At 43.4% G+C, this 129,134-nt stretch overlaps 5 protein-coding genes and 3 long non-coding RNA genes across 16 annotated transcripts; 4 read left to right on the plus strand and 4 right to left on the minus strand.

Annotated features, from left to right (window-relative positions):
* The first annotated feature begins 573 nt into the window (after positions 1 to 573).
* Positions 574 to 14,472, plus strand: SYNC (syncoilin, intermediate filament protein). Of its 2 annotated transcripts, XM_084873081.1 has the most exons (5): positions 574 to 721; positions 5,634 to 6,987; positions 11,062 to 11,186; positions 11,357 to 11,433; positions 12,834 to 14,472. In XM_084873081.1, the coding sequence occupies exons 1-5, from the start codon at positions 675 to 677 to the stop codon at positions 12,842 to 12,844; spliced, it is 1,614 nt and encodes a 537-aa protein (XP_084729207.1). In that variant the 5' UTR covers positions 574 to 674; the 3' UTR covers positions 12,845 to 14,472. The 2 variants fall into 2 exon arrangements, with proteins under 2 accessions (XP_084729207.1, XP_084729208.1); XM_084873082.1 differs by lacking the exon at positions 11,357 to 11,433 and having other exon boundaries at positions 575 to 721.
* On the minus strand, positions 14,283 to 39,750 carry RBBP4 (RB binding protein 4, chromatin remodeling factor). Of its 3 annotated transcripts, none has more exons than XM_084873106.1 (12): positions 39,442 to 39,750; positions 38,743 to 38,890; positions 33,476 to 33,621; positions 22,716 to 22,889; positions 22,039 to 22,154; positions 21,766 to 21,926; positions 21,529 to 21,655; positions 21,320 to 21,397; positions 20,060 to 20,136; positions 19,891 to 19,948; positions 19,693 to 19,803; positions 14,283 to 15,254 (listed from the first exon to the last, which is right to left on the minus strand). In XM_084873106.1, the coding sequence occupies exons 1-12, from the start codon at positions 39,455 to 39,457 to the stop codon at positions 15,189 to 15,191; spliced, it is 1,278 nt and encodes a 425-aa protein (XP_084729232.1). In that variant the 5' UTR covers positions 39,458 to 39,750; the 3' UTR covers positions 14,283 to 15,188. The 3 variants fall into 3 exon arrangements, with proteins under 3 accessions (XP_084729232.1, XP_084729233.1, XP_084729234.1); XM_084873107.1 differs by having other exon boundaries at positions 38,743 to 38,887; positions 39,442 to 39,600; XM_084873108.1 differs by lacking the exons at positions 14,283 to 15,254; positions 19,693 to 19,803; positions 19,891 to 19,948; positions 20,060 to 20,136 and adding an exon at positions 21,186 to 21,206 and having other exon boundaries at positions 21,245 to 21,397; positions 39,442 to 39,611.
* LOC311617729 lies at positions 16,992 to 19,676 on the minus strand. Its single transcript, XR_014794166.1, has 2 exons — positions 17,858 to 19,676; positions 16,992 to 17,592 (listed from the first exon to the last, which is right to left on the minus strand). It is a non-coding gene; the product is annotated as an uncharacterized lncRNA (long non-coding RNA).
* A 59-nt stretch (positions 39,751 to 39,809) lies between the features above and the next one.
* Positions 39,810 to 51,895, plus strand: ZBTB8OS (zinc finger and BTB domain containing 8 opposite strand). Of its 3 annotated transcripts, XM_084874392.1 has the most exons (8): positions 39,827 to 39,913; positions 39,996 to 40,342; positions 43,181 to 43,205; positions 43,708 to 43,829; positions 44,305 to 44,387; positions 45,918 to 45,970; positions 47,056 to 47,092; positions 50,769 to 51,895. In XM_084874392.1, the coding sequence occupies exons 2-8, from the start codon at positions 40,210 to 40,212 to the stop codon at positions 50,853 to 50,855; spliced, it is 540 nt and encodes a 179-aa protein (XP_084730518.1). In that variant the 5' UTR covers positions 39,827 to 39,913; positions 39,996 to 40,209; the 3' UTR covers positions 50,856 to 51,895. The 3 variants fall into 3 exon arrangements, with proteins under 3 accessions (XP_084730517.1, XP_084730518.1, XP_084730519.1); XM_084874391.1 differs by having other exon boundaries at positions 39,810 to 40,342; XM_084874393.1 differs by having other exon boundaries at positions 39,847 to 40,346.
* Positions 51,896 to 54,866: 2,971 nt separating this feature from the next.
* ZBTB8A (zinc finger and BTB domain containing 8A) lies at positions 54,867 to 82,673 on the minus strand. Of its 2 annotated transcripts, XR_014794034.1 has the most exons (6): positions 82,290 to 82,673; positions 67,218 to 67,321; positions 63,130 to 63,953; positions 61,260 to 61,429; positions 57,130 to 58,558; positions 54,867 to 57,089 (listed from the first exon to the last, which is right to left on the minus strand). XR_014794034.1 is itself a non-coding variant. In XM_084873102.1 (5 exons), exons 3-5 carry the CDS (start codon positions 63,950 to 63,952, stop codon positions 58,226 to 58,228), a joined length of 1,326 nt encoding a protein of 441 aa, XP_084729228.1. In that variant the 5' UTR covers position 63,953; positions 67,218 to 67,321; positions 82,290 to 82,673; the 3' UTR covers positions 54,867 to 58,225. The 2 variants fall into 2 exon arrangements, 1 of the variants encoding a protein (XP_084729228.1); XM_084873102.1 differs by having other exon boundaries at positions 54,867 to 58,558.
* Positions 58,985 to 61,752, plus strand: LOC311617730. The gene is made up of 3 exons (XR_014794167.1): positions 58,985 to 60,695; positions 60,933 to 60,991; positions 61,227 to 61,752. It is a non-coding gene; the product is annotated as an uncharacterized lncRNA (long non-coding RNA).
* A 20,663-nt stretch (positions 82,674 to 103,336) lies between the features above and the next one.
* ZBTB8B (zinc finger and BTB domain containing 8B) lies at positions 103,337 to 126,704 on the minus strand. 3 transcript variants are annotated; one of them, XM_084873091.1, is made up of 4 exons: positions 126,637 to 126,704; positions 117,934 to 118,931; positions 112,410 to 112,588; positions 103,337 to 109,190 (listed from the first exon to the last, which is right to left on the minus strand). In XM_084873091.1, the coding sequence occupies exons 2-4, from the start codon at positions 118,889 to 118,891 to the stop codon at positions 108,873 to 108,875; spliced, it is 1,455 nt and encodes a 484-aa protein (XP_084729217.1). In that variant the 5' UTR covers positions 118,892 to 118,931; positions 126,637 to 126,704; the 3' UTR covers positions 103,337 to 108,872. The 3 variants fall into 3 exon arrangements, with proteins under 3 accessions (XP_084729217.1, XP_084729218.1, XP_084729219.1); XM_084873092.1 differs by lacking the exon at positions 126,637 to 126,704 and adding an exon at positions 126,162 to 126,630; XM_084873093.1 differs by lacking the exon at positions 126,637 to 126,704 and adding an exon at positions 125,664 to 126,109.
* LOC311617731 lies at positions 112,595 to 115,744 on the plus strand. The gene is made up of 2 exons (XR_014794168.1): positions 112,595 to 113,639; positions 115,589 to 115,744. It is a non-coding gene; the product is annotated as an uncharacterized lncRNA (long non-coding RNA).
* Positions 126,705 to 129,134: the final 2,430 nt, after the last annotated feature.

A 129,134-nucleotide genomic window follows, 5' to 3' on the forward strand; every position in this document is an offset into this window, starting at 1 on the left:
CTCGGGGCAGGGGACATGCCCTGGAATGGACAGAAGCAGGGCGGGGCGGGGTATGTGACAGGTGGAGCAAGCCGAGAGACCCCAGGAATCCTCGCAGCTGCGGGGGGGAGCTGAAAAGCTGGGTTCAATATGGACCTCAACCTTATAGGCTGACACCCCCGCCCCCTCCTACCCCGTCCTTCCCTAGCCCCAGCCGCAGGCCCCCAGGCTCCCACTGCCCCCAACTCACCGTTAGCCTCCCTCCTCCAGCCTTAACCCTTCAGGACAGCAAGGTGCCCAGCTGGGGCCGACATTCCCAAAAGAGCGGGGTGTTGGGTCCCTCTTAGTCCCGCACCCCAAACCCTGCCGTCTCCCGCACGACCAGGCGGGGACCGCACAGCCCCCTCCGCTCCCGTCCCCGCACCGGGGCCCTGGAGGGGCCGGGGGAGAAAGAAGGTCCCGGACGATGTCCAGGCTGGTGTCTGCACCGGATGACCCCCATCCCCACCCGATCCCGCCCCCCCCAGGCCCCGCAGGCCGGTCCAGGCGGCCTCCCGCCCTCGGAGGCGGCCGCTCCCCCCTGGAGGCGGCGGCGGGGCCAGTGGGCGCGGCCGGCTCCGGTGTCGCTGCAGCTGTCGGCGCGGCGGGCGCGGCGGGGCCGCTATTAATACCGCGGCGGCCGGCGCGGGGCAGCCATGGCCAGCCCGGGGCCCCGGCGCGGCGGGGACGGCGCCCCGGCCAGGTAGGACCGCCCGGGGGCGGGGGCTGCAGGGACCCCCTTCCCCCGCCTGCCGGCGCCTTCTGCCCCGCGGGGTGGGGGGCCTGCGGGGCGGGGGACCGGAGTGGGGAGTCGGGGACCGGCGGGGAGGGCCCGGTGGGCTGGGGGGCCGGCGGGGTGCGGTGCGGCACGGGGCTGAGCCGGCGAAGGGAGATGGGGGTAAGATTGGGGGGGGGGGGGTCCCCGCCCAGGGTCCTGGCACCTCCTTCTCAGCGGCTTTTTAGAATCCCCCCTCTCCTTCCTCGGACCCTGTGAGAATTAACCCTTCCAACCGCCAGGTGCCATTGGGCCGGAGAAGTGACTTGTTTCTGTCAGTCCTCACCCCAAAGACACCGGAGGCAGAGGCCTCCTGCCTTTCTGTGCGGAAGACTCTTGGTGCAAGGTTGGGCACCTGCCAGCTTGGAGCTAGGTCTGTCCAGGCAGCTTGTGCCCCGCTCTCCGGGGCCTGGGAAGGGGGTGCAGGTGCAGGGTCCACTCCCCCAGGCCAGCAGGAGGCCCTGGCGGAGGCGCCCCTGCACCCATCCTCACCGGCAGCTGGTTAGCGGGCAGGGAGGGACCTGTGGCTGAGGAGCCGGGAGGACAGGGGCTGTTTCTGCCCGGGGTCAGACTGTAGTCCCGGACCTCCCAATGCAAACACACACACCCGACACCCCTCGCTGACACCCAGCACAAAGCTGGGCGGTCGCACACATACCCTCACCAGTACTGCCACACACACATGCAGGCACACAGTCAGACACACACCAGCTCATGCCTGCACAGTGTCACCAACGCTTACAGCCACCGCTCAGGGACAGAGCCGGTGCTGCCGGAGTCGCTGGGGACAGGGACGGCCTGGCAGAGGCAGGCTGTCTGGGGCCAAGGAAGCCTGAGGTCAGCGGCCCCGGCTGAACGGGCTCTCTTGCCCCTGGGCCTCCCCTAAATCTAACCCCCCTCCCACCCCCTGTCCTTACAGAGAGGCAGCTGGGTGAGGGCAGCCTCTGGCCGGGCCTGGCACCGCGGTGGGTGACTAAGACAGCACGGTGTATGGTAACAGCAGCACCTGGAAGTCAGGAGGCCCGGGTTCCACTTCCAGATTTGCTGCCCGACCTTGGGCAAGCTTCCTCCTTGGACCTCGGTCGGTTTCTGCCTGCCTTCCTTCCACAGGGCCCCGCCCTGGGACACAGAGAGAATGAGAGCTCACTTGTGCTTAGAAAATGAAGCATCGCAGGGGACAGACACACGGGCTTCTCAGCACAGAGCACTCAGCGCAGAGATGAGCTGCGTACGAAACGCCTTGGGAATGCAAGGCACTTAGGGGTGGTCTGGGAAACACTTCACAGAGATGGACTCTGGCAGGGCTTGAATGGTGAGCAGAGATTTGTTAGGCACGTATGTACAAATACATTCCGAATGCTCTGGGCCAAGCTCTAGAGTACCTGCCCTCATTGTTTCCCCTCTTTAATTTTTCTTTTTTTAAAAATATATTTTATTGCCGAAGCCAGTTTGGCTCAGTGGTAGAGTGTCGGTTTGCAGACTGAGAGGTCCCGGGTTCGATTCCGGTCAGGGGCATGTACCGTGGTTGCGGGCGCATCCCCGGTGGGGGGTGTGTGGGAGGCAGCTGGTCGATGTTTCTCTCTCGTTGACGTTTCTAGCTCTCTATGTCTCTCCCTTCCTCTCTGTAAAAAATCAATAAAATATATTTAAATATATATATATATATATATATATATATATATATATATATATATATTATTGATTTTTTACAGAGAGGAAGGGAGAGGGATAGAGAGCTAGAAACATCGATGAGAGAGAGACATGGATCAGCTGCCTCCTGTACATCTCCTACTGGGGATGTGCCCTCAACCAAGGTACATGCCCTTGACAGGAATCAAACCCGGGACCCCTCAGTCCACAGGCGGAAGCTCTATCCACTGAGCCAAACCGGCTTTGGCTGTTTCCCCTCTTTTAGACCTCAGGCCTATTCTAAGAGCTGAGTGGTCAAGAGGAGGTCTGAATAAAACACACAAGTAAATAAAAAACAAAAACAGCTCTGGCTTTGGAGTGGAGCCTTGAGTGAATTCTTTACTCTGTTTATGCTTTGGCTTCCTCATGTATAAAAGGGAGATAACAGATGAGCATCATATCAATGAGTGTCATGTAACATGTGTAAAATACTGCATGAACACATCTGTCATCCCAGGGCGGAGAACCCCGCAGGAGGGTGACCTCGGGTCTGCCTGCCGGCTGCTGCGGACCAGGGAGGGTTCTGGCTGGGTGAGCAGGTGCATCCTTCCTGTGCTCTGGGACTCTGCCTTTCCAGAACCGTCCTCCAGTCGGGTGGTATACAGAAAGCAGTGTTTTCTCAGCTGGATCCTTTAGCCATTGCGGGCTATGGGCAGCAGGTATACAAGTTAATGCCTGTTCCAGGTTGTCAAGCACTGGGTGGGCTCCTGGGAGTGAGATGAGGCTGCAAGGGTATGTTGCGGCTACATCTTTAAGGGCCTTGGATCTCTGCTAAGCAGATGGTTGTCTATGGGTGAAGATAAAGCAAACATGGCAAGCTGCAGAGCACAGATGAGGAGGAGAAGGCCTGTTGGAAGGCTGGCACGGATTTGCAGTGAGAGATGATGACTTGGCCTAGGGCCCTGGCAGTGGATGGAGAGGGAGTGGGGACTGCAGACTCTCAGAGATAGAAGGGTTAGTTCTCGGTAAGTTGGCTGTATAGGGGAGGGGAGAGGTGATTAAAGATTTCTTGTCTCATCAAGCTGCTGCTGTGTTTCACTGAACTGGAGAATACAGGTGCAGCTAGCTCAATGAGAAGAATAATTTAGGGCAGTTGAGTTTGAGGTGCAAAGTAGCATCTGGTAAAGATATCTAAGAAGCACTTTCTCTCTAGTAAAGTGATGTGCATGGACTAGGTCAGTGGTCGGCAAACCCATTAGTCAACAGTGGCAAACAGCAGCTTGAGAGCCGCATGTAGCTAGCGAGCTGCAGTTTGCCGACCACCGGACTAGGTGACTATTGAGGTCTGGGAACTTCAGGTTTTGGTGCGGGAGCTGGGTTGAAGGCGGCCAGTGATGTTTGGGGCTGATGAAACGATACTTTTATAGTTTCCAGAGGGCCAACATGGGAAAACAGGGAATCCAGGGACTCCTGCCCGGGGTTTTAGAGAGGACAGAGGACAGGATGATTTAGAGTAAAAATAATCTTTATTGGGAACTTGGAATTAAGATATAGAGCTTAAAACCTGGACACAAGTAGGCCTTTTCAAAACAGAGCAATCAAAATCTTTGATATGTGGAACTTTTTACTTATACTTTATGTTTGAAAAAATGTTTCTTGAAAGCTATAGTCAAATTTAGTTTTATAAATGGTATACATCAAATATAAGTTCCTTTGAGTAAAGTACTTAATCATTTTTAAAAAATATTTTTTATTGATTTTTTTTTTTCAGAGAGGAAGGGAGAGGGATAGAGTTAGAAACACCGATGAGAGAGAAACATCAATCAGCTGCCTCCTGCACACCCCCTACTGGGGATGTGCCCACAACCCAGGTACATGCCCTTAATTGGAATCAAACGTGGAACCCTTGAGTCCGCAGGCGGACACACTATCCACTGAACCAAACCAGTTTCAGCAGTACTGAAACTTAATCATTTTTAACCTGTTTCCTGATCTGTAAAATGGGGATAAATGTAACTAACTACCTCGTAGAATCGTTAGGAGGATTAAACAAGTTGACATACATAAAGCATTTAAAACGGCCTGGCACACATAAGACCTCTGTAATAATTATTTCCCTGGTATTGTATATTTTCAAAGAATTGCTTAGAGATCCAAGGTCGGTCAGATGCATTTGAAACAGGAAAGACAAAGCAGCAGGGGAGCATTCCTTGGCGGGAACCGATGGAGCTAGCAGGCAATGGGCAGCTGGGTTACCGGGCTCATTTGTTAGAATCAGGATGTAAGAGCCTTTACAAGCTAGATGCATGATTGGCATCTTACGAGAACAAGAGTTGTGGTTTCACTTGCTGTGAAAAAGTCTTAAGATTTCAGTTCAACTCAGCCTTTGTCAAGAACATGATGGCCAGCCTTATATGCTAAGCCGGAGGACACACTGTGTGTGGAGGAGCCTGTGATCGGCAAACTGCGGCTCTCGAGCCACATGTGGCTCTTTGGCCCTTTGAGTGTGGCTCTTTCACAAAATACCATGGCCTGGGTGAGTTTATTTTGAAGACGTGGCGTTAGAAGAAGTTTAAGTTTAAAAAATGTGGCTCTCAAAAGGAATTTCAATCATTGTACTGTTGATATTTGGCTCTGTTGAGTAATGAGTTTGCTGACCACTGTGCTAAGGGAATCTCACTGCGTCAGTAGTGTCCAGAGCACACCTGGGTATTGCTCCAATACCAACCCCGAAGGACAGTGACAATTTGGAACCTGGTCGGAAAGAAGTGACCCAAACGAGGAAGGCACTGGAAAACTTGGCATGCAGGGAATTGAAAGACAAGTTAGTTGTTGTTAAGTGTTTAGAGAACTTACATGGGAAAGGAGTTAGACTTCTCTGATTCTAGAAAGAAGAATCAAGTCCAGGTAAAAAAAAGTTTTCCTCAATGTTAGAACTTTATGATAGCGAAACAAATAGTGGTGTCTCAGGTGTTATCGTTTCCTGTCCTTAAAGGTATGTAGCAGACTAGACATTGACATCAGGGGTACGTTGTCAGGGGGTCTAAGCACTGGGCTGGGCTGTGTGGGGATAAGTCCGTGGAGGGAAGGGAGCAGACAAGTGCTGAGATGTGAGAACCTGATCTAATTAAGGTCTACGGCCTAATGGCTCCAGCCACGAATCGTCTTGGGATTGTGGCTGCCCTCTCACTTTAAGTAATTTCTTTTGCAGGGAAGCAAGAACTTTTCAAGAGACGGGGCACTCTGAATCCCTGGATGATACTTGGCCTTTGGAGGGGATCTTGAATATAGAGGACCTGCTCTTCCTGGGGGACTCAGGTGACTTCGATGACACACTGTATCTGGAAGAGACTGAGAAGCCTGAGGAGACACTGTATATTGAGGATGACAGGCAGCCCAGTGAGGCCGTGTGTGGGGAGGAAGCTGTGAAGCCGGAGGACACACTGTGTGTGGAGGAGCCTGTGAGGCCGGAGGACACACTGTGTGGGGAGGAGCCTGTGAAGCCGGAGGACACACTGCGTGTGGAGGAGCCTGTGAAGCCGGACACACTGTGTGCGGAGGAGCCTGTGAAGCCGGAGGACACACTGTGTGCGGAGGAGCCTGTGAAGCCGGAGGACACACTGTGTGCGGAGGAGCCTGTGAAGCCGGAGGACACACTGTGTGGGGAGGAGCCTGTGAAGCCGGAGGACTCACTGTGTGCGGAGGAGCCTGTGAAGCCGGAGGAGACAAGCCCAGAGCAGATGGCTTATGGGGGAGAGACGGTCACAAACGAAGAGAAGTCTAACCCCGAGAGCCTTGGAGCCGGGCCTAGTCCCAGCACAGAGGAGAGCCTGAGCATAGAGGACCTAGAATTACTCGAGGGGCGTTTCCAGGAATGTGTCCAGGCTGTGTCCCAGCTGGAGGAGGAGCGGGATCAGCTCATCCACGAGCTTGTGTTGCTCCGGGAGCCAGCTCTCCAGGAGGTGGAACAGGTGCACAGGGACATCCTGGATGCCTACAAACTGCATGCTCAGGCCGAGATGGAGCGGGACGGGCTCCGGGAGGAGATCCAGCTGGTCAAGCAGAAGCTGTTCAAGGTGACCAAGGAATGCGTGGCCTACCAATACCAGCTGGAGTGCCGCCAGCAGGACGTGGCCCAGTTTGCCGACTTCCGGGAAGTGCTGACGGCACGGGCGGCCCAGCTCTCGGAGGAACTGGCCCGGCTCCGGGACGCCTACCAGAAGCAGAAGGAGCAGCTACGGCAACAAATAGAAGCACCTCCAAGCCCGGGGGACGGACAATTCCTGCAGGAGAGCCGGCGGCTCTCAGCCCAGTTCGAGAACCTCATGGCAGAGCGCCGCCAGGGCCTGGAGGAGGAGTACGAGCCGCAGCTGCTGCGGCTCCTGGAGAGGAAGGAGGCGGCTGCCAAGGCCCTGCAGAAAACCCAGGCCGAGGTCCAGCAGATGAAGGAGGCGCTGAGGCCCCTGCAAGCCGAGGCCCAGCAGCTCCACCTGCTAAACAGGAACCTGGAGGACCAGATCACACTTGTGAGGCAGAAGCGCGACGAGGAAGTGCAGCAGTACAGGGTAGGCCCACTGGGCATGAGAGGGATTCCGGTCTCTTGGCTTGGGGAAGGGGAAGGGGAAGGAAAGGAGTCAAATACCTTTTGGGCTGAAGGACACTCACTGTCATACGTAGGAACTTCTCTGAGGCTGAAAATGACTGGCACTCTTAATTTAAACCCTTTTATACCAATTATCTCATTTGATCCTCTTATTGATCCCCCAAATCCTTTATTATTTTTTAAAAATATATATATTTTATTGATTTTTTTTACAGAGAGGAAGGGAGAGGGATAGAGAGTTAGAAGCATCAGCCTGCTGACTGAAAGGTCCCAGGTTCGATTCTGGTCAAGGGCATGTACATTGGTTGCGGGCACATCCCCAGTGGGGGGTGTGCAGGAGGCAGCTGATTGATGTTTCTCTCTATCCCTCTCTCTTCCTCTCTGAAAAAATCAATAAAAAATAAAAATTGTAAGCTCTACCTCTTTCAAATAGTCAACAGGTATTATCTACTTACTATGTGCCAGCGAGTGAACTATGTGCTGACAAGAAATCAGAAATGGGGAGGGGAGGAGTTCCTGCTCTCCAACAGTTTACAGTCTAGGAAGGATGCCAGAAAATGAACATATTACATAAAATCTAAGACACTTGATTTTAAGATGCACTCTGATCTGTTAAAATGTCAAAGCCTTAGAATCAATGAAATACAAGACTTCAATGTGATAAACACTGTAATAGTTATAGGAATAAGGCATGTATTGTTGAAGCATAGAAATTTTATGAAGTTGAAGTTCTTTACATGTAGTGATTCATTTAATTCTTACCTCTCTAAGTTAGGTATAAATTACTGTCATTTGAAAAATGAGAAAACAGGTGAGAAAGAAGTCATTTGTCCAAGGTTATGCATCTAGGACATGATGCATATACTAACCCTGAGCAATCTAGCTCAAGCCCATAGTCAACCACGATGTGTTTGTATAAATGAATTCATAGGGTAGACAAAGGAAAGGCTTTCCAAGCAGAGGGAACAGCCTACACAAAAGCATGAAAGCACAAAGACACGTCATAGGAAGTGAGGGTGGCTGGATCATAAGGAACGTGAGCAGAGTGATGGGGCTGGAGAGGTAGATGGGGATCAGAATGTAAAGGGCTTTATGCGAAAATGTTTCCTCCAAAGCCAGGCCCTTTCCTCAAAATAGAATCTTAGATGAAATGCCAATATGTAAAACAGGCAAAAGTGGAGCTACTGGTAGGTGGCAAGGACACTTCATTTTGGCTTCTTTCTGGGTTTCATGGGAAAGCTTGAAGATCACTAACGAGCCTTAAGAATATGAGCTTGTGCAAATTTGTCTTAGTGGAAACCGACTTGCCTAAGTCCTGGCTCTACCACTTTCTAACTGGGGGGAACTTCGGACAATTAATCCACATGGCTCTGCTCCTTCACATGTAATACACATCAAAGGGCTTTTGCAAGGAATGAACTAGTTAATGTTTGTAATAAATGTTCTGATTTTTTTACTGAGAGGAAGGGATAGTTAGAAACATCGATGAGAAGAGCGTCGGCTTGGGGATTGAAAGGTCCCGGGTTCGATTCCGGTCAAGGGCATGTACCTTGGTTGCAGGCATACCCCCAGTAGGGGGCGTGTAAGAGGCAGCTGATCGATGACTCTCTCTCATCGATGTTTCTAACTCTCTATCTCTCTCCCTTCCTCACTGTACAAAATCAATAAATAATATTTAAAAAAAAAATCGATGAGAAACACTGATCAGCTGCCTCTGCACACCCCCTACTAGGGATGTGCCCACAACCAAGGTACATGCCCTTGACCGGAATTGAACCAGGGACCTTTCAGTCTGCAGGCTGAGGCTCTATCCAGTGAGCCAAATCAGTCAGGGCTCTACTCTTAAAATGGTGGGTGGATTGAAAAAGCCTGAAACAAAACTTTATGAGAGAGAGATGTGGATACATAGGATAAAATGGGTAGGACTTGGTGACTGGCTACAGTGGGTGGGGTGAGAAATATGCTGAGAATATTTTTAACTGGAAATTGGTAGGTTGCTCATGCTGAAACATGGAATATGCTTACTATCTGTAAGTTTCACATCAACAAGCATATGTGCACTCCCAGGAACCTACAATCTGGGAGTTAGACATGAGTTTAAAGATAAATAGCAATACAAAGCAGATGCTGTCTATGTGACAGAAGTAAAGGCATGGAGATCGGAGTTGGTCAGGCTTGAGCAGCACTGCCCAACCCAAGTCTCATGTAAGACACAGATGCCACGTAAAATTTCTAGTGACACTTAAAAAAAAATAGGTTAAATATCTTATGTAACCCAGCATATAAAAACGTAATTTCTACATGTAGTCAAAATCAAATTTTGAGGTATCTCATTTTGTGTCAAGTCTTAGAAATCTTGCACTTACAGACATCTCAATTTGGACGAGCCATATTTCAAGTACTCACTAGCCCCACATGGCTAGCGACTTCCACACGGATAGTGCAAGATAGGGGGAAATGTTCATTTTGAAAGAGTAAAGGAGGTTCTAGTTAGAGGTGGGGGTGAAACTGGAGGGCGTCTAGATTAAAGGAAGCGGGAAGCCTTTGGAAGACTGAGATAGAGCCGTTTTTGAAAGTTAATCTATTGGTGCTACATCAGTTTAAGATGGACACTATCCTAATGCCAGTCATTGCAGCAATATATCCTTCTCTGAGTTTCTTCCTGTTAGAACATTGACGGTACAGACTGCCTTCTCAAGCATGTACTTTTGTGCCTTGTCAAAATAACAGGTTTGCTAGTGGAATTTGGGAAATTAAGGTAGAGGTATGCAAATACTTCCCATCAGCTGACTCACTCAGAGTAAGGCCCCATTTCTGTGGGCCTAAAGCATGACTAAGCACTAAAAAAGGCCTTTTGGTAATGTTTATGTAAACTGAGTTTCAGCCAGAGTATCAACCATTGCAGATTGATGTGCCACAGGTATAGCAAGGATGACTCCGAGAACAAATTATTTAGATACTTCTAATAGCATGCATCCAAACTGGATTCCTATCTTTTTAAAATATATTTTTATTGACTTCAGAGGGGAAATATCAATGACGAGAACGGAGTGGCTGCCTCCTGCACACCCCCTACTGGGGGCTGAGCCTGCAACCCAGGCATGTGCCCTTGATCGAAATTGAACCCGGGGACACTTCAGTCTGCAGCTCTATCTACTGAGCCAAACCAGCTAGGGCTGGATTCCTATCTCACTATTAAAATTTGAGAAGTCCCGCCTCTTTAAAATATGCCTTCAAACTTGAACGCTTTCCCAACTCCCTCACACTTCCTAAGGATCCATGCCAGCTAGGAACAAACACCAGACTGATCTGCTATCTTCCTTACCTCATTCCTCAGGCATTAAATGATTTACAGAATGCACCCTGCCTGTTGGGAAAGTTATCTGAAAGTTCCAGAGGGCCCACAGGGCATAGCATCTTTTTTTCTTTCTTTTTTTAAAGAAATTCTATTATTTTAAAAAATAAGTTATTGATTTCAGACAGGGAAACATCAATGATGACGAAAAATCATTGATTGGCTGCCTCCTGCACGCCCCCTACTGGAGATCAAGCCCACAACCTGGACATGTGCCCCTGACTAGAATCGAACTTGGGACCCTACAGTTCACAGGCCGATGCTTTATCCACGGAGCCAAACCTGCTAGGGCTAGCATCTTTTTCCAACTTAATATTTTTGAACAAACTCAGTCTTAATGGAAACACACTTGCACACAGAGCAAGCAAAAGGTGTATAAAATTCCCAGCTCACCAAGAGGACCAAAATCCTCCCCAACTTCTTAAAATTGTGAAACTAAAAGTCCCTCTGAGTACTACTGTCGCAGGAGTACATTAAGCAAGTTGTGGTTAACGGACAGACTCCTTTCTTCACCATCTGCAAATGGAGTATCACTTTGTCAGACACCTCTTTAATCTGTTTCAACCTTAATACTTCTATGAAGATTAAACAGTGTACAACGAAGTGCTTTGTAAACTGTAACGGCCAATGTAAGATTTTTATTGTTCGGCTCATCAGATATGTTCTTGGCCCCCTTTGCAGGAACAGCTGGAGAAAATGGAAGAACAACAGACACAGTTAAGAAGCGGGGTGCAACTCCAGCAGCAGAAGAACAAAGAGATGGAGCAGCTACGGATCAGCCTTACTGAAGAGCTATCCACTTATAAGTCAGTTTTTGCTGCTTATCCAAATCTCATCCAACACTGGCTGAAGGGGTGAAGGGCGGGGAAGGCAGATGTTGCTCGAGGGAAAATTTCACTCCACAGTGGGAGACAAATGATTGGGGAAATTTTTCATCCACGAACAGATAGAAAATGGCTCTCTCTCTTTTTTCAAGGGCTATGCTACCCAAGAGCCCGGAGCAGGCTAACACTCCCACTTCTCAGGCAGGTGGAATCGAGACACAGTCTCAAGGTGATCCTTGTAGATACAAGAGTGGAGTTTGCATTTTACTTTCTTAACAATACTAATGCCTTAAGAGAACTTAAGTGTGTGTCTAATGACGAATCATGTAGGGATAACAAGTACCTCCAAACTGCTCGGTTCAAGCATTCAGGATTCTTTTGGAATGCTTGTTTCTGATAAGACTAAAAAGATACGCCCTAATGATCACCAGGAATTCTGTAACAGGATAAAACATCTGCATTCTCCCACCTTACCCCACCTGCTATTCAGAAATAGTTTTCTTAGAATAGCAAAAGGTAGTTATGCTGCCTAAATTCAAACTATGACAAAAGAGGCCAAGGCAGCAAAATTAATCTGTACAGAAAAGCCGAAGAGGGTGTTGTTTATAAGCAGAGGAACAGGATTACTGCTCAGTATGTGAAACAAGCAACACACCTATCCATTAATTTCTCTATATACCAGTATGTTCTCACTTTTCACGTTTTAGATCCTCTTGGATAAAGAAACTAAGGATAAAAAAGGTCTCTGTGAAGTACATACTAGTTAGATGCCTATAAATTTTATTCTCAACTTCCTAGCTCATCTTACAGCTTGGATACAGACTCACGAATGGCTACTGTAACTACTGCTTTTCCTAACTCACTAGGATTTTCTTTTACTGTGTTTTTTCCAGGCATAACAGATTACGCTTATTGTTTGGGAGATTACTAGAATTGTGTAATTGAGGAAAATGATCTGCTAAACACCTTTGTGTGGATCAGATTAAAAGTACAATAGGGGAAAAAAGCAATGATTAAAACGATAGAATTTCAGGCACTGTAATGCCTGTGTAAATTTAACCTGGACAGAGAAAAATTTTAGCTAGCCCCTCCAATCACCATCACATAGATTAACATTCATTACTTTGCAAATAAGAATTACCCAAATATGTCACAGGGGAAAGACAACCCTGATCATATGAGCCAGTCTCTCCCCAGAATGACCGGTAACAAAACCTACAATAAATTTAAAAGTTCAGTTATAAACGTTATACTGTATTAGACACAAAATTTGTCCACTTGGGGGGAGGGGAGGCGAGTCCCTCAGCCTGGCCTGCATCCTCTGGCAGGCCAGGATACGGCGGTCGGGCAATCTTAGCGCTGCTGTAGAGGCAAGAGAGGCTCCCGCCACCACCACTGCACTCGCCAGCCATGAGCCCAGGTTCTGGCTGAGCAGCGCTACCCAGTGGGAGAGCACACTGACCATCAGGGGCAGCTCATGTGTTGAGTGTCTGCCCCCTGGTGGTCAGTGCACATCATAGTGACCAGTCATTCTGCAGTTCAGTCTATTTACATATTAGCCTTTTATTATATAGAATTATTTCAAGTCGCAGAAATAATCAACTTATTCTTTTTCTTTCAATCTTACAGGAGCTGTTTAGAAATGTATGGCCGAATCTGTAACCCAGAAACCAAAAAAGCTTCCTAACAAAGGATCACTTAAGTATCTTTTGGACATATTTTTTTCCAAACAGAGAAGAGAGTGCCAGGAACTTGGCAAGCAATTCACCCTGGGGAAGATACAAACACTGGCTGACCTGTTTAAAAAGATTCTAGGCTGGCTGGAGGCAGAACACACCAGCCAGCTCTTAGCTGGATTCTATTTCCCAGGCTGCTGGTAATGACTTCAATGCACGGAGGAACGGGAAAAAGGGCCTCCTGTCCACCAGCAGCGAAGGATGAGTCTATGCACCTTGCAGTCTGTGCAGAATGAAACTTGCCTTACGTTGACCTAAACAAAAACGTTTTTTTTGGAGCACAGGTGGGGTCCAAAGGCAGCCAATTTCCATCATATGGGTTTATAATTTGAATTCTTTTGTGCCATGAATGTTGGACTTTAAATGAATCCTTTTACAAAGTGTACTTTTTATGCTAATGCATAGTTTACTCTTGTGTCAAGATAATTTTCACTATACTCTAGAAGAACTTAAAGTTCCTGAAAAAAAGGAATTCAATCTGAATCTAAAGGTTAAGGATATTCAGATTTCCCTAAAAATCGTGCCTCATGAAAATAATTTTTGGAGTAATCTACTTAAACTGAGTGACTTCAAAGAACAAGGCATTTTATCTGGTTATGGCACTTCTAAGAACAGGCCCCAGTGAAAAACATACTGGGGAGATTCAAGCTCTATGAGAAAAGGTTCCAACACCTTTTCCAAATTTAAATTTTGCCTTAAAATCTTTGCCACACTGCCTTGGACATGCTTGAAAGTCCATGTAGTTCTCTATGGGTAGACTTCAAAAAATGTTATTTTATCAAAGACTAATCTGTACACCTATGATTCAAAGTTTTGTCTTTCACTTTCCCTGGGAAGGAGTGAAACTATTTTCTATAGCTCTGGGTATAATTAACTAGAAGCCCAGTGAATGAAAATTTATTCAATGGAGGTGGGGCGGGTCCCTCAGCCCAGCCTATCCCTTCTCACAGCCCAGGAACCCACCAAGCCACCAGGGTAAGGCGATGCCCCATCATACCTCTGCTGCTGCTACTGCCAACAGTGCCTCGGCCAGCCCTGGGCAGCTGGGGGGCTGAGAGACTGGGGGACTCCAGAGGCAGGCGCCCCAGCGGGGTTAAGGGGACTGGGTGTTGCCATCTTTTTGAGGGAGTCAGTCAATTAGCATATTTCTTCCTTATTGGCTGTGGACACCACCATCTTTGTGACAGTGTGAGGGTCAATTAGCATACCAGTACTCTTTTTATTAGATAGGATTCTGCTCTTGATAGAGACCACAGAAAATAATTGTCATCTAAAGAATTCTTCTAGAAGCCAGAGACTGGTGTTTGATATTATATACTAAATAAAGCCCATCAGCATGGGGTTATGTAGAAAAGCAATTTATTTCATTATAAGCACTTACACAGTTAGTCATAGAGAATAACAGGCCTGTTAGTGAAACAGGTCACCCAAAACAGAGATGGTATCAAACTAGTGGTCAAGGACTAACTCCTAAAAAAAAAAAAAAAAGCAACTCTTATCCAGGATTAATTTAATTTTAAAAACAAATACAAGCTATAGATTCACTCTTCTCAACTTAGCTGGACAGTCTACCTGTAGTATAGTATAACTGTCAGGTAAAAACATACATCTTTACAACTTGGTGGTCCCAAGTTTTTTAAAAAAACCATTTCACAGAAAGGAAAGAAATAATATGAAATCAGCTCAAGAAATACACTAACAAGCAAAAATATATGGAAAACAGGAACACGTACTTCTGACTTAAGAAACTGAGAGGAGACTAGTCTACGTAGGAAATGTGCATCCTGGAAAAGTCAGGTGTGAACACTTTAGAGTAGGAATTTATGACTCGAATCTCCCCTAATTCCTGAATAAAAACACCTTGCAGTACTTACACTTCATGGCTCACACACCTACCTCTCTTGGCTCTATTCCTTATTTACTTCTAGCCTTTACTTGAATGAGCCTGAAAAACGTGGGGATATGGCAGACAGAAAATAACCACACGATATTCCCCTTTCAGTGGCTACTTTAGTTCTTTGATACTAGAAAATTCCTGAAAAAATTTTAAATATAAGTCTGTGGCTTTGCTGAATCAAACCCCTCAGTTAATCTTTAGAAAACCCCTTGGTTTGGGTTAATAGCATTGTTGATGGTACCTATTATAGAGGGATAGCTGAACAAAATCTGTGTCTCAAAACCAGTGTTAAATCACTATCAGGGTTGAGAGGGAAAAAAGGGCAGTCTAAAATTACAAGTGCAGATGAATCTAAGACCCCTGTCCTTCTGGATCCACACTTCCTTCAGGGTCTTCATCATTATAAATATTCTCTGCCTGTCCAAAAACAAGAAAAAGAGAAAAGAGTATTTAGTAAACATGAAGGCAAGTTCTTGAAGTTAAGGTTTCAAAAAAAGATTAGGTCAGGTAAAAGGTTATGGGTCATATAGTCTCTGTTGCAACTATTCAACTCTGCAGTTCTTGGATGACAGCAGCCTAGACAATCTGCAAATGAATGGGTATGTCTGTGCTCCAATAAAAGCAGACAGCTGACCCACCAGCCAACACCCTGGATTAGGACATTCCCACAAAACTAAAGTATGGTTACTGAATGTCTTGATAATCCACCTTCTTGAGTCCTTCAGTCAGACATCATCTTAAAAGCCCTGGCTGGTGTGGCCCAATAGGTTGGGTATCATCCTGTGCACTGAGAAGTGCACCAGAAATTGATTCTGGGTTGACCCTTGGATGCGGGCTCGGTCCCCAGTAGGCAATGGACATTTTTCTCTTTCCCTCACGTCTCCCTCTAAAATCACTGAAAATAAATATAAAAAATAAAGTAAAAACACAAATGTTCACAGACTAATAAATTTTTGATAATAAAACCAGTCACAAAAACAAAAAACCAGTCACATATTGTCATTTTATTTATATTAAATGTTCAGAATAAGCAAATCCATAGAGAAAGGAGATTGGTGGTTGCCTAGTGCTGGGTGGACTGGAGGAAAATGGGGAAGGATGGCTAATGGATATGGGTGGTTATGGGGCTTCTTTTTGGCATTACTGACTGGGCTACTGGTTGCATAATTCTGTATATATACAATAATCACTGAATTATGTTAAAAAAAAAAAAAAAAGGAGAAATGCCACCCCACCAACACTGTATGTTCCAAATCTCAATTTTTATAAATGAAAATTGCTCTTGCATAAAATAACCTCTACTTCTATTTCTTGATGAAACATCTGTATATAAAGGCTTAATGTTAATTACAGACACCGCTTTCATTTAGAAAAAATTTATTCTTAGTTTTGCACCTACTATGCATAAATCACCAGGCTAGGTGCTACAAAGTATGGGATAGATTTGTTTTCGAAGAGCTTGAGTTCTGACTGCAGGGAAATGTATACAACTGTTATGTTTTCTGAAATGAATGTATAATGTCTTTTCCCCTGACATCAATTCTCTAATGCCAACTGGGCATCCAACACGTCACTTCAATCCTGACGTTAACTAATTAGAGGTAGTGCCAGACTCCACAGGTTTAAGTAATGTGACTAAGGGCTCAGTGCCACAAGACTATCCTCCCTTTGGGCACCAGTGATATGAGTGCTATGAGTACCCAGGCTACTTGTTACTTATAAGTAATTCCTTGTAAATAAATTTGCTGGCTACTCAGGTTTGATAATATGCTGGAATGACTTCATTAAATTCAGGTGAGTGCTTTATTTACTATTAGAGGCCCGGTGCACTGATTTGTGCACCAGTGGATGCCTGAGCCTGGCCTGCACCCTCTTGCAATCCAGGACTCCTTGGAGGATGTCAGACTGCTGGTTTTGGCCTGATCCCAGCAGACCAGGCCGAGGGACCCCACCAGTGCATGAATCCGTGCATCATGCACTGGGCCTCTAATATGCATATAAGATCTTTGGTTAATCTCTTCCCTCTGAAATTCATCATTCTGTTCCATGTTTCCATGCCTGTGTGTTGAGCATCTGCCCCTGGTGGTCAGTGCACATCATAGCTACTGAACTGTCAGACACTTAGCATATTAGGCTTTTATATATATATATAGATTACTGGTTTACTGTAAAGGCTGGAACTCAGAACAAATGGAAGAAAAGCATAGGGCAAGGTGAGGAGGGAGGACAGAGTTTCCATGTCATCTCTGGGTGGAATCATATGTTCATCAATCTGGAAGTTCATCAGATCATGAGCTTTTTATAGGTTTTTCCAAGACTTTTTATAGAGCTCAATCCCATATCTGCAGGTTAGTAGAACTGAAAGGTCTAACTAATCAAGTGTTTGGTCTAAACTAAAGTGTGTCCCAAAGGGACTCCTTATAAATAGCAATAGACTCCTTTGTAATAATTATGCCTGGTATCAGATAGGTACTATAGTTAGGTATTGCATGTTCTAAAAATTCTTGTGGCATACTGGTTGAAAATCACCGTCTTAAGTTATATAAATGTCTAATCAGTGTGTTGTATACCTAAAACTAATACAATGTTATGTCAACTATAATTGAAAATTTTTTAAATTATTTTTTAAAAATAGCAAGAGACTCTTACCAATCAGGAAATGCTAAGGGTTTTAGGCACTTTGTAACAGAAACTAGAACAGAGACCAAATATTTTTCATACCACAATTTTTCTTCTTCTTTATTAACCACAATTCCTTTTTTTTCTATCTTTTTTTTTTTTTAAAATATATTTTATTGATTTTGTACAGAGAGGAAGGGAGAGAGACAGAGAGTTAGAAACATCGATGAGAGAGAGTCATCGATCAGCTGCCTCTTGCACAACCCCCACTGGGGATATGCCCGCAACCAAGGTACATGTCCTTGACCGGGACCCCTCAGTCCCCAAGCCGACGACGCTCTATCCACTGAGCCAAACCGGTCTCGGCTATAACCACAATTCTTACACACACACACACACACACACACACACACACACGGAGTAAAGTAACAACCTGGCCTGGAAATGATGGCCTTAAAAGGTTATGGAGTTCAATATCCTACAACATTCCCATGGCAACTACTAAAATACCTTTAATTGAGAGATTATTGAAGGCAGCCCATTTCATCATCTTGTTAGAACTCAAATTTTTATATTAATTTTCTGTGGGTGAAGTGGATTTTCTGTTTACACATGTAAACATCCTTGAAGTATACAAAGAAATCAACAACTATCTAAATGTACCAACCATATTCTGGCAAATAGCTTCTAAATAAATACCTACAAGTATTTAAACAGAAGTCAAGATATACATAATTTAAAAACGAGGGATTCCACCATGCTGTTCTGCAACCTGCCTTTTTCTCTACTTATTAGCACTGTCATGAGTATTTTACAAAGCTAAGCATACTTCCTTAATATATCGTTTGTTAATCTCATAGGCCACAAACACTCTCATCAATAGTGTGATTCTGTAGGAAAGGTTTATATTTTTTAATATAGTTTTTAAAACTATGTTTTATTGATTTGAGAGAGAGGGGGAGAGGGAGAGATAAAAACAGAAACATCAATGCATATGCCCTGACGGGGAATCGAACCAGCAACCTCTTGGTGCAAGGCCTAACGCTAAGCCACTGATCCACACCGGCCAAACTGTAGAAAAGTTTTAAAACATTTTCTTCATGCTGAGCCAAAAACTTTCCCCTGGAGTTTAATCTTGGCTCTAGATCTATCCTGAGAAACCAAAAGTTTCTTTGGAATTCTTTTCATTTATCAGGGTATCATCACTGCAAAGCCATACAACTCTTTTGTTTTTTAAATTGTAGTAAAATAAACACAATAATAAAATTTACCATACTATCACTATCACCCATCTCTAGAATATATGTTTTATTACATTCCTATATATTAGAGATTATAGTTTTCCCCACTAAATTTCTTTCTTTTTATTTATTTTTTAAAATATATTTTATTGATTTTTTTACAGAGAGGAAGAGAGAGGGATAGAGAGTTAGAAACATCGATGAGAAAGAATCATCGATCAGCCGCCTCCTGCACATCCCCCACTGGGGATGTGCCCGAAACCAAGGTACATGCCCTTGACCGGAATCGAACCCGGGACCCTTCAGTCCGCAGGCCGACGCTCTATCCACTGAGCCAAACCGGTTCCGGCAAAATTTCAAGCATTCTAAAAATGACATTGTGGTAGAAACTGTGCAGTATTGTTCACAGATCATTTCAAGGGAATAACCATTCCTAGATATTCAATTGCTAGCCAAAGAGAGAAACAAGAGGCAAGCCAACAAATAGGAGGTTACTTCAATAGTCCAGCAAGTGGTAATGAGAATCTGAGCAAAAACCTAGGCTGTGGAATAGACAGGAAAGTTGGGAATGGATGTATTTGTAAGGTGAGTACAGATGTGAAAAACATTGCAGAGATACACAACATAAAGTCTGGTGAGTGAATTAACCTAAAGGTGAATAAATAGTGGAGGAGAACTTCAATTTTCAAATGTGGTGAAATGGGGAGATACTAAAGCCATAAGGAAAACAGTCACGTCAGAAGGAAAGGGGAGTAGAGAGAATGGGGAAAGAAGCAAATTTCAGTTTAGTTGAGTCTGAGATACTAGTGGGATAACGAGATGAAGATAAAGAGCAGGTAGTTGAAAATGATATCATGTACGGACAAGCACTAAAATCACACTAAAGAGCACACTGAACAGAAATGCCAGTTATATTCATTAAGTATATAAATATATGACGTGACAGTACACCTCTTTTATTTAACTTCCCCAATATGACTAAATATAATACTCACCATCTGCCACACTTGCATGATATTGTCTTCTGACACAGAACAGATCACCCATGGTTCATTGGGATTCCAAGAGAAATCAGATATCTTAGCAGTGTGACCACCATGAATAAACTGCAGAAGGGAGGAAAACAAGATATAAAAAGCAGATAGAGGATATTAAATTACAGATTATTTCAATTGCTCAGTGTTTGTACATACCAACAACTCTGGTGGCCCATCTTCTGCATCTTCAGGGGATTGTTCCTCTCCAATTTTACTAGCACAGAAAGATTTTCAAAAGTTAACAAATCTTTCCTGAGTATCTAATTTTGGAAAGTGTAAATAAAAGGAAATAATTCCACAAAAAAGTAACTAATACAAGACTTACCTTAAGTCCCAGACATTCAGTCTGCGGTCAGTACCACTGGAAGCCAAAATAGTCTCGTTGTGAGGTGACCACTGAACCTACAGAGAATGAAGGAAACAGAAGTTTTCAAATACAAAACTGAGTGGAAAGCACCTAAAATTATAATTAAGAATTTACATTTTTATAAATAAAAAGAATTCAAAGTACTTTAAGAAAATTGATTTATAGAGAAAGAGAGAGGAAGAGGTGAAGGGAGGGGGGTAGAGGAAGAAAAGATAGGGGAGAGACAGAGAGATTTGATGTTCCACTTAATTATGCATTCACTGGTTCCTTTTTGTATATGCCTTGACTGGAGATCAAACTTGCAACCGTGTCGTACTGGGATGATGCTCTCACCAACTGAAAACTACCTTGCCAGGGCCTCCAAGTATTTTAGACATAAAGTTAAAACTGACAGACAAGATCATTTCTGGTATGAAAATAACCCATTAGACCTAGGATATCAGCTTTTATTCTATTTGATCTTATATTTTTGAAGACCATTTTATTTATTCTGGCCTCTAGCCAAATGCAATCAAATTCTGACCTAAGAACTATAGTACAGATCACACACACTATTTTCTAAGTACTTATTATGAATTCAGTGTTGTAAGATTAAAAATGACTCATTACAATTATTTTATTAAAATAAAGTTAGCTACTGCATAGAAACTCACATAATTGTGAAAACTGTTTGGTAAGCCCTAGCTGGTTTGGCTCAGTGAATAGAGTGAAGGGTCCCAGGTTCCATTCTGGTCAAGGGCACATATCTTGGTTACGGGTTCTGGCCCTGGTTAGGGTGTATTCAGGAGGCAACCAACTGATGTGTTTACCCTGATGTTTCTTTCTGATTCTCCCTCAACCTCCAACTCTCAAAAATCAATGGAAAAATATCCTCAGGTAAGGATTAAAAAAATGAAACAAAATTATCTATCTATCTATCTAAAAGGCTATTATGCAAATTGTCCCCTCGGGAGTTTGACCGAGTTCAATTGCTTGCTATGATGTGTGCCAACCACCAGGGGCCAGTGCGGAATGAAGAAAGGTCCCAGCAGGCAGCAGGGAGGCCACAATTGGCCCTGATCACCAGCCAGTCTAGGAACCCTACCAGTGCAACCAGGGATCAAACCTGCAACCGAGGTATGTGACCTTGGGCAGGGATCAAACCAGCGATCCTTTGCTTGGGGGGCCAACGCTGTAACAACTGAGCCAAACCGTCAGGGCAGCTTTAGCTTCTCTTACCTGGAATATTTCATCCTTATGTGATTCAAAGGAATGCAACTTAAGTTTCAGATTTCTCAGATCCCACAAGGCAACAGTCTGTGTAAAGAATGGAAAGAAAGGGTAATCAATTTTTTTATATGAGAAAAAAACAAAACCCTAAGGTAAAAAAATCTCTGCATTCAAAAGAAGCCAGAGAAATTCACCCTTTTAAAATAAACCAAACTAACCTTATCAGCTGATCCTGTGGCAAGAATGAATTCACTATAAGGATTGAAAGAAAGGCAGTTCACTTCAGCAGTGTGAGCATCAACCGAGTGGCTTGGTTTGGAAGTGTTGTTTGAACGAGTATCCCAGCTTTAGTACAAAAAACAACAACAAAACAGGGGGAAAATGTTGAAATGGGCAACTAAATATAAAACTCACATAATTTATGAAGAAAAAATTAAAAAATGGGTTCTACTCACATCATAAGTTTCTGATCATCGGCAACGGACCCGAACAGAGACTCGTGGAGCAGATGCCAGGAAACATCTTCTACCACGGCTGTGTGCCCTGTAAAGATGGTCTTCGCATCCACGACTTTCCCTTCCTTTGGAACAGCACTGATGTCCCACAGGCAGATGGTCTTAAATGCAAAATTAACTATTATAAAACAGGAAGATTCTCTCTCCCCCACATACCCCAGAAAAGAAACTGGTAACAAGCCCAGATTGGTTCAAAATGGAAAGGATACGTACATGGTCATCTGAAGCACTAAGTAGATGCCCACTCAGATTTGGGTTCCAAGAAAGCCCATAGCCTTCCTTCTGATGTCCACGGAGACGCAAGTCTGGGTTGCACTCGCCAGAAGGATCTGCAGAGTAAGACACATCAAGATTATCCATTTCACTGTCTCTATGGATCTACTGAGCATAATGAAATTTTTATCAAGAGGTCTAAAGCTCCTGCCCAGCCAGCTTGGCTCAGTGGTTGAGCATCAATCTATGAACCAGCAGTTCACAGTTCGATCCCCAGGCAGAGCACATGCCTAGGGTGCCAGCTTGATCCCCCGTGTGGGCAGTGCAGGAGGCAGACCATCAGATTCTCTCTCATCACTAATGTTTCTCTCTCTCTCTCCCTGTCCCTTCCCCTCTGAAATCAATAATATATATGTATTTAAAAAAACCTCTAAAGCTCTTAAAATTATAAGCAATACAAACTCATATGACCAAATATACAATGCTTAAGCTGCACCATCATTGTTCTATGTAAAGAAGTGTTTTTTTTTTACTTAAAGTTGAAGAATATCCACACATATCATTATAAACGACAAGGTATTAAGTTATGCAAGGAATAACAAAAGCAACTAAAAAACTGAGTGGAGCAGTGTATTCCACAGTGACTCATTTGGATTTGAATCGAAGAGAGCAGGTACCTGGCTTAGAAGGATGTTTTGTGTAGTCAAAAACAAGAACATCACTGGATGGAGTCTTGGTTGCAATGATGCATGGGTTCTGTGGCATATAACGTGCCCTGTTTACTTCTCCTTCATGGTTGATCTTGATTTCTATTTCAATTTTTCCACTAACAGAGCCAAAACCTCCAAATTCTGTAAATAAGAAATTAATTGCAAATGAAGACAAAACAAGAGGTACTCTCTATATAACATTCAAAGCATTACACAGACAAGGCTTTTTATCAGCAACTTGGGATGATACTCCAAGTAATTTAGACATTTGTTAGCACCATAAAGTGCTTTCACATCCTTTATTTTGATTACCACAACCCTACAGAGTAGATGGTTATTATCTACAAAAATTTTACACAGATGGGTGACATGACTATGGCAGAACATAAACTCAATTCCTATTTTTCTGATTCTGAGCCTAGTACACTTTCAGCTCTTGTAGTTATGTACCTAATAAGAGTATATATTACTATCTAAAATTAAGAAACAGCCTGGCCGTTATGGCTCAGTGGTCGAGTAACAACTTATGAAATTGGAGGTTATGGTTTGATTCCCAATCAGGGTACATGCCTGGGTTACAGATCTATCCCCAGTAGGAGGCAGGAGGCAGCTGATCAGTGTCTCACTCATCATTGATGTTTCTATCTCTCTCTCTCCCTGCCTCCCTGAAATAAATTAAAAAAAAAAAAAAAAAAAAAAAAATATATATATATATATATATAGAGAGAGAGAGAGAGAGAGAGAGCCAAAACCAATTTGGCGCTCGCTCTCTCTCTCTCTCTCTCTCTCTCTCTCTATATATATATACACAATATATATATATATATATATATATATATATATATATATATATATACACACACACACACACACACACACACACACAATATATATATATAAAGCCAAAACCAATTTGGCTCAGTGGATAGAGGGTCGGTCTGCGGACTGAAAGATCCCAGGTTCAATTCTGGTCAAGGGCATGTACCTTGGTTGCGGGCACATCCCCGTAGGGGGTGTGCAGGAGGCAGCCGGTTAATGTTTCTCTCTCATCGATGTTTCTAGCTCTCTATCCCTCTCCCTTTCTCTCTGTGGAAAATCAATAAAATATATTAAAAAAATAAAAAATTAAATTAAGGAACACTATGGACTCCACTTCAAAAGTAGATTCTCAATAAGCAGTTTTCAAATCTCATTTAAAGTACCAAAAGAGTGTGCTGAGTAAACAAAACCCAAGTTACTATTTTAATGAATATGAGTACACAATGTGCTTGGTACTAAAGAGTCCCTCTTATACTATTTTTAAAGCTCCAGTTTGGGGTAATCTTTCTGAAATATCACACCGTATCTTCTTCCTACAGTTTCTCTTAGTCCGGTGAGGAAAAACAGAGCCACAAGAGCTCTTTCATTTTTCCAATCCCCCACTTATACTTGGCAACCGCAGTCCCTGGTTGAAATAAACCAGGTAGGCAAGGACTAGACAAAAGCATTTTTAAAATTCATATTTGACTATTGCATGCCCTTAGAATTCTCCAAGTACCATTATAAAATGTAAAACACAACATTATTTTGATTATGTAAATCTTGGCAAACATAATATAAACAAAAGCAGTCAATGATTAGTCAAAAGAATTATACAAGACAGAATGATAAGGTACCTAAGTAAGAGTCACACCTTGACTCTGCTGCTTACTAGCTTGGTGTTTTGCGGAAGGCCTTCCATTTGTAAGCCCCAAATATCTTATCCAAAAAGCAAGTTCTGGGAGTGAATGAAAATGCTATCAACAGCACTATTAAACAAGTATTATACTTTAAAGGATAAAAATCTTTCCAAAAAGCGAAGACACAGATGAGCAATATAGCTAGCAGATTAGGTAACTTTCAACTTTAAAATAACTTTTACAAGTTGAAAACCAAAATTTTCAAAGAAGTTAAAAACCTAAAAACAGAAGAGAAAAACCCACATTAAACAAGTTTTTTAAAAGACTGTAGATCATGGAGCACCTACAATTTAAAAAAGAAGGCACATGATGCATGATTTCAAGGAACTTTTCGTCCAAACATGGGAACAAAGCCCTAGCTGGATAGAGCAGCAGTTGCCAACTAACTGGTGGTCCACAGACCATTGGTGGTCTGTGCGGTCCAAAGGCGGCAATCCCAGGATTAAGGAAATCTTCGAAACAGCGGTTACCAACCGGTGGTCTGTGGACCACTGGTGGTCCGCAAGGTTCGAAAGGTTGGTGACCACTGGGATAGAGCGCCAGTTTGCGGACCAAAGGGTCTTGGGTTTGATCCCAGTTAAGGGCACAGAACTTGGTTGCAGGCTCCTTCCTGGCCCGGGCCCTGGTCAAGAAGCAACCATTCAAATGTGTTTCTCTCACACCAATGTTTCCCTCTGTCTTTCCCTCTCTCTTCCACTCTCTCTAAAAATAAATGGAAAAATATTCTCAGGTGAGGATTAGTAACATGCACATACACACAAAACAAACAAACATGGGGACATAATTACAGATGAAAAGAGCTCAACAGTCAGAAAAGAGATACCAGTAACAAGGGAAGAGCAATAACAGGCATGGAGCCCACAGAGCAGTAAGCAAGCATTACAAAATATGGGTTATTTCAGTACTGGGCATATACACTAAACAGAGGGCTTCCCTAACTGTAAGAAACCAGCAGAGGCCTAGCTGTCTGACTCAGTGGTTAGAGCGTCGCCCTCAGAGTGAGGGTCACGGGTTCGATTTAAGACGAGGGCATGTACCTGGGTCGTAAGCTCGATCCTCAGTCCTGATTGGGGACCATGCCTAAGGCAACCAACTGATGTGTCTCTCCCTCCCTTCCACTTTAAAAAAATATATATTTTACTGATTTTTTACAGAGAGGAAGGAAGAGGGACAGAGTCAGAAATATTGATGGAGCCGAAACCGGTTTGTGGTAGAGCGTCGGTCTGTGGACTGAAAGGTCCCGGGTTCAATTCCGGTCAGGGGCATGTACCTTGGTTGCGGGCACATCCCCGGTAGGGGGTGCGCAAGAGGCAACTGGTCGATGTTTCTCTCTCATCGATGTTTCTAGCTCTCTATCTCTCTCCCTTCCTCTCTGTAAAAAATCAATAAAATAAAAAATAAAAATAAAAAAAAGAAATATTGATGGATGAGAGAGAAACATCAATCAGCTGCCTCCTGCACACCTCCTACTGGGGATATGCCCGCAACCAAGGTACAAGGCTGACGCTCTATCCACTGAGCCAAACCGGTTAGGGCTCCATTCCACTTTTTAAAAAATCAATGAAAAAAAAAAAAAAAATAACAACAAGAACAACAAAATCAGCATAGATAATTGAGGTTTTATAAAGATGAGGAATTATCAAAAAATAATTAGAATATGTGGAATATACCGAACAAAATAAACTGATGAACAAAATAGATCCAGAAACAGAAGTACAGAACAGACTGTGGAATCTCAAAGGGAAGGCAGGGGAAGGAGATTGGGTGGGTAGAGATCAACGAAAGAAGTTGTATGAACATATGCCTAACCGATGGATACAAAAAATAGGAGGGAAAGGCCTGGGGTGAGGGCGTGCTACAATGGGTCAATGGGGGGGGGGATTTTCAACAATAAAGATAAAATAATAATAATAATTTCTACAAGTTGAAGCTGATCTGTCAAAGGCCGAACTTGAAGTAGAAAAGACTATGGTCCTAATGTAGTCATGGGTCACTTAACTGGGAAACATTCTAATAAATGTGTTAACTTCATCATTGTGTGATCATCATAGAGTGCACTTACACAACCCTAGAATATCTAGCTCACTACACACCTAGGCTAGTTATATGGTAGCCTACTGCTCCTAGGCTACAAACCTGTACGTATAGCATGTCACTGTACTGAACACTGCAGACAACTGTAACACAATAGTAAGAACTTGTGTATCTAAACATAGAAAAGATATGGTAAAAATACAGTATAAAGGATAAAGAATGGTAGACCCAAATGAGATATTTGCGGGACTGTAGTTGGTCTGTGTGAGCTGGTGAGTGAATGCCTAGTATACTACTGTACACTACCACAGACTTTATAACACTGTCCCACAAGATCTCCCTCTGCTGTCTTGAGAAGGTCAGAAATAGAACATCAAAGCTGTCAATGCTGCTCTGTGAACAGGGATGTGGGCTGGATTGGAAATACAGAGGAGAAACTGGCTAGGTAAAGTGTAGACTGTAGAGAGCACAGGGACATTCTTTTAATTCTTATCAGTTGGGCCCGAGGGCACTGGCAGAATCCTGTTTTCAGTTCTGATTTCTTAATCCAGGAATGAGGAACAAATAGGACCTTGACTCACCAAGGTCTTGATATGCTAAATCTTGTATCAAAAAATGAGGATCTTCCCCAGATTCTGATGAATATGATCTGGGCACACCCGAAACTCCTTTCGACCTTAAACTCCCCTTTGGAAGCCAATAAATATGCTGGGTTATCTGTGGTGAGTGTGACTGTCTCTCCACCTAGCTCCCAGCTTTATGAGTCTATTTCTGCCTCTTGTCTCTTTCTCTAATTTCTTAATCCCCAGCTCCTCCCCTCAGGAACCTTTTTTCTGTGCGGGACGCGGAAAAAGGAGAAACACCACAGTAGATGACCATTAACAGTGACTGTCAGGAGGCCTAAAGATTAGCAGGAATAAAAAAATCAAGATGGAGAGAGAAAAAAACACTGAGGATTGTCTTAGCAATGTGGTTTTGGCTCTTGCATAAACAGTGGTTAGATTAAGGAACTTTGTGGTACTCATAAAAAGAAAAAGTGGTTAATATGGAGAGAGTGCAGAAGTACAGATACATTTTATTAATCTTCACTTGAGGATATGTTTCTTTTTTAAAAATATATTTTTATTGATTTCAGAAAGGAAAGGAGAGGGAGAGACATCAATGATAAGAGAGAATCATTGATTGGCTGCCTCCACCACGCCCTACACACCTGATTGGGTATTGAGTTGCAACCCAGGCCTGTGCCCTTGACCAGAATCAAATCCTAGATTCTTCAATCCGCAGGCCCATACTCTTTTCACTAAGCCACACCAGATATGATTCTATTGATTTTTAAAGGAGAGAGAAAGATAGGAGAGAAGGGAGAAAAGGAAGGGGGAGAGAGACAAATACAGAGACACTTACAGAGACAGAGACATTGATATAAGAGAGAAAAACCCATCAGTTGTCTCCCGTACATGCCCTGACCCGGAACAGGGATGGAACCCCAACCTTTTTTGGTGTACAGGACAACACTCCAACCAACTGACCCACTGGGTCAGGGCTCAATATTTTGACTTTGGAAATTTGTTTTTGGCTTCATTAAACTTATCTGGCACAAAGGACTCTCTCTGGCATTAAATTGATGAAGAAATAAAACTTATCATAACCTGAAAATATTTCCAAAGTACAGGGACCAGATGGCTTCATACTGTAAGTGACAGTGGCACTTAATACTTGTTAAGGTAGCCGGCACCGGTTTGGCTCAGTGGTAGAGCATCAGTCTGCGGACTGAGAGGTCCCAGGTTCGATTCCGGTCAAGGGCATGTACTTTGGTTGCGGGCACATCCCCAGTAAGGGGGTTGCAAGAGGCAGCTGGTCGATGATTCTCTCTCATCGATGTTTCTAACTTTCTATCCCTCTCTCTTCCTCTCTGTGAAACATCAATAAAATATATTGAAAAAAAAAAAAAAATACTTGTTAAGGTAGTTCCTGTGGACCTGTGTGCTTGTACAGGATCTTAGGTCCTCAACTAAGAAATGTACAGCAATATACTCTGAAGACCATTCAAGCTAGAACTGGAAGGGAGGTAAATGTCCGCTGAATATATAGCGCTGGGAGGACAGCCTCTTCTGTGCCACAATAGTCAGTGGCTAACTGATTGGGATGTAATCTGCATACTCAAAACTGAGGTGCTGCGGAAACCAGTTTGGCTCAGTGGATAGAGTGTCGGTCTGCAGACTGAAAGGTCCCAGGTTCGATTCCGGTCAAGGGCATGTACCTTGGTTGCGGACACATCCCCAGTGGGGGCTGTGCAGGAGGCAGCTGGTTGATGTTTTTCTCTCATCAACGTTTCTAGCTCTCTATCCCTCTCCCTTCCTCTCTGTAAAAAAATCAATTTTATATATATATATATATATATATATATATATATATATATATATGAATAAAATTTAAATTTAAAAAACCTGGAAAAATGATCCACAACCTATTTATCTATTGGGGATATCCTACTTTATCCTTCTATATAATAAAAGCACAATATGCTAAGTGTCTAGATGACTGTTCAACCAATCAAAGTATAATATGCTAATGATATGCTAAGGCTGCTCAACTGCTCACTATGATGTGCACTGACCACCAGGGGGCAGACACTCCGACTGGTAGGTTAGCTTGCTGCTGGGTTCCAGCTGATTCGCACTGAGCACGATGGACTGGACACGCCCTAGAGCCCTCCCATGGTCCCTCTCCAGCTGGCCAACCTCCTGAGTTCCACCTTGGCCCTGGTTTTGTACTGGTGGGGTCCCTTGGCCTGGCCTGTGACCTCTCACAATCCAGAACTCCTGGGGGATATTGGAGAGTCTGTTTCAGCCTAATCCTGCAGGGCAGGCTGAGGGATCCCACTGGTGCACAAATTCGTGCACCAGGCCTCTAGTATATAGATAATAGAAAAAAGAGCAGAAAACATAAATAGGTAGATCAAGATAGACAAAGACAAATATTTTAAAACAAATTCAATATCGTGAATAATTTAAAAAGCAAAATGAAATAAGACTATAGTATTAACTTCAATGTTGGCGAGGGCATGGAGAAACACAAATACTTCTGCTATTGGTAAGCAATTTAGCAGAATTACACTTGAGAATGTTCTTGCTCTATGATAAACATTACACTCAAAATATTCTACAGCAAAACTATTTAAGTTGTGTGCACAAGAATTGTTTTTGAAGCCACAAGATTGGAAACCACTTAAATGCCCACAAATAAGGATGGTTTATTATGGTGTAGTATACAGCCATCAAAAGAGGTAGGTTTCTGCCCTGGCTGGTATTGTTTAATGGTTAGAATGTAGGCCCACAGACCAAAGGGTCTTGGTTCAATTACTGATAAAGGACATGAAACTGGGTTATGGATTCAATCCTGACCTCAGTCGGGGTCACATGTTCAAAGGCAAGCAGTCAATGTGTCCCTCTCACATCGATGTTTCTTTCTCTCCCCCTCACCCTCCCTTCCACTCTCTGAAAAAAACAATGAAAAAATATCCTCAGGTGAGGATAAAAAAAAAGAGGCAGGTTTTTATATGCTTACACAGAAATCTGTCCAAGATACATCGTATCAGGAAAGAATATTCTATTTTGTATCCCCAATACCAAGAAACACGCCTGGCCTAAAATAAGTATCTAACAAATCTTTTGAACGAGTAATTCAATAAATGGGATAGATAAATCATTCTGAAAACTATGTATCAATTTAACAGTTATCTAAAGGGGACAGGTTCATGGGGGTTCCCACATCGTTTTATATTTGCTTCGATATTTAAAAACAACTTATTACATTTTGTCCCTAAATATTAACCAAAAATCCTAAAGAAAATTTATCTTTATCTAATAAAAGGCTAAAAGAGTTCACTAAAACCACAATTAATGATGCTCGCTTCGGCAGCACATATAAAACCACCATTAATGAGCGGCATATCCAGGTCTCCAGCTCAAGTCTAAATTCAGGGTACCCTCCGCCCCCATCACTAATGCCTACTCAGAAAATAACTTTCCAGTAATTATATCTTACAACTACACACTTGGGTCAATGACACAAATATTTGCTGACCTTTATCCTGAGAAGTTATTTTGCATTCTGCATCACCCTAAGCTAAATATGGAATGCTCAAAAGATCAACTGCACATTACAATACTGGAAAATAACTGGAGCCCAAAATAACTTAGATAAAAGAATGGATTCTGAGGAGAATCCAAGATGGCTGCTCGGGTAGGCACCTAGCCGCAGCCGCACGCAACAATTTCAATAAAATACAACTAAAATATAAAATGGACATTACCCAGAACTTCAGGAAAGTCAACTCACTGGAAATTCTACAACGAGAAGCAAGGAGAAAACCAGAAGGAAGCGCGGAGGAGCTGTAAAAGCCCAAGGTACGGAGACACGCGGCGCACGCAGAGAGGACGGAGCCGGAGAGGAGGGAGGCCGAGTGCCTGGCTGGCGTTCCCTAGCGGGAAGGAGATAAACACTGACTGTGCTGGGCCCCCAACTGCTCTGAACCCCCGTTCTAGGCCAGACCCTGGGGACCCAGGCTCATCCAGAGGGAGCTGGGCTGTAAGGCGGGACCTGGGGAAGCTGCGAAAGGAGGTCCCAGAGGCGCGCACACAGCGCGCAGAGAAGGGCCGGCCGGCTGTGCCGTAGGACTGCCCTGGCGGGAAGGAGACAGGCTCCAGACTGCTCTGAACGCCACCTCCAACTCCACTTCCAACTGAACTGAACCCCAGTTTCGGGCCCATTGCGGGAGAGCTTACACTGTTTGGTAGCAGGCGAAAATCGAGGGCACCTTTCTCTCAGAGGCGCTTGCAACAAGTACTGAAGGACCCTGAGTCTCAGGAGTCGCATAGGGCGGGGCTGACGGAAGCCAAGGCTGTAGGCTCCACCCTGAAACTCCGCCCCATCAGAAAAGCTGCCTGCGAAAATGCCTAAACCAAATAGATCACAAAGGAAAGAAATGGAGGACAAAAAGCGACTGGATATAGAGTTCAAAACCACACTTAAAGGGTTTTTCAAGAGACTCCTAGAAAAGGCCGATAAAATAAATGAGACCTATGAGGATATGAAAAGGGATCAACAAGAAATGCTAAGGGATCAACAAGAAATAAAGAATACATTGTCTGAAATAAAAAATATTCTACAGAGTCCTAAAAACAGAATAGAAGATTGCAAGAATCAAGTCAAAGATTTGGAACATAAAGAGCCAGAAGACACTCCTCTGCAGAAGCTAGAAGGCAAGAGAATCCAGAAAATTGAAGATAATGTAAGAAACCCCTGGGACAACTTCAAACGATCCAACATCAGAATCATGGGGGTCCCAGAAGATGAGAGAGAGCAAGATATCGAAAACATACTGAAAGAAATAGTGACAGAAAACTTCCCCCACCTGGGGAAAGAATTGGACTTACAAGTCCAGGAAGCACACAGAACTCCAAATAAGAGGAATCCAAAGAGGACCAAACCAAGACAAATCATAATTAAGATTCCAAGAGCAAAGGACAAAGAGAGAATATTAAAAGCAGCAAGAGCTAAGCAGGTGGTTACCTATAAAGGAGCACCTATACGATTGTCAGCTGATTTCTCAACAGAAACCATGCAGGCCAGACGGGAATGGCAAGAAATATTCAAGGTGATGAATAGCAAGAACCTACAGCCAAAAATACTCTACCCAGCAAAGCTATCACTCAGAATCAAAGGTCAGATAAAGAGCTTCACTAATAAAAAAAAGCTAAAGGAGTTCATCACCACCAAACCAGAATTATATGAATTGCTGAAGGGGGTTCTTTCAGAAGAGAAAGTAAATAAAGATAAAAATTATGAACAACAAATACGTAACTATCAACAAGTGAATCTAAAAACCAAGGAAATTAAAAAAAAAATCTGATGAACAATATTAACTGTTGAATATAATAGAATCAGAGGTATGGAAGGGGAGTGAACTGATGATTCTTGGGGAAAAGGGGAGAGGGGAATGTGGGAAGAGACTGAACATAAACTGTGCACCTATGGATGAGGACAATGGGGAGTGGGGAAAGGGCAGAGGGTGGGGTGGGAAGGGGGGGGAAAGGAACACTTGTAATAATATGAACAATAAAAATTTATTAAAAAAAAAAAAAAAAGAAACTAAAAAAAAAAAAAAAAAAAAAAGAATGGATTCTGCTAATCAGAAGAAATCTAAAGTAATAAAAATTAAACATCTATTTATTAGAGCACAAATCTTAGAGCTATCTTATACTTCTCAGTAATAATTTGAGTTCAAAGACAACAATAAAGGAAACTCACTCACTGTACTTCTTCTAAGAGAAAAAGTATTTCATGAAAAGTTAAACTCTTATCTCCTAAAATTAGGATATAATTAAATGGCTCACTTAATTTTTATGTATGTAGTGAGGGCCATAGTTGTCATTTTTACTACTTAAAGGATAATTTAAGCCAGTGTTTCCCAAATCTTTTTTCCATTACTGCCCCTCTAAGAAACCTTATGACATTTTCTTGACATCATGATGAAATTTTAATACCAGATATACTGTACTATCTATTTACATATGCTCTGTATATCTGTGCTTTATACTTTCAAAGAATAAGGTTGTTTTCAAACACACCTTTCCCCAAAAACCAACTTTCACCCCCTTGGGGCAGAATGTCCCACGTTGAGAATGTGTGCATGAACAGTAATGATATATGGTGGATTTTTGCTTCTTTCAATTCTAGAAATACCCCAAGCACCAAATTTAGTAGAGGAAGGTTTATAGAAAAGGCCCAGAACCAACTTTGTGTTAAGTATGTATTCTGACAGCTAACATCTCTACTGCAAACTCAGGCTTTCCAAAGCTTAACATCTTGTTTCTATCTTGAGGCTCCTTTATCATACTGAACATTCTTTTCATGACAATTCAAAGATATGAAAAATATATCAAATAGACTCTTCATTTTTAAGATTCTTACCTCCTTTCTCACTGTCGTAGTGTGAAGCATCAAACTGAGCATCATCATTAGGGAGTTGCACACTGGCTATCACAAGGTGGTTTTGTTCATCCGATGTGTGTGTCCCCAGGACAAGTCGATGAATGCTGAAATCTTTCCCTTCCGGTCTGTAATAGCAATATATGGTCACCATGAAAATTAGTAACAAATACATCTATGCAAAAGCACTATTACAACAAGGTCTTAGGAAGAGAAAATTATTTTCTACTTAAAAAAAAATGTTTTTATTGATTTGAGAAAGAGAGAAAGGGAGGAAACATTGATTGCCTGCCTCCTACTGGGAATCGAACCCGCAACCCAAGACAGGATTGGGATGACACTCAACCAACTGATCTACACCAGCCAGGGTCATTTTCTACTTTTAATGTAACTTCCATAGATCCAAGTACAAGGAAGACTACATAGCACTGAATTTAAGTACAGTAAGTCCTCAGTTAACATGGATAGCTTCTGTGACTTTAAGCAAAATTAAATTTATAAATGTTTTTGAGGAAAAGTCTAACAAAATAAAATGGGAATTAATTACTCATCTATTACACACTGGTTGGATATAAAGAAAAAATTGTTGGGTACACTAACATTTTAGGTTACTTCTTTAGGTTAACCTCATCAAAAAGGAAAGGAAATAACATTAGTAAATTAATTGCTCAAATATTTCCTACTGCTTGGACATACTGCTCCAAAAACAATGGACGCATAATGATTAAGACATGATTCCTGTCCTCAAAAAAAAGAAGAAAAAAAAAGGAAAATTAGGCAGTCATGTACAAAAATGATTAAAACACAAGTCAAGCCAAAACTCGTTTGGCTCAGTGGCTAGAGCGTCGGCCTGCGGAGTGAGGGGGTCACAGGTTCGATTCTGGTCAAGGGCAGGTACCTTGGTTGCGGGCACATCCCCAGTAGGGGGTGTGCAAGAGGCAGCTAATCGATGATTCCCTCTCATCGATGTTTCTGACTATCTCTCTTCCTCTCTGTAAAAAATCAATACAACGTATTTTAAAAAAACAAAAACAAACAAAAATACACACAAGTCAATATACACCAATGAAAGCAAATAGGAATACAGCTGGAAGATAAGCAGGTAGTCCAAAAAAGGGGAACTAAGCAAAGGGAAGGTATACCAAGTGCCAGACACCATGTTAGGCATTGAATATAACTTTTATCATTGAAATACCATAACACTACAAAGATTAAACAGCTTGCCTTAGATCACACAACTACTAAGTAACAGAACTAGGACAAGTCCAAATCTGACTCTGGGTATGGGAAAGCACAGTGAGAGAGAAGGCTAAGAAACAGATTAAATTTAGACTTTAAGCAGCTGAAAATCCACCAAGAGCCAGAAGTTACGTCTAAGATAACCAATATGAATTCCTCTGCAAAGAGGTGATGGACATCTACATATAAAATAGAAAAAGTATAGGAAAGAAAAGAGGGCTGTCAACAGAAAATTAGGAATGCCTGTAGTTAGAAAGTTAAAAGAATCAGAGGAAGTGAGAGAAGAAAGAATTTTATAGAGCTAGATTATTTTTTAAAGGATGCAAATAAACATTAAAATCAAAACATACACAAAAAAATCTAAGCACTTGGCATTAGAGATATTTGCTTATAAGTAAATCCTCACCATTACTAAAATAACAACAGAACATTGTTATATGAGAATACAAAAAAGGGAAGGAAAAGGGTAGTGTATTTGGATCAATGTCAAATATTACAGAAAAGTCTATCTGCTAGAGTAGAAAGCAACTAAGATGACAGCACAGATTTTAGCCTTTAAGAATTTATTCTAATTCACTGCTTTGCAAACCTAGCTAATCACTACATTGTATGGGAGGCTTTAGGATTCCATAATGATTTAGTAGGTATGGGGTGACCAATATTTGGTTGGGACCCACTGGTTCACTATAATTTGGCATGTGACTGGTAAATCTGGAATCACCAACTATTACTCAAGTATTCTGCAACAAGTTCCTGAATGCTTTGAACTACCACTAAGAACCCCTGACAGAAAGAACTCCACTTCTGCTCAACTCAAGTAATTTTTCATAACATTTGAATAATTTTTTATTTTTCAACTAGATGCCCAGTACACAAAATTGGGGGGGGGGGGGAGGGGAAGCGGTGCACATGGGTTCCCCTCAGCCTGGCCTGTGCCCTCAGATGTCCAACTGATGGCTTTGGCCCGCTCCCACCAGCTGTAAGCCCAGCTATGGCTGAGTGGCACTCCCCCTGTGGGAGCGCACTGACTGCCGGGGGTCAGCTCCTGAATTGAGCATCTCCCTCCTGGTGGTCAGTGCATGTCATAACAACCAGTAGTTCCACTGTTCGGTCAATTTGTTAGCCTTTTATGATTTTTTTATTTAACAATATTGTTAATTTCAGATGCCCAACACAGTGATTAGACATTATATAACACAAAGTGATCACCCTGATAAGTCTAATACACTGACACCATACATATTGGGTCGGCAGCTAAGTAATTGCGGGTTTCACACATATATGGCTTCAGTTGAATTTTAGGTTTGCAGACGTAGTACAAATGTAAAACACATTTTGTTATTTGATAGTTGGCTATTCAGCTGTTAATCAGTAAAAAAAGTTTTTTGATCTGTTTTGTAGTTTTCGTTTGGCGTTCGTTGAAAAATGGAAAATCAAAAGGAACATTTTCGTCATATTTTGCTTTTTTATTTCCTCAAAGGGAAAAACGCATCGCAAGCTCATAAAAAGTTATGTGTTATTTATGGTGACGAAGCCTTAAAAGAACGGCAGTGTCAAAATTGGTTTGCCAAATTTCGTTCTGGTGATTTTTCACTCAAAGATGAAAAACGCTCTGGTCGTCCAGTTGAAGTTGATGACGCCCTAATCAAAGCAATAATCAATTCGGACTGTCACAGTACAACACGTGAGATTGCAAAGAAGCTTCATGTATCACATACATGCATTGAAAATCACTTAAAACAACTTGGCTATGTTCAAAAACTCGATACATGGGTTCCTCACGAACTGAAAGAATCACAGTTAACGCAACGCATTAGCAGCTGCGATTTGCTAAAGAAACGTAATGAAAATGATCCATTTTTAAAACGACTGATAACTGGCGATGAAAAATGGGTTGTTTACAACAATATCAAGCAGAAAAGATCGTGGAGCAGGCCAGGTGAACCAACTCAAACAACATCAAAAGCTGATATTCATCAAAAGAAGGTTTTGTTATCAGTTTGGTGGGATTACAAAGGAATTGTCTACTTTGAACTCTTACCACCCAACCGAACGATCAATTCTGATGTCTACATTGAACAACTAACGAAATTAAATAATGCAGTTGAAGAAAAGCGGCCTGAATTGACAAATCAAAAAGGTGTTGTATTCCATCATGACAATGCAAGGCCACACACATCTTTGGTCACTCGGCAAAAATTAATGGAGCTTGGTTGGGATGTTTTGCCACATCCACCATATAGTCCTGACCTTGCACCATCTGATTACTTTTTGTTTTGATCTTTACAAAACTCCTTGAATGGTAAAAATTTCAATAATGATGATGATGTCAAATCGTACCTGATTCAGTTTTTTGCTAATAAAAACCAGAAGTTTTTTGAACGTGGGATTATGATGCTGCCTGAAAGATGGCAAAAGGTCATTGATAAAAATGGGCAATACATTACAGAATAAAGTTATTTAGTTCCATGAAAAAATTGTCTTTGATCTTTAAAAAATCCGCAATTACTTAGTTGCCGACCCAATAGCTACATTACTGACTATATTCTCTGTGCTGTAGTTTGTATCCACTTGACTATTCCATAACTACCAATTTGTACTTCTTAATTCCTTCACCTTTTTCACCCAGCTCCCCGATCACCCTCCATCTGGCAACTGTCAAAATGTTCTCTGTATCTAAGTCTGTTTCTGTTCTGCTTGTTTTGATTCCACATAAGTGAAGTCATATGGTACTTGTTTTTCTCTATTGCACTCAGCACAATGCCCTCTAAGTCCATATTGTTACAGATGGCAAGATTTCATTCTTTTTTATGGCTAATTCTGATGATCAGTTGAATATGGGAACTCCTGGTAATGATAAAGCTCCCAACTCTTAAATTTCTAGGTATTTATTATGGTTTTGCTGAACAACCTTAGGACAGAATTCCCCATTTTTAAAAGGCTATTGCAAAGGTAACAGCCTTGTTCTTAATTTATTAATAAAATCTATATCAACTTTTTAAAATTCATATCAACTTTCTATTACTTGTTGAGTGAAGCATAGACTTCTAAGACCTAAGATAGAATTTATTTCTTAGTATACATAAAATATAACTTTTAAAAAATATGGAACGCTTCACGAATTTGCGTGTCAACCTTGTGCAGGGGCCATGCTCATCTTCTTTGTATCGTTACAATTTTAGTACATGTGCTGCTGAAGTGAGCACCATAAAATATAATTTTTAAATGTTGTTCCAAAACTAGAAGAGATTTATAATAGAAAACCCATTATTCCACTGGTTTTACTAAAACGTGAGCCTTTCCTCATACCCATTGAGGCAATTGTTCCTATCATCGTTTTATCTTTGCCACTCTCAGGATAATTTAATGTTATAGGCTATACATGCAAAGTCAAGGCAGGGAAGGATCTTATTTAAATTTGTATGCCTTGATAAGTGGCATCTAGACCCTCCATAAACATAAGCCAAATAAGTATCTTATCTCCTCTAGAGGTGAATGAGTAAGAAATGCATGCGTTTAATCGCTCACCATGCATAATTCCTCATATGCAAAACAACCCACCTTCAGGTGTTAGTTCTAAGCATCCTAGTAAGTATCTTTCTAAAAGTGCTCTGAGGACATACAACTGTAACTACCAGTTACACCAGCTTCTTCAGCTAGACTGTGCTCCTTGCAGGCAGGTACCATGCTGTATTCATCTTTGTATTAACCAGCTACCACCGAAGACTGAGATTAAAAAACTGGACACATCATAACACTTCTTGTAAGCTGACAAGTTATATGGCTATTCAACCCAGTTATCAGAAAAAGAACAGCATGTTTTCTCTTATCAGTGAAAATAAACTTGACATTTTGCCCACTTTTTGGTCTAGGAAAAGATGTCACCCATAAATTTTGATCCTATGCCCGGTAAGGGTGACTGGAGAAAAAAAAAAAAAAATAGGGAAAAATTAATGTGCCCAACCTACACCGAGGACACCCGAAAACCATGTTCAAGAGGTCCGCATCACCTGGTTACATCTGGAAGCCACTGTGCCGTTAAGCTGGGCCACTCCAGAGCATGGGTCATCACCAAATCGTAAAGAAAAGGGGTGTTCTTTTTCCATATTTTGTACTCTTCGTTGATCACGCGTTCTTCTACTGCGTCATCAAAGGCTGCTAAAAAATTAAAAAGTAAATTTAAATTAGGGAACATAACAGACACCAAGTAAACACTTCCAAAGCTACCAGTTCGGCTCCCGAGCCCTGATACAGAGCAGGGCTGTCCAAATTTCCCCGGTGCGGAGGCACCAGCAACCCCCCACCTCCGCGGGCTGCGACTCCTCCCGCGTCATCCGGCCAGACGCTCCGTTAGCCGTTCGGGTAACGGCGCCCGGCCGCGCGCGCACGCTACCCTCCGCCCGAGTCTACGGGACCTGCGCGGAGGCCCGAGCACCGAGCCCTGGGCGGAGGGAGCGGTGCAGGGCAGCCCGGGAGAGAGGCGTGTAGACCGACGAGACGCGCCAGGAGAGACCTAACGCCCGCCGGGGCCGCCTCGCCAGCTGCGCGCCGTCAGCCCGCCCCGCGCGCGGGGCCGCTTCGCCTCCAGCCTCCGATGGGGTGGACCGCGCTCAGCGGAGTCGGGCCTGCTCTCGCCGTTAGGCCGTGGAAAGGCCGCAGCGCCAGTCCGGCCACCCCTCCGCCTCCTAGGGTGACGCCGGCACCCTCACCTTCCTTGTCGGCCATGGCGTGCAGGAAAGCCAGGGGGATCCCGAGATCTACCGTTTTGCGGGAGGGGCGGGGAAGCTACGGAACGCTCGCTCCCCGCGCGCGGCCTCTATTGTTTCCTGCTGTCCCTGCGTGAGGGCTGCTTCGCGGACCTTCGCGCCAACACCGGCCAATCGGAGCGCGTCAAGCGGCCAGGGGGGGCGGGCAATCGCGTCCGCAGCCTATCCGGAAGCGCGGAGTCGCTCTCGGCGGAGCGGAGGCGCACGCTCCGCTTCTACCCTCCCCCCTCCCGGCCGGGAGCCGACTTCCTCCGATTGCGCGCGCAGGGCTGGTGGGAGCGCGCCCCCCTCCCATCAGGGTCACGTGAGCGGTCTAGTCCGCACTCTCCCGGGGCAGCCATTTTCTTAAAGGCCGTTAAAGCTAACGGCCCCTTCAAAGTACTCAGATGAGACACCTCGGGTTCTTTCCAGTCTGGTAATTATCAACCGAGGTGCAATAAAAGGATTCTATCGCTGAGGCCTACTAGTGTCTCATTCAAGTGTCCCTTACTCCGCAGATGCTCCACTTTAGTTGTTTCCTTAGTCCTTAGAACCATCGATGGCGCAAGTCCAGAAAATGGGGCCTTGACTTTTTAAAGATGTGCTTCAAAGGAGGAGGCCTAAGTCGGAAGTCTTAGGATAAAGTCCCTGAGAAGTCCTGGCCCTTTAAGGGTGCATGCCGAGAGGCGGGGCCTAGGGCGGAAGTTATAAATCAGGGCCCAAGTCCTCGGGATGGAAGGCGGAAGTGGGCTGTCCGAGGCTGCAGTCATGGCGCAGGAAGAGGAAGACCTCCGGGACTACAATTTGAATGAGAAGCAGAAGGCGACCAAGGCCAAGTACCCTCCAGTCAGTCGGAAGTACGAGTGTGAGTACGTGGCCCGCTCTTTCCCTCCGCTCGCCTTGCCCTCCGGCCTCGCTCGCCCCTTTTCTGCACGCGGGGCTTCAGGCGCGATCCCGTTTCGCCCCGTGTTGTTTGCACTTGTTCGGGGAGTCTGAGCCGGAAATCCTGGGCTCCCCCTTTTACAGTCTCCTGAACGTTTCTACATATGCCTAATCACATGTGCCTTGTGGGAATTCTAGCGTATTCTAAAGATAACCGTATTTCCAGGCGGGGGCGTGGATCTGTCGCCCCTTGTATATCCCAAACAGTGGGATGGAGTGTGGCTAGGTTAGAGGACTCAGAACTTTTTTTCTCAAGAGTGGCTGAACAACATACTGTTACAGAATTTACCATGCGACAGGGAAATACCCAGGAGTACTTAGATGTCCAGGATAAACCCATTTATTTTGAGATGTTTCACATGTAAATAGTACAGTGACTCAGGGGGTCAGTTCTGCAAATCCCGAGTAAGCCAATCTGGAGGAAGCTTTCTCTTGATACCCTTTGGTTTCTTTGTTTTCTGTTTCCTAACTACCTGGTTTTTGTGGTGGGCTCCCACAGCCCCTCCGAGTCAGTCAGCATGGGGAAGTTAGATTGTCAGTGACCTCCCCTGTAGCTAAGCTGTTCATTCATTGTTTGTGGCCCCTTTGTAAATTGGGAGTAAGTAGGAAAGCAGATCTTGCTAGACCAGATTGTGGAGAAAGGGCCAGTGACTTAATTATAGGCTATCAAGAATGTACATTAGGTTACTGGCACAGATTCAGATTGTTAGCCCCTTCCCTCCCCCGCCCCATGTCTTATTTTCCCCATCAATACCATTGTTACCCAGACATGAGTATTTGGGCAGATATTTTCTTGAAAATAAAGTGATTCATTCCATCAAGGAAAATTACACAATGTTTGTTGGCAATGGTAAAAGTCAAGCATGCAAGTGAAATTAAAATTTGGAAAACTTGTATCTGCCATCATGATCGTTGACAGTTTCCCAGCAGCTACAGACTTTATTAAAACACAAGATAGAGTAAGAGTTCATTGTTACAGCCTCAGATTTGACATTGTTAACCAACCTTTAAAAAACTACCACGTTTGGAGTTTCTTTTATTTTTAAATATTTTTTATTGACTTCAGAGGGAGGAAGGGAGAGATAGAAACATCAAGATGAGAATCATCAGTGGGCTTCCTCCTGCACGCCCCCTACAGGGTGTCCCACAACCCAGCCAGTGCCCTGACCCAGAATTGAACTGTGACCTCCTGATTCATGGGTGGAGACTCAACCACTGAGTCATACAGGCTGGGCCTTTTCTAGTTTTGATGTAACATTAAGGGAGACTACATAGAGTTTTTTGAAAAGCTATTAAAATCTTCCTCCCTTTATTTCTGCATATCTGTGAGGTTGGGTTTTGTGTTCTTCATCTAAATCAACACATTGAAAGTCAGTCATTAAAATATTTGCAAAAATGCTAAATAGTGATACTTTTCTCACTAAGTATTTTGAAAATAGTTTTATTTTTCATAAAATATGCAATTAATGTTAAATAGAATACACTTGTTTTTTTTATTTTTTTGTCACGTAATCCTTCATTGTTAATCAACTCTATCATACTAGAGGCCCAGTGCATGAAATTTGTGCAGGGGGGAGGGTGGGTGTCCCCCTCAGCCCAGCCTGCACCCTCTTCAATCCGGGACCCCTCGGGGGATGTCCGACTGCAGGTTTAGGCCCAATTCTGACTGAAATTGAACCCAGGATCCTTCAGTCCTAGGGCCAACACTATCCACTGAGCCAAACCGGTAAGGGCCACACTTTTTTATTGCTGAGTAGTACTGCTTTGTATTCCTCGGTTTATTTTATTTGTTCTCTTGACAGACATTGGGTTTTTAATTTGGGGGAATAAAATTTCTATGGATATTCTCATGTCGTTTTGTGAATACATGCTTCATTTCTCTAGAGTTAATAGTAGTCATTTTCTTTTAACCTGTCATCTTCGCTGGCCATGAGCTCCTGGGTGCCTGAAGCATATCAAGTCCTCAGTAATGTATCTGAGTGAATTAGAGATGAGTTTGAACCTTGAGTGCCAATGGAAGATGGTGCTATGGTTTACACAGCACCAAATTGGAAGTCAGAAAATCTCAATTCTAGTCCCAACTCTGCCCCTCATCAACAATGTAGTCCTGAAAAAGTCACACAATCTCTAGATTTCAGAGTTTTTGTTGTAAGTGAAGGAATTATATATTAAATGATCTCCAAGACTTCTTCTACCCCAAATATTATGTGATCCTAAGTGGAAAGAATTGATAGAAGTCATAATATGAATGAAGAATAGACTGAAATGTTGAGATAACAGATCCAGTGGGAGCTTGCTATTAGTTCTTTGCTATTTATTTAATTCATATTAACAGAATAACGACTGGGCCGAAACCGGTTTGGCTCAATGGTAGAGCGTCGGTCTGCAGACTGAAAGGTCCCGGGTTCGATTCCGGTCAAGGGCATATACGTTGGTTGCGGGCACATCCCCGGTGGGGGGTGTGCAGGAGGCGGCTGGTCGATGTTTCTCTCTCATCGACGTTTCTAGCTCTCTATCTCTCTCCCTTCCTCTCTGTAAAAAATCAGTAAGATATATTAAAAAAGAATAACGACTGGTAATGCTTAGAAGAAATTTTAAAAATAACCTTTATTAAAGCAATTAACTTTTATGTAAATGGATAGCAAAAGGTATAATCTGTCCACATTTTCTCTCTTCAAGGTTGATGTTCTTAGAGTTTCTTTTCTTGTGATTAGCAGGTCAAGTTTAGTTACTTACAAGTGTTTTTCATTCTCTTTCTCAGATTTGGACCATACAGCGGATGTCCAGTGAGTATAGCTGGAGTTAATGCTTTTGGAACCATGTGCTTAAACAAGAAAGCTGATGTTTTGTTTTTAATCCTCACCAAAGGATATTTTTTTCTATTGATTTCTAGAGAGAGTGGGAGGGAGGGAGAGGACATCAACATGAGGGACACACGTTGATTGGTTGCCTGCAGTAAGTGCCCCTACTGGGGCTGGAGAATCTGCAGCCAAGGGACATGCTGTTGACCTTTTAGTCTGCAGGCTGATGCTTGACACTAACCATTGTGCAACTGGCCAGGGCAAGAAGGCTGATGTTTTAGTCTTGTTCCCAGTTTTAATTTTTCTCTTGTTTTGGTTACTTTTGAAAGTGAAAATGGTGGTTTACTAGCACCCAGTTTCAGTGCTATTAGGTTGAGTTGAGGCCTTTGGTTTTGTATTTTTCGTATTGATATTACTTTGACGTTGCTGTCAGGTTTTCTCTCTTGCAGTGGGTTCTATGACTCAGGGCATGAATGTATTTCTGTAGGTTACATGCATGGGGAGATACTCTGGAGGAAGCTTTCGAGCAGTGTGCCATGGCCATGTTTGGTTACATGACAGATATCGACACAGTGGAGCCCCTTCAAGCAATAGAAGTAGAAACACAAGGTAACCAGTTTATTTACAAGAAAGAAATTTTATACAAGTATGCGGTATTCTACATAATTTCGGAATATTTTCACACTGAGGACAACAAATTGATTATGAGCCTGTTCTTCCTCTCTCAATCTGCCTAAGAAATTCACTGCACTTTTATTTATTTATTTATTTTTATTTTTATTTTTTAAATATATTTTATTGATTTTGTACAGAGAGAAAGGGAGAGAGATAGAAAGCTAGAAACATTGATGAGAGAGAGTCATCGATCAGCTGCCTCTTGCACACCCCCTACTGGGGATATGCCCACAACCAAGGTACATGCCCTTGACCGGAATCGAACCCGGGACCCTTCAGTCCCCAAGCCGACGCTCTATCCATTGAGCCAAACGGGTCTCGGCTCACTGCACTTTTAAATTCGAACAAATAATTGGAGGTGAGAATTATTAAGCATCGTATTATTATGTTTCTCTTTGATTCCATGTAGGGGATGATTTGCAGTCTCTTCTGTTTCACTTTTTGGATGAGTGGCTTTATAAGTTCAGTGCTGATGAATTCTTCATACCCCGGGTAAGCAAGGACTTTTCATTTTTACTGAGCAAATGGATTCTTAGTTCATATTTTAAAATAGAACAAGTGATTTAAAATGGAACTTGTGATGTAAACCGTGCCATACAGACATGTAATGGTACTGATTATAATGGCCATAGGCTCTTCTTAGTTAACCTGAGTTTGCCTATGTATATGCCATTTGTATGTATGTGTGTGTGTGTGTGTGTGTGTGTGTGTGTGTGTGTGTTTATTTATTTATTTATAAATGTTTTTATTGATTTTTTAGAGAGAGAGAAAGGGAGAGGGAGGTAAAAAACATCGATTGGCTGCCTCTTACAAACCTCCTATTAGGGATCACACCCGCAATCCAGGCATGTGCCCTGACTAGGAATCTAACCAGTGACCTCTTGGTTCATGGGTGGATGCTCAACCACTGAGTCACACCAGCTGGTCTGCTCTCTTATTGTATGTGTCACTAATCAGGATTATGTGATAAGAATGTACCTACTGCCTGACTAGTTTGACTCAGTGGATAGAGAGCGTTGGCCTGTGGACTGAAGGGTCTTGGGTTCAATTCCTATCAAGGGCATGTACCTTGGTTGTGGGCTCATCCCCAGGGGGCGTGTGTAGGAGGCAGCTGATTGATGTTTCTCTCTCATCAATGTTTCTAACTCTCTATCCCTCTCCCTCCTTCTCTGTAAAAAAAAATCAATAACATAAATAAATAAAAAGAACATACTTACTGTCTTTATTGACACTTTTTATGTCTCCCAAGTATGAGCTATATTTACGTCCATTTGTGTTATTTTTGCCCCATTTGAAATTTAGCAGCTCTGCCATTTAGGCCTAAGTTTAAAAATTGGTGCTTTTAGTTTTCCTTAATGTGAAACAGGAAAGGCTAGATGGAAATTGGTAGTAGCCATCAGTCTCTAGAAGGGAACACCTCTCCAGCATCATTGTTATCTAGCACACGTTGTTGTTATCTTGCTTCCATAATTCCGTCATTCTCTCCCTTACCAGCTTATACCCTTTCACCTGGGTCATTCGTCTTACAGAGTTCAGATGCCTACAATATTACATAAAAATAGGCTGAGAGTGATTGAAATCTATGTCATCCTCCATCTTACAGAATTCTTTTGACTCAAGTGTTTAGATTGTACATTTTCAAGAATACTCGCGTTGAATAGCTATAATAATAAAAGGGTAATATGCTAATTAGACAAAGCCAGGGCCGAAGCGAAGCCTGGGTCCCGGGTGCGAGGGAAGCTGGTGCCTGCTGCTTGGGGCAGGGAGGGGATGGCGGGGGAGGAAGGCTACTCTTGCACGAATTTTCGTGCATCGGGCCTCTAGTGTATGAATAAAGCATGATCTCCGTGAAATATATTTAGTTTATAATTCTATATTAGTTAACGTTTTAATTTCTTTGCATCATAGAAGTATGTTATATGCTGTTTTATCTAGAAGAGGTGATAACCTAGAAGTGTGTTTGGCATATGGTCTCAAATGGTCATTGTAAAACATTAAAATAAATCTTTTTCTTCTCTTTAGGAAGTGAAAGTGCTTAGTCTTGATCAAGTAAATTTCAAATTACGGTCAATTGGGTAAGTTTGAAAATTTCACTAGCAAGTCATGAAAGATGTTAAGTTATATTCTTCACTGAACTTACCAGACAGGAAGATAGAAAAGTCAGGGGACCAATTGCAACCCAGTAGGATGAGAGAGAAACATTAATCAGCTGCCTCCTGCACACCCCTTCATGGGGATCTAATCTGCAACCCAGGCATGTGCCCTGACTGGGAATTGAACCAATGACCTTTTGGTTCATGGATCGACACTCAACCACTGAGCCACACCAGGTGGACTTAACACCTCTTTTTTCTTTTTTCTTTTTTAATTTTTTACCGAGAGGAAGGGAGAGAGAGATAGAGAGCTAGAAATGTCGATGAGAGAGAAACATTGACCAGCTGCCTTTTGCACACCCCCTACTGGGGATGTGCCCGCAACTAACATACATGCCCCTGACGGGAATCGAACCTGGGACCTTTCAGTCCGCAGACCGACGCTGTACCACTGAGCCAAACCGGTTTTGGCAACACCTCTTTTTTAGGGTGAGGAAATAGACTTGACCAGGGTACTTAGCTAATAAATGGTTGAACAGAGTTTTAAAACTTACTCTTTCTACTGCTGCTGCTGCTTCTGTTACTGTGATCTTCAGCATTAGTGTGGAAGGGACAGGGAATGCTCCTGGCCAAGTTCTAGGAGAGGGAGTTCCTTTGTAGGGCCTTCCGTCTACAGACCATGGGCATTTTTTTAAAAATTGTAAAATGCAAACCAAATTCAGACTGTCTTATAGAATCTGTTATCTTTATTTTGCTTTCCCAAAGAGGAGGTGATATTTAATTAGTTTTTAGCCTTGAGTATAGTGACAATTGTGGATTAACTACAGAGTGTGTGTTGAGAGTCTACCTATGTACACTATACGAGGGCGCCTTTTTTTAGTTTAATCATCAAATTTCTTGAAATGGCTATTGCACATAGTCCCTCAGTAGCTGTAACTGCTAGTAATCAAACAAATCTATATTCCTTACATCTCTTGGCTTTCTAGTATCTTAACTATATTTGTAAGGATTGTTTTAAAATATTAAGTTTGGGTAATTTTAATCATGTTTTAATTTTCCTTTTCAAGGTGGGGAGAAGAATTCTCATTGTCCAAGCATCCTCAGGTATGTTTTTAACCTAGCCACTAAAACATTTTATACTTTCTAGCCATAAAATTTGGCGTATGTGATAGTAAACTTCAATGAATTCTGATAAATTGGTGTAAAGTGAAGTTTTTCTCGGCTGTCTTTGACCTATCTGGACATGTTATGTTAAACCACTGGTTTCACACATCTGATTTGATGGATTTAGAGTTGGCACTTCTGCCCTGGCCAGTGAAGCTTAGTGGTTAGAGTGTTGGCCCATACCAAAGGTCTCGAGTTCAGTTCCTGGTCAAGGGCATTTGTCGGGCTGTGCAGGAGGCAACCAATTGCTATATCTCTCATGTCAATGTTACTTCCTTCCTCCTTTTCCTCCTTCTCCTCCTCCTTCCCTCCCTCACTCCCACTCTCTAAAAATCAATGGAAAAAATATCTTCAGCCGGAACCAGTTTGACTCAGTGGTAGAGCATCGGTCTGCGGACTGAAGGGTCCCGGGTTCGATTCCGGTCAGGGGCATGTACATTGGTTGCGGGCACATCCCCGGTGGAGGGTTGTGTAAGAGGCAGCTGGTCGATGTTTCTCTCTCATTGACGTTTCTAGCTCTCTATCTCTCTCCCTTCCTCTCTGTAAAATATCAATAAAATATATTATTTAAAAAAAAAAAAAAAAAAAAAAGGAAAGAATATCTTCAGATGAGGATTAACAAAAAGAGAGAGAGAGAGAGAGAGAGAGAGAGAGAGAGAGAGAGAGAGAGAGAGAGAGAGAGACAGCACTTGGGTTCTAGGGGCAGGTTTGCTACTGATTATTAATTACTTAAAACTTTTAGGTCCCACCTGGCCAGTGAGCTCAGTGGTTAGAGCATCTGCCTGTGCACTGAAGGATCATAGGTTCCATTCCCAGTTGAGGGCACATACCTGGGTTGCAGGTTTGACCCCCAGCGCCGTTTGAGGCACTTCAGGAGGCAACCAATCGATGTGTCTTTCTCACATAAATGTTTTTCTCTCTTTCCTATCCTTTCCCCCTTCCACTCCCTCTAAAATCAATAGAAAAAATATCTTTGAGTGAGGATTAACAAATAACCCAAAAAAAAGTAAGTTCCTTTGCCTTTTCAAGCTTTGATTTCTTCCTCTGTAAAGGTTTTGGCTGAAACTGGTTTGGCTCAGTGGTAGAGCATTGGTCTGCAGGCTGAAAGGTCCCAGGTTTGATTCCGGTCAGGGGCATGTGCCTTGGTTGCGGGCACATCCCCAGTGTGGGGTGTATAGGAGGCAGCTGGTCAATGTTTCTGACTATCCCTCTCCCTTCCTCTCTGTAAAAAATCAGTAAAATATATTTTAAAAAAAAGAAGAAGAAGAAGAAGGTGGTTTCGGACTAGATGTTCTCTAAAGGACTTTCTATCTCTGCTTCTCTAGATTCTGTATTTGCCAATCTGTGTGGCGAATAGGGCGGGCAAAATTTTCCTGTAAAGGGCCAGATTTTATTTTATTTTATTTTATTTTTTTATTAAATTATTATCTGTGTACATATGTTACCATTGCCCCCCCCCCCCATACATACCCACCCTCCCCAGAGTTTTGTGTCCATTGGTTGTACTTATATGCATGTATACAAGTCCTTTGGTTGATCTATTATCTCCCCCAGATCTCCCTACCCTCCCCGCTGTAATTCAACAATCTGCTTATTGCTTTACTGTCTCTATATCTATCTTTTGGTTCATCAGTTTATAATGTTCTTTATTATCCATAAATGAGTGAGGTTATGTGGTGTTTCTCTTTTATTGACTGGCTTATTTCACTCAGTATGATGTTCTCCAATTCCATCCAGGTTGCTGCAAATGATGAGAATTCCTTCTTTTTTATGGCAGCATAGTATTCCATTGTGTAGATGTACCATGGTTTTTTAATCCAATCATCTGTTGACAGGCACCTAGGCTGTTTCCAAATTCTAGCTATTGTAGATTGTGCTGCTATGATCATAGGGGGGCATATGTCCTTTCTGATCTGTCTTTCTAGTTTCTTGGGATATATTCCTAGGAGTGGGATTACTGGGTCAAATGGGAGTTCCATTTTCAGTTTTTTGAGGAAACTCCACATTGTTCTCCACAGTGGTTGCACCAGTCTGCATTCCCACCAGCAGTACATGAGGGTTCCTTTTTCTCCGCAACCTCGCCAACACTTGTCGTTTGATTTTTTTTTTAAACCATTTTTTTAATTAAATCATTATTTGTGTACATATTTTAACATTCCCCCCCTCCCATACATACCCTCCCTCCCCTGTTGATTTGTTGATGTTGGCCATTCTGACAGGTGTGAGATGGTATCTCATTGTTGTTTTGAAGGGGCCAGATGTTTTAAGCTTTGTGGGCGAGAACATTGGAAGAACCACTCTTCACCTCTTCTATTTACTTACTTATTTATTTATTTATTTATTATCATGCTGGAGAGGGAGAGAATGGTTTCAGAGCAAAGACCTTAACTTGGTAAGGGCGGGAGTGGGGGAGTATGGATAGTGTTGAAGTGAAGTTGGCCTCCTAATAGGAGCAGGGACTGGCCATTGTAACAGGAGGGAAGGCTGGTGGCAGTACAGACACAGTGGGGTGGTAGTTTTGATGTGTGGAAGATGAGTCAGTTCTTATTGATTGCTCTTGTTTTCTCTAGAAAGCATAGTTGAGAGAGAATGAGAATAAAGGAGGGAGGCTAGAGGTGAAGAATGTGAAATTTCAGTTCCTTCAGAGTGAGAAAGTAGGATTACTGGTCAGTGCCCAGTAGCTTTTTGAGAATTGTGGACAGACTTTAAAGGGGATAGATACCATTCAGCATGGTGGATGCTGCCACAGGCAGAAAGGTGAATTTGATTGAGGTGGTTGTTTCCTGAGGGGATTATGGCAGAGTGGGTGGGGAAAGCAGAGGTCCGGGTGCCACTCAAATCCATTGGAATCTTCAAATTTCTTTGGTGCCATAGAGCTAGCAAATGCCAGTTCCCTATTCTCTGATATATTGATGATGCACAGAGTTATTGTAGAGGGCCCTGGCCCGGTAGCTCAGTTGATTAGAACATCGTACTGATATGATTAGGGCACATATAACAATCAACCAATGAATGCATAAATGAGTGAAATAACCATTGACATTTCTCTCTCTCAAAAATCAATAAATAAAAAAATGTTCAAAAATACTCCTTTTTTCTTTTTTAAAGAATTATTGTAGAAGGAACTAAGAAAATATCAAATCCTGTGGCTCTAAACTGGGGCAGGTGTTGTCATGTATCAGAAACATGTGGAGAGAGAAGGACCCTACCATGTAGAGTGAGTATTGGCGGCTGAGAAGAGAATACACTAAGTTCCATGTTAGATTGCAAGGAGGAGTTTTGAGGAGCTCTGAGCAAACAGTAGGAAGACTTGTTGTTTGATTCAACCAATTCGATAAATAAAAAAAGCTGATGCCCAGAGAGGTCAGGTGGAAACAAAGCCAGGGTTCGGGTTCCATCTCTTAACCCCGGTTCCCCGGTTCAGTGCTCTGTCTGCTGTGTACTTGTTCTTTTTATTGGATCAATGTATAATGTTAAACCAATCTGATAATTACTGTTTTTACTTTTCCATAATAATAATAAAATTTTTACTTTCTGCCAATTGTTGTTAGAATTAATGATTCTGATTTAATTGTCCTTTGTTTCTTATTTTTTTTCTCTCTAACCCCAACTTTAGGGAACTGAAGTCAAGGCAATAACGTATTCAGCCATGCAGGTCTATACTGGAGAGAAGCCAGAAGTGTTTGTGATCATTGACATCTAAGACAAGGAAAAAAACTCCTATGAAGAACTTTTTCTCTCGTCCTTTTGAGAAGATACCATAATATAAATTCTACAGTCTCTGACAATATATGATAGTTTGGGTTTGCAGAACAGAAATTTTTGACTTAAAGTATGATTTTCCCATAAAATGAAAAATCAAGGCATAGTCTTGTTCTGTACTAATCAGATATTCAATGTTGAAGAATTCTTCAGGTGGCAAGTGTGGTTCCTTATTTATTAATTCCTTCAGTAGCAGGAGGAGCCTCACCCTTCCAATGGCATGCCAGCCCTCCAGCCTGGTCCCAAAAGGGATCATTGATGTAAACACAGCCTGAGAGACTCAAGCCTCCACACTCTTATCGAATCCACTTTGGGATAAAAAATGATAATTTTACAATCGAGATTTTGCTTTCCCTTCAAATTGGTTAAGACATATATTTTCTTTATATTAAGAGGTTGTATTTTAAATTGCTATGGGACAGAGCCATCTGTATTCCAGTTGGATATCTTATAAGAAATAATTATAATCGAACAATTGGGAGGCTTCCCTAGAAAGCACTGATTTTTTACCTCACTTTTTTTTAAACACTGATATACTGACATTTTCTTGTTTTTCCACAAGAAAAATTTAATGCCCTTAAAAATGGGCCCTTCTATCATGTAATTTTATATTAAAGCCAGTATATTTATATAGTTGGAGAAGAATGGGAGAATTTAAAAAATTTTTGTTGTTGCTTTTAAAAATTATTTAAGCTCTTCATTTCTGAGAAGACAGGAGGCCAGGAAAACAACTTTAAAGTTGTCTGAACTTTTGTTTGGCCAAGGTGGCTCAGTGGTTGAGCATCAGCCTATGAACCAGGAGGTCACAGTTCGATACCAATGAGGCACATGCCCCGGTTGCCTGCTAAGTCCCCAGTAGGGGGTGTGCAGAAGGCAGCAAACCAGTGATTCTCATCATTGATGCTTCTATCTACCTCTTCCTCTCTGAAATCAATAAAAGTATATTTAAAATGTAAAATAAAATTATCTGAACTTCTCAAAGTAGATAACTTCTAAAAAGTGGAACTGCTTTGGTTTTATTTGCAACATTATTCTGTTAATTGAGGTATTCTTTCCTATGATACAAGAGTTTGCAAAGTTGCCGGTTTGGTTCAGTGGATAGAGCGTCAGCCTGCGGACTGAAAGGTCCCAGGTTCGATTCCGGTCAAGGGCATGTACCTTGGCTACGGGCATGTCTCCAGTGGGGGGGGTGCAAGAGGCAGCTGATCGATGATTCTCTCTCATCGATGTTTCTAACTCTATCCCTCTCTCTTCCTCTCTGTAAAAAATCAATTTTTTTTTTAAAAAAGTTTGCAAAGTTGCTATTTATTCATACTTACATGAGAAAAGATATTTGCGTGGTGCCATATATCATTATAGTAGATTGAACTTGACCTAAGAGGAAGGGATTGTGAGTTTTCTAAGTGTTCTCTCTGAGCACTGCATTATTTCCCTGGGTATTGGAAGGCTGGCTAAGCAAGCTCTTCAAATTAATATCTAGCAGTCACTGGGGTAGTGCTTCTTAACCTTTAAACACATTTTTCAAATTTGGATCGAGGATCTCTAAGCAAAAAATAATGTCTGGAATCTATCTTTGTTAGAGTTTCCAGACTGAGATGAGGGGTTTTTTTTTGTGTATTTTTTTTTTTCCATGGACCCCTTTGCACATCCTGGGCTACTTGGGTTGATTGTGAAAATGAATAAGGGGAGACCATGAGGGCAGTGGGAGAGCCACATCTAGAGCAAGGCCTCTTGGGATGTAGTAAGCCAAGTAGGCTACAAACTTGAGTAGGAGAAAAAGCACAGTCATTTCTCTTTCCACAGTGCTAGATAATGGGATTCAGTAAAGAGGTGTAATTATGCTATATAAATTATATAATGTATAATAGTAATAATTCATTACTTCAAAAATTAGTTTGTTTTAAAATATGCCAAAATGAAGATACTGCATAAAAGGAAAATGAATGTCACCCTTTACATGTGAAGTTCGGTTCCTCCCCGCACCACATACTTTTTTTTTCAGATACACTTTTTTAAATTACTATTTTATCAAACTATAGTTGGCATACAAGTAACCCCAACTTTCCTAGGGCAGTTAAGAACCATCCTGCCCTGATCAGTTTGGCTCAGTGGATAGAGCCTGCAAACTCAAGGGTCCCAGGTTCGATTCCGGTCAAGGGCATGTACAGCAGGAGGCCGCTGACCGATGTTTCTATCTCATCGGTGTTTCTGACTCTTAATTTCTCCCTCCCTCTCTGTAAGAAATTAATAAAATATATATATTTTTTAAAAAAAGAATCATCTTGTAAATTAAGAGGAAGGGAGTCATCTTGGACTGATACTTGGAACTGGAATTTAAACACGAATGTGCTGATGTTATTTTAGGGTTGTAGTGATTAATAGTATAAACGAGCCAGATCATGGGTTCAAGGCCTGACTCTACCATTTTAATAACTCCTTAACCTCATTTCCTTAATTTGGGCATGTTGCTTAAACTCCCTTAATTTCCTCACTTTAAGTAGTAATGATAGTACTTGCAGGGTTGAGAGGATTAAATAAATGTACTCACACAAAGCTCTTATGACAGTGCCTGTGTGTAAATGCTCAGTTAACTCGGGCTAGTATTCATTACCGTTACTGAGGCAATCATAAATGCCGACAGCCCCCTTTTTCTCCTTAATTTTAAAGCTCGGTTAGGGGGTGTGGCCAGTGCCATTCTTGGTCCCCCTTTATTTAGAAGGGCAAACAGTTCTTCTCTACTCCTAGACTCCTGTGTTAACCAAGTTTTCTTTCTAACATTCAAGTTGAGCATCTACTTTCAAAAGCTCTGCCCATCCCCTTATGCCAAACCGATTGCCCTTCTATTTATTGTCCCTGATTCCATGTAACCCATGGTATGAAACACTCAGGGGCTGTATCAGATTGAGAAGAAATATGAACAAATTATTGGCCAGCTTTGTTTCTGCCTTTGTCATTGCCCGCATCACCTCTCCTGATCCCTACCAGGGCAGCCCACCCACATGCACCACAAAGATCATGTAACTCATCGGTTCCTACCTTTGAATTCTTGCTCAGATTCTTCCTTGTTTTTACAACAACTTGGATATAATTCACATACCATATGATTATCCCATTTAAAGTACAAATTGGTGGGTTTTAGTATTGGTGATATAACCATCACCACAATCAATCTTAGAACATTTTTTCTTCTAAAAAGAAGCCCACTATCAGCAGTCATCTCTCCCGTCCCTCCAAACTCAGGGCAACCACTTGTCTACTGTCCTACCCAGATTCTCACCAGTGATCTTGTCCTTTTGCAACGTAACTGGAAACTCACTTCTTGGAAGCTATTTGGACTTATCCCACTTACTATACCGGATCCTCTCTGTGAAATACTTAGAATTTTAAGTTTATGGATACATTGCTGCAAAAGATTTCTCAGTGAGTACATGTTACACTCACAACGTTTAAGTAGCAAGCACCTTAAACAGAAAAGGTACAGGCTTCTGGTTATTTTATATATGTACTATCTTTGAACCTTCCCTTGCTTTGTGTGTGGTTTATTGCTTATTAACATATTTGACTTTTTGTTGGCATGAATACAAGTTCTGTAGGGAGACTACGGACATGTTAGAAAATGTTTTCCATTTTTCTTAGTATATTTGTGGCTTAATTTGTATGCATAAACTCCTGTATCAAAATAAGATATTAATTATAATTTTACATAAGATATAAAGAAGCTGGCTAAACAGTATCATTTATGTGATTCCCTGAATTTCATCATTAAAACTCTTGTAAGTGTCCTCCCCAGATAATTGGAGCAGCGTTCCGATACACCAAGGTTTCGGGTTCAATCCCCAACCAGGGCACATACAAGAATCAACCAGTGAATGCATAAATAAGTAGAAAAACAAATGAGTGTTTCTTCCCTTCACCTCTCAATAAATAAAAGACTCTTGTAGCTATAGTCACATACTTTACATAGTATTTATTCCGTATAGAATTTATCCACATACAATGATGTCAGCTTTAAAACAACTGGCTGTTTGTATAAAGTCATCTTATAAAATAGAGTAATGAAAAACACATCTCTGAATTAAGCTGATATTCCAGGATTCAAAAGATTGGATCATTCTAGTTCCTGTTTTTGCCTGTTTCACTGGTTGCTTAATTTCTGTGCCTTAACTTCTTTACCTTTCATGTCAGATAACTGTCCTACTTTATAGATATGTAAAGAATAACAAAAATTATTAAATACTTTGCAAATATAAAATGCTATATAAATGATAAATAGTAATACTGATTCACTCTAATATAAAATAACAGAACTTTCCATTTATAATCTAAATTTTGGTCCTCCAGTACCTATTATTATCACCCTTCCCAGTTAAATACATCTACTTAATGCTGTACTGTTTTAGTGATTTTCCACAGCATTAATTTTAGGACTCAAAAAATATATATATACTATGAATGGAAATGTCAAAATATCTTAGCATGACTTGATAAAATAATGAATTGAGTTCTGTATAATAAGGATGATTTGCTGCTATAAGAGAACCTCTGGCTGCCAGCATATAAGAGCAGTGAGTAATAGGAGTAATAAAGTGAGACTAAAGCCTAAAGAGAAATGCAGAGTTATCTAGCTCCACAGTTTTCAATACCATACTCCTGAGCTCTACCAAGGTGCCCAGGGAAAGGCATGTAGGAGATCAATCAGAGCAGCTCTGACTTTAGAGTTTCTTCCTTAAATGTTGCCTTCTCGATGAAACAATTCATGAGAAGAAATAGTTTCCTTGGATGAAAAAAAAATTTTTGAAAACATTGATCTAGTCTATTTTGCTTCCTCCAGACAGTAGGCATGACTGCAGTGGTACTTTATTTTTGCAAAGCTTCCTCCCGTCAACAAGACATTCGTAAGGACCACAGAGTTAGGATGTTCAGTAGCTGATAAACAGCATTCCTGCAAGAGCAAACTGGTCTAACCAATTCCCATTATTTTCCAAATATTAAAAAAAAAAAAAGTCATCGCCAAGACTGGTTTGGCTCAGTGGATAGAGCGTTAGCATGTGGACTGAAGGGTCTCAGGTTCAATTCTGGTCAAAGGCATATACCTTGGTTGGGGCACATCCCCAGTAGGGGGGGTGTGTAGGAGGCAGTTGATCAATGTTTCTCTCTCAGCAATGTTTCTAACTCTGTCCCTCTTCCTTCCTCTCTGTAAAAAATCAATAAAGTATATATTTTTTAAAAGTGATCAGCATAAATAAAGCTTATATTAACAGATTATACCATTATGTAACATTTTCCCACATTTAAAAGACTAAGAACTTAGTTTTCTCAGAAACCAATAGAAATTTTCACTCTAGAAAAGAATTGGTCTCTAAAGTCTTCGAGACATAAAATTGGAATATTATTTACAACTTGCAAACATGTCAGGAATGTTCTTTTATGATACTAAGATGATAGAACAGATATGCTGTGTAGTTTGGTGAATTTGGCGGCTGTTTTGTTAGGATTGATGTTTGTTATAAACAACTGCAAGAGCATTATTTCTGAGAAGGCTGTACAAGTGCTGGCGGCACTGTGTTCGGTGGACCTTGCTGACGATCACGCTGCTGTATGTGAAGTTTGCATGCAGAAGACAATAGCATAAAAGAGCATTTAGGTCGTAAAGTGCGTTCGAGTATACACATGCAAGCACTACTTCCTGTCTATGAATAAAGCTCAAATCAGTAATTTTTCCTATTGGCTCCAATGACTAGAAAATCAGGTTATAATTTGGAAAGCTGTTACCACCATCTGGTGAGTGACAACTGTTCCTCCCTCCCTCCCTGGGATATGGGTGACTCCTGATTCAGGAACAGTCCCGTGGGGAGAACAATGAACTCCATGCCCACTATCTAGTCTTGAAGCAACTAGAAATTTGCCATCAGAGGAATCTTGAAAAAGTCTCAGAATTAAGTACCATAAAACAAAATGGTTATTCATCTACTTATAAAAATGTTTTAGAAATTGATCATTTTAGCCCACAAATTGGCATCAAGGACAATCATTAATAAGAAAAAGGAATAACAAAAAGTATCATCTTGAGGTATGTTGGGCTTATGTATTTATATATTGTATTTAAAAACTTTTATATACTGTATTTAAAAATGCAGTATAATAGCCTAGTCGGAGTGGCTCAGTTGGCTGAGCACTGAAAGGTTACCGGTTCGATTCCCAGTCAGGGCACATACCTGGGTCACAGCTTTGATCCCTGGTTAGGCCATGTAGGCAACTGATCAATGTTTCTCTCTTACATCGATATTTCTCTCTCACTCACTCCCTTCCCCCTACCTCCTTCCTCTCTCTAAACATGTCCTCTGGTGAGAATTAAAATAAAAATACTCTATAATACATGGAGCCTCTATCAAAATTCAGTTATATCAAGCTTTATTGTGATAACTTGCAAAGGTCAGTTCTTTACTTCTGGTATATAAATTTTATCTTTAGAAGTAAAGTAAAATAATGCTTCTTCAATTTAACTAATTTTGGAATGTTTCATAAGTCACACAGGGGAAGAGTTTAAAATTAACTATACCCTATAAGAAAAGTTTGTTCAGAAAAATATACACAGGATATGCAAAAATGCTTAAAGTGTTTAAGATAATAACTTGCTCAAATCGTTTTATATATAAAATTTACATATAAATAACGACATAAAAACATGTCAATAGATACTATAGGGACATTACTTAACACTATATGAATAACTGGTTCAAAATATATGTTGAAGATGATTAAATTCCTTTTTTCATACTTTCTGATAGGCTTCTTTTATAACTACAGCAGATTGGTGAAGTGCAACTTCAATTCTTCACCATTTCAGGGGACAATATGAGGAGAAAAGGTTGAACGAGAACTGTAGTAGGCAGCTGATAAGTAATTCTCTCTCATCATTGATGTTTCTATCTCTCTCTCCCTCTCCCTTCCTCTCTGAAATCAATAAAAATAGTTTACAAAATACTTTATTTCAATGTTGAAAAAGGTATGCTAAGTAGATCTTCCAATAGTAAAAGAAAAAAGGCATCTCTGTAATAAAAGTAAGATGATTAACTGTTCATCGATCATGCCAACTCAAGCTAAGTCTTTCTTTCCAGTGCAGCAACATGTTTTAGGGCAAAACAGTTCAGAATGGATAATGGCCTGTTCAGAAAGCATGCAAGTTATAGTAGGCCATTACTTTACGTCAGTCTGACAATGCGTTAACCAGTCTCTGACCATGGAGAAGAGGGAGATAGAGGAAGTGGATGTAAATTGCAGACATGCCAGCTCTGTTGGTTCCCATTACAGCTACCTAATGTTGGGCTTTATCTCCTTTTCTTCTTCTTCTTCACTATCATCAACTTGTTGTATGACCAGATCAGCAGACCCATCCTCTACAATCTCCACGTATGATTTATTCTCATTTTCACTCAAGTGCCACCTGGAATCCTTATCGCCATCTGATGGGGACATAAGATGCTGTTCGGCTTCCAGATCAATGGGGAGGCTGTCTATGCCAACCTCAGCAAGGCACTCGTTACAGAGTCTGTAGCGCCGGGTTCCTTCCTGGACCACTTGGCCTGTTAGATCAGTCACATGGCGTTTACATTTCCTGCAGATTAGTTTGCATGCCTGGTGAATCTGTGTAGAAATTTAGATAGTGATAAAAAAGGATTTTTTTAAAAGCAGGACAATTTGATATTCTAGGTACCAGTTCATAAACTTAAGACATTCAAAGCCTATTAAGTTAGCATCTAGTGTGTCAACCTGCAAACTGAAAAGTCCAGGTTCAATTCAGGTCAAGGGCACCTGTCCAGGTTGCAGGTTCCATCCCCAGTGGAGGGTGTGCAGGAGTCAGCCAATCAATTATTCTCCCTCATCATTACTGTTTTTCTCTCTCTCCCTCTCCATTACTCTCTAAAATCAATTTTAAAAAGTACTTAAATAAAGGGTTAAATCTCAACAACCTTTATTTTATTTTATTTTAAATATATATATATATATATATATATATATATATATGTATATTTTATTTTATTTTATTTTTTATTTTTTTACAGAGAGGAAGAGAGAGGGATAGACAGTTAAAAACATCAATGAGAGAGAAACATCGATCAGCCGCCTCCTGCACATCCCCTACCGGGGACGTGCCCGCAACCAAGGTACATGCCCTTGATCGGAATCGAACCCGGGACCTTGCAATCCGCAGGCCAATGCTCTATCCACTAAGCCAAACTGCTTTCGGCTCAATGACCTTTAAAAAAAAAAAAAAAAATTAGCATCTAGTTATTAGAAAAAGATAAAGATTTTGGTGATAAATTGATGTCACTGAAATATTACACACCAGTTTTCTCTAAATAATGGCCAATAGTATTTTGATATCTGAGGTATTATAGGACACCTTTTCAGAATAATAATAATTGCAAACACTTAATATATGCCATGTACTACTCTAGTGATATTACATATCTTAGTTCAGGGGTTAGCTTCATGAGATTAATAAAGGCAGACATTTTGTCTATTTTGCTCACTACTGTATATCTAGCATTTAGAAAAGGGTCTGACACGAAGTAGGTGCTGTTAAATTTGTTGAACAAATAATTATAAAGCAATGCATGAAGAAATTACTTTAAGGGACCCAGTGTCCTTTAAAATTAAAACGATCTCTTATCAATGGAATTTAAGTACAAGTAATAGAACAGATTTTGGAAAAAAAATCTTTTTTTTTTTTTTTGTATTTTATTGATTTTGTACAGAGAGGAAGGGAGAGAGATAGAGAGCTAGAAACATCGATGAGAGAGAGTCATCGATCAGCTGCCTCCTGCACACCCCCTACTGGGGATATGCCCGCAACCAAGGTACATGCCCTTGACCGGAATCGAACCCGGGTCCCTTCAGTCCCCAAGCCGACGCTCTATCCATTGAGCCAAACTGGTCTCGGCTGGAAAAAAAATCTTATTGCAAGATGATCAGCAGAGCAATGTTCCAATGTTACTATAGTATTAAACCACGAGAGCACTGACCAGCAAATTCCCTAAGATTTTTCTGACTCTGACAGCACAGTCCTTGACTGGGAGTGGTTCTACTGCCCACCTTGCTGCCTTCCCTGAGGATACTACAAAGGAACTAGAGGGGCTCTAGGCAATTTGGCACAGTAGAGTGTCGGCCTGTGGACTGAAGGGTCCCAGGTTCAATTCCAGCCAAGGGCACATGCCTGAATTGTGGGCTCGATACCCAGTGGGGGACATGCAGGAGGCAGCTGATCAATGATTCTCTCTCATCATTGATGTTTCTATCCTTTTCCCTTCCTCTCTGAAATCAATAAAAATACATTTTTTAAAAATAGAAAACTATGTGTATAAGAAATAAAAGAAGGAAGGAAGATGGAAGGAAGGAAGGAAGGAAGGAAGGAAGGAAGGAAGGAAGGAAGGAAGGAAGGAAGAAACTAGAGGGACACTTGAAAGGGAGTGTCATGCAGAGATATACAACAGGTGAAACTAGAAATTCTACCAGATAAGGATTCAAGAGTCACCAGTAGATGCTGAGGATCTGAAGTAGTGATTCCAACCCAGACATTTAAAACATCTTTACAGCTTACATTGGCTCCAAAGAGACGAGCCTATAAAAACCTGTTAGATTTTAAATACATTAAAGTGAATATTCAAAAGACTATCACTGACTTCAAGGTCTCAAAGAGTAAAAAAAATACATAAAAATTGAATTATGCATTATGTGCAAAGTGAAAACATTAAGTTAGAAAATGGTTTAATATGGGAGAGTTGTTGCCGAAACCGGTTTGGCTCAGTGGTAGAGCATAGGTCTGTGAACTGAAAGGTCCCAGGTTCGATTCCGGTCAAGGGCATGTACCTGAGTTGCGGGCACATCCCCAGTAGGGGGTGTGCAAGAGGCAGCTGGTCGATGTTTCTCTCTCATCGACATTTCTAGCTCTCTATATCTCTCCCTTCCTCTCTATAAAAAATCAATAAAATATATTTTTAAAAAATATATATGGGAGAGTTGTGAGAAAAGATTTCCATCATAAATTAGATTACCCTAATTGTATGTATTTAAGAAGTAAAATTTGCCGAAACCGGTTTGGCTCAGTGGTAGAGCGTCGGTCTGTGGACTGAAAGGTCCCGGGTTCGATTCCGGTCAGGGGCATGTACTTTGGTTGCGGGCACATCCCCGGTGGAGGGTGTGCAGGAGGCAGCTGGTCGATGTTTCTCTCTCATCGATGTTTCTGGCTCTCTATCTCTCTCCCTTCCTCTCTGTGAAAAATCAATAAAATATATTTTTTTTTTTAAAAAAGAAGTAAAATTTGAAGGAAAAATCAAATACATACTGTTCGAAAATGGCTACTGAGGTGGTCTAGCCTGCTAAATCTTTTCCCACAAGCCTGGCACGGGTAGGGCCGCTCCCCTGTGTGGCAGCGAAGGTGGCGCTTCAGGTCGGCTTTCCGCTTCACCACGTGTGTGCAGTACGGGCACTTGAATCTCATCCCGAGCAAATCATCTATCAGGAGACAGTGCGATTACATCATTGGAAAGTTCATAGTAACCATTCTAATCACACAAAAATAGCCAGAAAGACTTGGTGAATCCAATCTTGAAAAGGTAGAAAGGGAAAGAAATGAAGACTTGATTGTTGATGTAACAAGTACAGAACTGTAACTTCAGTATTCAGCATTTGATATATTTACAGTCTGGTAAATTTAGTCTGTCACACTTACCTTCTAATTAAATGTCATAGAGTCAATAGCTATTGAATGTACAATTGTAATCATCTGAATAAAGATTTATTAAAAAATAATAATAAAATAAAGTTGAAAAACTTTCATGATCTTTGTTTTAAATTCTGGAATGTACCACAAAGCTCTTTTATTTTATTATTATTATTAATCCTTATCCAAGGATCTTTTTCCATTGATTTTGAGAGAGAGTGAAAGGAAGGGGAGAGACAGAGAGAAACACTGTAGGGAGATACATCAATTGGGTGCCTCCCATATAGCCTGATCAGGGCCAGAGATGGAGCCTGCAACCGAGGTACGTGTCCTTGCCTGGAACCAAACCAGGGCCCTTTTAGTCCACAGGCCAACATTCTGTCCAGTGAGCCATACCGGCCAGGGCTATTATTATTATTTTTGAATCCTCACCCAGGGATGTTTTTGTTTATTTTTATAATATATTTTTATTGATTTCAGAGAGGAAGGGAGAGATAGAAACATCAATGATGAGAATCACTAATCATTGATCGGCTTCCTCCTGTACACACTCTATTGGGAGTCGAGCCTACAACCCAGGCATGTGTTCTTAACTGGAATCAAACCAGGGTCCCCTCAGTCCACAGGCCAACGCTCTATCCACTGAGCCAAACTGGCGAGGGCAGTTTTGTGTGTTTTTTTAAAGGCAGCACGAGTGATCCGGTGGTTATGGAACTGTTCTCTATCTTCTCGCTTTTAAAAAAGAAAATACGTTTTTATTGATTTCAGAGAGGAAGAGAGAGATAGAAACATGAATGAAGAGAGAGAAAGAATCATTTATCAGCTGCATCCTGTACGTCCCACACTGGGGACTGAGCCTTGACCTGGAATCGAACTGTGATCTCCTGGGTCATAGTTCGATGCTCAACTACTGAGCCATGCTGGCCAGGCTAATTTTTTATTTTAAATATCATGTATTCAACATGTTAGTTGTGACCAGAAGCAAACCTCAACTTAATAGCTATTAATTCAACTGTTCTTTACTGAAGTTAGATTTAAATAACCTAGAATTATAAAAGGGCAGAGCCCAAATAAAGCAAGCATGGCTTGACCCAGCCAGTTCGGCTCAGTGGATAAAGCGTCATCTGCAGACCAAAGAACCCAGGGTTTGATTCTGGTCAAGGGCACGTTATACTTTAGTTGGGTTGCAGGCTCCTTCCTGGCGGGGGCTCTGGTCAGGGCATGTGTAGGAACAACCAATTGATATGTTTCTCTCACATCAATATTTCTGTCTTTCCCTCGCTCTTCCACTCTCTAAAAATCAATGTAAAAATATTCTCGGGGGAGGATTTAAAAAAAAAAAAAGCATGATTTTATGGCTGTTTTATTTATTTATTTATTTTAAAATTCACTTAATTCAACTGCCTATAACACCTAAAAGAGTATGTTGAGATAGGCTTGATTTTTATAGAATTGGAACCTGAGTGAGGGGACAGAGTCTCTTTTTGGGTACCTGGGAAACTTCTTGATGTGATATCAGAGCCTTGACCGTACGGATAGTCAACAGCAGGAGAGTCCATTTCAGCATCAAGCTGTGCTTGCTCTTCAGATTGGGAAACGTGGCTGGGCGAATCAGATGTTCGTGCTTCTGGCTTGCTTGACTTATAATGAGCGATTTCAGAAGGCTGTGGCAATCTCAGATGTCTGGGCTTCTTAATGGGATCTTTCCTTGGTTCATGCTTGGCCAGGGGTTGCTGAGGATTCCTTTGGGAAGCTGGATGGTAATTATACTTACTCCAAGGTTTCCCGCTTATCACACCTGTTCCTTGGTCTGGGCTTAGGTGAGAAGGCGGAGAACTGCTTCCTTCTGGCCAGCCACCGCTATAAAAAGAGGAACGTTCTACACCATTAGAATGGGCATCTCTATCGGAGAGACTGAAATAGCGATCTTTTTCTTTCTCGCTAATGTCTAATGAGGATTTAATGAAGGTCTTACATACACTGATGACATCCGTCATCTGAAGGAAGCTAGCAGCCGACATCACTTCGATGACATTCTGGCCGGTCAGAGAGAGTTTGCCGGAGTAGACGAAGTCTAGGATGACTGTAAAAGTGTCAGGGGAGAAAGCCTGAAACGTAGCTGTGGTCGGCTGGCTTGTCTCCTTTGAGTTCTGAGAAAGAAGCATTTTAAAGTAGCCACTACTAGCAAATAACACATTCCGATGAGCTTTGAAGACCTTCCCTTCCACGAGAATACTGCAATCACAAAACACGTCCTGCCGGCGCTGCTCATTTAGCTGTTGCAAGAGCTGAGACTGATGGGAGGAGATCTCCATTCTGAAGAGAGAAGACACATGTGGTGAACAAACACAAAATCACATTGCTGAGTCAACTCACACATGAGATGAGTCAACTGAAATTACAATCAGAAACCCCTACCTTTCTTCCATGAAAACCACTTCCTTCTTAAAGAACCCAATCTCCAAGACATAGAGAATATAGGTTTCAGACTACACTGTGTTTTAAAAATGGTCAAAGATGCCTGGCCAGTGTGGCTCAATGGTTGAGCATATAGACCTATGAACCAGGAGGTCATGGTTTGATTCCCGGATGCCCGGGCTGCAAGTTTGATCCCCAGTATGAGGTGTGCACGAGGCAGCCGATCAGTGATTCTCTCTCATCATTGATGTTTCTCTCTCTCTCTCTCTCTCTCTCTCTCTCTCTCTCCCTCTCCCTCTCCCTCTCCCTCTCCATTCCTCTTTGAAATCAATTAAAAAAGAAAAATTTTAAATAGTAGTCAAAGAGAGAAAAGATGATATAGACAAGCTTATAGTTATAAGCATCAACAATAGAGCCAGGTGGCTTGATTTGGAATTCCAGCTCCCCTACACACTGAAGGCCAGCTGAGTTGTCACAAAAAATTAATCATCGCACCCCTCCAGCTATTGCTTTTCAAACGCTACCAGGCTCTCTCAGAGCTTGCTGCTGACCAGGGAACACCACATGGCCATGCCTGAGTTGCCTAACATGAGTGTTACCAATGTACCAAGTTATACATCTGGGCATGTGCAGCAGCCCTCCATCATCCAGAGGAAGTGTTTTGTACAAGATTAGACTGGACAGGTCCTTAACCCACACAAGTCTGTGGGCAGCTGGCACAGCTCCCACACACCTACTAGTACTCCCAGTCCATGGCTGCCTTCCTCAATCACACATATGGCCCATGGTGAGTTCCCTACCACTGGCTGACTGAGGAAGAAAGTGCTAAGGCCTCGTGTAGAGGTTCTGCACAACATGCTGGCTCCAGCTGGAAGTGGGTGGCTGAAACATCATGGCTCCAGCCAGGAATGTCCCTGAAAGGCAATGGGCAGGAGAATATCCCCATTGGGCATCTGGCTGTCCTCTTGGCATGGACAAAAAGATAGACACAGATATGGACCTTATCCTGATTCATGGACAAGGCCTAACCAGTTGATCAAATGCTCAAGGATTTGGAAAGAACCATAGAGAAGCATCAGTCGCTGAGAGGCACAGGAAGAAAGGGTAGATGGATGTCCCTGTTGGAGTGGGCACAGGGTAAGAGGTTTCAGTGTCTTGTGTGAACGCTGAATGAAGGGTACCCGCTGCCGAGGAGCTCTCAGAAGCCAGGTGGTCAGGAAGACCTGTGCTGTGGATGCCGGCTGGCTCATTCCCTGTTCACCAGGAAGCCTGCCACGTAGCCCATCACCCAGAAGCAGCTTGCCTGATAAAATGGTGGAATCACCAACTGAAAATCCCATCCTGGCCCCCTCTGGCAGGTGACACCGTGAGAGACAGAGGTGCTATCCAAATGGATCAAGTGTTACTAATGTACCACTGGTGCTTCTAAACGCCATCATGATAAGATACTAGTTTCCTTCTAGAAAAAAAGAAAAAGAAAAAAAAAGTGGTGGTTCCTCCTTCCACTTTGACCATTAATAACCCACTTACAGAATTTCTGCTTCCTCTCTCTGCTGAGGTCTTACTAGGAGCTCCCAAGATGGGAATGCCTGCACCAGGGAAACACTGCATGGTCCCATTAAGTTAGATTGTGACTGACCTAAAAGAAGAATTAATATCACCCAGTGTGGGAAGAGCATGAGTCTTTGTGTGAAGGAAAGCTGCATATTGTAGGGCAAACTGGTCAACTTGTTTAGAATTTTAAATATGGAAAGAGCGGTGTATGGATGCAAAGTAGCCAAAATGGTGGACCATGTTGGTCATTTGCCTGTTGTCTCTCAGTTCTACATCCTTCATGCTCTACTCTACTCACTACTGATGGAATTCTGCAAACAGTATTTCCCAGGCTCCCTTCCTTGCAGCTGGCTTCCGGTGAGAGTCTCTATCAACAGAAGGAACTGATAGGAAATAGTAAAAGGAAAAGAAATGTCCTGCTCCGGGCAGTGGAAATGCAGCAGCTGCTGGCTGCTGGGGTGGTGGCTGCAGGGCTGGGGCGATTCTGGACTGCAGTCGCCTTCCCCCCCTGAGGACTTTCCGTCTCTGATAGAAGTGGCACTTCCTTGGCAGATCCAGAACTGACTGTGACAGCAGGGATGGTAAGGAAGGGAACGTTGCGAAAGACTTGAATGGGAAATAAACCTATAGGTCCTCATGGCTGACTGGCTGTGGAAGGCTGGAGAGACACAGTGGTTTTTAAAGCCGAGGTCTTTAGTTGTATCACTACCAGAAATCAGAAAGTCAGGAGGGGAACACGGGTTAAGAGGCAATGACCTTGGTTGTAAGTGCATTGTGTTTGAGGAGAGTGAGAAATCAGGTAAAGATGGCCGAATAGGCTGATCTGCAGTCCAGAGGAGAAGCCAGGCTTGAAGACAGAGATGTAGGAGATGTCCACAAACAGAGGTGAAGGGGCTCAGAGGGAACGCGGCTGAGATGGGAACCTGGTGGCTTGCCCGTGACTGAGAGCAGGATGGGGAAGAGCCAGTGTTGCTGAGAGCGCTGCAGGGAGAATCAGAACGCTAACACCTTGCCCAAGGCGGGGAGTCTCAAGAAGCAGTGAAGGGTCAATGCGAGGAAAGAGGAAAGGGCCACAGGCATCATAGTAGGATATTGCACTGTCTCCTGAGGTCCCCACACAAACTATTAAGTGGGTGACTATCCCCATTTTACAGAAAAGGGTATTAACCCAGACAGTGACTCCAAAGTTGCAGCTGGCAACTACCGACCTCTCCTGCTGCAGCACTAGGGGGTGAGGGGGAGAGGGAAAGGGGGTGCTGGGAGATCAGAGTGCTGACGACAATTCTATCACGGAATTAGCTATATGTCAGGAGAAGTAAGTTTACCTTTCTAGGCTTAACTTCCTTCTCTGTAAATTGAGGGGATTGATATAGATAATCTCTGGCCCTGTGTAATATGAGTCTCTGATTAAGATGGAACAGAAGATACAACAGAGGCAATGAATTAAAATTTTAGAGATAGGTGAACAGGGAGAACTAGCCAAGAATGTTTTATACAGTGAATTTTCAAGCAATGAATCCCCTTGCGGATATATAAAATCTACCATTGCAAAGTTATACTTTTTAATCTATGCATTTAAGTTAGGTATAATATCAAAATTTTTCATACCTGGAAATTTACAAATGCTGCTCTAAAACCCTGTACGTCAACTGAGCAGAGTAAAAATGGGAAGGTTCCAAGTCAAACACAGTGTGTGTGAAGGAAGGATTACCCTGTAGAGAGAAAATAATTATTTATAATGTATTTTTGTAATAAAAAACATAAGCATCTGCTAGGGTACATAATAAATATTTATTTAAATAAATTACATGCGAGCATTTAATCAGTTTTCATTTTTTGCATGTAAAAACAGATAATCTGGCACAGATGATCAGTGAGTGGAAATGTATAAATAAAGAAATAACTTATTACCTGAACCTTAATATTTAAATCTATAAAATTTATTAAAAATATATTATGGTAAATTGAAAGCAAACATACTTTTTAACTTTGACAATAAAATAAACTTTAAGACAACAGCTAGTCAAAAACAGGCCAGCAGAAACCGGTTTGGCTCAGTGGATAGAGCGTCGGCCTGTGGACTAAAAGGTCCCGGGTTTGATTCCGGTCAAGGGCATGTACCTTGGTTGCGGGCACGTCCCCAGTGGGTGGTGTGCAAGAGGCAGCTGATCGATGATTCTCGCTCATCGATGTTTCTAACTCTCTATCCCTCTCTCTTCCTCTCTGTGGAAAAAAACAAAACAAGAAAACAGGCCAGCCATGACTGGTTTAGCTCAGTGGATAGAGTGTCGACCTTCAGACTGAATGGTCCCAGGTTCGATTCCAGTCAAGGGCATGTGCAGGAGGCAGTTGATCGCTGTTTCTCTCTCATCAATGTTTCTAACTCTCTATCTCTCTCCCTTCCTGTCTGTAAAATAAAATCAATAAAATATATTTTCAAAAACAAAAACAAAGAGAGGCCAGCAGATGAGATACCAAGGCAGCAACATATGTCCTATTATCCTTTTCCTACAAGTGGCATACATATGGTTTGCAAGAAGGACAAACAGAATAGCATTCAAGACTCAACTTGAAAAATGCAACATTACTTAAAAACTGTAAGGTTAAGAGAGACGTTGGGGAAAGAATCCTACTACATATGTTCAGAAAGCCCCACTGCAGTCACCCAAATCTTTTATAACTCTTAATCTGATTTGCCAGATTCCACCAGCGTATACCACAATTTCTTAAAAGAGTTAAAGCGTGTTTTTAAAAATATATATTTTTATTGATTTCAGAGAGGAAGGGAGAGGGAGAGAGAAATAGAAAGTCAATGATGAGAGAGAACCATTGGTCGACTGCCTCCTGCACTTCTGGGGATGGAGCCCACAACCGGAGCATATGCCTTTGATCCGAATTTAACCCAGGGACCCTTTAATCTGCAGACCAACACTCTAGCCACTGAGCTAAACCGGCTAGGACATATAATATACCACAATTTTTAACAGCAGCTGCAACAAGTCTTACTATAAAAAATTTCAGTTTCTACTATATTCCAACCCTTTTTAATTACCACCACCAACAAAATCTATCCCACTATTTTCATTGGCCATTAATTTTGTTAATATAGAGTGTTAAGGCTTATGTCCATAGGCAGTGGTAAAATGAATTTGATGCTTTTTAAACTAATCAATTAAGATAAGAATTACCACCAAAAAAATTTTGACTGTCAGTGGTTGAGCATCGACCTATGAACCAGGAGGTAGGGATACATGCCTGGGTTGCGGATGCGATCCCCAGTAGGGGGCATGCAGGAGGCAGTCTAGCAATGATTCTCTCTCATCACTGATGTTTGTATCACACTCTCCCCTCCTCTCTAAAATAAATTAAAAAAAAAATTTTTTTTAAAAGAGTCACCGATTCACTTCCCAGTCTGGCATGTGCCCAGATTGTGAGCTCAATCCCCAGTGGGGGCAAGCAGGAGGTAGCTGATCGATGTTTCTCTCTAATAGATATTTCTATCTCTCTATCCCTCTTCTTTCCACTCTCTTTAAAAGTCAATGAAAAGCTGAAACTGGTTTGGCTCAGTGGATAGAGCGTCGGCCTGCGGACTGAAAGGTCCCGGGTTCGATTCCGGTCAAGGGCATGTACCTTGGTTGCGGGCACATCCCCAGTAGGGGGTGTGCAGGAGGCAGCTGATCGATGTTTCTCTCTCATCAACGTTTCTAGCTCTCTATCCCTCTCCCTTCCTCTCTGTGGAAAATCAATAAAATATATTTTTAAAAAAAAGTCAATGACAGTACAGACTGGGCGGAGCTTGAAGATGGCGACCGAACAGTCGGACTTGTTCTGACTCTGGTCCCAGAACAGATAAAAGTAACATCTGAGTCACTCAGGGAGGGTTGATTGGCAGCTGAGGGGCAGCAGAGGTTTCAAGGAAGCTAGGCAGCGATCCGCTGGATAGGATTTCCAGCCGGTGGCCAACACTGCCACAGCGGCGGCCGCGGCGGCGGCGCTGTGAGAAAGGAGTGGCTTCTCTGAGGCCGGGAAAGCCCACTGCGGAGAGGTCCATCCAGTAGCTGAGACGCCCGAGTTGGCGCTGGCGCGTGGATTCAAAGGAGTTCTTCGGTCACCCACGGAAAGGTCAGAATTTGCGGGGAAAGCCTGAGAGATCGCGGTCCCGCGGTGCCGGCAGCCACAGTAGCCGGGGAGTTCCGGCCCTGCCTCCATGCAGCGCCCGCAAAGCTGAGCCCTAAGAAGGCTGCAGCGACATCTAGTGCTGGGTTTGGCATAAGCTTCCCCAGAAGCGGGAATTTTTTTTTTTTTTTTTTTTTTTAAAGCCAGGGGACACGGGACAGAGTGTTAAGAATCGCGGCTGTCCCGCCAAGGGCGGAACATCTGGACACCTCGGCGCCTGATCCCCTTCACCCCCTAGCTTCGGAATACTAGGGAAGATCAGCCTAGTTGGGCATATCCGGGGAATTTGCAGGGAGAAAGTGCCTCCCTGGAAACAAGGGATCGGAGCCAGAAGAGATAGTCTGGGAGCCAGCTGGCACCCTGCCAGCTAGAGCCATAGAGAAAGAAGGCCGGAGCAACCAAAAAGACTGGGAGGTCAAACCGGAAACACTGACACCTAAGAGCTGAATTACAAACTGCCCTTTTTTTTTTTTTTTTTTTTTTTTTCTCTTTTTTTTTTTTTTTCCTTTCTTTTCTTTTGTCTTTTAATTAATCAAAAATAAATGGACACAAATATCTAAGATATAGTCTACTAAAAATTAAGGATTACCTTACAAAACTGAGGTGCAGTGGAAAGCTGGGAACTGCAAGACTGTCTGGTCCGAGAATCAGAAGTGCCAAATACATTAACTGAGGAAGTGAGTGACCAGTACTGGTCATTTTTATGCTAATTTTGCTATACTTTATTTTATTTTCATTTTTTACATCTTTTATTTAATTTTCATTTTTCATATCTTTTACTTAAGAAACAATTTTTTTTCTTTTTTCCTTACTTGATTTTACCTTTTCAATTACTACATTTTTCAATCTCTATCACTATTACTACTGCTATTTTGCAATTTTTAAAAAAAAAAAAAATTTTTATTTATTTTTTTTTCTTTCTTTCTTTTCTTTTTTTTCTCTCTCTAGTACCATTTTATTTTTTCTTTATTTTACATTGGGAGTAACCTTCATTCTATTTTAATCTCTACTATAGCATCATTCAACCCTATCTCAACTCAACCTTTACACTATCACTCTCTTACTAAACTTTACCCTTTAGTCTACAGTTTATCCTATCCCTTTCCGGCTTTAGTTTTTCCTCTATTCTCTCTCTATACCCCCTGCTAAAGCTCTCACTATACTTATAGACCTAAGTTCCAACCCCTGATCCAAGTGTATAAATACCAATCTCTGCACTATATTAACTAGTTAAAAAAAAAAAAAAATCCATTCTCCCCTCTATCCTTTTCGCATTGTATGTGTGAAGGTTGATTATTGTGAATTTTTATGCCTTTTAGTGAAATTGTTATGCTTATTCCTGTATTGTTATTGTTGCTTTGTATTTTTTTTTAAATCCTCTGTTTTTGTTTGTTTATTTTACTTCTGTATATCATAGCCTTACTTAATAATAGTGGATATTGTAGTTTGTATTAATCTCCAAGTATTGTTACTGGCATTGGCTGGGTCCAGAGGTTTTTCTATGGCAATTTTCTCCACATATATATAGTTTGTTTCCCATTTCTCTTTTAGTTTGCTTCTTCTCTCTCTTTCTCTCTCTCTCTCTCCCTCTTCTTTTTTTCCCTGTTTTCCAACTTCATTTTGTCATTACTTTTTTCTTCTTCTTCTTTTTCTATCTCTTTATCCCTCTTTTTTTTTTAATTTACTTAATTTTTTTTTTAATTTTAATTTTATTTTATTTTTATTTTTTTTTAATTTTTCTTTATTTTATTTTTACCTTTATTCCTTCTCTCCTATCCCCTAAGTTGCCTTTCTCTAGTGGTCACCTTTATTAGAGGTTATTAATATTGTAAATACATTCCTGTTAAGTGCCGCTTGTGTTGTACCTGGTAGTGTTGTATTTTGTACCTCAAAATCAACGCAGGAGAAGGAATACCACATAACCAGACATCCTGAAAAGAGAGGCCATGGGGAGACAAAAACATAGTCCGCACTTGAAAGAAAAGCAGGCATCACCAGAAAAGGAAGTAAACGAGCCAGAGGTAAGCAGCCTGCCAGAGCAAGAATTCAGAGTAATGATCATAGCATGGCTAAAAAGAATGGAAGAGAAATTTGACAAAAGCCAAGAAGAAATGAGAAAGAACCATGAGGAAATGAAGGAGAGCCATGAGGAACTGAAGAAGAACCAAGAAGAAATGAAAAGTGACATCGCTACCATGAAGAACTCAATAGAAAGCATCAAGAGTAGACTAGATGAAGCAGAGGACCGCATCAGTGAGCTAGAAGATAAGATGGAAAAAAATACCCAAGTAGAGCAACTTCTAGAAAAAAAGATTAAAAAGCAGGAGGAGAGCCTACGGGAGCTTTGGGACAAAACAAAACAAAATAATATTCGAATAATAGGGGTTCCAGAAGGAAAGGAAACTGAGGTAGACATGGAAAAAGTATTTCAAGAAATAATGACAGAAAACTTTCCTGAAATAGAAAAGAAAAAACCCACACAAATCCAAGATGCCCGCAGAGTCCCAAGCAAAATGAATCCCAGAAGACAGACTCCAAGGCACATTATAATTAAATTGGCAAACAACAACGACAAAGTAAGAATCTTAAAAGCAGCCAGAGAGAGACAGAAAGTTACATACAAAGGAACCCCCATCAGACTAGCAACTGATTTCTCAACAGAAACTTATCAGGCCAGAAGGGAATGGGATGAAATATACAAAGTCATGCAAAGGAAGGGTCTGAATCCAAGAATACTGTACCCAGCAAGGCTATCAATCAAAATTGAAGGGGAAATCAGGAGCTTCACAGACAAAAAAAGACTGAAGGAATTTATCTCCACCAAACCAGCAATGCAAGAAATGCTAAAGGGTCTACTGTAAAAATAAAGAAATAAGAAGTGAAGAAGGAACACGGGTATAGAATAAAAATGGCGTCAAATGAGTACCTATCAATAATAACCTTAAATGTAAATGGATTAAATGCTCCAATCAAAAGACATAGGGTAACAGATTGGATAAGAAAACAAGACCCATACATCTGTTGTCTACAAGAAACCCACCTCAGAAAAAGAGATGCACACAGACTGAGGGTGAAGGGATGGAAAAAAGTTTTCCAGGCAAATGGAAATGAAAAAAAAGCTGGGGTAGCAATACTTATATCTGACAAATTAGATCTCAGAGTGAAGGACATAACAAGAGATAATGAAGGCCACTTCATAATACTAAAGGGAACAATCCAACAAGAAGAAATAACCCTGGTAAATATATATGCACCCAATACAGGAGCAACCAAATACATTAAAAAACTGCTAGAGGACATTAAGGGAGAGATTAATAGCAATACAATCATAGTAGGAGATTTTAATACCCCACTGTCACCCTTCGACAAATCATCTAAACAAAAAATCAGCACAGAAATATCAATCCTAAATGACTCACTAGACCAGATGGAATTAATTGACATCTTCAGGACACTCCACCCCAAAGCCACAGAACATACATTCTTCTCAAGTGCACATGGGACATTCTCAAAGATAGACCACATTTTGGGACATAGGCAAAGTCTCTTCAAATTCAAGAAGATAGAAATCATATCAAGTATCTTCTCAGACCATAATGGCATAAAACTGGAAATTAACTACAATAAAAATAATCCAAAGAAATCAAACACATGGAGACTAAACAGCTTGCTATTAAACAAGGACTGGGTTACCAGAGAAATCAAGGAAGAAATTAAAAACATCCTGGAAACAAATGACAATGAAAGCACAACAATCCAAAATCTTTGGGACACAGCAAAAGCAGTTTTGAGAGGGAAGTTCATATCCTTACAAGCCTATTGCAAAAAACTAGAAAAAATAGTAACAGATGATCTAACTCTACAACTCAAAGAGTTAGAAAAGGAGCAACAAGAAAAACCCAGTGTAAGCAGAAGGAAGGAAATAACAAAAATCAGAGCAGAGATAAACGACATAGAGACCAAAAAAACAATACATAAGATCAACAAAACCAAGAGCTGGTTCTTTGAAAGAATAAACAAGATAGATGGACCTCTAGCCAGGCTAACCAAGAAACAAAGAGAGAGGACCCAAATAAACAAAATCAGAAATGAAAGAGGTGAAATAACAACAGACCCCACCGAAATACAACGGATTGTTACAAAATACTACGAACAACTCTATTCCAACAAACTGAACAACCTGGAGGAAATGGACATATTCCTAGAAAAATACAAACTTCCAAAACTCAATCAGGAAGAATCTAAAAATCTCAATAGACCAGTGACTTGGGCAGAAATTGAAACAGTCATCAAAAAGCTTCCAGCAAACAAAAGCCCAGGGCCAGATGGCTTCACAGGAGAGTTTTACCAAACATTCAAGGAAGAACTAAAACCTATCCTCCTCAGACTATTCCAAAAAATTCAAGAGGAAGGAACACTTCCAAACTCCTTCTATGAAGCCAGCATCACCCTAATACCAAAACCCGATAAAGACAACTCAATGAAAGAGAATTACAGGCCAATATCCCTCATGAACATAGATGCCAAAATCCTCAACAAAATTCTAGCAAATCGGCTCCAGCAGAGTATCACAAAGATCATACACCATGACCAAGTAGGATTTATACCAGGAATGCAAGGTTGGTACAATATCCGCAAATCAATAAACGTGATACATCACATAAACAAGTTGAAAGATAAAAATCATATAGTCATATCAATTGATGCAGAAAAAGCATTTGATAAAATCCAACACCCTTTCCTGATAAAAACTCTTAACAAGGTGGGAGTACAAGGATCATACCTCAACGTAATAAAAGCTATATATGATAAACCCACAGCAAACATCATACTCAATGGGCAAAAACTAAAACCATTCCCTCTAAGAACAGGAACAAGACAGGGATGCCCACTATCGCCACTCCTCTTTGACATAGTACTGGAAGTACTAGCCATTGCAATTAGACAAGAGGAGGAAATAAAAGGCATCCAAATTGGAAAAGAAGAAGTAAAGTTATCCTTATTTGCAGACGACATGATATTGTATATAAAAAAACCAAAAGACTCCATTAAAAAACTAATTGGCTTAATAAATGAATTTGGCAATGTAGCAGGATACAAAATTAACACCAAGAAATCTATGGCATTTCTATACACCAACAGTGAGTTTATAGAAACAGAGACTAAAAAAGCAATTCCATCTACGATCGCACCAAAAAAATTAAGATACCTAGGAATAAACTTAACTAAGGAAGTAAAGGACCTATTTGCGGAAAACTACACGACACTGAAAAAAGAAATAGAGGAAGATGTAAACAGATGGAAGAACATACCATGTTCATGGATTGGTAGAATCAACATCATCAAAATGTCCATACTTCCTAAAGCAATCTATAAGTTCAATGCACTCCCCATTAAAATACCAACGGCATATTTCACTGACCTAGAAAGAACTCTCCAAAAGTTCATTTGGAACAATAAAAGACCCCGAATAGCCACAGCAATCCTGAGAAAGAAGAGTAAAGTAGGAGGTATCTCAATACCAGACTTCAAACTGTATTACAAAGCCACTGTTCTCAAAACAGCCTGGTACTGGCACAAAAACAGACATATAGATCAATGGAATCAAATCGAGAACCCAGATATCAACCCAAATCACTATGCTCAATTAATATTTGACAAAGGAGGCACTAATATACAATGGAGTCAAGACAGTCTCTTCAATAAATGGTGTTGGGAAAATTGGACAGATACATGCAAAAGAATGAAACTAGATCACCAACTTACACCATACACAAAAATAAACTCAAAATGGATACAGGACTTAAACATCAGACGGGAAACCATAAAAATACTTGAAGCATCCACAGGCAACAAAATCTCAGACGTATGCCAAAAAAACTTCTTCACTGATACTACCCCTAGTGCAATGGAAGCTAAAGAGAAAATAAACAAATGGGACTACATCAAAATAAAAAGCTTTTTTACAGCAAAAGAAACCATCAACAAAACAACAAGAAAGCCCACTGTGTGGGAGAACATATTTGCAAATGTTACCACTGATAAAGGTTTAATCTCCAACATCTACAAACAGCTTATACAACTAAATAAAAGGAATATGAATGATCCAATTAAAAAATGGGCAATGGACCTAAATAGAATATTTTCAAAAGAAGACAGAAGGAAGGCCAAAAAGCACATGAAAACATGCTCAAAGTCACTAATTATCCGAGAGATGCAAATCAAAACAACAATGCGGTACCATCTCACACCTGTCAGAATGGCCAACATCAACAAATCAACAAACGACAAGTGTTGGCGAGGTTGCGGAGAAAAAGGAACCCTCGTGCACTGCTGGTGGGAATGCAGACTGGTGCAACCACTGTGGAGAACAGTGTGGAGTTTCCTCAAAAAACTGAAAATGGAACTCCCATTTGACCCAGTAATCCCACTTCTAGGAATATATCCCAAGAAACTTGAAACACCAATCAGAAAGGATATATGCACCCCTATGTTCATAGCAGCACAATCTACAATAGCCAGAATTTGGAAACAGCCTAAGTGTCCGTCAGCAGATGATTGGATCCAAAAACTATGGTACATCTACACAATGGAATACTATGCTGCCATAAAAAAGAAGGATTTCTCATCATTTGCAGCATCCTGGATGGAATTGGAGAACATCATGCTGAGTGAAATAAGCCAATCAATGAAAGAGAAACACCACATGACCTCACTCATTTGTGGATAATAAAGAACATTATAAACTGGTGAACCATAAGATAGATATAGAGACAGTATATCAACAAGTAGACTGTCAAGTTACAGTGGGGACGGGAGGAAGATCTGGGGGAGATAATAGATCAACCGAAGGACTTGTATACATGCATATAAGTGCAACCAATGGACACAAAACTCTGGGGAGGGAGGGGATGTGTGGGAGGGAGGGAGGGGGTAAAAAAAAATCAATAAAATATATTAAAAAAAAAAAAAAAAAAGTCAATGAAAAGATATTTTTTAAAAAAGAAGAAAACATATGCATCAACTACCCACTCTTGAGAAGTAGGTAACTTAAACCATTCAAAAACACTGCTGACCTAGAGGTTTATAAAAAAAAAAATTTTTAAATATATTTTATTGATTTTTTTACAGAGAGAGAGACAGTTAGAAACATCTATGAGAAACATTGATCAGCTGCCTCCTGCACACCCCCCACTGGGGATGTGCCCGCAACCACAGTACACGCCCTTGACCGGAATCGGACCTGGGACCTTTCAGTCCGCAGGCTGATGCTCTATCCACTGAGCCAAACTGGTTTCGGCTATAAAAAAAAATTTTGACACATCAAACTAAAAAGTTTTTTGCACAGCAAAGGAAACCATCAACAAAATGAAAAAGTAACCCACTGAATGGGAGAACAGGCAGTATTTGCCAATAACACATATGATAAGGGATTAATATCCAAAATTTACAAAGAACTTATAAAATTCAGCGCCAGAAAATCAAACAAGACAATTCAAAAATGGGCAAAGAACTAGAAGAGACACTTCTGCAAAGAGAAAATACAAATGGCCAATAGACACATGAAAAGATGCTCAGTGTCACTAATCACCAGGGAAATACAAATCAAAACCACAAGGAGAGATCACCTCACACCTTTCAGAATGGCTTTCATCAATAAATAAACAAGCGTTGGCAAGGGTGTGGAGAAAAGGGAACCCTCGTGTACTGTTGGTGAGAATGCAGACTGGTGCAGACACTGGGGAAAGCCATATGGAGTTACCTCAAAAAATTAAAAATGGGGCCCAGCAGGTGCGGCTTAGTGCTTGAGGGTCCATCTATGAACCAGGATTCCTGGTCAGGGCACATGCCTGGGTTGTAGGCTCAATCCTCAGTAGGGGGGCATATAGGAGGCAGCCGATCAATTATTCACTCTCATCATTGATGTTTCTATCTCTCTCCTCTTCTCTAAAATCAATTTTTTTTAAAAAATGTATTTTTTAACTTGGGGGGGGAGGAACCCTGCCTGGCCTGTGCGGCTCAATGGTTAAGTGTCAACCCATGAACCAGGAGGTTAGGGTTTGATTCCCAGTCAGGGCACATGCAGGGGTTTTGGACTTGATCCCCAACGGGGGGCATACAGGAGGCAGGGGATGGATGAGTCTCATCATTGATGTTTCTATACCTCTCCCTTCCTCTCTCTGAAATCAATAAGAACATATTTCAAGAAAAAAAAAAAAAGAGAGAATCAAAACCATAGTTGGGAAAATTTCATAGATACAATGGCATTTAAGTTAATTCCAAAAGAAGTGAGAGTATGGGGAAATACCAAGATGATGGCACAGGTAAACACCTAAACTGCTGCCTCACACAACAATTTCAAAACTACAACTAAAATATAAAACGAACATCATCCAGAACCACGGGAAAGCTGGTTGAGTGGAAATTCTACAACTAGAAGGAAAGAGGAAAGCACACGGAGAATCAGAGGAGCTGCAAAAGGCTGAAGTATGGAGACGCGCACGCAGGCAGCTGAGTGCCTGGCTGGCTTTCTCTAGTGGGAAGGAGACAAAAGCTCCCAACTGCACTGAACCCCAGGTCTGGGTGAGACCCTGGGGACCCAGGCTTATACAGGAGGAATCTGGACTGTCAGGCAGAAACTCAGGGAACTGCAAAGACAGAGACCTGGAGGCGCGCATGCAAATGTGTGAAGAGAGGACTGCTGAGTCCACCGCTGGCTTTCTCTAGTGAGTGGGAAACGGAAGCTCCCCACTATGCTGAACTCCAGTTCTGGGCGAGAATCTTGGAATCCAAATTCATTGGGGGAGAAACTGGACTGTCTGGCAGCAGGCGAAACTCAAGGGCGGCTTACTCTTAGAGGTGCTTGCAGCAATTACCGAGGGACACTGAGACCCAGGGGCCTCATAGGGCAGGGCTGACGGGAAGCCAAGAATGTCTGCTCAGCCCTGAGACTCCACCCCATCTAAGCTGAGCACAGAGGCTTTTGCAATTTTGCAAGTCTTGTTCCATAAGGCTGTCTCCAGCACAGAAGTTCTCCCAGCATAGACACAGCTGATCCTCACAGCCAATTGGTCTGGAGGTCAATTCCTCCCAGTGATACCAACAATCAAGACTTAACTACAACAAGACTGTACACACATCCCACAAAGGGGTGCACCAAGAGTGTACACCTCAGGTAACTGGGGAGACCGAGTCACTGGGCCATGTAGGATAGCTAGCACACAAAGCTACCCTACCAACTCAGGGAAGCAATGAAAATGTGGAGACAAAGAAACAGGTCACAAATGAAAGAAATGGAGGAAAATAAATGACTGGATATAGAGTTCAAAACCACGGTTATAAGGTTTTTCAAGAATTTCCTAGAAAAGACTGATAAATTTAGCAAGACCCTCAAGTATATGAAAAAGGACCAACTAGAAATTAAACATACACTGACTGAAATTAAAAAAAAATATTATATAGAGACCCAACAACCCAAGAATCAATTCAAATATTTGAAATACAAAGAAGTAAAAAGAAAAAAGAAAAAAGAATTCAAAAATTTGAAGATAGTGTAAGAAGCCTCTGGGACAACTTCAAACGTACCAACATCAGAATAATGGGGGTGCCAGAAGAGAGAGAGCAAGATACTGAAAACTTATTTGAAGAAATAATAACAGAAAACTCTCCCTTACCTGGTGAAAGAAATAGACTTACCGGTACAAGTCCAAGAAGCACAGAGAACCCCAAACAAAAGGAATCCAAAGAGGACCACACTAAGACACATCATAATTAAAATGCCAAGAGCAAAAGATAGAGAATATTAAAAGCAGCAAGAGAAAAACAGTTAATTACCTATAAGGGAGCACCCATACTATTGTCAGTTGATTTCTCAGAAACTATGCAGGCCAGATGGGAGTGGCAAGAAATATTCAAAGTGATGAATAGCAAGAACCAACAACTAAGATTACTCTACCCAGCAAAGCTATCATTCAGAATTGAAGGGCAGATAAAGAGCTTCACAGATAAGAAAAAGCTAAAGGAATTCATCAACACCAAACCAGTATTATATGAAATGCTAAAAGGTATTCTTTAAGAAGAGGAAGAAGAAAAAGTTAAAGATAAAAATTATGAACAAGGAATACATATATATCAACAAGTGAATCTAAAAATCAAGTGAACTAAAAATCTGATGTACAGAATAAACTGGTGAATATAATAGTATCAGGGGCATGCCGAGACCGGTTTGGCTCAGTGGTAGAGCGCCGGTCTGCAAAGGTCCCAGGTTCGATTCTGGTCAAGGGCATGTACATTGTTGCGAGCACATCCCCGGTAGGGGTTGTGCAAGAGGCAGCTGGCCAATGTTTCTCTCTCATCGACGTTTCTAGTTCTCTCTCTCCCTTCCTCTCTGTTAAAAATCAATAATATATATATATTTAAAAATATTTCATTCTACACATAAAAATTTTTTTAAATATATTTTATTGATTTATTACAGAGAGGAAGGGAGATAGAGAGCTAGAAACGTCGATGAGAGAGAAACCGCGGATGTGCCCGCAACCGATATACATGCCCTTAACCGGAATCGAACCTGGGACCTTTCAGTCCGCAGACCGACGCTCGATCGCTGAGCCAAACCAGTTTCGGCCTCTACACATAAAATTATGTCACTGAAAAGGTGAAGCCTATTAGAGGGAAATTCTGCATCTTGAAAACACAATTTAAATGATATAAAATATCTTACAAAGTTTCTTTTCCAGCCCCAAGTCATTATCATCAGAAGGGCTGGTGATGTCAAGTCCAGGAGATGAGACCTGACAGAGTGCCCTCTTTCCCGGCGCCTGAAGGTGATATAACCGAGAAGGAGCCCAGAGCTCATGGTGCCTCCTAGTGACACGGCCTAACCCACACGCACCCATTCGGATCGGGGTGGCAGGTTCGAGTCTCACTCCCCACTGACCACAGGGGAGGCCCAGCAGTTAGTTTCTCAGGAATAATGACAGGAGATCCTTGTACTCAGTGAAGGGCTCTTGAGGTCCCCAACCCACCCATAACGGAGGCTCTGAGACTAGACTGGAGGGGAAATCTGGCCATTGGATCTTCCGCGGAGGATTTTGAAATTTGTTTCTGATAAGGATCAGGCACGATTTTTATTTTTTTATTTTTTCAATTTGTGCTCCTCCCCCGGCTGCCCCTCCCCCAGCTATTTTTATTTCTTAATATATTTTTATTGTTTTTTGTTTTGTTTTGTTTTTTTTTTACAGAGAGGAAGGGAGAGGGATAGAGTGCTAGAAACATCGACCAGCTGCCTCCTGCACACCCCCTACCGGGGATGTGCCCGCAGCCAACGTACATGCCCTTGACCGGAATCGAACCCGGGACCTTTCAGTCCGCAGGCCGGCGCTCTATCCGCTGAGCCAAACCGGTTCGGGGCAGGTACGGTTTTTCAGGCCCGGAGAGCGCAGTGTCTGTCGGTCTCTCCAGAAGCCTGGGGGCAGTGCCGCGGGGCTGCCGTCCCCCGGTCCCCTCCCGGCTCAGGGGGGAGGCTCCGCGTCTCACTAAAGCTCAGCGAATAGAAATGTTTCTTAAAAAGTAACATCTGCCGCTTCCAAACACAACTTGACACATAAACGTCAACTATTACAGCGCCACATATCAATGTTGTCTCGTTTTTTAAAACCCCGCTTTCTGAAGGAGGTGGCCAGTGGCAGGTTAAGGGGACGAGGCTGAGCCGCTGGCTCACAGAAGTGGCAGCGGAAGGTGCTGTGTGCGGCGCCGAAAGACACAGTGACCGAACTCAGGATGCGTGAGGCGCCGCGGGGCCGGCCGCCGCCTGACAGAAACCGAGGGCGGGGGAGGCCGGGAGAACCGGGCTGCCGCCCCGCGGGCCGCCTTCCCGGGAGGCGAGCGCCGGCGCTCCGGGAAGCCCGGCTCCAGCCGCCCCGTCAGGCGGGCCGCCCGCCCGGCCCCCGGCGGCCCCGAACCTCTGGAGCCCGCGGCGCCCGACGGCCCCAGACACGCCCGGCGCCGCCCCGCCGCCAGGAGGCTCCGCGCCTTCCCGCCTCGGCCGCGCTGCCAACGCCCGGGGCGAGGCGGACCCTGCGCTCCCGGGGCGGCGGGCGCGGGCGGCGACGGCGCGGCCATTGTCCGCAGCCCCTCCCGGGCGCAGGGCGGGCGCGGGTCCGGGAGCCGGTGCGCCCCGGCGCCGCCCGCCTCTCCCCGCGGCCACCGCCTTTGTGGCCGTCCCAGCCCCCGCAGCCGCCGCCGCCCTGCGCCCGGGGCTGCAAATGGCGCCCGCCCGCCGCTGCGCCGCCCGCCGCCGCCCGGCGGGGACGTCTGGGCCCCGCGCTCCGACCGCCCCGGGCCACGCGCTCCGGGCACCGCGCCCCGGCCCCGCCGCCGCCCGGGGAGTCGGAGCCCTCAGCGCCGCCGCCCGCGCCTCCGCCCGTGCGATGCCCGCCAGCCGGTCCCGCAGCCCCGACGCCCCGCCCGCCGCCGCCCGCGCCCGCGCCCGCCGCCGCTTACCGGACCGGCGCCCCGCGGGCCTGCGCGGGCTGGGAGGTCCCGGTCCTCCGCGGGGAAAGGCCCTCCGAAGCCGCTCCTTGGCGCCCTTAAAACGTGAGCCCCACCGGGAGGGAGACAAAAGGCATTTGCTGACGTGGGCGCTGGGCAGAAACGCCCGAGGGCTCAGGACACAATTAAAGGGGCAACGCACCGATTCCAGGCGCCAACCCGCGGCGGCGCCCACTCCCCCTGTCCTCGCCCACGCCCCGCGCACCCTCCGGAGGCACCGGGGCGCCCAGCTTCCCCGGCAGCGGGCTGCGGATCATCCCTCAGCGGGAGCTGGAATTTAAAACTGTCTTTTACGTTGGGAAAGGCGCCTCCCGAGGGCAGAAGGGCTGGATTTCGAGGATCTGGGGAATTTGGTTTAGGAAAGTGGGAGGGGCTTAGGCGTGTCCACAATCACTGTGTAAGTGCATGGGACATGATTGTGCTTAAGTTTAGCAGTGTCCACAGGCAGCGGTTTCCACGGAGTTCTTCCTGTATGGAAGCACTTGTGTTAGTCGAGGAAAACCTTGTCTAAACCTCTACAGATCACAAGCGATTTATTCAAAGAGGAAAAACCCAGCCAGGCTGAGAGAAGAGAACGTAATTCTTGGTTAAATTCAGAAAACAATAGGAAGAATAGTAGTAGGTTTTGTGTTTTCAAATACAAAAATTCATCGTACATCAAGCCTTTCTTCTGACATATTTTATGTCCTTAAAATTTAGAGGTACAAACAGGTTATATATCTGCTAAAGTCTTAAATCAGTAAAGTTTCACTATTGCTACCCAAGCATTAATTCTATAAATTAGTTTTCTAATTCTCTATGCTGGGGTCAGGTACTGAAAAGTACTGTGATGTAGTAAACGTGAAAAAAAGACATTTTTTAAAACATTTAGTTGTGTGTGTTTTTATAGATTCCTGTCCTGTGTCATACATGGACCTGTTGGACAAAGTTTATTCCTTTGGTTTCATCAACCATTAGTTTATGTACTTTGAGGATCATTCTGCTCTATGATAATCCAAATATTCTGAATATTTCCTTTTTTAATAAATTTTTATTGATTTCAGAGAGAAAGGGGGAGAGATAGAAACATCAACGATGAAAGAGAATCATTGATTGGCTCCCTCCTGCATGCCCCCCACTGGGGATCGAGCCCACAACTTGGGCATGTGCCCTTGACCAGAATCGAACCTGGGACCCTTCAGTCTGCTGAGCCAAACCAGCTAGGGCAGGCCAGAATATTTCTTAATATTACTTTTGTATTACTGTAATGTAGTAATACAGTAATTACTTCTGCTATGTAGTCCCATTTCCTCACCTTCAGAAAGATAAAGAGAAAAGAAAAACAAAAGAAACGAAAACCGGGAAGGTCAATGGAAACACGTTTGAAAATCACTGGGTATCAGGAGTGTTGGATGTCCTCAATTTACTCTGCCAGCATCAGCATTGAGAATTCTCCCAGAAAGTCCAGGCCATTGTTATGGCAAAAGGTTTTATCTTAGCCTTTGTTATTTAAAACGTGCAAAAGAGTTCTACAAATTTGTTCCTCAAGAGAGCACCTCAGTTCAGTGGTAAACTTTTTGTTGCCAGGAGAAAATAGTGGAGGGTTTTTCCCCTCACCTTCCCAGTCCCAGCTTCTGAAACTCATTGATACATTTGGAGAATTTCTTACAGTATGATTAATTGGTAGGAGGTAGAATCTGGCTTCTGCGAAGAACCTGGAAATATCAGTGACTTGCTTTCCCAGAATCTCTTGCTAAGTTAGGACTTTAGTCAAGGTCTACCTTTTTTTCTTTTTTTCTTTTTTTTATAATAATACCTATATTGCATGTTTACTATAAGGATGAAACCAATCTTTTTTTTAAATGTATTTTATTGATTTTTTACAGAGAGGAAGGGAGAGGGATAGAGAGCTAGAAACATCGATGAGAGAGAAACATCGACCAGCTGTCTCCTGCACGCCCCCTACCGGGGATGTGCCTGCAACCAATGTACATGGCTTTGACCGGAATCGAACCTGGGACCTTCCAGTCCGCAGACCGAAGCTCTATCCACTGAGCCAAACTGGTTTTGGCAAGGTCTACCTTTTTTAAAATATATTTTTATTGATTTCAGAGAGGAAGGGAGAAGGAGAGATAGAAACATCAATGATGAGAGAGAATCATTGATCGGCTGCCTCCTGCACCCCCCCACAGGGGATTAAGCATGCAACCCAGGCATGTGCCCTTGCCTGGAATCGAACCTGCGACCCGTCGGTCTGCAGATGGACACTATTCACTGATCCAAACCGGCTAGGGCAAGGTGTACATTTGATAATCACATGTACCCACCAGGGACTTTAAAGAGAGAGCTAAGACACCCAGAGCAGGAACCCCAAAAAGTCTTTTCTGGCAGTGGTGACGGTCGCAGCAAGATAGTACCTTTAGGTGCCACAGTGGCAGTGCCGCTGCTGGTGACAGCATTCACTGGCAGTGTTAGTGCTGGCAGTGGTGCCAGCTGCCGTGTCTGTGTGTGGAGAGCAGTGTCAGTGTCCTCACCAGGCCAGTTCTATGGTGTGACTTGGTTGTTGTTTCTGCCTGCTGAGCATAGGCTCTATCCCTGTATGCTGCTCTTGTGATTCTGTGAACTTTTATTTTTTTAAATATATTTTATTGATTTCTTACAGAGAGGAAGAGAGAGGGTTATTTCCAATTTCAAAACAGTTAGAAACAACGATGAGAGAGAATCATTGATCAGCTGCCTCTTGCACACCCCCCATCAGGGATGTGCCCTCAACCAAGGTACATGCCTTTGACCAGAATCGAACCCGAGACCTTTCAGTCCGCAGGCTGATGCTCTATCCACTGAGCTAAACCGGCTCTGTGAACTTTTAATAACATCCATTTCTGCTTAAATCAACCAAGGCCACAGCCAAGAACCCTAAATGATACAAAGGTACCTGAACTTATGGGCTGTAGCTTAATAGATAAAATAGTTTAAGATAAAATGTTGTCATCAATGTTGTAGAGGTGAGAATTAAACCATGGATATGGAGAGAGATAATATATATAAAGTGAGAAGAGAAGGCTTGGACCCAAGCTTGAGCAACTTCGTCATCTAGTGGCTGGAAAGAGGAAGGTGAAATTGGAAATAAGACTGAGAAGTGATTAGAGACAGAGAAAAAGAACTGGGGCAATGGGGTGTTGTAGAAACTAGAAGAGAGTATTCCAGAAGGAAGAATTGGCCCTAGCAGGTTTGGCTCAGTGGATAGAGCATGGGCCTGTGGACTGAAGGGTCCTGCATTGGATCCCGGTCAAGGGCACATACTGGGGTTGAGGCTTAATCCCCAGTAGGGGGCGTACAGGAGGCAGCCGATCAATGATTCTCTCTCATCACTGATGTTTCTATCTCTCTCCCTCTCCCTTCCTCTCTAAAATCAGTAAAAATACATTTTTTTTTAAAAGAAGGAAGAATTGGACAATAGCGTTAAATAATTCTCTTAGCAGTCTAATAGGAAAATGTCTATTCGATTTAGAAACTTGGAGATCATTTATTTCAGAGACCATTATTAAGCCTGAAAGAAGGGAGCAAAGTTCAGATTCGAGGTATAAGTGGAGGATGAAGAGATAGCGATGATGAGAATAGATAACTCTTTTGAGAGGTTTGGTTGTAATGGGGATGTTTCCGTTACTGTTGGGTAACCAACCCAATCTTAATGGCATAATAAAAACTATTTTAGTCCTAGCAGGTTTGGCTCAGTGGATAAAGTATCAGCCTGCGGATTCAAACTCGAGGGTTCCAGGTTCGATTCCGGCGGGGGGAGGGGGGGGCGTGTACCTTGGTTGGGCACATACCCAGTGGGGGGGGGGGGTGCAGGAGGCAGCTGATTAATTTTTCTCTCTCATCCATGTTTTTAACTCTCCCTCTCCCTCTCTGTAAAAAATCAATAAAATATATATATTTTAAAAAACTTTTATTTTGCTCATGGATCCCAAGGGTCAAGAATTTGACAAACCACAGCAGGGGTGACTGATCTCTGTTTCACAATGTCTGGAGAGACTCAAATGGCTGGGGGTGGCTCAGACTGCTTAGAACTGGGATCGTCTACCTGCATGAAAGGCGCGCAAGGGAAGTGAACACAACACGATTATAATAATCAGTCATTAGCGAATGTTGTATTTATTATTAATAATCTTATATAATAAAAGCCTGATATGTAAACTGTCGGACCGTTCATTTGACCATTCAACCAGTCACGATAATGCACACTGACCACCAGGGGCAGATGCTCCGACTGATAGGTTCGCTTGCTGCTGGGGTCTGGCCAGTTGGGACTGGGCCAGACAGGCCAGACACGCCCTGGTCCCTCCCAACCTCTAAAATATTCTTCTAATTAATTTCCTTTCAATGTTCACAAATCCGTGCACCAGGCCCCTAGTTATGGATAACAGGATATTGTAAAACTTAAGTTACGAAAATTTTTATTAAAACGTTTCTTACATACTGTTATATTGGCTGGGCCACAAAAATATTCGTTGGGGGCCACATGCAGCTCTCGGGCCTCGAGTTTGACATGCTTGTCTTAGCCTTTCCCACCATTACCTTCCTTCACTCTGAGAGGATCACACATCACCAGCCACTGCTGTGTGACTTTCAGTGCCGCTCTGGAGACCGAATGCATTTCCTGTCCCGTTGCCCAGTTTGGTTTATTAGGAAGCAGATGCTGAGATAGAGTTGGGAATATAAAAGGATTAATGGGGACTAACTCCTATGAAGAAAAGGGAGAGGGAGCAAGATTGAGAAAAGAGGTCAGTGACAAGATTTCTGCCTGCCCATTGGGAATCTCTGGGGCAAGCATTGCCTGATGGAGAAGTCCCATGGTTTGGCCAGGCTGTTAGAAAGCTGAAGGCATGCCGAAACCGGTTTGGCTCAGTGGATAGAGCTTCAGCCTGCAGACTGAAAGGTCCCAGGTTCGATTCCGGTCAAGGGCATGTACATTTGTTGCGGGCACATCCCCAGTAGGGGGTTTGCAGGAGGCGACTGGTCAATGTTTCTCATCGACATTTCTAGCTCTCTATCCTCTCTTCCTCTTTGTGGAAAATCAATAAAATATATACAAAAAAAGAAAAAAATTTTTTAAAAAAGAAAAAGAGCTGAAACCGGTTTGGCTCAATGGATAGAGCGTCGGCTTGGGGACTGAAGGGTCCCAGGTTCGATTCCAGTCAAGGACATGTACCTTGGTTGTGGGCATATCCCCAGTAGGGGATGTGCAAGAGGCAGCTGATAGATGACTCTCATCAATGTTTCTAACTATCTCTCTCCCTTCCTCTCTGTACAAAATCAATAAAATATATTTTAAAAATAAAATAAAATAAAAAGAAATAAAAAAAGAAAAAGAAAAGAAAGCTGAAGGCACTAACAGTTGGAAGCTGTCAGCACATCTCTTCTCGTCTGCCTCATCACCCTTCTCGCTCTGTGGTGGTGAGCCTGGGGAGCTCTGTCAGTCAGTCCGTAAACATTCATTAAGCACTTCTTATGCACCAGGCACTTAGCTTGATACCAACGCTGCGAAGATGACTGGAGCTCTGGCCAGCTAGCTGAGTTGTTTGGAGCGTTGTTTGGAGTGTCATCCCGTCCACTAAAAGGTTGTGGTTTGATTCTCGGTCAGGGTACATATCCAGGTTATGGGTTCCATACTCTGGGGAACAGCAGGGACTGTACTGGAGACAACAGATTGATGTTTACCTCCACATCAATGTTTCTCTCTCCCTCCCTCTTTAGAATGAATAAACGCACCCTCAGGTGATGATTTTAAAAACACACACACACAAAGATACTGGGATACCTTCTTTCTTTCTTCCTTTCTTTTTAGAATATTTTCATAGAACTTCTTTGTTTGAATAAGACTCCATCCCTGAGGGGTATCTCCCCATCCAGTGGGAGAAAAGCTAGCACTACTTGTGGGGTATTTTTAAATTCATGAAATCATGAACTTTTATTCATCCATACTATAAGCTGAAATGTGCTAAATGCAAAAGATTGAGAAGCTTGAGCCTAGCAAAGGATCTGACAAGTAGTAGGCATTGGCAATGTATTGCTAGCTAAAACACTACGAGAATTGAGAGGAGGGAAAAGTCTTTTTTTTTTTTTTCCTGAAGAGATTTGTTTACCATCTACACATAGGTCAACAATTAAGTTCTTTTTTAAATATATATAATTAATTACAGAGCAGGAGGGAGAGAGAGATAGAAACATCAATGATGAGAGAGAATAATTGATCGCCTACCTCCTGCACACCCCCTACCGGGAATCCAACCCTGACTTACTGGCCACTGAGCCACACTGGCCAGGCTGGGCTAAATTCTTAAAAATCAGTTAAAACAAAAACAAAAAACAAAAAACATACAGGTACAGTCTATTCATCTGATGCAAGGATTCAAATAAAACTCACAAATAGACAAATTTATCCTTTTTCCCCCCCATACATTTTTTATTGATTTCAGAGAGGAAGGGAGAGGGATAGAGATAGAAGCAAAATTGAGAATAATATTAGAAGAGCCACGTCTGGGGCTCCTGAGCTGGAGACAACTGCCTTCTTCTTTTTTTTTTTTTAATTTCTTTATTGATTAAGGTATCACATATTGAAAACTGCCTTCCGTGTTCATTGCTGCGTGGCCCAGGCCTGGAGCAGATGGGCAGGTGAGGCTGTTGGCCCGCAGACACGGCCCCCAGGATTGCGAATGTGGGAGAATAGTTCCCTTTAGAGGGGTGCAGGCAGGGGTCCCCAAGGGAGGAGCCTGCTGGGATGTTCACCGGTGACCAGCCTGCTGGAGAGGCACCCACATGACCGTATCAGTGCAGGGGGAAGAGGTGGTGTACAAGGTCTGTGGGCGCTTTCCCAGGGACTTCCTCAGAAACGCCCCAATAAACGCAAACCCAGGGCTGGCGGAGGCTCAGGAGGCACACATGCTGATTTCCACAGTGATCTCTGCAAGGAAAACAGGAACGGACTACCTCCGAGGCTGGGCAGGAAAAATTGGCTTCCCCATAGCACAGTGCTTTGAAATTTACTAGAGGAAATAATGAACAACATAAACTGATGAACAAAAGCAGACCCAGAGAAAGAGAAGCAGCAATCAGACTCTCAAACCTCAGAGGGAAAGTAGGGGAGGGTGGGGGTAAGGGGAAGAGAGCAACCAAAGGACTTGTGTGCATGCATATGGGCCTAGCCAGTGGCCATGGACAACAGGAAGGTGGGGCTATATGTGGGGAGGGGTTTGGGATGGGAATGGGGGGATGAGGACAATTATATGATACCATAATCAATAAAAATAAAAAATTAAAAATAAAAAAAACTGTATTACCGCGCCTCTTTGATTTGTCAGTCATTTCCACCAGATCGTAAGATAGAGGGGACTGGGCTCATTCACCCCGGTATCCCTGGCACTTAATGATCCCCAATGAAGATTAGGAGAAAGAACAGTGTTGAGGGGCCACCATGCAAAGCCTAAGGTGTGGCTCCTGCCCTCCAGAAGCAGGGATTTGGGGAAAGGAAGTCCATTGAAACTGGGTTTTAAAGAAGTAAGTTTTCTCTGGGCTGGAGAAGTGTAGATGGGTGTGTAACGTGAGGAAGAGATAAGAAAGCGGAAGTAAATGCAACGTGGAGGGAGTGGCATTTTTAAGGAGTAATCAGGAAGGTGCAAGTAAGAGGGCGAGGTCACCTTCGCAGTTGGTGGCAGTCTGGATGCATTTATAGGAATACTATAGGCCCGGCGCACAGATTTGTGCACTGGTGGGGTCCCTCAGCCTGGCCTGCGCCCCCTCACAATCCAGGACCCCTTGGGGGATGTTGGATTGCTGGTTTTGGCCCGATCCCCACAGGCCAGGGCTGGACTTAACGGGAACTGCCCTGCAGAGCACACAGCCGCTCCGTGTGGCTGGGCTCTTTACCACCCGGTGTGTGAGTTCCATGTGGAGCAAACCCAAGTGGAAGGTCATGGCCTTCCCCAGCCTCAGCCATCACATCGCCTCCACAGTGATTTACAGGACACAGCACAGCCACCCAGACTCTAGGGGAGACCACAAAGACCCCCCACCTCCAACAGAATTATTAAAATAACTTACTGCTGCCCTAGCTGGTTTGGCTCAGTGGATGGAGTGTGGGCCTGCGGACTGAGGGGTCCCAGGTTCGAATCTGACTGAGGACACATGCCCAGGTTATGGGCTCAGTCCCCATTGGGGAGGGCATGCAGGAGGCAGCTGATCAATGCTTCTCTCTCATCAATGTTTCTTTTTCTTTCTTTCTTTTTTTAAATATATTTTATTGATTTTGTACAGAGAGGAAGGGAGAGAGCTAGAGAGCTAGAAACGTCAATGAGAGAGAAACATCGACCAGCTGCCTCCTGCACACCCCCTACTGGGGATGTGCCCGCAACCAAGGTACATGCCCTTGACCGGAATCGAACCCGGGATCCTTCAGTCCCCAAGCCGACGCTCTATCCATTGAGCCAAACCGGTCCCGGCTCTCTCATCAATGTTTCTAACTCTCTACCTTTCTCCCTTCCTCTCTGTAAAAAATCAATAAAATATATTTAAAATAAAATAAAAAATAAAATAAAATAATTTACTGTTATTTTCAGAAACTACGGACATAAATCATAAAAACAATAGACTCATGACTGTTCTTTGGCTAAAGAGATCTAAATAGAAGGAGTCTCGGCATTTATTCCTGCTTAGCCCAAGGGCTGGGGGGGAGGACTGGAGGGGGGACAGCTCCCGCATCTTCCCATGTTTATTATAGAACCATTTAAAAACTTCACCAAAGCTTCCGCAAAGCTAAGCTAAAATTAGATGTATTGCTAATTTGGTAGTGACAAGATTATTTTAGCCCCTAATAACTTTTTAAAAGGACACTTCAGACACTATATTTTAGCCATGAAAAATTTATGAAAGACATCTTTCTTCTTAATGACTGGTGAGAAGACAGCTTTTCCGCTGGTTGGGAATAACAAATTCAGCAGACTCTGAGAACAGACATGTCTAAGAATCACTATCCCTCCTCCTCTTTTTCCTCCCCTCCCCTTCCCTTCCTGAAGGATTTGGAAGAAATGCCTTTATTAAGCACCTACAATGTGCTAAGTATTATTGTTGTCACTTCCATAGCATTTCAAAGGACAGAGTTAGCAGCCAATTGAGTAGCATGATCCAGATATAATATTTCAGAGGTTGACACACTTTTTCTGTAAATGACCAAATAGCATTCATGCTTTGCAGGCAATACAGTTTCTTTTACAACTATTCAACTTTGTTGTTTTAGCAAAAACCAGCCATAGACTATATATATATATATATATATATATATATATATATATATATATATATATATATTACTGTGTTCCAATGAAATGTAATTTATGGACACTTCAATTTGGCATTCATATAATTTTCACGTCACCAAAAATTATTCCCCTTTTGATTTTATTTAACCATTTAAAATTTAAAAACCAAGTTTTGTTCATAAACAAAAATTAGCAGTAGGCCCGGTTTTGTCTGTGGGCTATACTTTGCCTACCCCTGCAAAACTGAAGAAAACAGGGCACTGAACTGTGTGTACAGCATGGTTTTTTAAAAATGTATTTTTATTGATTTCAGAGAGGAAGGGAGAGGAAGAGAGAGATAGAAACATCAATGATGAGAACGAATCATTGATTGGCTGCCTCCTGCACGCCACCCACCAGGGACCGAGCCCACAACCCGGGCATGTGCCCTTGACAGGAATCCAACCCAGGACCCGTGAGGCCACAGACCAACGCTCTATACACTGAGCCAAACCAGCCAGAGCCAGGGTGATTTTTTTTATAACTCAAAAAAGAAGATCTACACACAAACAAAAGGCTGGAACTAAATCTATAAAATATAATTGTATTGCTACGCTGAGATTATGGTCAATGCTATTCCCTTTTTGGTAGTTTCCAATGTTATTGATGGTAATATTTTACTTTAATTGAAATAAAAACATTTTGAAAGAATAAATGTGGTGGTGTTCACATTTACCAGAAATCATGAAGGGGGGGACAAGTTGAATGACTCCTGTGGTGCTGGATGGAACCTGGAGTTATTTCTGTATGTCTGTATCAGACATAACTCTGTCGTTCTATTCACCCTCATAGCCATCGACCTATGAACAATGTCCCTGGAGAGTGCATGAAAGCACCCCTCGCTTCCGGATTTTGGTTTCTAAATGACTGCTCTCCACCAAGAAGGACCACGGCGTGCCCCAGCTGCTGCTCAGTTGGCTGGAACTCCTTCCTGTCCCCGAGGTTGCAGTTTCAACTTCTGGTCAGGGCTCTGTGGAGATAAGAAACATTCAAAACCTGCGAAGAATCTTTGTGAGTTTGTTTGAGCCAAACTGCCCACCAATGCCGGGAAGCAGAGTCTCAAAGGATGGAGATAATGCTTGGGAGAATGTCCGTTTGTACATGACAATCACAAGGGGAGAGTCAGTGGGTTACCTGAAATCCACTGGTGATAGATTAGGGAAGCGGGAGAAAGCCAAGTGCTGGTGGCGGGGCACCTCTGGGGTTGGAAAAGGAGTAAAATGATAGTCACATCTTTTACTTAGGTGGGTGGAAGGCAGTTAACAGTCCCTAACGGTTAACTCGGTAACAATGAGCTGATTCATGGTCTCTGGAGAGTGGTGCCTGTGCGTGGAGGGGGTCCAGATAAAGGGAAATTACTTTGACATTCCAGCGATATGTTATCCCAGCTGCAAAGGACAATAGACAGGCTCAGGTAAGGTAACGATTGACCTTCGTCATGGAAGATACTGACCTAGGACATAACAACCCCACCATAAACTGCTTTTTAGTTTTTTTAGTTATTATTATTATTATTATTATTATTAATGATTTTTTTTACAGAGAGGAAGGGAGAGGGATAGAGAGCTAGAAACATGGGTGAGAGAGAAACATCGATCAGCTGTCTCCTGCACACTCCCTACTGGGGATGTGCCCGCAACCAAGGTACATGCCCTTAACTGGAATCGAACCTGGGACCTTTCAGTCCACAGGCTGACCTCTATCCATTGAGCCAAACCGGTTTCGGCTGCTTTTTAGTTTTAAACATTTTTAATTTCAGACTGTCCTTTGTGGTTGCTTTAGGTCTCTAAGTATGCAAGGCTGCCTGCAGGCCTTCCCTGAACTAGTCAAGTCACCATGTGGCCCCTTTTCATTCATAGCACATATGTAGATTGGGGGTTCTATCCCTGGTTGGGGCACCATATGGAGGCAGGAGATCAATGTTTCTTTCTCACCCTCTCTCTCTCTCTCAAAATCAGTAAACATATCCTCATGTGGATTATGAAAATAAAATAAATGAAGAGAACCAGTGCTCCTTGGAGAAGTATGATTCCAGAGCTGGCACAGGGATAAAGTGCAAGCAGAGCATCTGGGGCAGGAAAGGAAGGCAGTATTTAGTGACCGCAGGGGCATGGCAAAAGGACACAAAGGCTGGCTTACATGAGCTTCCACTGGCCAAACTGGGACAGTTTGATCATTAAAATAAATAATAGCAACACATTACAATGACTATGAGTCCAGATGACATAAAACATAAGTGAGTCAAACCGTAGAAGGTTTGCTAAGGAATAGGTGGTTTATGTGGTTTTAAAATCCCTCCATATACAACACTTTATCATTACAAACGGAGAACGGGTAACCTGGCTGTGGTGAAGGTGGCAGACAGTCAAGCTCAGAGAGAGTATTAGCAAGGACAGCCTGACTGGCCGAAACGGCGGCATCGCTTGGCAGAGTCTCGTCCAGATCAGAAACAAAGCCAAATGGGGGAGACCCTCCCAAGCAGCGGGCCCAGCCCGGCCGCCGGCCACTCCCCGCGCAGACGGAGCCGGGCGGGCCCCCCGCCCTCCGGGTCCGCCAGGCCTACCGGCTCCGGGCGCTCCGGGCGCTCCGGGCACCAGCCTGCACCGCCGCCCGCCGCCGCCAGGGGGCTCCGCGCGCCTTCCCGCCCGGACCCGCGCCGCTGGGGCGGGGGGCGGGAGGCGGGCGGCGCCGGCGCGCCCTTTGTCTCGCAGCCCCTCCCGGGCGCCGGATGGCGGGCGAGCGAGGAGTCCGGAGCCAGGGCGCCCCGGCCCGCCCGCCGCCCCTCCCGGGGCCGCGTCCTCCCCGCAGGCCGCCCGCGCCGCCTTTGTCGCGGTCTCCAGCCCCGGAGCCGGCGCCGCCCCGCGCCCGGGGCTGCAAATGGCGCCCGCGCGCCTCCGCGCCTCCCGCCCGGCCCGGCGGGGACTCTGGGCACCGGCCCCGGGCGCCCCGCCCCCGCCGCCGCCGCCCGCGCCTTCGCCCCTCCCTCCTCTACGAAATACACACGGCAATCCCCGAAACGATATTAAATGGGGAAAAAAAATTATTTTTAAAATTGTGTTAAAATACATATAACAAAATGTATCCGTTTAAAGGACAGTTCTGTGGTATTACTTTCCTTGTGTGGCGCATCCATCACCGCTATGTAGTCCTGCAAGTTTTCCACCTCCTGGAAGAGAAACCCGCACCCATTAGCAGTCATCCCTCCTCCCTGCCCACTCCCCAAGGCTTTGTCTATCCTGGATATCCCATAGAATAAAGCGCTAATATGCAGATCAACCGAAGGAGGAAAAACAGTCATTATGACAGGCACTGACCACCAGGGGGCAGATGCTCAATGCAGGAGCTGCCCCCTGGTGGTCAGTGCGCTCCCACAGGGGGAGCATCCATCAGCCAGGAGCCGGGGTCACAGCCAGTGAGCACCGGGATCCAGCAGCGGTAGTGGGAGCCTCTCCTGTCTCTGCAGCAGGGCTAAGGATGTCCAACTGCTGGTTTAGGCCTGCTCCCGGGCCAAAGCCGTCATTCGGACATCCCCTGAGGGCTGCCGGACTGCAGGAAGGTGCAGGCCAAGCTGAGGGACGCCCCCACGAGTGCACCGGGCCTCTAGTGTTACATAAATGGAATTATACAATACGATGTCCTCTCACCTAGCATAATTTTTTCAAAGGTCATCATCATATAGCATGTATCAGAACTTCATTCCTTTTAATGAATGAGTAATACTTCACTGTGTGCATATGCCACATTTTGCTTTGTCCATTCATCAAAATGATGGATATTTGGGTGTTTCCACCATTTGGCTATTGTGAATAATGCTGCTATGAACATTTGGACTTGTGTACAAGTTTTTATTTGAACATCTGTTTTCATGTTCAATTCTTTTGGGGATATAACTAAGTAGACTTTTGCTCCCTTACTAATGGGAAACCCTACAACTATCTGCAGTCCCCCTCCCACCCCCCCCACCCCCCCCACACACACACACACTCATTCTGGGAACACCGGAAAATTTTCCTGTCTGCTTTGATTTTGTTGATCTAGGAGACATGCAGGTCAATATTCCTGCCCTCTCCAAGGCCCCTTCTCAGGGGATCAGTTCCCCTATGGCCACCCAGCCCCAACTTCCAAATGGCACGTCCCAACCCCTACCATCCAGAGCCCCCTCACTGCCTGCCCCAGGGCACCATGTGACTCAAGAGAAACCAGTTTTTGCTGAGTAAAAACTGAGGTGTTTTCCTTGGAATTTTTTTTTTGTGTGTGTGTGTGTGTTTATATTTGTATTGATTTCAGAGAGGAAGGAAAGGGGGGAGAGAGAGAGAGAGAGAGAGAAAGTGAGAGAGAGAGAGAGAGAGAGAGAGAGAGAGGAAAAAAATAAATGATGAGAGAGAATCATTGATCTGCTGCCTCCAGCACACCCCCTAATGGGGATTGAGCCTTGTGACTGGATTCGAACCCAGGACCCTTCAGTCCACAGGCCAACACTCTATTCGTTTTTTTTTATTATTGATTTTTTTACAGAGAGGAAGGGAGAAGGATAGAGAGTTAGAAACATTGATGAGAGAGAAACATCGATCAGCTGCCTCCTGCACAACCCCCACAGGGGATGTACTGCAACCAAGGTACATGCCCTTGATGGGAATCAAACCTGGGACCCTTCCTTCCGCAGGCCATCGCTCTATCCACTGAACCAAACCGGTTTCGGCGAATGTCACACAGGCAGAGAGAAGCTGACAAGGAGCGCGAGAGCCGGGCAAGGACAGAGACGGTGAGGGCCAGAGGACCGGCTCACTCCTCACTTTTCCTTTCTCATTTCGGGAGATGTTCCTCTCCTAGGACCCTCATAAAAAATCACTTCATCTAATCTTGAAACAAATCCTTTAAAAACTGTTCTCGACCTTAATTTGCATTAGATTCTCCCCCGCCCCCCCTTGCCTTGTGATGATGCTTGAAGCTGCTGGTCCTGGGACCACACACTGAGGACTGCTGTCTTGAGCTTGATGCTGAACGTGCCCTGAGGAAGACAGGCGCTTGGCTGTGGAGCTCATGGTGCCTGGAAAAGCTGAAGTCCCACCGGCCTCCAGTGCTCACTTAGAGCCCGTCCAGGTGGATCTCCCCTCTCACTACTGCCTCTGAGCGACAGCCACGCCAGGACTACCCCGAGGACGCGCAGACTGAAGGGCAGGGCCGCCCGCGCTCCTGCCCTCCCACTCCGCTCTGTGCTTCCGACAGGAGTTCCAGGCGGGGATGTCCATAGAGCTCGGGCATCTCACCGAGATTTTGGATCACGCCCCTTTCATTTCTGCCCCTAGCTCTCACAGTGAAGGCTCAGGCACATTTATTTGGAGCTGAGCCAAGTGACCATCTTTTCTCTTCCATGGCCAGAAATATCTAGCAACGTTCTCCTAAACATTTGGTACCGATCAGCTTTGCCCCTCCACGGACCCTCACACAGACCAGACATGTTTAAACTGTGGTGATGCTCCCAGATTGCTCCATTCATGCTAGATTGGTTTAAATTCTGGTGATGTTCACCGGAATGGTTCAACCCATCCCACCTCCAGCGTCCCTCTGTAAGTGATAACACTTCTCTGGTCCCCACCAACATGGTAGATCACTGGCGGGCAAACTATGGAAAGCACCTGTCACCAATAGCAACTGTTTGGGGCTTTGCAGAGGAAAGGTGTCTGTCCCAGCGACTCCATTTTGCCATTGAAGTGCAAAAGCTGGCCTATGCAACATGAAAAGGAATGGGTGTGCCTGTATTCCAATGAAACTTCAATTGCAAAAGACAGGCAGCAAGCAGGATTTGGCCAACCTATTTTATTATTATTTTAAAATATATTTTATTGATTTTTTTACAGAGAGGAAGAGAGAGGGATAGAGAGTTAGAAACATCGATGAGATGAGAATCATTGATCAGCTGCCTCTTGCACACCCCCTACTGGGGATATTCCTGCAACTAAGGTACATACACTTGACTGGAATCGAACATGGGACCTTTCCGTTTGCAGGCCAACACCCTATCCACTAAGCCAAACTGGTTTTGGCCATGGCCAACCTATTTTAGACAGTACTTTTATTTTTTTCTTAATAAATGATGTTAATGAAAGTATACTTAGTGTTTAGTCTTAGCAGTTCTATATTATTATAGGTAATCTTTTTTAAATCTATAGATTATAGCCCAGGAAGATTGGCTCAGTAGTTGGAGTATCAGCCTGGGCACCAAAGGGTCTCGGGTTCGATTCCCAGTCCAAGGCTAGTACCTGTGTTGCAGGTTCAATCCCCGGCTCTGGTTGGGGTGTGTGCCAGAGACAACCAATTGATGTGTCTCTCTCCTACCAATGTTTCTCTCTCTCTCCCTCCCTCCATCCCTTCCACTCTCTAAAACTCAATGGAAAAACTATCCAATGGAAAAACAACAACAAAATCTATAGCCTGTAAATGCTTTCCTCAAGAGCTGGAAGTGAGCCCGGCCAATCTTAAATGAAATCAACCTCAACATATTTCAAAATGTAAAAGTATATCAATATATTGATAAAACCGAACCAACTTCCTGTCTTCAAAAGATCAATATTTGAACCCTGGCTGGTGTGGCTCAGTTGGTTGGAGCATCAATCTGCACACTGGAAGGTAGCAGGTTCAATTCCCAGTCAGGGCACATATCCACATGGCAGGCTCAGTCCCCGGTTGGAGTGCCTACAGGAAGCAACCTATTGATGTTTCTCTTTCTCTCTCTCCCCTCCAATCTCTCTTAAGAAAAAAAATATATATATTTTTATACATATACACATGTATACACACACACACACACATATGTGTGTGTGTGTGTGTGAAACTGTTGTTTAAGTCAAAAAAATTTTTGAAACAAAAATATACACATATGTTGTGGAATCTAATGAACAAAATAAACTGAGGAACAGAACAAAATAGGGCCAAAGGGGTAGAGATTCATGGAACAGAAAAACAGATCTGAAGGGGCAGGAAGAGGGGCAGGAAGAGATTAACCGGAGAACATATATGCACAGCCCATGGACACAGACAATAGTATGGGGAAGGCCTGGGGTAGGGTGGAGGTTGGGTCAAGGGGGGGAAAGGGAGAAAATGAGAGACATCTGTAGTACTGTCACCAATAATAAAAAAATTAACCAAAAACTATTTTTAAATACATTTTTATTAATTTCAGAGAGGAAGAGAGGGGGGAGAGAGAGAAACATCAATAATGAAAGAAAATCATTGATCGGCTGCCTCCTGCATACCCCATACTGGAGATCAAGGCCGCAACCCGGGCATGTGACCTGACCAGGAATCTAACCGTGACCTCCTGGTTCATAGGTTGACGCTCAACCACTGAGCCATGCTGGCCGGCTAAACAAGAACTATTATGCACATGTGTTGCCCTGGCGAGTGTGGCTCAGTTGGTTGGGCGTCATCCCATGCACCAAAAGGTTGTTGGTTCAATTCCCAGTCAAGGCACCTGCTTGGGTTGTGGGCTTGATCCTTGGTAGGGTGTGTGCAGGAGGCAGCCGATTGATGTTTATACTCTCACATTGATGTTTCTCTCTTCTTCCTTCCTCTCTCTCTAAAAATCAATAAGCTATTCTTTAAAATATATATATGCACATGTCTTAAAGACAATATAAATTAAAAATGGAAGAAGCCGAAACCGGTTTGGCTCAATGGATAGAGCGTTGGTCTGCGGACTGAAAGGTCCCAGGTTCGATTCTGGTCAAGGGCATGTACCTTGGTTGCGGGCATATCACCAGTAGGGGTGTGCAAGAGGCAGCTGGTCGATGACTCTCTCTCATCGATGTTTCTAACTCTCTGTCTCTCTCCCTTCCTCTCTGTAAAAAATCAATAAAATGTATTTTTTTAAAAAATGGAAGAAGACAATAGAAATGAGAAGTCAGGTATAGAATATATAGATTATACCCACTAATTTATTACTTTATTCTCTTATTTTTAGTACTTTATATATAAAAAGTAAAAACAGCAAAGCAACACACACCGTGGACAACAGTGAACCACATAAACAGATCTGGTACATAGTCCCTTTAGCATAAAGACCAACCTAGTTCTAACAAGCGGAAAGTTTCCCACTCTTTAAAAAAGGTTATCAGTTGCTATTGATTTAATGGTCTCCTAGGATCACTTCCAACTTCATGTTTTTTAAAAATATATATTTTTATTGACTTCAGAGAGGACAGGAGAGGGAAAGACAGAAACATCAATGATGAGAACCATTGATTAGCTGTCCTCCACTTGTGCCTCCCCCCCCACTCAGAACCAAGCCCACAACGCCAGCATGTGAACCATGACCTCCTGGTTCCTAAGTCTACACCCAACCACTGAGCCACACAGGCCAGGCTCATCTCTTTTTTTATGGCAGTTTTGACAAGTGCCTTTGTGAGAGGATCTAATCCACTTGGAAACTTGGCAGCCAAAGATAAAGTCAGTTACTATATTTCTTCTAAGATTTTTGTAGAGTGTGTGACGGTGTGACCATAGAGCTCAGAGTTTAACACGGTTGTGTCTTTTTTCATTTTTGTGTTGTCTGCCATTAGTCTTTTGCCTATATTGCATCCCATGAGTGATTATCCATTCGTCCAACATTGGTCCGTCTTCTTTTACAGAACCTAAAGCATTCTGGCTTGGAATACTCTGTCCAGAAACCATCTCGTATGAGGAAGTATTGGTCCTGGCACTATTGGACAGACAGGTGGGGAGATATGTTTGATGGGAGCTTCCTTTGCTTGAGCTTTTTTTTTTTTTTTTTTTAATATATTTTATTGATTTTTCACAGAGAGGAAGGGAGAGGGATAGAGAGCTAGAAACATCGATGAGAGAGAAACATCGATCAGCTGCCTCCTGCACACCCCTTACTGGGGATGTGCCCGCAACCAAGGTACATGCCCTTAACCCGAATCGAACCTGGGACCTTTCAGTCCGCAGGCTGACGCTCTATCCACTGAGCCAAACCGGTTTCAGCTGGAGCTTTTTTTTTTTTTTTTTTTTTTTAATATATTTTATTGATTTTATACAGAGAGGAAGGGAGAGAGATAGAGAGGGATAGAGAGTTAGAAACATCGATGAGAGAGTCATCAATCAGCTGCCTCTTGCACACCCCCTACTGGGGATATGCCCGCAACCAAGGTACATGCCCTTGACCGGAATCGAACCCGGGTCCCTTCAGTCCCCAAGCCGACGCTCTATCCATTGAGCCAAACCGGTTTCGGCTGGAGCTCTTTTTAATAGCTTGCTTTTTTATTTGTTTAATATCTTTTTTGTAAAGTTCCTCACTAGAAATTAATGTAAAATAATTATACTGAGGAAAACAGTTAACTCAATTTAAATCATGAAGAATTATTAACTCACCTAGTGAGAGAATCAAATCTCAATTTGTCTCATTCATTCTAAAGATACTGTTTTAACCATTTTGACCTTAGCCATGAAAAATTTGCAATGATCTAATTTAGGTCAATTTAAAAATTCTGGAAGGTACAGGAAACAGTTAAATTGCATTTGTTCCTGAAAACAAAACAAGCAACAAAGGAACAGAAGCCTTTTTCTTGAGCCTGGCGGAGGCTGCTCCTATACTGAATCTGTCATTGGGACGTCTCAATCCGATTTCCATACACCGACACAAAAACTCGGTGTGAGACTAGTTCCTGTCTATTCTCAAGGTTTATTTAACCAAATTAAAGATGATTTGCATTCATTTTAATCCCAAACTTGATCAATATTTTATTAACAACCAGTAATACTGCTTCCAGGTATTCTTAGGTCATAAAGTGGTTAATCTGTTCTGCAAATAACTGTTATATATTATCACAGATCTTTACATAAAATTACCTTTTGCAGAGGTATTAAAATTTACTGAATCAAGAAGTACCTACAATGTATTTTCACTTAATATCATAATATTATGTGGGTTCCTGACTTAAGTATATGTATATGGGATGTGTTTTTGTTTCAAATAAGAATGTCCTGCCAAAACCGGTTTGGCTCAGTGGTAGAGCGTCGGTCTGCGGACTGAAAGGTCCCAGGTTCGAGTCTGATCAAGGGCATATACATTGGTTGCGGGCACATCCCCGGTGTGGGGTGTGCAGGAGGCGGCTGGTCAATGTTTCTCTCTTCATCGACCTTTCTAGCTCTCTATCCCTGTCCCTTCCACTCTGTGGAAAATCAATAAAATATATTAAAAAAAAGGAAAAAAAAGAAGAAAAAGAATGTCCTTGTCAACTTCCCTGAATCATGCCCCATTTGTATTTCAAAAATCAGGTATAGAGGTTGGCAAAGGTAATTTCAAAATAATGTGCATTTTTTATTTGGAAAGTTTTTATAAAATGAGCATATGAAAATCAAATACATGCTATTTACTATATAAGTAGACAATAAAGATTTTGATATGCTGTGTGTGTGTGTGATGGTGGTTTATGTTGCTTCCAATATGTGTGGATATTATTGGCAGAGAAATTAGATGAACTCCCTCCTGCTCACATGTGACTGCCCCCTCCCTGTCTAAGCACTACAAGAATGCAGGCCATGCTCACACAGAGCTGCATGAGGCTAAAACAGCATTTTCCTTCCTTTTCTCTGGTTTCAGTCTGATGGGCATCCCAAGGAAGCAAAAGCTGTCCACAGATGCTCTCTGCTGCGTGTCCAAACATGTTTGTTATCAGCACTGGCCTGGCAGGACCTGGTGTCTGATCCCAGCGAGAGGTGTGGGAATTAGGAACCAGGCCTTTCATCTCTGTAAAATGGAATTGGACTACTATCTCTAATGTCCCTTCTATTTCTCCATCCTTCATTCAATGGCCCTGTCCTGTGTCTTTCCTGGTTTCTGGCTATTAACCAGTTTACCTGGCCAGTCAGGACTCCATCCAGATGCAGTGGGATTCCTCCACGCCCGTCACAGGAACAATGCCTGTGTTCCATCTTATTGCATTGGGTTACATAATGCACCGTTATCTGCTGCTGCTGCTGCTGCTTGTTTCTTCTTAATAAGAAAACCATGGCATCTGATGCATTTTCCCTAAAGACTGGGATATTCTAAAGTGTTTACAGTAATTTGACATACCCAAATGAAACAAGTAACTTAGACACTGCTAATGTTCAAAACCACTGTTTAAATCGTTTATAACTTATATCCCAAAGCTAGAAGCTTCCTGGACGGGGAAGATACAATAGCAGCAGCTTAGGTAAGAAAGTCTCCGAGGCCCTAAAACTGGGCTCGGTGCTGTACCCCAACACTCCCAGGCACCCTGTCCTTGCCCCTCCTGTCACGCCCAAAACCGTGTTGCTTAATCGCTAGTCTTCCTGATTGCTCACTGCAAGTGGTTTGGGGGCAGAGATTTTGCTTGTTTATTGATGTGCCCTAGTACCTGACCCATAGGAAGGACTACATAGATAGTTATATAACTGTTGGATAAATAACCTACTATCCTCCCGTATCGATCTGTCAAGGAGCAACAGAAGCAGGCAGAAGTAGCGCCACATGACATAACAGTAAGAGGCACCATTAAGAAGGGCCCAGTGTTGGGTGGCTGCAAGGTGGACATCGGTTTCCCTCGAAGTGTCACTGATGGGATCCCCAGAAATTTCCATTCAATGCCCCTTTATTATGCCACATTACACCTGCCTCCTAGGCGTAGCACCAAAGGATACATGACATTTTGACAGGAACGTTTTTGACTATTTATTCAACTCTTACACATATCTCAGCAAAAATTTGCAAACAGTGTATTAATCACAAGCAGCTAAGCACATAGAATAAACTCTCTTCAAGAGAGGAAGAGTTAGTTGGTGTTGGCTATACTTTATTTTTATATTTTTATTGATTTCAGAGAGGAAGGGAAAGGGCAATAGAAACATCAATGATGACAGAGAATCATTGATGGGCTGCCTCCTGCACGCCCCACACTGGGGATCGAGCCCGAAACCCGGGCAAGTGCCCTGATTAGGAATGGAACCATGACCTCCTGGTTCATAGGTCAATGCTCAGCCACTGAGCCAGGCCAGCAGGGCGGTGTTGGCTCTGTTTTAATAGGAAATTCCCCTGGTTATATTTTATAGGAACTAGATGGACTATCTAGTGTGCAATTGCTTAACATACTGTTTGGTAAAGGATTAACAGAACCTTTTCTCCTTCGGTGTGAGAATTTGACCTCTGGTTAACTTCCTAGCTCTGTTCCCCTGACAATCTACCGAAGAGTAGTATGTCAACTCTATTGCTAGGAGCGTTACCTATGGTAGAAATGACCCCGAACTGGTAAATTGCATTCAGACTGGGAGGACTGTAAGTACCTGATAGGAAGCCACAGCCCTGGGCTTCCCTAAGCACAGTGACTCTCGGAATAAACATGTCTCTTTCGGGACACCAGAAGCTATGACTGTGGAGTTGTTAGAAAAGATACTTGCCCCGTGCGACGAGAGGCTTTTTAGCCAGGATAACTCCCATTCTTGCCCAATGTGGGTCGTCTCCTTGTTCAAAACTCAAGTGATGAACATAAAAATCGATCCCAAAGATCACAGTTGTCAATGAAGAATTGGCAGTAGTAAAATCATCTACCTGGAGAGTCTACTTCTCCTTCACTTACGATGGTTCTATATCATGTGATCACAACAGCGTGATTTAAAATTAGGACATGTTAGAAACCAACCCAACTATTCCTGCCATCTTTCCCCCCCATGTATCTCTACAGAAGCATTATTTGAAGAAAAGAATTCAAATTTTCAGCAGTATAATGACAGGTTTGAGGAACACAGTAATATGGGATGTGGAAATACTGAGTAAAAATGAATGAAAACACTGCCCTTCAGAAGCAACTGAATAAAGTGCTCCTTTTTTTGGGTTAGAAGATAGTGTGATCACGCAAAAGCACAAGACAAGCTATAAAAGACCAACACCAGGAAGTACAGTGGTAATACTCAAAACAGAGTATAATAGGATTTCTCACCCACCCAACCCGCTGCCCCTCACAGAGATAACTCCATTGTCAATGCACAAGGGACACACAATAACAACCTAGAACTCCAAGGGAAACGGTGTGGATCAGTCTCCCGTCTCCCCCAGTGTCCTAAGAATCAGCACACGGAGCCCCACCTGTTGCCTCTCTATGGGGTTCGTGGCAACATCAATTAACAACAATAACAAAAAACCATCACAGCATTCTGAACCACCAGAATACTCTATGCCACAGCATTCTGCAGACCACGAGGGTCAGTCATTTTCTTAAGGAATATTCAAAGTCTAACGACTACCAAAATATTTACACCGGAATGGCATCTTTCTGCCAAATGACCAGAAGTCATGATGCTCTGTGTCATTTCTTAATTTATTACAATTATAGGTCTTATTTACATTCCTCCCCAACCCTTGCTATGAAAGCCTGACCCCTTCCCCCCGAGAGAAAAACTTTCCAAGGATGCCATTTGTAAATTTCATTCCAAGTAAAAATCCTGTCCCCATTCATGCACTATATCTGCTAGAGGATAAAGGTATCCTTGTGAACTTGGGCAGAAAGATGTCAGAATACAGCCTAAATCACAGTCTGTGTTGGACCCAACTGGGAATATACTTATTATAAAACTATCACCAATAACACAAATTACACCTCAAGGACACTGTGCAGATTATAAATACTGATCACCAAATGTGAACATAAATTTAAAACAGGACAGTTTGTGATCTTGCAGTCCAGACAAAGATCTCCTTTAAAAGTGACAGAATTCAGTGATCTTAGTTACTATGAGTGTCAACACAAACTCTAGACAGCCAAACAGGAATGCAACAATCTAAAATATTATGGAAAAAGTGAGTCACTTAAATATTAAGCTTCACGTTCCGTTTTCCTTCCAGTGATTCTGCTACTTTAAAATTTAATAAAATGGTAAAAGCCTAGAGTAATTCTGGAGGTATGAATCTCAGTCAGAATTTCTAAGTTTCCATATCATCAGGTTATGGGCAAGCTGGGAATAATTTGGCCTCCACTCCACATTTTCCTAATCCGCTATTTCCCAAAACTTGTGGGAGCATAAGGGTTTATTAATATTTTTTAAATTAAAAAAATCAATAAGACATGTTTTTATTGATTTTTAGAGAGAAAAAGGAAAGAGTGGGAAAAACCTCAATCGGTTGTATCCCCACACACCCTGACAGGGGACTGAACCCACAAGCTGGGTATGTGCCCCGACGGGCAATCGAACCCGTGACCTTTCAGTGTACAGGACAGTGTTCCAACCCACTGAGCCACACCGGCCAGGAAAGAGTCCATTTATATTAAGAAGGTAAAAGGTAGCGTAGCTTAAAATATAACACAAAATTAAGTTCACTCATTCAAAGTCATTTTTTTTAAATCTTACTTTTTAGTGGGGTTTCTTAACCTTGAATTATCTAGTTGAGCTAGATAATTCTTTGTTGTCAGAGACCATCCTATAAGTTATAGGATGTTTAGCAGCATCCTTTCTTCCACCCACTAGATGCCAGCAGCTCCCTACCCCAGTTGCAACAATTTAAGAATGTCTCCAGACATCGCCGAATCTCCTCTGGGTGGCAAAATCACCCCCAGCTGAGAATCACTGTCTTACATGAAATCTCTAATGTAAATTTTCTTACTTTGCACCCAGTAATATGAATAGGTCATAGGGTCACTGAAGAGGCTCCTTGCTCTACCAGAGAAACTAGGCAGAGAAGTGAAATTGTGAGGTAGAAAAGTCTTTTAAAATATCAAAAATACTTTAAACAGAGAGAGAAAAGCAATCAAACATAACTCCTTGCAAAGTAGAGCTTCTACACATCCACCGAGGTTTGCCTTTCGCTAAGATCCCTCTATTCGAACAACAGCTAATATTTTCATTTTAGGTTTAAGAAAAATGTGTCTGGTCCTAAAGAAGTTTCGATTTGCACCTCTTGATTTAGAATAATTTTGAAACTCTCTGTGGGAAAAGACCATGTGTTCTTTCTTTTTCTGTTCATCCTCTCCCGAGGATATTTTTTCCATTGCTTTTCAGAGAGAGTGGAAGGGCGGGAAAGAGGGAGGAAGGGAGGGAGGGAGAGTAACATCAATGTAAGAGAGATACACAGGCTGATTGCCTCCCGCAGGCTCCCAACCTGGGGCAGGAAGTGAACCTGCAAACCAGGTACATGCCTTTGACTGGAAATCGAACCCGAGACCCTTCTTTGCCCAGGCTGATGCTCTAACCACTGAGGCATGCCAGCTAGGGCTATATCCTATAGATTTTTTAAAAATATATTTTTATTTATTTCAGAGAGGGAAAGGGAGCAAGAAACAGAAACATCAATGATGAGAGAGAACCATCAATGGGCTGCCTCCCACATGCCCCACACCGGGGACGAGCCCACAAGAGCCCTTAGGAGCCCACAGCCCAGGCACGTGCCCTGTCTGGGCATCAAACTGCCTGGGAGTCAAATTGCGACCTCCTGGTTCATAGGCTGACACCCAACCACTGAGCCAGTCTGGTTGGGCTATAGCCTATAGATTTTAAAAAGATTACCTATAATAATACAGAACTGCTAACACTAAACACTAAATACACTTTCATTAGCATTATTTATTAAGAAAAAAATAAAAGTACTATCTAAAACAGGTTGGGCCAAATCCTGCTTACTGCCTATTTTTTGCAAGTAAAGTTTTATTGGAATACAGGTACACCCATTCTGATTCTCGAATCACTGAGCCACACTGGCCAGGGCACAAGACCAGTTTTTAAATTTCCAATCTACTGCAGACCAATATGTGGTCCTGCTGTGTGGACTGGTATCAAACAACTCAGACCAGCACCCGTGTGAGGACCACAGTTTGAGTCACACTAGCTAAACTTTAACTTCTACTGAGGAGTTTAAATACCTTTGAACTCTTCAATGACTAGCATTTACAAGCCAATTTATGATGTTTTGATGGTCTTTTTGTTTAAGAGACAGAAAAAAGTGATTTTACTACCTTTTGAAACATAACTATACTAAATTCAAGGAAGAAAAAGGGATTTCTTTTATTTTTTTCCAAGTTCAAAGGAAAGTGTTTTGTTTGCATACTTCGCTTCATTAGGGATTTCTTTGAAAATCTATTTTGGATACCTTAACATAAGACAGAATTATGAAAGTGCCTTAAATATTTTACATCCCTAATATTTCCTGCTCTCTAGCCCTTTAAAGAAGTACAGCCTTTTGTTAGAATAATGTATGGCTGCTCAGTGGGGAAAAGCAGACTGGTTTAAAATCCTGTACTTCCACAAGCTTCTCTTTCTTTCCAGCGGATCTTTTAAAAGGGAAGTACTTTGGAAATATAACTTGTTTAGATGGGTTTACACTTTCCCTCCAATTAAAGTTCCATTCACAAACTCAGTGAAAGAATGTCAGTGGTAGCTACAGTCCCAGCAGTGTAGCCTTCGGAAACGGCTCGGAAAAGCAGGGGAGAATTTTTAGTTTTGCCCCGATGACTTGTTTTAGGTTATATGTGTGTAGAGAATTGTCAAATGCCAAACTAAGCAGGGAAACCATCCAGACCTGGGCTCACAGGGTCCCTTCTCGGGACAAACTAAACATTTAATCCAACTGGGCAAGCCAAAGTGCCGGAAGAAGGCTTTGAGCTTATTTCCATGCTTATATGCACACAGACATCCCCAGCTTTGACAGTGGCAGTCTTAGATTTAGGAAGTAGCTTTTACAATCATGTAGAAGGCAGTCCTGCCTGCCCAGCACAATAAAGCTTTCTCTTAAATACTTCGGAAAATTAGAATATGGAATTCATTAGGAGAGGCTAGGCAGAGGTAAAATTATTCTCAAAACTTAATACATCCTTGCCCACCTTTTTGGGGGAAAGAGGATGACCACGAAGGAATGCAGAGATGGAGACACTATGAGAACAAGCATGGGGGTTTCTTATCTTTCTCCTAATCACAGTTCAGGTGCACAACAGGAAAAACGGGACGCCTGAGGGCCAGCCTGGACTCACTCAGAACTGAGGAAAGGTCAGCAAAGCCCTCAGAGATCAAGGGCACCAAACTACAAACTCATTAGTCCTTTGAGTCACAAGATCCAACCTCTACTAGGTCATCTAAAAAAAATGCAAATATATTGACACGGGGGAAAAATGTTCATCTCAGGGTTCCACAAAACCGAACAAATGGTGTCTTTCAACCACAGAATGAGCAACGACAAATCCCCAAACCTCTCCCCGCCAATCTGCTGCTACATGAGTGTCTCTCGGTCCGTCAGGCTGGGCTGGATCTGTGGTCTGTCGTCGGAATCGTCTCCGGCAGGGTCGTTTTCCTCGCCGGACTCCACGTAGATGGGCCAGTCATTGTCGGTGTCACTCTTTTCTTGGCTTTCTGAGGACGCCTCCACCAGGCTGAGGTTGATGGGCATCAAACTGTACTCGTCATCATGTGTGTCTGCCACGCAGGTGCAGCTGTCACACAGCCCAAAGCGCCTCAGCCCCTGCGACATGTGATTCGAGAAGGTTCTTCTGCAGCCCTTGCAGATGATTGGACAGTTGGATCTGTGGACCTGAAACCACAAGTAGATACAGTTAATGTCACAGAAATGGGGTTGAGTCGTGACCCCATGGGATGTGGGCCCTGGTTGACCCTCCAACCTCATTTCTCTCCACTCTTCCCTTATTCCATCTGCCATACTCTCAGCCTCACCAAGGTCCTTTCAAAGAAGTTGTCTCTGATGCTGCAGGCCAGGTTAGCCCCCCATCCCCCAGCTCTATAGTCTCACCTATGCTTCTTCCTTGATTATCTGGGGGGATGTGCCCCCAGATCCTCAGTGGATGCCTAAAACCACAGATCGTACCAAATCCTATATAGACTATGTTTTCTCCAATACATACATACCTGTTCACTTAAAGAAAGCTCTTATGGCTTTTGTTTGGCATATCCAAATTGCCAGCATGCTAGTCTTGTGTTCTGGGGCCATTATTAAGTAGAAGAAAGGTTACATGTGCACAAACTATCTTTCAAATGGGCGCACAACAAGCCTGATAACCAAGACAGCTACTAAGTGACTGATGAATGAGCAGGAAGCATATACTAGTACAGTGCGGAGACACCATCGAAGGGATGGTTCACATCCTGGGAAGAATGGAGCGTGGTGCGAGAGATTTCATCACGCTACTCGAAAAACATCATGCAATTTAAAACTTACGAACTATTTATTTATGGAATTTTCCATTTAGTATTTGCAGATCACAGGTGACCACAGGAATCTGAAACTGTGGAAAGCTAGACGGTGGATAAGAGGAGACTACCGTACTTTTAACAAATCCTTGGTAAAACTCACTCAACTCTAAGTTCCAAGCTGGTTGTCCTGTCACACATGGTACCATATTCCCAGGGCCAGGCATATTAAGGGCACTCGGTGAGCTGGTCAGGGTTTTAGGCTTGGCTTCTATGTACCTTGGGCTGTTTAGTTATTAGGGAGGCAGATTTGCTAGACAGTGTATTCCCCAGACAGTGTATTCCCCAAGGCTCCCCCCATGCCTTTTCTATTTCCTACCCCACACAGCCCCAGGGGCCCCCTGTGTAAGGAACTATCTTTCAAATGTGCACTCTTCAGGAACTCCGGCCAAAAGGGCTCTGGGAACCAATCGGAGCCTCTCTTTTGGAGAGCTCTGGGTGTGGGGTGTATGCAAGCAGCAGAGGAAAAGCGGCTGATGAAGAGGAAGGGCCAAAAGCATGACCCCAGGTTACTGGAGCTGCCATCACATTGACCGATGTCCCTGGTCCCCATAGGTTTCCTGGGCTTCCTAGGCGAAACCCCCGCACTTGAGCCAACCTGAGTGACTCATAACCTTCCAAACTGCCAGGGCTTGTAGAATGTGGAAAAAGAGAGGAAATGAGGATTCCAACCAATAAAACATCTTAGAAGCACCCAGGGGCCTATTGCTGCCAAGAGAGACTGAAGATATAAACTGGGAGGAGCGGGGAGGGAAAGAGCCGGGGTGGGGGGTGGGGCGGGGGAGACAAACAAACAAAAACGGAAGTCCTTGGGAGAAGGCCATTCTCACACAAGCTTGCTGGGGCCAGTACTCACAGCAAAGGCAGTAACCTTGCACTTAACTTCAGTCTGGATTTTTTTTAAAAACATATTTTATTGATTTTTTTTTTTTTTTTATCAAGAGGAAGGGAAAGGGATAGAGTTAGAAACATCGATCAGCTGCCTCCTGCACACTCCCTACTGGGGATGTGCCCGCAACCAAAGTACATGCCCCTGACCGGAATCGAATCTGGGACCTTTCAGTCCACAGGCCGACAATCTATCCGCTGAGCCAAACCAGTTAGGGCTTTTTTTAAAAAAATATATTATTGATTTTTTTTACAGAGAGGAAGGGAGAGGGATAGACAGTTAGAAACATCAATCAACTGCCTCCTGCACACTTCCTACTGGGAATATGCCTGCAACCAAGATGCATGCCCTTGACCGGAATCGAACCTAGGACCTTTCAGTCTGCAAGCCGACCTCTATTCTCTGAGCCAAACCAGTTAGGGCTGGATTCTTTCAGAACCATAATTCATACCATAAAGTTTTCCTCTTAAAAGTGTGCAATTCAGTGGTTTTTAATAGTCACAAGATTGTGCAACCATCTAATTCCACATTTTCATCACCCCTGGCCTGTAATGGTCACAGCTTTCCCATTCCCACCTGCCCACCCTCTGGCAACCCCGAATCTATTCTCTATCTCCGTGAGTCTTTCCGTCTTGTACACTTCATATAAATGGAATCATCCAGTCCCGGCTGGTTTGGCTCAGTGGATAGAGCATCAGCCTGTGGACTAAAGGGTCCCAGGTTTGATTCCTAGGCTCGATTCCAGCCAAGGGCACATGCCCAGGCTGTGGGCTCCGTTTCCTCCCCAGCAGGGGATGTGCAGGAGGCAGTCCATCAATGATTCTCTCTCATCATTGATGTTTCTATCCCTCTCTCTCTCTCTTTTTTCCTTTCTCAACTCAATAAAAATATTTTTAAAAATTTTTTTTAAATGGAATCATACAGTATGTGGTCCTTTGTGACTGGCTTCTTTCACTTCGCATGTTTTCAAGGTTCATCCATGTTGTAATGTGAATCAGAACTCCATTCCATTTTATGGCTGAGTAACATTCCATTGTATAGATACACCTTTTGCTTGTTCATCCATCCGTTGATGGACATTTGGCTGTTTCCACTTGTTTACTATTATGAATAATGTTGCTATGAACATTTGTGTGCAAGTTTTTGTGTGAATGTGCGTTCAGTTCTCTTGGTTATATATCTAAAATTAGAAACGTTGAGTCCTATAGTAACTTTATGCTTAACTTTTTTGAGGAACCGCCAAATGGCTACACCATTTTATTGTACATTCCCACCAGCAATGTATAAAGTTCCCAATTTCTCCACATCTTTGCCAACACTTTGCTATTATCCATTTTTTGATGCTAGTCATCCGAGTGGGTATAAAGTGGCATTTCATTATGGCTTTGACTTGCCGATCTGACAAAAATATAGGCATACTTTTGATTCACTCACACGGGACAACTATTGTTGTGCTGGCTGCTGTCAGTTTTTCATTTGACAATCTAAGGGAAAGAGGTCAGTGCCCCTGACTACACAGTCAGGCATTGCATGTTTTAAAAATTCTTGCAGCACACCTCTGTGCCTCTTGTGGCACACTGGTTAAAAATTGCTATGCTGGACAAATGTCAGGAGCCACCCACACACACACCACCAAAGATCTGCCAGCTCACTTACGCTCAGGGCATGGCTCCGCAGGTGCTCCTGTCGAGTGAATCGCTTGCCACAGATCTCACAGGGGTAGGGCCGCTCGCCCGTGTGAGAGCGGATGTGCCGCTTCAGGATGCCCTTCTGTTTGGCCGTGTAAGGGCAGAAGGGACATCTGTGGAGCTTGATGGGGACCACCAGCACGTCGCCTAGGAAACCAAACAGATTAATTTAGCTGTACTGTCAGCAGCAGCAACACTGGCCACGCCTCCGACGGGTGGGATCTGGGGCTGCAGAATGCCACCAGCGCAGATCATGAAGGTGGATCGGACCTCTGGACTAGGATTCACGTTTTGACCGTAGCTCCTCAGAGCTTCCAGGCATGTACAGAGGAGGTTTGCTATGATGCAGACTTAAATCGTTGGAATTCACATTACCTCTCTATATCTGAAATCATCAAATATCAATCTCTTTCCAACTTTTTGTTTGTTTGTTTACCTTGCTCATACAACCGTTAAGGTGACACATGTATAGAAATGTTCCTTTCAAGTTACAGGAGTTACCCTTACTGCAGCATTCCAAGACTTGTTCCCTCTATCCATGCCCGTGGGGGTAGATATATCTGGAGCTTAGGGAGAGAAGGGAAGAACACGGTCTTGAGAGGCAGCAGACTGGAGTGGTTGCTTTACCTGAGCCCTGCCTCTCTCTTGAGCACTCTACTTCCCGTAACCCATAGCCCACACCTCAGAATTGTGCTTCACTGTCAATTCCAGACCACTGTCTCTTCTTTGGCCTCAAAAACCAGTCAGGGCCCCAAGGTTTTCTTAAAATATATTTTTATTGATTATAGCAGGACATAATGCTTTGACAGTATCTGCGAATGCTGGGATGAGCAACATGGATATTGAACTATTGACCATCTCCTTGTCCTGGTCTCCCAGCTGTATACCATCGTGTGCTGAGGCCAAATTAAGCTCCCAAAAGCACAGCTCTGCACGAGCTCAGAAACTATGGAAAATCTCCCCTGTGCCTACAGATAAAAACCTCATCTCTTAGCATTCAAGATTTTCCACCTGCCACGTATGAAGAAGCAGCCACACCCAAAAAAATAGGAGGAAAAATCTAGAACTATTTCAAGTTTTATCTTTTTTGTATATGAAAATGAAATAAAATAATAATATTGGGGGGGAAAAAGATTTTCTGCCGAAACTGGTTTGGCTCAGTGGATAGAGCGTCGGTCTGCGGACCGAAAGGTCCCAGGTTCGATTCCGGTCAGGGGCATGTATTGTACATTGGTTGCGGGCACATCCCCAGTAGGAGGTGTGCAGGAGGCAGCTGGTCGATGTTTCTCTCTCATCGATGTTTCTAGCTCTCTATCCCTCTCCCTTCCTCTCTGTAAAAAAATCAATAAAATATATTAAAAAAAAAAAAAGATTTTCCATAATCCAACTCTAGTCGATTTCTTTCTCTGTCTCTTTTATCCTCAGATGCCACATTCTTTATCCTCAGATGCCTCCCTGATTGCCCAGCAGGAAGCCAGTTCTCCAGCTTTTGGACAGTTATGAAACTCACACTGCCATTTGTCTTCCAGCCCTACTACCTTTAGATCATGTGATTACACACGTCTTACCTCCTCTGAGTTCTTTAAAAGCTGGATTCCTGTCTGACTTATCTTTGTAGCTTCATCGAGAAGCTACTCAAATATTTGAGCAAATAAATGAATGACCAGACCGGCTTGCGTGGCTCAGTGCTTGAGTGTCAACCTATGAAACAGGAGGTCATGGTTCAATTCCCAGTCAGGGCACAGCCTGGGTTGTGGGCTCAGTCCCCAGGGTGGGGCATACAGAAGGCAGCCTATCAATGATTCTCTCTCATCACTCATGTCTCTCTCACTCTCACTCCTCCTTCCTCTTTGAAATCAATAAAAAAAAATTTTTTTTTTTTTTAAATGAATCACCAAACAAATCAGTCCTACTCTTTGCCTTGGCACTTAGAATAAGTTCAGCCTGGAGTTGTGTGAGTGGAATAAAAACCTGGCAGACAACAGGTATGGCCGGGGGCCAGGGTGGCTGTCTTGCCACAACACCCTGTAGTTGGAAACCTGACTTTATAGGCTAATAGACAGGACTTGAACGAAGATGGCTGGCGTACAGCTGAATTACTTTTTGAAACCTGTACATACAGGCAGGGGTGTTGAAAGACAAAATCACTGCACTGGCCGAAGCCGGTTTGGCTCAGCGGTAGAGCATCGGTCTGTGGACTGAAAGGTCCCAGGTTCGATTCCGGTCAAGGGCATTTGCATTGGTTGCAGGCACATCCCCAGTAGGGGGTGTGCAGGAGGCAGCTGGTCGATGTTTCTCTCTCATCGACGTTTCTAGCTCTCTAGCTCTCTCCCTTCCTCTCTGTAAAAAATCAATAAATTTTTTTTTTTTTTTTTTTTAAATCACTGCACTGAAATCCTCTATCCACTTGAGCTGCCTTCAGTTTGTTTAATGAGTGACGTGAAGCCAGCCCTGGTCTCTGGCTTTAGCTGTGCCGCTTACCAGCCCTGCAGTCTCAGGAAACTCACTAACCCTCTGAGTCTCAGTTTCTCTACACATTCATTAACGTCCTTTGCCAAACTCACAGCCATGACGAAGGTCCAATGAACGTTAAAGAGTGATTACAATCTGTGAAGTGCTTTTATGTACACGGAAATGAGATTTCAACAAGTTCCCATAGTGAGTTCCGTGAAAGCAGCTGCTACCTGCTAAATGTTGGTTAAGACAGTGTCTCTGAGAACCCGAAACAGCATTTTTAAGTTTTTCAAGTCTAATTTTAATCAGACACACACAGTGTTCTTGCTTCAAAAAAATGAAATTAGCCTGGCTGGCGTGGCTCAGAGGTTGAGCACTGGCCTATGAACCAGGAGGTCCTGGGTTCGATTCCCGGTCAGGGTGCATGCCCAGGTTATGGGCTCCATCCCCAATAAGGTGTGTGCAGCAGGCAACCAATGCATGATTCTGTCTCATCATGGATATTTCTCTCTTCCTTCCTCTCTGAAATCAATAAAAATATAAATATTTTTAAAAATGAAATTTAAAAAATCTAATGATAGCTCACTAGTAACAAATAAAAACAGCTGTTCTTCCTTATTTAAAATACTTTTACTGCCGAAACCGGTTTGACTCAGTGGATAGAGTGTCGGTCTGCGGACTGGAGGGTCCCAGGTTCGATTCCGGTCAAGGGCATGTACATTGGCTGCGGGTACATCCCCAGAAGGGGGTGAGCAGGAGGCAGCTGGTCAATGTTTCTCTCTCATCAATGTTTCTAGCTCTCTATCCCTCTCCCTTCCTTTCTGTAAAAAATCAATAAAAATATATATTTTTTAAAATAAATAAATAAATAAATAAAATACTTTCACTGTTCCATGTTGAAGCGTGTATAAGAATTTTGATTCATTAATTTCTTGGCTTCAGGTTCTAGAAGCTACAGCGTACTTTTATCAGGAAGGTGACAGCCAAGTGTATTTGTATCTCCTATGAGACATTTTACAACACAATTAGCTCACTATTATGAAGAGCTAAGTCATCTTTCAGAATTGTTCAGGAACACAATCAAGTTCTCTTAAAACAAAAAACCTAGCCGGGACCGGTTTGGCTCAGTGGATAGAGCGTCGGCCTGCGGACTGAAAGGTCCCAGGTTCGATTCCGGGCAAGGGCATATACCTTGGTTGCTGGCACATCCCCAGTAGGGGGTGGGCAAGAGGCAGCTGATCGATGATTCTCTCTCATCGATGTTTCTAACTCTCTATCCCTCTCTCTTCCTCTCTGTAAAAAAATCAATAAAATATATTTAAAAAACAAACAAAAAAAAAAACCTAAAAAAGTACGTAAGAAATTTATTCACATGAAGAATTACATATTGGATGTCCTGAGAGGTTAGATTGCTGTCAGACATGGTCATAGAAAAGTGGAACTTCCAGATGATAAACAATGGAAGACAGAAGGGTTACCATGAATAACTATACAGGAAAAGCTGGCTGTATGAGGGCTATGGGGACTGCAATGAAGCTTGGAGATATATGGGTGGCTTAGCAAGCAATGCTTCCTTTGTTAGTTCATTATTAAAAGGATTTAAATGGAGATTTTCTGCATTTGTGGTAGCTGTAGGGGCTGAATATTGCCTGGAATCCCAGAATAAAGATAAGAAGCATCACTGAGATAATACCTAGAAGTATCTTAGTGGCTTAACTCTCTTATAAAAATTAGATTTTTTCCCTGGCCCAGTGTTGCTCAGTGGTTGAGTTTCAACCTATGAACCAAGAGGTCACTGTTTGATTCTGACCAGGGCTCCATCCCAGTAGCAGGCATGCAGGAGGCAGACAATCAATGATTCTCTCTCATTGTTGATTTCCTATCTATCTCTTCCCCCCTCCCTTCCTCTCTAAAATCAATAAAAATAAATATTTTAAAAATAATAATAATGAGATTTCTTCACTGTAGCCTACTCATCTGGTTGTTTGCCTCTTAAAAAATACTAAAAAAATTCAATAAAGAATACCTGTGCCAGCCATGACTGGTGTGGCTCAGTTGGCTGGGCATAGTCCTGTGCACTGGAGGTTGCCAGTTTGACTGCTGGTTAAGGGCGCATGCCTGAGTTTCAGGCTCGATCCATGGTAGAGGCCGCTGATTGATGTTGCATTCTCATATCGATGTTTCTCCCTCTCCCTCTCCCTTCCTCTCCGAAATCAATAAAAATATATTTAAAAAAAAACAAACCAGCCAAAACCGGTTTGGCTCAGTGGATAGAGCGTCGGCCTGCGGACTGAAAGGTCCCAGGTTCGATTCCGGTCAAGGGCATGTACCTTGGTTGCGGGCACATCCCAAGTGGGGGGTGCACAAGAGGCAGCTGATCAATGACTCTCTCTCATCGATGTTTCTGACTCTCTCTCTCTCTTCCTCTCTGTAAAAAAATCAAAAAAACAAAAAACAAACAAACAAAAACAAACAGAAACTTACCCACATGAAGCCAAATGCCAACTCTAAAATATTTTCAAATACATCGTACCATCAACCATGACATGTTATGAATGTCTGTAATGCGGCAGGCACCATAGTTGACACAAAGAATAAATTTCCTATTATATGTGAGGAAAAATTTATGAAACCGTCTCAATTGGTCCTCAACCCTGAGAAAAAGGCAAGACAGGGATGATTAGCCCCTGAACAAACAAGTTCAGAGAGATTTAATGATTTGACCAAAGTCCCACTGCCCGTTAGTGGAAGACAGAAGGTTCTTTCCATTTCTTCAAACTGCCCTCAACATGCTTACGTTCTAGCTGGAGAGGTAAAATACTAGCATCCATGAAGAAACAATGCCCTACTCAATTCATACCTATTGATACGATGGTGGTGGAGATAAAGCAGGGATAGTGATGGTGATGGCAATTAGTGATGATGACGGTGGTAATGATGATGGTGATGACAATGACGACGACGATGATGGGAGACTCTAAGGCACAGATGTGGGTGCCAAATGACCAGCAGAGATGATGCATGCTAACGGGACTCACCTGAATCGTCGCCATACCAGTCAGCCTGGACATCCATCATGGAACTCATGGCGCCTCCTATACCATCTGATCTTCCCTCCAAACCCCGAGAGAAGTGATGATGGTCCGCATCGTCTTTGCTCTGGACCGCACCGTTGCGCAAGAGGGCCTCCAAGAACTGCTTCACGTGGTAGTTGCCGTAAGACATGTCCATGGGATGGCTGCTGGGCAAACCCTCCTCCACGTGGGACAGGCTCAGCGGAGCAGCGTAATGCTGCAGCTGCTCACCGACCTCCACCTGCTCCACTTCGTCAGCATCGAACTCCACCTTCGGCTCTATCTGCTTGGGCAGGGCAGAGAGGTCACTGTCAGCTGAGCCGCTGCCCTCGCTGTCCTTCACCACCGGTTCCAGGGGGTGGCAGTCACCGCAAGGGGATTCCTTGGGACAGTCCACACACTCTTCTTCCTTGGCTGTAGAGGAGACCAAGCTCTTGGTGTCACAGGAGGCCCCCTCCGTGCCTGAACCGGGGCTCCCACCGTCCGCCTGATGAGCTGCCGCCGCTGCCACCGCTGCGGCCACCGCAGCCTCCTTCTCCATCTTTCGGCAGATGTCAAAGGACGACCGGATATACGTCTTGCAGAAGTTTACCACGTCATTCATCTGTAGGTAGCTGGCGGCCGACATAACTTCGATCACGTTTTCCCCACACAAATCCAACTTCCCCGAATACAGGAAGTCTAGGATGATGGAAAAGGCATCGGAGGTGACGATGTCCAAGGAGGCGGTGCTGTGCCGCCCGCTGTCCTGGATGTAGTGGATGAGCAGGGCTCGGAAGTAGCCGCTGTTGGCAAACAGAATGTTCCTGTGGGCCTTGAAGATCCGCCCTTCCACAATGATGCTACAGTCACAGAAAAAGTCCCGCTTTCGCTGTTCATTCAACTCCCCCAAGAGCTTGGCATAATAGGATTGCACCTCCATGTCTTCACCAGCTGCTGCTGCTCCCGAGTAGCCTGTATCTCTGCCAAGATTTTCAAAAAGTTGATTCACAAATTTCAACCTTACAAGTAAGATGTTTACTTTTAATACTTAAAAAAAATGTTTCCCTGCCCGGCTGGCGTGGCTCAGTGGTTGAGCGTTAACTTATGAACCAGGAGGTCATGGTTCAATTCCCAGTCACGGCACATGCCTAGGTTGTGGGCTCAATCCCCAGTGTGGGGCATGCAGGAAACAGCCAATCAATTATTCTTTTTTTATATATATTTTTATTGATTTTCCACAGAGAGGAAGGAAGAGGGATAGAGAGCTAGAAACATTGATGAGAGAGAAACATCGATCAGCCGCCTCCTGCACACCCCCTACCGGGGATGTGCCCGCAACCAAGGTACATGCCCTTGACCAGAATCGAACCTGGGACCTTTCAGTCCGCAAACCGACGCTCTACCACTGAGCCAAACCGGTTTCGGCAACCAATCAATTATTCTATCTCATCATTAACGTTTCTCTCTCTCTCTCTCTCCCCCGCCCCCTTCTTCGCTGAAATCAATAAAAATCTAATTAAAAGAAAAAAAATTCTTTCCCAAACATTGGTTCAGTAGTGTCTTTATGATGTGGACTGCTTTGGACCTTACAGAAATAAGAGGTTGTCCAACTGAGTTAATTTCTGAAAAACAACAATTGTGTGTTGGTACAGTACATAGTGTTTGATTCTTTCAGTAAATTTTTATTAAAACTCCATGACAAGACACCAATATTGTCCCCATTTTTCCAATAAGGAAATTGAAACTCAAAGAAAATAGGAGCCCTAGCTGGTCTGGCTCAGTGGATAGAGCATCGGCCTGTGGACTGAAGGGTCCCGGGTTCGATTCCTGTCAAGGATACATGCCTGGGTTGCAGGGGCATGCAGGAGGCAGCTGATCAATGATTCTCATCATTGATGTTTCTGTCTGAAATCAATAAAAATATATTTTTTTCCCTAGAGCATCTTTTTTTTTTTTTTTAAATATATTTTATTGATTTTTTACAGAGAGGAAGGGAGAGAGATAGAGAGCTAGAAATGTCAATGGGAGAGAAACATGGACCAGCTGCCTCTTGCACACCCCCTACTGGGGATGTGCCCGCAACCAACGTACATGCCCCTGACCAGAATCGAACCCGGGACCTTTCAGTCCGCAGACCGATGCTCTACCACTGAGCCAAACCGGTTTCGGCCCTAGAGCATCTTTTTATTTACTTATTTATATATATATTTTATTGATTTTGCACAGAGAGGAATTGAGAGGGACAGAGAATTAGAAACATCGATGAGAGAGAGTCATCGATCAGCTGCCTCTTGCACACACCCCACTGGAGATGTGCCCGCAACCAAGGTACATGCCCTTGACCGGAATCGAACCTGGGACCTTTCAGTCCACAGGCTGACGCTCTATCCACTGAGCCAAACCGGTCCCGGCATATTTTAAAAAAAGAAGAAGATAGGAGATGACCCAGATGCACTACACTTACTTTCCTCAAGACTCAAAATACACATAATACCCAAATTTAAGAATTACAGTTCAGCCAGCTGGTCTTGCTCAGTGGCTAGAGCTTCGGCTTGTGGACTGAAGAATCCCGGTTATGGTCAAGGGCACATGCCTGGGTTGCAGGCTCGGTCCCCAGTGGGGGCGTGCAGGAGGCAGCTGATCAATGATTCTTTCTCATCATTGATATTTCTTTCACTCTCCCTCTCCCTTCCTCTCTGAAATCAATAAAAACACATGTAAAAAAAAGAATTACAGTTTGGTCTACAGCGTCCTGACACAGAGCCTAGAGACTGGCAACTCGTCTCAGCTCACATCTATTATTATCACTTTGTGGAAACATTGGTGAGTTCTTGGGCCTGCCAGCATGCATTCACCATTCAGCTTTGACTGTAAACACCCATCCCCCAATGTTGGCCAATGATCTTTGCATCTGGCTGGTGCCAACCGCAGGCTCCACCCTCTGACCACTGTGGTTGGTTCAGAGATGGCAACATGGCTTGGTCAGAGCCAATAAAAAGCAGTGAAATGTTTACTAGTCCTTCCCAAAAAGATTACTCTGCTCTGGGAGCAGGTGGGATGGGAGGGGTGCTGCTGTCACACCAATAGGGGAACCAGCCCAACAGAGCCCAGCTCAGGCAGGAGCAACAGAAAGAGCCCATCGGAGTCCTACCTCCCGCAGTGCCGGGAGCCAGTGAAGTCCCTTTGCTAAGCTGCTCTGCTTTGGATTTTCTTTTTTCTTTTTTTAATATGTTTTATTGATTTTTCACAGAGAGGAAGAAAGAGGGATAGAGAGCTAGAAACATTGATGAGAGAGAATCATCGACCAGCTGCCTCTTGCACACTCCCCACTGGGGATGTGCCCACAACCAAGGTACATGCCCTTGACCAGAATCGAACCCGGGACCCTTCAGTCCGTAGGCCGACGCTCTATCCACTGAGCCAAACCGGTGCAGGCCTGCGTTGGGTTTTCTATCTCTTGCAACTAAAGGACTCCTAACTACGCTTGGTTCACTCTTCCGTGTTTCTCTGTCCTGGCCCTTGGCCGTCTGTGCACTACAAGCCCTCTGAGGGCATGACCCATGTCTTATTTATTTGATATCCCCCACAGCACCTGGCAAATACTTTGGACAGGTAGGCGTGCTAAATACAACAAAATACTGTTTTCATAACTGCTAAGTAGCACCGATATAAATCAAATTCCAAATCCTTCTGCTAAAATCCCACCTGTGTATATGCCTTCGCACGTATATGCATGAATTTTTTCTGGAGGGTTATATAAACAAGAGTTACCTTCTTCCCAGCGCTCCTCCTCCATCTTTTCCCATCATCAACACCACAGAGCCATCCATCAATACCCCTTTTACTTACTGACCCACTGAGCTCAGAGGAGTTTCTATAACCAAGTACATCATCTCCCTTTACTGAAATCGCAAAAAGCCTAGTTAGAGCTGCCAGCCATAGCTAACAACTCTTTTTAAAAAAATATATTTTATTGATTTTTTACAGAGAGGAAGGGAGAGGGATAAAGAGCCAGAAACATCGATGAGAGAGAAACATCAACCAGTTGCCTCCAGCACACCCCCACTGGGGATGTGCCCACAACCAATGTACATGCCCTTGACCGGAATCGAACCTGGGACCCCTCAGTCCGCAGACCACCCTCTATCCACTGAGCCAAACCGGTTTCGGCATAGCTAACAACTCTTTAGCTTGCTTCCTTTCTACAAATGCAGCACAGCAATGCCTCGCCCAACCAGAAATCAGGCACTTTCTTCCCCCAAAAAGGGCCCTTTCACTGGCAAAAATAGATTCCCCAAGGCCTAAGACACTAATGGCACAGCCTTTACTCATAACAGACCCACCACAGCCTTATTAAAGGGCAATTTACACCTCCTTACACCTATGGATAGCAAGTGATGCAGTAAGTTTGGAAACTAGAGAGTCAATTAGGAGGAGAAATGAAGAGGAGACTCTATAAGCAAGTAAACTGACAAAGTTAAAAGTGAGAACTGACAGGTGGGAAAAGGAAAAACAGTTCTAAAAACTTCACCTCGGAATTTGTAAAATGTCAGCCTGAGGCCACTTAGCTAAGGGTATTAAAGGCTCCTACACATTCAAAATGGCCTAAGGACATCACTAGATGATAGCCCAGGGCTATAAGGGTTGGACCTGTCATCAAGGAGACTTTTATACTTTTATATTGTTTTAAACTCAAATTATGTCATCATTTTGGAAATTTTCATTGAAAGCAGTTAAAATGAACATTTGGTTCAAAAAGGAAGGGAACTGTCAGATATCTGAGAAAGTCTACTATTCCCAAATAAATCAACCCTGAAAGTTTTCACAGGATGAAGGCTTCACTGTCATTCTAACCTCTTCCAATAGCTCCAAGCAAGTCTTCCCAGCAGTTCCGGCCACTGCCTTTGACAACCAAAATGACAAGGGAGCCTTAGCCGGTTTGGCACAGGGGCTAGAGCATCGACCTGTGGACTGAAGGGCCCCAGGATGGATTCCAGACAAGGGCACATGCCGGGGTTTGGGGCTCAGTCCCCAGTAGGGGCGTGCAGGAGGCAGCTGGTCAATGACTTTCTCATCATTGATGTTTCTATCTCTCTCTCCCTCTTCCTTCCTCTTTGAAATCAATTTTTTTAAAAAATGGTAAGGGAGCCGAGACCGGTTTGGCTCAGTGAATAGAGTGTCAGCCTGCGGACTGAAAGGTCCCGGGTTCGATTCCGGTCAAGGGCATGTACCTTGGTTGCGGGCACATCCCCAGTGGGGGATGTGCGAGAGGCAGCTGATTGATGATTCTCTCTCATTGATGTTTCTAACTCTCTATCCCTCTCTCTCCTCTCTGTAAAAAATCAATAAAATATATTTTTTAATTAAAAAAAAATGGTAAGGGAGCCCTGGCCGGGGGTAGGGGGAGGGAAGGGGGGGCTCAGTTGTTTGGAGTCATGTCTGGTACACCGGAAGGCTGTAGGTTCTATTCCCAGTCACATACCTGCGCTGTAGGTTCAATCCTTGGTCGGGGTGACTCTGGAAGGCAACTGATCAATGTTTCTCTCTCACAACAATGCGTGTGTGTGTGTGCGTGTGTGTGTGTGTGTGTGTGTGTGTGTGTGTATCTCTTTTCCCCTTCCTCTTTCTCTTGAAAAATCAATAAAATCACCTCCTTTGGTGAGGATTTTATTTTTTTTAATAAACCTTTATTGGTCATATTATTACAAAAGTTCCTCATTGTTTCCCCTCCACCAGGTTCCCACCCCACCCTCTGTCCTTTCCCCACCCTCCATTGTCCTCATCCATAGGTGCACAGTTTATGTTCAGTCTCTTCCCGCACCCCCCACTCCTCTTTTCCCTGAGAATCATCAGTCCACTCCCCTTCCATACCTCCGATTCTATTATATTCAACAGTTAATATTGTTCATCATGCTTTTTAACTCCCTTGGTTTTTTGGTTGTTTTTTGTTTTGTTTTTTCCTTTCTTTTTTTATTGGCTTCCAAAGGGGAGTTTAAAATCAAAAGGAGTTTCAGGTGTGCCCAGATCCTATTCATCAAAATCTGGGTAAGATCCTCATTTTTAGGTACAAGATTTAGCTTATGGAGACCTGGGTGAGTCAAGGTCCTATTTGTTCCTCATTCCAAGCACATGGATTAAGAAATCAGTTTGGTGAGGATTTTAAAAAATGGTAAAGGAAAAACAAGATATAGGAAAATGCTACATCTAAATACCACACCGTATTCTTCCTCAGAATTTAAAGAAAACCTTGTCTGACTGGTAAAATTACATTTTTTTAATGTGAAAATATCCACTATTGATAGGAATATAATTTTGAACACCATTTTAGAGGGGAATGTGGCATATCTTCCTCACCTTAAAATGTACACACATTTCTTTCTTTTTTTTTATCCTCACCCGAGGATGTGTTTTATTGATTTTTTACAGAGGCGAAGGGAGAGGGAGAGAGAGACATAGATATGAGAGAAACATTGATCTGCTGCCTCCCACACACGCCCCAACCGGGGACTGAACCTGCAACCTATGTACGTGCCCTGACTGAGAATCAACCCACAACAGACTCCAACTAACCAAGCCGCTCAGCATGGTGCAACCATGTTTTTAATGAGCTAGCCTTGTGTGTTTTTATGTGGAAAAGGCCAATAAGACATAGTAAAAGAGAAAAAGACAGGATGCAAACAGTACAGTCTGATCCCGTCTGTGTGTATGGCTTTGCTGATACATGCATACATTTTTTTCTGGAAGGTTATATAAGCAAGAGTTAACAGCAGATGCCTTCGAGGAGATGGCATGGTTAAGAGATGTATGGAGGGACCTTCCCTTTTCCTTTGCAACCTCTGTACTGCTAGTATGTTCCACTATATACCTGTATTACTTTTATTTTTGTTTTTTAACAAAGAAAGAAAGGAGGAGCAAAGGATTAAGCAGTTGGCAAACCAGAAAGGTAAATATCTAAACAGCACAATACTTCTGAATGTGTAGAATGGTCTCATCTACATGGCCTCCTCCCAGGCACTTCCATTTTTCCACTGGAAGATGCTCCTTTTCAGTACCCCAAACCCATTTGCTTTGGCATTCTCTCCACAAATACTCTAAATTCTATTGGCTCATGCAAATACTCCCTGACCGTGCAAAAGTCTAGCCACATACTTCCTTCAAACCTTTCCTCAGACCTGCATTTGGCATAGAACGTGAAAAATTTGTTCACATTATGCCGAAACCGGTTTGGCTCAGTGGTAGAGCGTCGGTCTGCGGACTGAAAGGTCCCAGGTTCGATTCCGGTCAAGGGCATGTACATTGGTTGTGGACACATTCCCGGGAGGGGGTGTGCGGGAGGCGGCTGGTCAATGTTTCTCTCTCTCTCTCTCTCCCTTCCTCCTCTCTGTAAAATTATCAATAAAATACATTTTTTTAAAATTTGTTCACATTAATCTGACTGGTCGTTGGTGCTCTGCATCCCTGGGGCATGCTGAGGACCCCCCTTCTCCAGGGAAAGCAGCTCTTGGGGTGCAGTGCTCGCAGAAACACACGGACCCACACTCTGGCAGGGACCCTGCCAACCTTCCCACTGTAGCTGGCAACTTATCAACAACGTCTGACACCAGGACCATGAAAATGAATCTAGCACTCCCTAGGGCCAGTCCGTCAGGAGAGGGCAGATGCCAACACGGCAGCCTGCAGTAACCCCCCACCGTCCCCTGAGGGGATCCTACCTAGCCAGGTCACAGGACTGTCCTCATGCAGGCACCCAAAGCAGCCTTCAACTCCAACCACTGACTCTGACAGACTCCTCCAGGTTCACTGACCTGAGAATCATAAAAAGCTGCTCGTCAGTTGTTAGCATTCCCCGAGCACTGCCTCTCACGAGGAGGCACCGTACAAAGTACTTTACACACACGGGTTGATTTTTTAACCTTACAACAACCCGGTGCGGCAGCCACCCCGTCACGGCCTCTTTTTTCAGAGAACATTTCCGTTCAGATTTACAGACAGCACGCCCAAAGCCCGGACCGGGACTGAGGTCGGTGAGATCCCGGCGCTGACATTCCTAACCGAGCCACCCTGACTCCCCACAGCCTCCGTCCGGCACACAATGAGGAGGCTCGGGAAGTCACTCCTTCCCCCCGACGCATGGAGCGGAGGAGACCGACGAGGAAGAAGTTTCCATTTGCACAGAAAGAATTTCAGGGTCAGTGGGATCTTGGGTTCACCTGCTACATTGTTCGCAGCACCAGGGGATCCTCCCCGGCCAGGGCCAGACGACCGGAACTAGTTAATGGACTCTGTCTTCGGCCGGAGGGTGGGGAGCAAGGCCCGGCCCCTCCCGTGGCCTCCGCGGACAAAGTGACCAGCGCTGCGGCCAGCGCTGCCGAGTGCCCCGCAACCTCCGGGCGGACCGCCGCCCCACCGCCCGGGGCACCACGCGGGGGACAGCCCGCATCTAGGGAGGGAGAGGGATCTGCCCCCAGGACCCCTCCCCTCCCCACCCCAGGGGAGGCTGGATGGGAGTCGGTCACCCAGCACGGGTTTGCGCGGCGGGGATCCCCGGAGTCGCCAGGGCCGGGCGGCCGGAGGGAGGCCGACCAAAATGGGGCTCCCTTGCCCGCTGACCCCCGGTCAGGGCCGACCTTCGGGGCGCCCCAAGCCAATGAAAGCGGCGGCGTGACCCCGCTTCTCGGATCTCACCTTCCAGTGGGTTCCACCAGCACCGCCACCGAGCTACGCACACAGACACGCCCCCCGCTTTCATTCACTTGTCGCCTCCTCCGATGAGAAGCGGGACAGGCGACCAATCGTGGGCGTGGCTGGGCTCGGGAAGGTGGGTCTTCGCCAAGCCAGTTGGCCAATGGCGGGGCGCTCTCTCCGGAGGCTGCGCACTGAAGGCTCCGGGGCTCGTGGGGTGATGGGAGTTGTGGTCTCGGCGTTGGTTTTTCGGGGAAAGATACAGTGGACAAAACTACAAGTACCAAGATGCCCAAAGGGGCAAGAACCAGCGCTTGTAAAAGGCTGGAGCTTCGTTCGGGCTTCTGAGTCCCACTCGAGGGACCTGCGAAGTATTGATCTCTTTGTCCGGAGAGCTAAAAACGCGTCATGTATATTAATGCAACCTAGGGAGCAGGAGCTATGACTTATCCATGCACCACACAAAAAAAAAAATTGGAAATGAGTGCAATGGTTTAATCTGCTCAACAGGTTTTGATTGAATATTAGCAGCACTCTCTTCTCTGGAAAGGCTTTCAGGTTCACATACACGAGTGAAACACTTACATAGTGGTACGAGCCCGGCGGTGTGCTCAGTGGTTGAGCGCTGACCCGTGCACAAGGAGGTCATGTTGGGGGCGTGCCCCGCGTTGCAGCGGCTCTATCCCCAGTAGGGGGCTTGCAGGCTGCAGCGAATCAACGATTCTCTCTCGTCACTGACGTTTCTAACTCTCACCCTCTCTCTGAAATCAATAAAAACATATTTTTAAATAGTGGTACGAGGTGCTAAGTAATAGTACAGGCTGTGAGGAAGACAAACCAGGTTGCTGCTCTCAGGGAACTTAGTACTAAAGAGGGGTGTCTTCGTTTGCTAGGGCTTGCTGTAGGGATGTATAGTGTAAACGACAGAAATGTATTGTCTCGCAATTCTGGAGGCTGGAAGTCCAAAATCAAGGTGTTGTCAGTGTTGGTTCCTTGTGAGGGCTATGAAGGATCTGTTCCTGGCCTCTCTCCTTGGTTTGTAGATGATCATCTTCATGTCCACAGGCCATTTTCCGTGAGTGTGTGTGTTCAGATTTCCCCTTTTTTAAAGGACTTCAGTCATACTGGTTTAGGGGTTCACTCTCCTCCAGTACAAAAGCCATCTTAACTAATTTCAACTGCAGGCAGAACTGTAAGCAGTACAACTCATTGTCCTGAGGTCAAGATCTATACCGTTTCAGTCAGTGACTAATGATTTGAGCAGCTCAGAGAGAAAGATTAAAAGTTCACAACAGCCGAAACCGGTTTGGCTCAGTGGTTGAGCGTCGGTCTGCGGACTGGAGGGTCCCAGGTTCGATTCCGGTCAAGGGCATGTACCTGGGCTGCGGGCACATCCCAGTAGGGGATGTGCAAGAGGCAGCTGGTCGATGTTTCTCTCTCATCGACTTTTCTGGCTCTCTATATCTCTCCCTTCCTCTCTTAAAAAACCAATAAAATATATATTTTTAAAAAAGTTCACCCCAAAGAGGTTTGGGAAAGACGGGTTCCCTAGGATGCTCCTACATCGTGAGACAGCAGGTATGCCATGTGAATGCTCAGTGTGGGCCCCCAACTTGTCAGTGGGCTCCTGGACTAAGGGCCATGGTGACAGGGTGAGGAACAAGGACATCCCTCACCAAAGCCAACACCACTGCTGACACCCCGTGTGCCCACAGCAGCAACCAGCCCTGAACCCCTGAGGGCACCAGCCGATTATTTAGAGGCAGATGGATTGCATAGGATCGTGTCCCTCAGGATGGAGACAGGATTTTGTCACACGAGAAGAGTTGCTTACTCTGCATTTAGATCTGCTTTCCTTGCCTTGCATGCCTCCACCAGAACCTCCACGTGTGCACTTCATCAACGGTCTTGGTATCCCACACAACATTGTTTTGATCGTGGGAGTCATTTCACAATAAAGAAGTGAGACACTGAGCTGACACCCACGGGATTCACTGGCCTTACCGTGTAATCCATTAGCCAGCCTTCTAAAATGGTGGCAAAGTCTACAGAAGGCCCAGACAAGGTCCGGTCTGTGAGACAGAGAGCCATCTACAGGAAGCAGTAATGTTTTCAACCCGTGTGCTGTTTCTCCTTTAGCCAGATGTTACACAGTTCAAGAACCAAGGGGCTAGAGCTGGATGTAAGGAGGGTGGCTCCACTTACAATAATTTAAAAAAAAAATACATATTTTATTGATTTTTTTACAGGGAGGAAGGGAGAGGGACAGAGTGTTAGAAACATCCATGAGAGAGAAACATCAATCAGCTGCCTCCTGCACACCTCCTACTGGGGATGTGCCCGTAATCAAGGTACATGCCCTTGACCAGAATCAAACCCGGGACCCTTCAGTCTGCAGGCTGACGCTCTATCCACTGAGCCAAACCGGCTACGACAACAATAACTTTTTGACTCACTCAAAAATTATTTGCTTCTTGGTCCCATGGCTATAGGGAGGGGAG

This window comes from Pipistrellus hanaki, assembly GCF_964339955.1.
Source record: "Pipistrellus hanaki genome assembly, chromosome: 2".
Lineage (NCBI taxonomy): Eukaryota > Metazoa > Chordata > Mammalia > Chiroptera > Vespertilionidae > Pipistrellus > Pipistrellus hanaki.

Excerpts from the sequence above, each read along its gene's own strand:
- SYNC (XM_084873081.1), top strand. The coding sequence starts at position 675 with ATGGCCAGCCCGGGGCCCCGGCGCGGCGGGGACGGCGCCCCGGCCAG. Across the intron at positions 6,988-11,061 it reads AGGAAGTGCAGCAGTACAGG|GAACAGCTGGAGAAAATGGA; the intron begins GTAGGCCCACTG and ends CCCCCTTTGCAG. Across the intron at positions 11,187-11,356 it reads GAAGAGCTATCCACTTATAA|GGCTATGCTACCCAAGAGCC; the intron begins GTCAGTTTTTGC and ends TCTTTTTTCAAG.
- RBBP4 (XM_084873106.1), bottom strand. Across the intron at positions 21,656-21,765 it reads GATGATCAGAAACTTATGAT|CTGGGATACTCGTTCAAACA; the intron begins GTGAGTAGAACC and ends TTTGTACTAAAG. Across the intron at positions 20,137-21,319 it reads ATAAGGATGAAATATTCCAG|GTTCAGTGGTCACCTCACAA; the intron begins GTAAGAGAAGCT and ends CATTCTCTGTAG.
- ZBTB8OS (XM_084874391.1), top strand. The coding sequence starts at position 40,210 with ATGGAAGGCGGAAGTGGGCTGTCCGAGGCTGCAGTCATGGCGCAGGAA. Across the intron at positions 40,343-43,180 it reads AGTCAGTCGGAAGTACGAGT|ATTTGGACCATACAGCGGAT; the intron begins GTGAGTACGTGG and ends TCTCTTTCTCAG. Across the intron at positions 47,093-50,768 it reads CATTGTCCAAGCATCCTCAG|GGAACTGAAGTCAAGGCAAT; the intron begins GTATGTTTTTAA and ends CCCCAACTTTAG.
- ZBTB8A (XM_084873102.1), bottom strand. The coding sequence starts at position 63,952 with ATGGAGATCTCCTCCCATCAGTCTCAGCTCTTGCAACAGCTAAATGAG. Across the intron at positions 61,430-63,129 it reads CACATCAAGAAGTTTCCCAG|ATGATTTGCTCGGGATGAGA; the intron begins GTACCCAAAAAG and ends GTCTCCTGATAG. Across the intron at positions 58,559-61,259 it reads TCAGTAGCCATTTTCGAACA|ATTCACCAGGCATGCAAACT; the intron begins GTATGTATTTGA and ends ATTTCTACACAG.
- ZBTB8B (XM_084873091.1), bottom strand. The coding sequence starts at position 118,891 with ATGGAGGTGCAATCCTATTATGCCAAGCTCTTGGGGGAGTTGAATGAA. Across the intron at positions 112,589-117,933 it reads CTGGTATGGCGACGATTCAG|GCGACGTGCTGGTGGTCCCC; the intron begins GTGAGTCCCGTT and ends TTGGTTTCCTAG. Across the intron at positions 109,191-112,409 it reads TGCGGAGCCATGCCCTGAGC|GTCCACAGATCCAACTGTCC; the intron begins GTAAGTGAGCTG and ends TTGTGGTTTCAG.